The sequence below is a fragment of the Nesoenas mayeri genome (assembly GCF_963082525.1).
Source record: "Nesoenas mayeri genome assembly, chromosome: 1".
Classification (NCBI taxonomy): Eukaryota; Metazoa; Chordata; class Aves; order Columbiformes; family Columbidae; genus Nesoenas; species Nesoenas mayeri.
The window spans coordinates 98,266,042-98,370,282 of NC_137541.1; the positions used below are offsets into that span (position 1 = coordinate 98,266,042).

Below are 104,241 nucleotides of genomic sequence, written 5' to 3' on the forward strand. Positions count from 1 at the left end.
AGAAACCTTTCTTTTTCTTAGCTAGCATGATCATTATTTGGACTTAGTTTGAGAACAAGAACATAACACCCCAGCACAGAACAGAGTTAATGTTTTTAATTGCTCTGGTCTGAGAGCCAAGGACGTTCTGAGCACTCTGCCCACAGGTGTAAGACATGAAGGAAGGGGGCATGGATGGGGCAGAGCTTGACTGACATCCAGACTGGAGTATTCCATCCCATTAGTGTCTTGCTTCATATTTAAGGAGCGTCAGGATATTCCAGTCTCTCTCTCATACTTTCTTAACCTTTTTCACTCTCTTTGTCAGAGCCAGGGGAGTTCTGTTCAGGACTTTTATTAGTTTGGCCTTTGCCATCCTGCCATTTGAAAAGGCCCCTGGGCTTTTCTGTCTTTTTTCCTCTTTTCTCTCTCTGGGATCGGCTGTTAGGACCAAGTGCTGGTGCCTGGGACTGGTTGCTCAGTGTGGACGGAGTTAATAAAGAATTGCATTGAATATCTTTTATTTTGTATTATGTTCTATTCCTATTTTATAAATATATTTACTAGTATCATATTAGTATTTTGTTAATTTATTAAACTATGTTTATCTCAATCCAAGTTTCTCCCTTCCCTTTTGATTCTCTTCCCTACTTGGGGGGTGTGAGTGAGCAGCTATCGTGGTTATATTGCTAGCTCGGGTTAAACCATGACTTTTGTTTTGTTTTTAAAAACCTGTTACCTAGTCTGTGAACCTTTCAGTGTAATAAGATGCAATTTTTTTCTACAATGCTTATCATTAATTACATGCTTTTCCTAAAAGTATGGGGAGTCTACTGTAATCAGATGTAATTAGAAAGTCAAAGTTGAGGATTTTAAAACCACCACAATCTAATCAAACACAATCATGACAGCTGTCATCACTGTCACAGTATTTACAGCAATTTCCCTTTAAAGGTTTCCATGTGTTTTCACCAACATAGGGGCTAGTCTCAGACCATTTTAAATTATATTTTTACATCACTTTTTTATTTGTTTGGGTTTCTTCTTTTTACTAGACTTGGGTCTTTGATGGGATCCATACATGCCAAAGTTTCTCACACTGCTCTGAAGCCACGATTGGGTATCATCACAGCTTTCAGAAACTTGCAGACAACCCAAGGAAAATTTAAAAGATGGAACCAGAGTTTTTTACAGAGGTTCATGGACTTCAGTGACACCCTATGGAGCCTCAAGGTTTCCCTCGTCACAGAGGCAGCAACATGCCAACTCATTTTTTTGATGAAAAACATGGAGCACTCACACGACTTCGGCATGACAAAAGATCCAAAGTGAAAAATCTCTTGCTGGATTCTATAATGTCAGGTAAACTGTTAGCTGGCACTGTAATAAAAAAGGAAAACCTAACATAAAACAAGAGCACTCTGATTAGCAATGTTGCTTTTTATTGAACATTCCACATTCAGCAAAACCACTGGGCTTCAGAAATAAGAAAGCATGAAAAAAATCACTGCAGGTCACTGGTAACTCTCATGAAAGCTCCATTATGAAGAGAACCTTTCTTTGGACACTTCTTTAATTGGACACATCTTAGGAACAAATTCTCTCATCAAAGGATGGATATTAACCTTTCACTAAAGTCAATGAGATCTGTATGCATCTCAGAAGAAAACTTGGCATTAATTGGTGTTCCTCTAGGGAGAAGGGAGAATAAGCAAAAACATGTATTTTTAATTAATGTTGTAAAAAATTGATATTACAATTTGTGAAATAAACAAATAAATAAAACCAGATGAATATAAAAATTGATTGTTATTTACAAGATTCTTTGAAAACATACATCTCTTTGCACTTAAGTCTTTTATCAGAGGGTACATTTATTTTGTTCTGGTTTACCCTCCATTATGTTCACACTGCAAGCTTTTACAGAAGTTTCTCTCTAATTTATTTAATAAAATAATATTTTTAAATTTTGCCCTTTACAGAAAAATACCAATTTGTTATTGGTTTTTTTTCCCTAAAGATTATTAAATAAAGTAGAAATAGTACTTCAAGCATTACTGAATTATTAGTTAATTGCTACAATCAGAAATCACAAGTCCTACCAGTCATGAGCAGAAACAACTCAGCTGTTGATTTGCTTAGCCTATCCCATGTTAAAGCATAATTACCCTTCCTCTGCATTTTTACTTCAGAAATAAAGAGGCACAAAGGAAGAATCTGTCACAGACTCATAGCCATCCCCTGACAGCCTTTTGCTTGCTCTGCTCAGACTAGGTACTGTACAACTCAATGCTTGTTCCACAGCCCTTCATGGACACTCACCGTGGTTTTTCAGTTGCTAAACATAGTCCTTTGAAGAGGAAACAGACTGAAAAACCTCATCTCCCTCACGGTTCTTTGTACCTTTCGAGGCAGATGACTTGTCGATATATTTTTACTTTCTTGCCAATTAGGTTGACTACGTATTTAACATTTAAATTTATGTTGCTGAGTCTTCTGTAGTTTTTCTATTATTCCACATACAAATCTGATGGAATATACTTGGCCTAGAAACCCTGATGACAGCCGGATCCTCAGGTGTGCAGCCATCGTCACGGTACTGTCAGTGTCTTCAAGCGTCCTGTCGCAGACTCTGGACACTGAGGTAGGATGTCCAGACCATGGAGGCCTTGGTCTTTGTTTCTATCTGTGCCAGACAATTATCTTATCAGCAAGTAGGGTATACAGTTGTGACTTCTGTGGATTGATATTGAAGTCATTTGAGCTTTTTTTAGTTTGCCAAGTCACACAGTGATGTTAGCTCATTACCATTTTCTGCCCTAAGTCACTTTTGTGCTCTTCTCACTTAAAATCTGTGGGCAGATGCTGCTGTTGACACTTCATGGGTGGAAGGTACTGGCCACTTGGTTCAGCTGGTCTTTGGAGTTCATTTAGTCACCACAGAACCACTGGCAATGCACCACTGCCATGCAATACCAGCCACAGCTCCAATGCTGCATCTTCCGTCTTTGGGTTTCTCCTTGGTGCCAAAGGATGGAAAGTGAGCTCAATGGTGGGAACAGCCTGGCTTTCTGACTGCTGTGCTGAGTGCCTTCAGAGGAGAGTCTTCACTTCTGCCAAAGTCCAATCTACTATACCAGCCTGAGATATCGATTGCCTGGAAACATTTATTTCCACTCTGCTTGAATTTCAGGAGTCAATAAACTTTATGTTTTAAGGGAGCTTAAATTTTCCTGTCAGCGTTGCTAATGTACTTACGGATTTCTGCAAACAACAATGGCAAACTCCCTCCTTTGACATTAAGTTCAGACCATTTCTTACAATACAGCCTCTGTTAGTTACCTCAGCAGTGCAGTACTGTGGTACATCTGCTCAAACTTCATCCAGTCATAACTGGAGAAGGTTTGAATGGACTTCATCAGGACTACGACTTGTTTATGTGCCTTTGATTAGCCTAAATAGTAAGATCTCCTAGCTTCCTGTTTAGCTGATGGAGAGTGACAGACCTGTCTAGATGGTGATCCAAAGTAATTAAATAAGACACTGAATGGAGACCTCTCCTGTTGCTGCTCAAAACAGAAGATCCCAGGGACAGTGGCCATCCTAAAAAATCAGCCTTTATGTATCCCACATAATAGATCCAGTGGAAGGCTCCCCTGAATATTTAAGAGATGAACCTAAACTAAACCCTGAGCAGCAAAATTTATCTTGTAAATGGGGAAGATGAAATCTGCAAAATACATACTTGATTTTTGAATCAATTTTTATTACCACGCTGTAACCAAGGGAAGTCTACTACAGACCAAGGAAACACAAGACCAATGATGTTCCCGACCAAAGGAATCTGTAGTCAAAGCAGACTACTCATGAGACTTTAAATAAAGTATGTCCTGTAATTTCTTTTCAGATATCTCACTGAAAATGTTCCTGTCTAATTCCTAAGACCTGCCACCTTTCATACAGTCCTCCAGTTTGTCAATGTTGATACAAGTGTTTACTGTACTGAAACCAATCTTCTCTTTTTCAACACGGTGATTTGTGAGACACGATATCAAATGTTTTATTACATTCTAGACATACTACAGTCTCTAGTAATTCTCATTTTTATATGTCCTCAGAAAAACCTGACTGTATCCAGTATGATTTTATCTTTGGAAATTGGCGTATTTTCACAGCTACACCCACAAAATAGTGTGTATTTGTAATATAAAAAACAATAATTTGGTAGAATAACAGAACACGCCTCTCTTTAATACATTGGGTGAAAATTTTGATCACTGATCATTTGATCATTGAAATAGAAAAATATTGTATGATATAACGGAAAAATTGAACGTGAAATCTCAGACTAATCTGAGTTGATGGCAAGTATCCAACTGCTTTGTAGATTAAAGCTATGGCCTCATAAAGAAGAGAATTGCAGAATTTTCTATATCTACAATTATACAAATTCTCAAATTATAGAACACAAAATATGACCATTTTAGTATTTTCTTGATACTAACCTTAATTAAATTAGATTTTTACAGCTACTGCTATATACTTCTAGAACTAAAAATACTATCAATTACAGGCTATTGCTAGATAAAGAACAGTCATCAGATATCTTGTAAAACTCCCCTGATAGGGAGCTTCAGTTGTGGGTACACAAGCTGCATAAATGTTATAATGAGACAGAGTTTACAAGTTTCTGGAGACCATCACTGATTGCTTCATACAGACAAAAATCCTACAAAACATCGGGAAAAATGACTTCTGTGGATTCAGTCCTAAACAATATTTTGGAGTTGGTTCAGAGCTAGTTAGAACTTGAAGCACTTATAGTTGAAGCTTTTGGAAAATTCTGTAACTTCCAAAAGATGGTCATGTTTTTCTGGCAGCTGTGTGGGACCAGTATCACGAGTAAATGATAGCTGGAGCCCATCAGGAGGGCTTCTGGACTGAATCCTGTGATGCCCAAAGAAGAGCCTTCTCATGCTCACTGGGAGAGCTCTGTGATATGAACCAAAGTCTGGGAAGTGGTGACCAGCAGCAGTCTCTTTTCAAAAGCATTTTCTTGATCCAAAGCAAAACAGTAATGTAGATGCTTTCTATTAATCCCATGGGGGTGGTAGTTAAGCCCTACTATTACAGGTTTTTTACATTGGTGCTGTGTCATGGTGCTCCAGTTCTTCATGCATTTTATCTTCAGCAAATAAAACAAAATTAAGAGTTTACAAAAATATTGCTTGAAAGTAGGAAACCGAGTTTTGAGCACTCTGAAAGCATAATTTAGCTTTCTGGGCTTTTGGCTTCAAATAAGGTTTTTTCTAAAACAAGAAAAAGGGAAAAAAGGAACCTTTGCAATGGGAAGAGGAAGGGGAGGGGGAAGGGGAGGGGGTAGGGGAGGGGGAAGGGGAGGGAAGGAAAGGGAAGGGGAAGGGAAGGGGAAGGGGAGGGAAGGAAAGGGAAGGGGAAGGGGAAGGGGAAGGGGAAGGGGAAGGGGAAGGGGAAGGGGAAGGGGAAGGGGAAGGGGAAGGGGAAGGGAAGGGAAGGGAAGGGAAGGGAAGGGAAGGGAAGGGAAGGGAAGGGAAGGGAAGGGAAGAAGGGAAAGTTCTCTCAAGCTGTGCAATGCCTTTCTGCCTCCTCAAGCCTTCCCAATTTCTTCCCTCCAACTCGCCTGCTCTCATCCTTCAATGCAGCAATGGGTACACTACTGCATCAACATGTCAATAGTGGTTATTAGCTAACTTGTGGAAATATTAATTGAAAACACTTCAGTGGATATTTTCAATGGCAACAAATGAGTTGTCATTGATGATAACAGGAACAAAAGTTGAGCATCCTCAGAGTATTATCTCTTCATGTTAAAAGCAAACCTTGGCTAGATGTTGGGAACCTAGATCTTGTAATTGGCAGTCTAATAATTTCCAACAAAATTGGACACATGTAACATGTAAGCATAAACATTTTCTATATCATATGTTTTTGTATGTTTCCACCTATATTTTTGTACAAATAATTAGTGCATAAAAGGCTCAAATTCCCATCAAATACAGAAACTAAACTGAAAATGCTAACTGTAAAAATGCAGACAGCCAAGTTTACCCAGAAGGTAACTCTGCTTTAGGATGGATTAATTTGCTCATGATGCATTATTATTCTTTACGAACTTTGCAGGAACTCTAACAGATAAAAACGCTTCCAAGAGCTGTGTTTTTACTGTCAGTAATGCTTGTGCAAAAGCAAAGAAATATCTTGGCAAGACAATAAGACACCAACATACGCCCAAGGCTATTCTTTTTCTACATAAATTTCAGTGTCAAAATGGTAGAAAAAACAAAATAATGTTCAAGCTGCTAAAGGGTACTGCCCACTGTGAAAAACAGAAAGATAACTATACACACAATTATTCAAATGTGCCCTGATAACTAACACGAAGATTTTGAAGGGCTAGCACAGAATTTTCTAAACATATTACTTCCTGATAAGCAAAATAGACAGAAAATAAACAACTAGGGTGATTTTCTCATTTGAAAAATAGCTTACAGAGGCAATACTAAGCAGGCTGAAATGGTTATGGACAGCAAGCCATGATGTAGTTTTTAATTCCATTTCTTCAGGCTCCCTATGTTTTGCATAGCAATACCCGCTGAACAAATCCACCTGAGATCAAATTCTAATTATCACTTAAGAATTCAGTGGAAATTCTGTAGGAGTGAGGGATGAATATTTGATCCTCAGGCATGTAAAAAAAAGAGGTCATATTTGCAGTATTTTTCCTTTTGTAGCAAGAAAGCAAAGAGTCTCAAAGGACGACTTGTATGCTGTCACTGGTCTGCAAGCCACTTAAAAGGTGCAAGCCTTGGAAGAGAAAGGTGCCCATTGCTGGGATGTCACATTACTGTGACTGCTGCTCTTCCATGTACATGGCAAAAGAGGGCAGTGGAGCGCTGTACATTTCAATAGATTAAACTAATGATCCCTGCAGATCTTTTATCTACATGTCTTTGCTGCAAAAATTATTACAATACCTAAAAAAAAGCAATCATGTTGTATTAGTAATATCCAGACAGTTTAAACAGAACATATCTTAAGCTTTTATTGAAAATGGCATTTCTCTCCTAGCGAGCCTTGTAATAGATTGATTGAAACCTCCTTAAATTGCCTACATTACTTCCCAAATCTCCTGTCACAGGAGGTTATTGCATTTTCACTCACTAATAGGATTCTCCATATTGGTTTCATTTGCATTACCTTCTTCACATGCACCCCAGGGAAGTTTGTGTTCCTGTCTATAACACAACTCTCCAAATTTAAAAAGGCCAACAGCAGTTTAGGTGACCTCACAAAGAATGAGCTTTGTTTCCTTTCTTGTGTCACTAACAACAAAACTGTGTTGTTTTTTGCCAGCATGCTATGGCCAGTCATTGCTTATCTTGGATGCTTGCTTAATTTATTGGACAGTTCTGCCTTCTGAATCCTTCCCAAGTGTTTCTAGGCTTTGTCTGCACCATGTCCATCTCTAAATGTGTCGTTCATGAAACTTTAAACATTCAGGAACACCATCTGTTGTTCCCATAATTAAGAAAAGAGTTTGAAGGTCAAACATATCTTCAAACACCTCTAGTTTTACATTTTAATAAAATCAAATCTAAATTTTAGGTTTGCTTTGGTTTTCAATTTGAGTCTGGGATGCTGTTTCCTTTTGCTGAAAGCAGCAGTTCCCACTTCTGCATAAACTGACATGGATAATGTGTCACTAAATAATGACATGTTATTTAAGAGGAGTGGTCACAATGATGAACTGTGGCCTCTCTACCCAAAAACCTTCTTTCATCTTGTCAACAACAGCCTTTAGTCTTTCTTCAAAATGACAAAGGTTTCCAGTGTCAATATGCTCCCCTGACTGTCCTCGGGATGGCAGTGCTCTAACCAGATATATTAGCAAAGCTCTTACTTTCCCCTTATAAGCCAAAGTCTGGTACTCAAATGTCACTCACTACAAAATGCTGCATTTTATTTAATGGCTACAACATGTCAGCACTGTCTCCAATGCTTCTTTGATGTAAAAAGACAACGGGATGTGACAAGATACCTTTGATGTGCCACATCCAACCTGAAGTTTGAATTATTTATAAATGTTTAGAAAATTACATAAAATGATAGTGTAGTGATATGTAAACCATTACCACTACATTCTCAGATCAAAACACAGTAATCGCCAACATCATTATCTTATTCCAGAGCAGTTTCAAGGGTTGATCACTGGACTGGGATATGCGGAGTCAGTTAATCAGCCTGGTTCTTCCCTGATGGTGACTTCAGGGAAGTCCTCCCAGCCTCCTCAGCTTCAGTTTCCTCTACTTTAAACCAGTCAGTGTCTGGACATCACAGTGCTAAGTAGGTTTTATATTTACAGTATAGATGCTAGATATTATTCCTGTTATTACAGGTTTTGTTCTATTTTTACAGTGATATTATTCCTATTACTACAGTATTGTGTATCCAGGGTGCTGGGTCCTGAGAAAACACAAATGCAGGCTGAACAAATCTCACAACTGTTTATATTTGAAAACTGCTTTAGAAGTGTAAGACCATCCTTTCCACACCAGTGCACTTAAACTTATGGGAAAAATCAATAATTTTCTCTACAAACTGACCAGACCTTTTCCAGTATGTCTTGCTCCATGTAAAAATGCACAAACCATCCTCAAATATAAATAGAAAAACCTTGCAATAGTGCTAAACCCACAGATGCTTCTATTTTTCATGAGATCTTTACAGAAATATTTTTATGCTTTGGTCAACTCCCTGAGACAAAGAACACCAGTTTTCTTAACAGAAGAAATATTGTTTATTCTTTTATGTATTCATTTTGTCCTTAACTAAATAATAAAGCAATGCTGTATTTCAATAACATACTTAATAAGCAATATAACATAAAATAACTCTTCCTTTCTTCCTTCCTAAAATAGTTCCTCATTTCCTGATTTATGTTTCTATACTTAGAATGACTTTTAATAAAAAAACTATATAATAAGAATTTTATCATTTACATTTTATATTGTTGTAAAATTTATATAAAGATATATATACATATAAAATCATAGCATTGTTTAGGTTGGAAAAGATGTCATTAAGTCCAACCATCAACCTAGCACTGTCAAGTTCACCTCTAAACCATATCCCTAAGCACCACATCTACACTATCCAAAAAAGTAAGAGCTGAGCATGTCCAGGTCAGGTGAAAATCAAGAGACTTTCCAAATCTGGGTGTTGTCAGTTATAAGACCATGGGGTCCTCACCACACTTGAGCATCGATAGAAGGGCACTCCACCACCATGAGCCAAAGCTGAGGATGCTCTGGAAACAAAGAATCCCCTACACAAAGGTGTTGAGGAGGAGAGGAGACAGGCATGGACAGGCCACCGTCTTGACCAGAGATAAAGTCCATCCAGAAACTTAACTCAGAAGCACATTTAATTTGTGACGGAATCTTTTTGCATCTCACTCCTGTCCTCACAAAGAACTGGCATAAATGTATTGGAAAGACATATGAGCTTCAGATTGCAATGAATTCCAGGAGCTGCTTTTGCAAGCCAAGCAGTCTCACCCTTGATTTCTGGGGAAATGACCTAGTCCATGTAATAAATTGTGACCCAAGACTAAGCAAAACAACCACAACAAGGACTTTTTGGTGGAAATCTACTCTAGGTATACCTGCTTTAGTAGGTGGGTTGGACTAGATGATCTCCAGAGGTCACATCCAACCCCAAACAATTCTGTGATTCTGTGAAATGGGCAAATGAAAAGTGATCATTTTTACTCTCAAGCATAATTACATGTTCATTGGTAATGGGTACATCCATATGTGCATATGCACAACATCTCTTTAAACTAACAATAACAAATACTTTTAGTGCAAACGATACTGTAATAGATATCACAGAGAATGTTTTTAAAAATGAACCATTATGATTGGTAAAAAACAGTAACATGCAGGTAAGGAACAAGACTTGGTTTTGCTTTTAAATAAAATAATCAACTTTTCACACATGGAAAAATAAAATAAAGCTTTCCTCGGCAAGGACCATCATTCAAAGGACAGTGCATTCTGGGCCACAAGTGCCATCTGCTACTATTACAGCAAGAGATGGAAAAACATAATCACCTTCTGCATTGAAAGTGCTTATTCTCTTCTTGTTACACTCAAAGGTGATAATAAATCGGCATTTTTTCAGCCCGTCCTCTATCAGAACACAAAAAATGTTGCCTAAGTGTTGAAAGGGAAATCCAGCACAGGTTTCCAGAAGAATACCTCTGGTGGAAGGAGGATGAGGCTGGTGGGTGGCTGTTGAGCTGTACATGAGGATAAATAAGCATGAAGAAACTGTGTCAGAACCAAAATCAAGCAGTAGGCAACATCCAGCTGATAATGAGATCAACATCTACAGTCTTAAAACCTTTACATAACTGAAATATTAAGAGGAAAATAAATGAGTTTCACAGTTTGAGCATCTGATCTCATAGAACTGTAGCTCAAAGAGAACTGAAGTCACAGTACCCGTGCAGGCATCATAGGAATGTGAGACAGGTTATTCACAGGCTCAAGACAATCAACAGCTATCTTAAAAGTGGCAAATTAAGAAATACATCTTCCTACACAGCTGAAGATGTTATTTAATCAAGTATTAATTAAACACATTGATACATGCCCACACTGGGTCACAACATTGTGTTGTTAAGGCACATCACTATACATTTAATATCATGCATTTCAGCTTGTTTTCAAGCCTACACCAGAGGGTGACTGACACAATACAGCAAGTCCTGACCTCATGGTCTAGCTCTGCACTTCATCTCCTTGCCAGACGCTGGATAACCCCTGTCAGGGGAGACTCCTCTGTCCTCAAAGTGTCTCCATGTGAGATATGCATCACAAGATCTGGCATGCCCAGACTTACCTGGGGTTTGCAAGTTCCCAATGGATTTGCCTTCCTACCATCCATCCATCCATCTAGCCATGCCATACTATACACTAATTTTTTGTTCCAGCTACTAGTGAGGTGTCCTATGAAACTCATCTCATCCCTCAAAGTGCAGATACCCCCAGTATACCCCAATCGGGATGCTGTCTTTCAGTTAACCTTCTCCTTGCTGAATCTCAAGAGGCTTTTAGTTATTTTTACAGTTATCAGAAGAACCACTTGATTTCTCTAATCATCTAGAGGATCCAATTGTATATAAGTCTAGTTTACCTAGCTGACATCCATAAAAACAGCAGTAGCATACCCACAAGCTTATCCTGGAACAACTCCTTTTTGGTATGTACAGATGTTCTTTGGAGTGCTGATTCTTTCAGTTTTTTTCATGAAATCTGCCGAACCAAAGGCACACATTACGTAGATACATATTTCAACCATATACCATGAACAGTTATTTCTCATAGTTAGCAATCTGCCTCTGAATTTAGCAATACTTTATATAGAACACACATTATACGTTATTAATAAGCATTATTAGTTTTAAGGTCTGTATGTCACATCAACCATTGCCAAATCACTTTAAAAAAAAGGGTACTTGGCTACATGGGCTGAAGAGTGACAAAGGTGGCTGGATGTCATCCTAGCTACATCACTTACATGGCTGTTACTGTCTGCAGCCTGAAGAAAGACTTCAACCATTTATTAATGCATATATGTATCCTCAGAACCAAAGCTTTTGCTAACAGAAATTGGCACCACTCCACAAAAGTCAGCTGAATGTTTGTAACAAATGAGCAGCTGCTCCACAGCAAGCAAAATTTTGCCTTCCTTTATGTCTCATCCCACATGCCCATAGGATTTTGCCTATGTGATTAAAAAAGAATGACTCACAACAGTGGCTACAGTGTCTTCCAAGCCTGTTCCCATCTCCTCTGTCGTGCTCTACCTTCCCACTGACCTTATTAGTAAAGCCAGAAAGAAGAGAAGAAACCCTTGGCTGATCAAAATGGTAATACTAGTTCATAATACTGACACACGTTTATCCTTGGAATCCACAGCACCTTCAATGCATGGACTCAAGTTAAAGGAATTTGGTGTCAACGTCTTGTTCCTGCTACAGAACAGTCAGACATTTAATTCCTCAAGGCAGTAGGTTAAAAGAAGTTCTGAAATAAATACATTAAATATACTATATATGTCCAGCTAATTCACATGAGTACTCTGTAAAATTTTAAAAAGGGAATCGTCATGTGAATTTAATACACAATACAGGATCTTGCTGCTTCATCCATAATTTAGTTTTAGAACTAAGAGAGCTTTCATAAACTCACCTAAAAAGCACATTTTCTCTTCTGCCTTTAATTTAAAATCTCTCCAGGCTGGTAAGCCCACATAAGAAAAAAAAATGCATAAAGTCACTTCAGAAATCTCAAAAATAGCAGTTTATGCATTCAAACAGCCTGGGTTTTTTTTGTTTTGGGTGGTTTTTTTGAGGTTCAAAATGTTTTTCATCATGATTTGTTACATCTTCAAGTAAAAAAATCAACTGAGGTATACAAATGTGGCTCTCCATGAGTTTAATGAGGGGGGTGGCAGTGAGGCTGTGCACCAACATGAAAGAATCAAAGTCTGAACCCCTGACAACCGATGCACTGCAGCTCTCATTTATTTTGGATTTGCACTGAAAATAACTACTCTTGATAGCTTAGTATTGTAATTTTGCAATAAACTTGGGTGTACACTGAAATGTCAGAATAAAGTGGGTCCACTGTCACCTTGTGAAACTTCCTTGCTCTCACCAGTGCCTGCCTGGCACTGCCTTTGGCAGGCAGGTGTCACGGCACAAATCCGAGCACTGAGAAGGCTTTTTCTCCCTGGGAGAAAAAAAGGATAATGACCTTTTGCATTAAGTGTCTTTTTTCTCCAGTTAATATTCTGTTCTCTACCTAAATATAAAACTGTAAGTAGCCTAGGCATGAGATGACAGGTTTGATGCTGAAGCATGCAGTTCCCATGGAATTGTTTCTCTTTTCGAAGCAGTTCACGTTGAAGCCAGGCAGTACCTGAATATCCTACTGAACCAACTACCTGTATGGACATTGTAGTTAATATAATAGGCTTTGTACAGCTGAAGACAAACACAAAGAAAGCTAGAAATTGGACAGGATTATAGAAAATATTATACTGCACAAGAGTATGCCCAGCATGTTTATATTATAGTCAGAGCAATGTAACTGAATTAATTTCCAGTTCCTAGAAATGTGCTAGAGTCCCCACAGAGGTGTAAGAATTAAACAGACTATAAGTACATTGCAATTTTTGTCTTCAACCTTCAGGCTACTGTTATCTGTGATGGCTTCATTCTCTGCATGGTGGTCATTCTGCTCCAGGGATGTACTGCCATGTGTGTGCCATTTCAGCTCCAGACCACACCATACCCAGAAATGTTGTGTAGGAGCTGTAGGTGTAAAATCTAAGGATGGTCATGGCTTTTGAGATCAGATCCCTACTCTGGCCCAGCCACAGTTCTGTGCCTCCATTGTTTAAGTTTACCTGGCTAGCACACATTCAGAGTTAAGGGAGAGACTGTTCTACAAGGAAGCCACTGCTCATTCCAGTAGAAGACTCCCAAGAGTACATAGTTTGTACGAGCACACAATCCTAGGAAAATTCAAGCTAGAAGGGACCTCAGGAGGTCTGTAGTCCACTCTACTGCTCAAAGCAGGGCCAGCTTTGAGGTCAGACAGCATTGCTCAGGAAGTCTTGAAAACATCCAAGGATGGTGACTACACAACTTCTCTTCTGCTGGAGACTACCCTGCATGTTGTCAATGAACTGCTAGGTGGCTTTAAAAAGTCACTGGATCCCCCTGTAGCTTTCTTTCTCCATGCATAAAATGTCAACGGCAGATCTAAAATGCTCTGGGCAGTGCACTAAGAACCTTGGAATAAAATTTCTCTTCAAATCTTGGTAGCATCAACTGCAATCACCATTATTGCTACTTGCTTCCTGAGGCCATATTTTTGTTCCCTATGAGGGGTTAACAGGACTCATACGAATTTACAGGGAATAGTCTGAGATATCCTTGTAGAGAAACCTTACCAAAAAACCTTCCTCTCACCTCACAGATTGGCAGTGCTCACACTTTTGAAAATCCTACATTCTTTTGTGCCAGAATCCTCAAACTGAGGTGAATACTGAGGCTGAAGCAGCCTGAGGGCAGAGGTTGATAGGTGAAGTAATGTGCCATCTCTCTGCTTCATTGCATCAATGAATAAATGCATATTCCTTAGCTCTTAACTCACATTACAGCTCAATTATGCTATGTCAGTCACTAGAAACATCTCCTGTGTGCTCACAGTGTCTTCCTTTTATCTTCACCAATACCAAGGCTTCATTAAACTCCCACTTAGTTTTAGTCCCTATTAAGCGTGTCAGAATGGTACTACAGTAGAAAATAAAAACAAGTCATTAGAAAAGAGATGCATTGTAAACTTAGTTTTAAGCACATTTATATATACATATCTCACAAGAGTGGTGATGATAGTACATTCAGAAACAAATTAATTGAAAGAGCTATATAAGAAACATGTCCTTCAAGTTAGCTAACTATGTCATACATATTTTGCCTGAATACCTCAACTTTAAGAAGGTCTTTTTTATTTTTTGCTGTAGGCATCATGATCTGTTTGTTTGGTATTCATTTTATAGGATTCACAGTGCATGCAACCCGTCACTTAAATGGATACCAAATAGCAAATATAATAAAACTTTCTTCATGTCTCCAGGTTTACACCAATATGCAACAAATATGGAAGAGGCTATTCATACAAAAGCCTTTTTTTGTTGTTGTTGTTTTTCCCCCAGCCCTTGGCACATACATTCCCTTGTTCCACACAAACCCAGACATTCTCTCAGGCACCACAATACCCAAAAAGCATCATGACCATGTAGCTGGTTTCACTGTGAGTAAGTTTTAGCACTCATAACTTCAGGGGTTTCTTTCCTCCCTTGCACTTAAAGACATAAGTACAAAATATGTATTACATAAAAGATTTGTACTTCTGTAAGAAGGCATTGGCTATTACTGGTTTTAGCCAAAATACTACAGTTCTGCTATCTGCTCTCTGACGTGCTCTTTTCTCACATATATTTTTTGTCATAATAAGTTAATTACCTAATAGGCTTTTTCCCTAGTACATGAGGGCTTTGTCTCTTTGAGGTCAGTGTAAAAAACAAGACACAAAATCTATTTGTTATTAGTGTATTTCTTCCTGCCCATAAAACCTGAACTCATTTTTTTTTCAAAGTGAACAGAGTGTTAGCATTCTCTTTATAAGAATGATTCATTTATAATTTCAGTGTACAATATCACTCATATTTCATCACAAAGTCCTTGAGAAAACATCTGCAATAATATCTGGTTTTAAAGTAAATGCATATTAGGTGATAATGGAGCCAGATTTCAAGGATAAAGGAATAAAATCACCCATGTAAAGATTCTCAGCTCATTCTAGAGATGCAGATTTATAATTCAATCACATAGATTGTACATATGTATGTGCACATATGCACACACATATATGTATATGCATATATATATACTTTCTGTAAAGGAAAGTGGCAATTTTTGTTCTGTATGCTTAGCATTTTACTCCACATTATGTGCGCTTTCAAAAATTTACATACTCTGGAGTCTCTCTTCTTCCATCTTGATGAAACATTCTTCCTTCTTTCTTTACCCATTCCTTTCTCTTTCTTAATCAGTCACAATCAATTTTTTTCCACATCTTTTTTTCAATTATAATTCACATTCATAATATGTTCTACAAAGAAACCCTGAATGTCACCTTATTGGTATCCTCTGCATATGATTTCATTTAATGGTGACTGGTGAAAATGCCGGTAAGAATCTTTAGTATTCCAAAGCAGTACATCGAAACATTCAAACTGAGGATGTAATTCTCAACAGCAGCCAATGTTATGAGCCCCTCCAAGATGAAGCTTAAATTTTCTCATTTGGGTAAAATTTTGAAAGCTATCAGAGTGCCTCTAACAAGAGCAGATGCTCCTGTGCAACTATAGGAAGCATATTGGCTATGCATATTAAAAGCAATGTGATCATTTTTTTAAATGATATTTTAAAAGATATTAACTTGAAAAATCTAGCTTAATGTAGAACAACAAATAAGCAAGTGTGTGCTGCTTTCCAATACACTCATCATTTTGTCAGCCCACTTCAGGAAAATCAATTTGCGCAGTTTGTCTACAAACCGCGTTATGTCCTGAACAGCCACAGTTCAGAAGATTACCGCTTAGGAGGGAAAGGAGAAAACACTTATGCATCAAAGAAAAACTGGGGGAAAATTCATCTGTTGAGAAACAGCAGTGGAAGTTTTCTGTGCATTTCAATGTCCAGTTCCAGCCCTGACGCAGTGCCGCAAGGAGGGAGGGACCACCCCAGGCCCGTGTCTGTCGGTACATATGTACCCCATGTGTGCTCTTCCTGTGAAGGGTAAACACTCCTTTATAACTCCATCATGACACCACCAGAGTTCATATTAACATTACCAATACAAGATCGCTATTCTAGCAAAGAAAGAAGACACGGCCTTCTTATGCTGCAGGTTTAATATGCCTGTTATGGTGACACTGTATTCCCTAACAGTGCCCCAAAATTTGTCATTTAAAGTGCCCTGCCAGTTTCACGTGTTATAATCGTGGCATACATCATACAACTAATCCCACCTCCAAGCTGTTTATAAACACACAAATCACACCAAGTGCTTGTCACATTACTAATAATCAAAGGGTCACAGATTTTAAGGTCACGAGGAATTATGACAAAATCGCCGTGTCTGACCTCTCACGTAAAACAGTAGAAAATTGCTCCCACATCGAGCCTTCCACTGAAAGGGGCTGGAGCTGTGTAGGGCAGATCTACATGTCCTGCCAAACAGCAGTCTGAAGGTTACTCAACTTTACACTCACCTGGAGGAGAAAAAGCACAGCTGAGTGCTTGTATGACACAAGGACATCTCAAGGATGCAGCACTGGCCGTCCTTGGACCCTGGCTAACTTTCCGTCTCTGCGGAGACCCTCCTACGCTGGAATGGTCTGCAATGCTCATTTTAAGCCTGTTTTAGGGAAATGGTATAACATGCACAGAGGGCATACCATGAAGACATTGACTCTTATTAACCCATTTTATGAGGAACTTGAAAATAAGCAAACCTGTGATGTTCATTGACCAGCTACACTTGTAGGCCACTTTCAGAACATTTTAATAAACATTCAGGGAATTTGCCTGAATAGAGATTGAGTAAAGAATGACTTATCCAGAAACATACTGCACATTTAAGTTAGATGTGATGGGATTCTGGAACCATGCTGCAGCATGCTGCCTTGCAGTAGCAATTAATCCATAAAATTCATTACACTTCTGCTGGTGAAGCAGTAGTAATTTCTTCACAGTCTTTACCACACAAAAAGTAAAAGCTTTGAAATGTTCTTTTACATGATGCTTGAATAGCCTATTAAATTGCTTTTGGACTAATAACGCACTTTCAGTCTACAACTTTACCAATTTCTGCAGAATGATAAAGATTTCTTTTGGCTTAAGTAGGAACCTGATAACGAGTTGTCTTCAGCTTGAATAAAGTTACTACTCATGATGTTACAACTCATCTTACAGCAAAACATCCCTACAGGTGATCTATATCTACCTGATGCTTTTATACTCTGTACCTCAGTCGCAAATGATATTTCAGGTATCACCTTTGAAACATCACCAAACATTAAGAGAGAGCAAGCTGGTGCAAATTATTGAATTGGGGCAGGAGCACCTAATAACACTAAATAGAAATAAAATCATCACCAAAGTTCTGAGCATGTAAATCAATATAAAACTAAGGTTTATAGGCACTCCAGTGTAACTGATTTGCCCTTCTTTACTGCTTTAATAGTTCCCTCACCTTCAGTAACATCGTGCTGTTTCAAATTCACATGCAAATCCGTCACTACTTTTCTGACTCTGTTAAAATCAGCTGCAAAATTCCACACTGACCTCAGCAAGGCCAGGATTTCATCCTCTTGTATCAGGCATCATAACAATAGCAAAGGTGCATTTCATCTTTAAGGTTCTGCACTTATCAATGCACAATAATGAACATGCATAGTATCAATCCAAAGCAACATATCTGTGGCTACAAATCAAATACAAAATTGCTAATCACTGCTCTGCTTATTTTTCAGTTGTGCTAGGCTGAAAAATACCCATTCATGTTTATAAAAATGCACATATACATATTTATATATAAACATATATATATTTGCTTTATTTAGAATAAACATTGTTAGGAAAAAAATATTTTCTAGATCTTGTCTCCTAGAAACTACATGCTTAAAATAATAATGAGCCAGCTGGAAACATTAATGGTCAGACAATAACCGAATGGACTATTTCGCAGTTTCTGCAAATATTAAGTTCATTAACATTAGTTTTGACGGGTACTATAAAACACATTTGGACATATCTACACTTCAGTCATTTAATCACACACACATTATCTGTCAATATTTAAAGTTTTATGAAAACTATTTTAATTTGCCATGTTCCATCCAGTTCTATAAATAACAGTTTGAAGTACTGGTTTACTGTGAAATAATTAACACTAAATGGCAAAGCCTCTATAACCGTATCACCCATTAGCTCCTGCCAGCTGAGAGAGGGGCAGAAGGTGCACACCGTTGTTAATTTGGAAGGGAACATGTGACAGAACCTGACATGTCAAAGTGTGAAGAGGTTTCTGCACTTCAGTAAAAACAAGTGTAGTGACTGGTGAAACTGAAAAGAAAAAAAAGAGGACTTAGAGGTTATTTTATTTCTGCATAATTAAACACATAAGGAAAACAGAGCTATGGCCATTTTAAAATCCCTTTAAGATCTTCCTCCTCCTTCCTCCTCCCTTCTTCCCTTGCTGTTCAGAGCTGTTGAGTAACAGACATTTCAGTGTGTGCATGGGGGAAGTAAACAAATGCATGGCTACTGTAGTTGCAGGGCAAGAAAACATTGATGTCACTGCTGCTATAATCACATTAGTAGGACGCGTTAACAGTAGTGTCATGTTTGATCAACTAGTCAGGTCAAAAGCCCTTCGAAATACAATTTGAACAGAAACGCAAACAAAATGGCAAGAGAAACGACTTCCGAACAGTTTCCTTCCAAACACAGACCTCTGTTGCAAAGGTGAGCTTTCGGTCACCAACATTCAATGTCAAATCCACTTGAATCACCCAATCACACTTTACACTTGGCTACCTCCCAGTTTCCCCTCTTTAAACCCAAATTTGATTTTTGTCTTATTCCTCACTGCGTACATGCACCCGCACCCTGTGGCACCCGAATACGTCCCCACCAGGGATAATGCTCGCAGCTGGAGTTTGCTCCTATTCCTGACAGCTTGTCTGTCAAGGACAGAAACATTTACAGCTCAAGTGTTTAGGACCATTTTTCTTTGAGGAGGTTTTTTTCACTTTAAACACAATGTGTTGCAGTCTCTCCACTTTAGCACACGGTATTCAATACAAACAAACGATCGGAGCAGAAATAGCCAATGACAAATTCTTTCAGGTGGGAAAACAGCTGGGCAGGATATGTCCCCTGTAGTGTCCCAGCACGCTCGGCACGTCCCTGCTCATCAATTGCGTACTTTTTTATCAACATTTTTTGACACTGCCGGGTTTGGGCATGTGTTTAACCCCGAAGCGTTAACCCTTTTGCGGGGGTAGCATGTAGGAAACGCAGCATCGGTGAGACCAGACAAGGACCACTGCCATGTAGAAGTTCCAATACACATTTTTCAGTCACCTCCCCCACCTCTTTCCACCAACCTGCACCTGGGAAGGAGGAACTCATCCCACTTCGCATCCCCTCCCCGAAGTCTGCCCGCTGATGCCCGCCGGCTACCCGACATCTTCCCCTTCATTTTACCGTTACTTCCCCGATTTGCCCCCGGGCTGATAAAGCGCTGTCTTTCCCCCATCTCCCGGGCTCACCTTTTCGGTCTGCCCGGCGGCGCAGCCACCGCCTGCATACCAATGTGGGGCCGCAAAGGCAGCGCGGCAGCCGCCCCGCCGCCCTCCCGCACCCGCGCCCGGCTCCGGCGGCTCCCGCGGGCGCGCTGTCTTTTGCGCGTTGTCACCTCGATACACTTAAAGCGAGGGGAACATAGGGACAGGCACAATTGCCCCCTGCCAGCAGGACGGGTCCTGACTGTCGCCTGGGGACACGCATGCATGTGTGCAGCAGGCACTCGGGCACGCACATAGCCCGGGCTGTGCGTGTGTCTGCGTGTGTGTGCGCGGCTTGGGGTGAGTGTGGCACATCCGTGTGCGTGTGTGTGCATGAGAGGGGAGCGGGGCAGGAGGGAGGCAGCCCCGCCGCACCCGCGCATCCCCCGCGCCGCGGAGAGCGGAGACTCACCGGGTCACCCTGGTCTCTGAAGGTCAAGCTCAGGTTGGTTTCTTGATTGCAGTTGTCCTCCGGGCTCTTTCGGCTCGGCTTTTTCCTCTGTATCTTTTTTTTTTTCTTCTTCTTATTTTTTTTTTTCCCCCCTCTTTTTCCTTCCCCTTCCTCCGCTCCGGCCGCGGTGGCGGCGGCTGCTGCCTGGCGGGGCTCCCGCTGCCGCTCCCGGCCCCGCGGGGTGAATCCCGGCTCCCTAAGCCCTGGCCCCGCGGCGCGGCTCAGATCCCATGGTCGCAATCCACATCGCGGCAGATGTACCACAGAATCACGTAGAGGATCAGCAGGATGGCGAAGATGAACAAAGCCACCAGGATAGCCTTGGTCACCGGAGAGATGAGGGACTGCATGTCACCCGCGGGCCGCCGCCGAGGACAGACGACTCGGCAACTACACGGGGGCAGCGAGCGCGGACGGATCCCGCGGCCCCGCCGCCGCCAGGAACCCGGCGGGCAACGGCGGCTGGCGCCGAGCCGGTGGCGGTGTGCCGGGGGCTGCCTCCCTCAGCGCCCCCGCTGCGGCGCTCCGGCGGGCGCGGCGGCTCCCCGGCGGGCGGGACGGGGCGGCGCGCACGGACACCTCGGCGCGGCGGGACGCCCGGCCATGGGCACCGCGGCCCCCGCCGCGGCTTCAAGCCCGCCCTGCGGCGGCGGGGGGGCGCCGGGCGCCCGCAAACTTAGGCGCGGGGGCGGCCCATGGGAGACAGGTGTCAAGCGCCCGGATGCCCTGCAGGTCTCCGACGAAAGCCATCCACGGGGGAGGGGAAAGTTGCGGGTGAGACGCGGTGGGTACCGCCGTCCCCGGCCCCAGGGGGACCGTGCCGGGGCAGAAGGAGCCACCGGCAGCGCGGGCAGCCCGGCCGCGGCCGACTGGGACCGCGCTGGCTGGCGTGTTCCGCCCAGCCGGGGTTTTCCCTCCCTTCGCTGCCGTTCGCCCCCACCTCCCTCCTCCTCCGCCACCGCCTCTTGCGCGCCCGCCCGCCCCCCGCCGCCGCCGCGGGGGAGCCCCGCCGCCCGGGTGCGTGCTGTGGTTGTAACTGCAGCGTGGTGGGAAGGACAGGGATTTCCTTTCCTCGCCCACCCCTCTGCGCCCGCACATGGCGTCTCCCCCGTGCTCACTGCCCACTGGAGACCGACCGGGTGCTGGGGCCGGCGGTGGGGAGGAGAACTGAGGCTTGTCCCTGTTTCCTAAATGGAAAAGTCATCCCTCCCCATCTCCGATGACATTAAAAGGCTTTTTTTATTCTGGCAGGTTGGGACGGGTCACAACCTGCTGCGGCCTTTGGTATAGGCACCAAAGGTGCCACAGGACAAATGGCACAAAAATAGGACAGGAAGATGGAAATCAGATGAAAGACCATTGCTTGCATACTCACCTCCTAACAGCAGCACCAGTGCAGCCTTCAACTCACCTCAGATTCCTGTAGCACCAGGGATGTCCATACAGCATCACATGTGCACACCAGCCTTAGCACTCACCTTCTGCAGTGTGTCCAGACACCTGCCTACCACCCGGTACTGCAGGAATGAGATGCCCCAAGACCAGCTCTGTGCTGGGAGGCAACCAGAGATGCAGACCTCCTTGCCTCAGGTCACTCGTGCAGGTGGCTGGCAAGAGCACACCTGGTGGGGGACAGGCCACTCATACAGAGTGAACCACTGCTGGTGCAATGCACGGAGTTGTCACCTTGGATCTCTAGTGGGGACAGAGCCAGGTGTGTCTTCACAGAAGGAGCTCACTGGATTTCTGTTCAGGTGCAACTGCACCAAAAATACAGAAACATTAAAGGAAGTCATAGAACCATGCAAGACACGGCTGAAATTAACCTTCAGACATCATCCCCCCGAGAAGGACAAGAGCAACTCTATCAAGAAGGAGAAGGAAAGATTAAAACTTCAATACATATAAACTGGATAAACAAAGGATAATCAAGTTTGAGAGGAAGAAGGTAAGATAATGCTATATAGGCGTAAACACCTTAGAGGAAAAAATGTTAATAATGGTGAGCATGGGAATTTAAGAAAGGGCAATGGAAAGAAAATATGAAAGAGGAATGCTAGGCTGTTAAATGAGGAGACTTCTGACACAGTGAAATGTCTAAAGGGTATGAGATAATATCCCAAGTGAATGTGTTCCAGAACACATTACTTGACTTTTTGAAAAAGCTCAGCTTTTTCTTGCAGGAAGAATGGTCAGCTCTGCAGGGATACTCACTATGCTGCTTCTGTCTCTAGAGTTTCAGTTCCTCATCTGCAGTATGCAGATGACCATATTTCCTTTCTTTTCCCTTTGGTGTGACCGCCTTACACTGCAACATTTTCACTGAAGGTTTTTGTCTTTTGAAATAATTACACCTTGGCTGGAGCTGTAATGATACTGGGGTACAAGTACCAAGTTCATAAAATGCAGCTTGAACTTCAAGCAGCTTTGCTTATTAGTTTATCCTCCCCATTTCAAAGGAGTGCTGTATTCTGGAGACAGGTTAGGTGCTTACATCAGATTCTTTGAGATGTCAAAAACGTATTTTTTCTAATCCTCTTCCTAGTCATTAGTATTTCTTTTGTAGGAAGGTGTATTCCATGTAAACTACTTGTTCAGCTGACTTTCACACTCGAGCATTCATGCATTGCTATCTGCCTACCTTGGCTTGTCAGCTCTCGAGGAAGTGGTACCAAAGCTGGCAGTGTCAGACACAGCATTAGCACTGGCATGACATGGTACCAACTGATGGCGAATACCTCCCTACTTGTCAGCATGAGAAGCAAAATAATGCACCATCATTTCTGAGCCCAAAATGTGACTGATTGTGTAACGTGTGCAATCTGTTCTGAACAGGTTTTGAATTCTGCTTGTTTAATTTGCATGTACTTATGCACAAGGGCATCCCTGAGTAATTAAAAATATATAGCCTCTCCATGTTTGATGTTCTGTCACTAGCGGAATCTGAGCCAACACAGAAATCACAAGTTAAAAAGCAAATACATTGCCAAAGCTGTCCTTAGTTGAGAAAGCTGATTTAAACAAGGAAGTAAACATAAAAACCATCTTAGTTTTCAGATGTCTTATTAGTAAGCAGTGGAGAAGAAGGAAATCGATCTTTGCCAAGCGAAGAGAGATAACAGTGACAGAAAAATCATTTTAATTTCCACCTCGTAAGCTGATATTAAATTAAACAGGAATACTAATACATGTGGCTTTTTGTTTTCTCTTTCTCAATTCTCTTCGAAAACGTGCTGCAGCAAATACACATTTGCAAGGAAGAACACACACAAAAGATGAGTGTAAAGACCCACAATCACAAGCTAATGCAGGCAGCTTTAAACGCCCAAATTAAATCCCATGTGAATGTACCAAATGCTTATGCGGCATAGATGGCACAAGGACGTTGGACTATTTCTTGTTAAGTTCACAGGCAATCTTAGCCATTATGAAATTATCACAGCTCCCTCTGGGCTGTCCAGTCCTCCTGCCACAGTGTTTATTCAGACCAACTAAAACCTACTGGAAAAGGAGGGTTGGTTTCATTTGCCCAGTCTTGGCCAGTTTGTGTCACCACAGATTCCACTAGTGGGGAAAAATCCTGCCCACGCACAGCACATCCCTGGTCTGGAAGGGCATCTGAAGCCACCAAATCCCCAGGAGGGGGCTGCGGTGTTTGAGAAGGGAGTAACCAGTGGTCTGTGGTGGTGGGATAAGACTTGTGCCAACAGAGGAGCCGTAACTACTAATCCTCTCTCACCATAAACCTGAGAGCAGCAGCAGTGCAAACCCAACATATTTCCCTCTTGCAGTGAAGACAGGGGCAGATCGGGAAGAAGACTACTGAGTTCAGGTTGAAATAAATAACACTTTTTGATTCCTTTACCAGTGAAAACATACAGCTAGCCTAATGCCTTTCTTTTTTAGGGCAATTGCTTTTGCTTAAAACTTCAGGGGTGTCAGTAAAAGGCTTGTGATTTACACTGCTGTTAGCTGGAGGCGATTGCGGTCCAGAAATTCAGACACACTGATCACTTCTAAATATGATCTTTCATTGCATGCCCAGTTTTCAATGGTTTCACAGCAATTTCAGATGCAACAAAATGTAAGGAGACATATTCTGGCTTATTAGAATGCTTTTGAGACTCACAGAACAATTCCTTGGAGAACGAGTGTCAGAACTATGTCTAAGATGCCCAGTGAATACACACGGCCAACTGTTCTTGGAATGTGTCTGCATTAAAGAGGGCCACACATGTTAGAAATACTAAAGGCAACTGTCAACAAGCAAGCTTGAGTATGGCAATTTGTCTGGCACTGCTGCACAGTGCTCAATGCACATTAATTTAGCCCAACTCTCAGTCTGTTTTCTTAAGAAATAGATATATTCAGTATTTATTGCTGTAGAATTTTTATCACTGACATCAACCAAACCAGAATTTTACCTACTTTCAAGAAAGTTGAATGAAATTAGTGAAAATCAGAGCCTAAACTAATAAAAGAGACTATGAACAGAGCCATAGGAAAATATGTCATTTAAGGGACTGATGATGTGTTTGAGAGCCTTCCACCTCTAAAGCATCTTTCAAATCATTTCCAATGCAGAAGTGAACACGAGTTGATGGAGTGACTGCCTGGCAGCTGACTCTGTGGCTTTAGTGATTTTCTGAGTGGGTGTATTTCTATATCATAAGAACAGTGATGCAAGCATCACTAATTAGTTTAGACAAACCCATAGATTACATGTCAGGCCTCAAATACTGCTTTTCAGGCCAAAATGTGCTGCTGCCGAGACAGTATCTGTTCTGTGAATTAAGAGAGAGTTATCAGTCATCTCACGTTTCACGATGATAGACACAGCATAAAAACCTGGGCAGATGTGAACACATGGCATGAAGAGCAATCACACAAACAAAACAAATCTCCCTCTCAAAAGAGGGAGACAGAAAACAAGCTCTGAGTTATCAGTGATGTTAATTAGTGGACCTGCCTCTGGTCAGCTATTTGGGTTACCCAAAGTCATGAGAAAACTCAAAATATGAGAGTTCATAATCCACCTGCATTATTCAGAAGATGCAACTTAACAGTGTAAAACTTTACAGATTGGCAAGTTTCACAACAAGGAGAGCTATCGAGTAATGGTCATTTTTAGGGGAAAAAAGAGGTTATTTGCCACAGTAAAGTACAGATTAAATGAATCCTTGGCACAACACAACTTTGGAAAAAATATTGTCTTTATAGAATACTCGAGAGTAGAAATGCAGGAAAGAGACAGTAGTTACATGTTGTCATGCTGCATCACATCAGTAATACCCTCCTGGGGTGCTGGAGTTCCACTTTCCAGGTTAGTGTTTGGGGAAAATAAAAGGCAAGAAAAAAACAACTATAACAGCTCAAGGCTGTAAGAACAGATCTTTATAAAATCAAAGCTTCAAATCAGGACAGAAAGTCAGGTAGCTCTACTTCCCCAGACTCTGGGGGGACACCAGCCCTCCTACCTTTCCATGGGACATGACAAGAGCATGGCCAATTCTGTTTGCCTTTGGTTTTACTGAGAGGCCCCCATGGCATCTGGCAGGGCATCTGGCTTATGGCACAGGCAATTAATCTGGGGCGGCATTTGTGCTATTCCCACACACATTTGCTGCTGGGGCTGCCCTTGTGCTGCTCCTGATCCAAACTTGTCACCCCATCCCAGGAAAAAAGGGAAGAAGGTTCATGTGGCATGAACCACAGGAACCAGGTTCACTCATTTTCCCAGGCTAAATTTCATCCTGTACCTTGCTAATGGCTTGATGCCATTGTCTGCAAGAGCGGCTCATGGCGTTACCAGCAGACCATGAGAGCAAGTTATATGGCCCTGTGGTTACGTGCTGGGGTTGAGACTCAGGACATTTCAGTCCCACTCCTGCCTGTATCACTGATTTCGCTATCCAGGTTTGGTTTGGGTGATTTACTTAATTCTGCTGCCCAGAAATAATAGAAAATGGATACAGTTGCATTGCTGCATTGTTGTGAATGTAACTTTGCTAAATACTGCATGTTCTTGAATACCAGCCCTTTTCAGATTTCAGCCACCTGTTATTGGATCTCAGGGAGGAGGAACATGTGGTTTGACAGATATGCTTCCCTGACGAGAAAAGTCAAGCTGTTTAGAGAATGAAGGTACTCTTCAAATTGCCACTTGCGCAAACCCCAGCTGCACTTTTGTTCTTCAATTTTTGTCTATAGGAATTTGAAAACATGGAATAAACTCAGCAAGTGAGTAAAGGAAAAGGAGGGGCAAAGGAGGTATCTCTGACCTAATCGTCCATCAACACTTTTGATATTTGTCTTTTGGATCAGAGGACAGCTTATGTGAGGCACATGTTCGTACAAAGAGGTAGTTAATATGGCTCAGCTGTGTTTTCATCAGATTTCAAGAGAATTATTTTCATGTCTTCTCCTTCCTACCTGGTACAGTGGTGGAAAAGTCTATAAATAAAGATTTTTCTATTTGACTTTTTTCAGATATGCTAACCAGTCTTTTGTCCTTTAGTGCAGGGAGAACTAAGTCACTTAATTAGACCTCACCCCTTCCCTTCCCAGCTTAACTCATCCTACACACTCCTACACAGGCATTCTACCAATTCTCTGGGTTATGGATTTTATGTTTGCACTGAAGTATAAAATGTCTTTTTATATCAGATATTTGGAATGAAGAATCTCTACTGGGAACCAAAACTAGAGGCGAGCTATTTGCAAAATCTTTAGGAATTGCTTGACATTGGACCGAGGAGTTCAGTGGAAGAGTTGGGGTGCGTGCTTTCTGTTCTTGCGTGCACTGCTAGAGAACCATTTCTGAGGTAAAGGTTTGGATATTGGACATCAAAACAGACTCCATTCAGCTTAAAATAAATTTCTCTACCCAGTGGCCACACAACAGGACCTCTAATAGCCCTGCTCACCCATACTACTAGATAAACAGTTTTGCTGTGATGGAGATTTTCTCCAACAATCAAGCTGTCATTTAAAGAGCAGGAAGATGTCCTGAAAAAAAACCCCAAATGATAGCTCCTGTAATATGAAAGAGATCGATACAAACAACAGAAGGCTCTATTGTGGGTCTATTTAAAAGATGAAGAGAGATGTATTCTGCAGGGAGTGAACTAGTTTTGTCTTCCATCTATCTCTTGCTAATAGTAAAAAGAGGTTAGACATGATAACTGGTAAATGCTGTTACCCTTTAATTGCATTTATATTTTCTTCTACAGAATTCTTAATTTTGCAAGATGTGCATGTGTACGTTTGACTTGCTCCTTTGTCAAACTGGCCAGATAAGGGAAATGAATCCCAAGCTCGCTCAAGGAGCAGGCGATATGTTGCACTTTCTGCTCTTTGTAGCGGAGTGGTGTTAGTGGTCCCTCATCAGGGCACCCACTGTTTTGAGCATTTTGCTAACAAATAGCAAAAGGCAATCTGTGTTTGAAGTGTAGTCAGAGGAAGGCTGAAATGTGTATGCAACAAATACGGCACTGGGGAAAGTAGGTCAGGGCTGGTCATGACAGAACCACTTGTTTAAACAAATGTGCAGGATTATCAGGTTTTGCACAGGTCACTCCTGGGTGAAGCACGTAACTTGACTGAGATGCTTTGTTTATCATGGCATCTCACGGTCCTCACAAAGCACCTACATTTAATAGCAGTCGCACAGCCCCTGTCAGGATGAGGTCTTAATGATGTTTAATAGGAGGAGACTATTACTAAACAGCAGACTGCATTTACTTAGAACAAATTAAAGTTTGGTTTTAAGAAGCGTAGTGAATTCAGCTAATTTAATTTATTTCCATTTAATTGCTAGCACAAATTTCTAACAACCTATAACTGATTGTGACACCAGGAGAAAATATTTTTTCATAATATCTAGAAGCCCTTCAGATTCAAGCTTGACCCAAGTATAGCAGTTAGAATGCCTGATCTGTCTTTAAGGATCTTGTTATCATTCCTCTTCATTGCTATAGGCTGCACTGTGCTGCAGTAGGGGTGTGTTTTCTGAAACAGATATTCAAAAAGAAACCATGTTGGGATACACAGTGAAAGAGCTGAGCACTTTTCCAAAAGGATAGACAAAGAAGTCAAGAGAAGTATATATGTTCTCTTCAAAGCACCATGTCTGAATCAGGTGAATGAAAGAAAAGGAGTGGTGCAGCAGGGTCAGTAACAGACTGGGATTTTGGCTGTGTGAATGCTATAATTTTTTGTATCAAGATCACCCTGTTTTCCTTCTGAGCTATGAACACCTGCGCGGACTGTCTTCTCAGGCTCTCCCTGTCCAAGAGGCGGATCAGCTCAGGGTAACTGGGCCAGACGCAAGCTGAGGAGCTACAGCCAGGTTGACATGCTTGCAGCCTCCTGAGAAGCAGCATCCTGCCATTCCTCTCCAGCATTTTGTGAGACAAGCACGTTTTGCTGCACAGCAGAGCTTGTCACCCACATTTCGACAAAGCTAGTCACAATAGCTTGACACTTTTAATTGAACTTTATGGAAATCTCAGCAGTTAAGATTGATTTTCCGTCTTTTAACCACACTGTACTTTAGCGAAATACTGAATCATGGATAAGAGAATGTTTTCACCCATTCAGAGGCGTGGACACTGGGAAGCTGGAGAAGAGTTAGGGGGGCATGTAGTGGATAGTTGAGAATTTTCTGCTGGATAAATTTCCAGTGAAAAGCACTCATCTCCTATAAACAGGATTTTGACAGACAAGTTTCATATTGGGAGAGAGCTTTTTGTTTCACGCTGGGAAAATTGGCATGATGCTTCTGTGGTGCGTAGCTAGATGAATTTCATCAGTGATCTTCTCTGCCTACAAGACTTTCTCAGAGGCACACCATGTGTCACCAAGTGCCCCAGCTCTCCACCATCTTGACCCTTCTCCTGCTTGCTTCTCTCAGATATCAAGGCAAACAGGATAAGACTGCCATAACCTTCATTCTCTCTCTTGAAGCTTAAATCAGACCTACACTCATCTAGTTGTGTAATGTCACCTTGAAGTTCAATGGACGGAGCTAGGATACACCAGGATCAGGTTTCATTTCCTACTTTGCCACAAGCTCCCTAGGCAGTGCTAAAGAAGTCACTTACTCTGTAGGTGTAAAATAGGGATAATAATAATAACTCCCTCTATTAGAGTTAGGGGTCTCAGGATAAGTACAGCAGAGGCAATGAGTAGCCATATGTGACAGAGAATGGAGCATATTCATACCATACGTATATATTATCATCTGAAAGAGGAACAGACTGACAAAGAACTGGAAAACTTCATATGCATGCTGTAGTCATTAAGACCATCCTGAAGGCAGGTGAGGAGAAGTTAAAAATTAGATACACTCCTGAATCTTGGCTTTTTATGCCCACTGCATCTGAAAAGGGTGATGGAAACTAGAGCTGCAGCCACTGGAACCAGTGCGTGTTGCCCAGTATGACCAGACCAATCCTGGTCTGTGGTGTCAGTGTCAAGAAGGAAAGGTCAGATTCCTGTCTGTGACACCTTTCTTATGTCAGAGGCAGGTTGGGGACAGTTGCCTTTGGAAAAATGAAAAGCTCGTCCTGATCATAAAACATTCCTCTGGGGAAATGTGCAGAGCAGATGAATATGGAAGTGAGAGAGAGACCCTCAGTGTTGGGGAGAGACACTCTTATTACATTGCAGCAGTCCGTACTAGTAGGAGGAATTTTGGTTTTATTTTGGTGAAGCAAATCTTGAGTAATGTGGAAAATTAAAGCCTGTCAAATTACGAGGCCAGCGGATTTCAATGCAGAAACAAAGCTGCTAGTTCTCATGTCTCACAGGCACTGCATATTATTTATTTTAGCACAAGGTGCAAATGGTGTTTACTTTGGGCACAAAAGAGTACACATTTTAAATAGCCTGAAAATGGAACAGACTTTCAGACTGTTCAAGTGTCTGAAAAAGGTTTCGTTGCTAAATATGGAAGTAGACAGATGATATTCAAAGACAAAATAAAAACTGTCTTCCAGCATCATATCTCAGTGGTTCTGAAATTGTCACATTTTTGTATCAAGGATGAATCTAGGAGATAGGCTAAGCTTTATTGAAATGAACAATTGCAAAAACTGTCATGTTTGCTTTCATAAAAGATAAAACTAATGGGCTTTAATCACAGTTGAAGTGAAAGAATTAAATCAATAATTTCACTTAGATAAGGTGTAGAGTTTAAAAGGAACCAGTTCAGACTCTTTCCTTCTATATGTATCTGGACAATCTCTCCTAATTTCTGTTTATTCTGATAATTGCCTATATTACATCACTTTCCTCCTTCCCATCCTGCCATCCACAGCCATTTATTTGGTAAAAATACTGACATTGCTCAGTTACTGCTCATGATGAACAACTGGTGTAAGAGCTAATACCCTTGAGAATATGCACCTATAATTCTGCCCTTTGCTTGTACAGTACTTCACACAAGGGTTAGCTTCATCCTTCCCCTTGTGTAGGAATTGGGAGAGCTACCCCAATGCTTTTTAAGAATGTATAAGTTACGTAAGAAATCCAAACGAGAGGAAACTAGAACCTGAAATCAGCAGAAAGTCAGGTTACAGATATTTTGCCATTTTGCTTTCATTACATTTTTGTGTCTGCATGACCAGTTTTTCAGTTGAATCCTGCACCATTAGATGTGTAGACAGGGCACTTAGGGACATGGTTTAGTGGGTGACTTGGCAGTGTTAGGTTTACAGTTGGACTTGATGATCTTAAAGGTATTTTCCAACCTAAATGATTCTATGATTCTATGATTAATGTCAGTGGACTTTTATCATTAATGGAAGTGAGGTCAAGCACTTGCTGAAATTTTCTGATTTTTATGTATTGCTCTTAAATTCTTTACCTGCTCTGCTTCTCTATTTCCGTAACTATTTTTCTGTCAGTCCGGTTATTTATGTTGACCCCAATGATGCAGCATTCAGCTATCTCCAAAGTTTGCAGCTTAATCTCAATAATGTGTGAAGCTAATGAAAATCTATGTAATAAGCTTTCTAGTTGAATTCTATCAAGAGGAGAGAGCTCTCAGCAGGGAAAAAATGCCTCCGTAGTGCAGTACTAATAATTCCTAAGGGTGCCTGCTGGCTGGTTTTATCATTCATTTCTTCTTATCTGAGAGCTCCACCTAATGGGACCAAAAGGAAGGTATCAACCTTTCAGATTTTCCAGTAAAATCCCTGTTTTTATATCTATGCTGATGTTTGTGTGTCTTCAGGAGGGAGGGTGTGGGGAAATGTACATCCTTTGACTTGTGGACTAAAGGACAATTAAGAATAGGAGTTCTATATGACATTGTCTTCTATTTTAATGCCATGGAGTTTGAACATACTGCAATTTCTGTAGAGGTGCATTTAATATAGATAAACTAAATGTCTCCCAGTTTTTGCACTTGATTTGTTTAGCTGCAAGCTCTATTATCTCACATGTGCATGCCACTACTACATATCACTGCAGCACTTTTCATGGGTTCAGAATATACCTTGCAAGACTAGGATCCAAAGCTGCAGAGAAAATAAATCAGGATTACTTTTATTCACATGAATTGGTGGAAGAATGGTATTCTTACTGCGATGAGGACACTGGTGACAAAGCATTCCCAAAGACAGAATTTCCACAGTCCACCTGCAAACATTCAGAAATAATGAGTGTCTCTTTCCTCCTCCCTGCCCCTGCCTAAGTGATGTATAGTCATAAAAATAATGAGCCAGCTTTTTATATTAAATTGATTCAAATTTTATTTTATTTTATTTTCTTTTTTTTTTTTTCCAAAATAATGTTTTCAAGCTTTTCTTTGTGTCAAGGAGGGGTAGAAATTCCCTCTTTTGCAGTGAAAGCTGAGATCCTCACAGCAACCGAGATCCTTCAGTATCTAAGACCTGAGGAATGTGATATAGAGCTCCGTTAGACTTGCAACCTATAACAAACAAGGCAATTGTGAGTAATATTTTTCATAGCATACTCGCTTTACTGATGAGGTATTATTTTGCCTCAGCACAGAGAGTTAAATCAAATGGAAGATGTAACAGGGCCAGGCAGGGAAAGCAAAGCAACACAAATCCTTGAAAATGCAGTGAGGATGCTGATTATTGGGGAATATACCCTTTTCGATAACTGGTAGACTAAGAACAATTTACTCTTCAAAGTCTAAATATAAGCCAAAGGAGGATGCTAGACTAGAAAGACGGCTGTGAGTGCTGACAGATATCTAAGGAAATAGAGAGAAAATGCTATCAACATGCAGGCAGTTTCTCCTGGTATAGAGAGGGAGCAGCTGAGTCAGATGCTCTGCGTTCAAGGTTGTGGTGAATGACTGCAGGTCAGGTAAAGGGAATTATATCTAGACATTTCTGTTGTTTTAAGTACCATATTGCTATTCCAGGACTCATGCTGCAGTAATATTATTGTCTTGATATTGTTACAAATATTGTATTAGAAGCCCTGGTAAACTGCCTCAATTCAACAAGAAAACAAGCACTCCAATAAAATCCCTGCACAGCATGGAAGAAAAGTTAGAGGCCATTCTAGGAAAAATTCCAACTACCAAATGAAATTACTTAATTGTGGGGATGTATGAGAGGGAATGGACTGCAGAAAATAGTAGGCTCACATACTTGCCCCAAATAATATTTCCTCCTGCCACTGCTGGAGTCAGAGTACTGGCTGGAGGGATCATTGGGGTGATCCGGTAGGGTGTTTCTTACATCCCTATTAAATCTTGTGTTTTGTACCCATGGATAAGTGGCTAATTAAGGCTTTGATCTAAAGGTATTCTTCATGTGTCTCTGTAAATTTATGCTGTACTTCAAAAAACTTAAAAATGACAGATACAGCCATGCTTGTGCTTTTAATGTAGTGAAGAAAAAACCTGAGGGTGGGAGTCTCAAAAAAAACCACTGCTTGGATTCCTTCTTCCCTCAGGCTGGGAGCAGCTCTTTGGCTCAGTCTTCTCAGACCAAAAGGCTATGAGAAAGCAAAGGGCTACAAAGACACCTGGTACTACCAATGCTAGTATTTCATTCAACATAATTTACTAGATTAAATGAAAACTGAAACATGCTGTAGGAAATACAGTGCTTTTTGAGATAAAAATTTGATTGTATTAACTCACCTACAACACATCTTGGACTGTGATATTGTCATTTCTGGATTAATTTATTCCTTATATAGAACAACAATGACTGGGCTTCACCTCATTAACTTTAGGCATCTGTAGCATTGTTACCATGTCTGAAGCACATCTGAACTCTCTTTGCTATTAATGGAGGGAAATAGGCACTTTCAGGTGTACCATTCATTTCAGAGAGCAACTTTAGCATGAGCTGAGTCACTTGATAGAAATATCTGTTTCAGTAAATGATAAATGGAGTCTAGACAGATAGTTCAGGTGTGTATGTGCACCCCTGACCTGATGAATCATGCTGCTGGTGCCCACACTAGAGTGCCATATACACTTGGAAGAACAGCATGACCGTTTCAGGTGGCTGACTTCCAATTGGGTATAACTGAGAAGCCAAGGGATAAAGCAGTCTCTACTTAGGAGGGAAAAAGACACAAAATGTCTGGAGAGAAGACATGGTAAGTAAAATTTCCTGAGATTTACTTCTCAGTTGTTCCACTTCCCAGGTCCATGAATCCTGATGGCAGTGGCAGCAGGTCCATGAGGGACTGTGGTCAGGTTGATCCCTTTGCCCTGGCCCACAAGTTCGCCATGACCAGCGGAGCTCTCATCCTGACTCATCTGTGCAGTTTCCTCTCAAGTGGAAGGTGCAAAGAAGTTTTTGTGGGAAAGGCAGTGTGGTTGACTGCAGTAGGATCCCTGATTCAGTGCTCTGGCTAGAGTCCCATAGGGCATACATTAGAAGTGGCAGATGATGCAGAGCTCATTTCACATGATTCCTATTATGGCTCATACTTCAACAGAGCTGATTTGTGTGGTGTTGTTTGCCTTGCTTTTCATGCATTTTCCTTCTTCTCTCCTTTTCCCTGCCCCAACTCCTCCTTCCCTCAGGGTTTTTCTTCACTGTACTGTAGGGCTGCCTGGTCTATGCATCATTTATGCGGTAGCAAAGTCTTTTGGGGTTGTTCAAAGATTCATGGATCTCAGAGAAAATATGGTTTAAGGTGCACTGATCTGTTTACCTGCTTTTGTTCTACCAAGGATCTAAAATCAGTAAATACTGTAACTGTTACTTAGGAAAAAAGGAAATTAATACAAGCATGAATTCATCTGAGTTGTAAATATTAAGCTCGTTCTTTACCCTTTGCATAGATTGTTTATCTGCTGTTAATTGACATGAAAGTTAGTTTAGCTGTACTGGTGTCCCTAAAGCTTTGCCTATGCTGTTAAATGAAATGTGTGGAGGAATATTCCCTGGAGAAGCCAGCTGGCACTGAGCTTGCAGACACTGAGAGCAGGGTGGTTACATGCACCTGCTGTATTTGGAGCCATCTGTGGCCAGTGCTGACCCCTGAAACACATCTGCAAATTCTTCAGGTGCCTCCTCAGCCTAAAACTGTGCCCTGAAACCTTTTAAACATTTAACAATGTAAGTGATGCCTTGTGACATTCCCAGGCTGTGTTTAATGTGAAGAGCCCAGATGTGTCCTCGATGTCCAGCCCAGTGTGACTGTCACCTGAGTGCCCCACTGCAGGGTCACTCAGTAAAGGGGTGCTTGGCAGTAAGGAGTCATGGGGAAAAGAAAACTGTGGAGAAACTATGCGGAACCCTGAAAGCAATTGTTACTGTTGCATTCTTAATCTTGCTATTCAGCTCATGAATTATCATGAATTCAAAATTCATGAAAGTTGAACCTTTATAAAAAAGCGACACTTTAAACTGAAGAAGAAATTGTGAACATTACTTTTGTATTGATCTTATAAAACCACTCAATCTTATAATAAATTCTATAAGCATTTGGGAATGTCTGCAACAAATTATGAAAAACTGGTAGATTGTTCTGCCAATTAGTTATGGAAAAGGTGGACATCTGGAATTATGTATCTGCTCAGATGAATATTCCATTTTGCATAAACTTAGAATTGGAAGAATTTTATGATTAAACTGATTAAAAGTAACATTCCTATAACACAGTTCTGTTAATTAATCTATTATTTCTTCTAAGCCAAGAGTTTTGTAAGCTGATCTTTTTAATTATCTGGGCAGCATCTACTGTACCAAAGACAAAAATTGTCTGCTGTGAGAAGTTGAATTATTTCCCTGGCTTAAGTCCAGAGACAATAGTGTAAATTTGAAATATGCAGAAGGGTTGGTGAGATCTGTACTCCGCTCCTCCGTAATTACGCATGGTGAACATCTCTAGGGAGAGCTCCAAGGGGTTTTGTACGTGATAGAAGGGGAAAGATAGTTTTATGTACTATCCCATGAGGATTGAAGAGGTCTGTTTGGAGATTTTTGCTGTCTCTAACTGCCAAAATGGACTTATAATATACTTCATAACATTACCTATGAGCTTTGCTTAGCAGGTATGAAAGAGTTCAAAGTAGGAAAAAGCAAACAAAACACAGTCAAAGATGACATCATTTTGGATAATCCTGAAGATTCTCTTGCTCTCTGCCAAATTAAAAGTCAAGAAGAATATTGCTGACTGGTCGAACGAAAGGTTTCATTAGTTTCTAGGACCTTTCTGGGGAAGACAAAGGAAGTTTTATTAAAAATATAAGTAAATTTCAAAATCAGCAATTTGAGGTGCTATATTGAATGCCTATTGACATTAACTGGAACACTAAAGTCCTTGAATGAATCAGGTGATTTGTCCTTGTGGGGATTACTTAAACTCATAAAGTCTAACATTCTTTCCATGTTGCAGTGCAGGTTACTTTGAAGTTTGTTAGATTTCAAGCCTACCCCCATATATTTCTTTACCAGAAGCAAATCTGTTCTTTGATGAGAACCCCTATGATTCTTGAAATCAATGGTTCTTTTCTCACCGATGTAGCACATTATGAAACAGCACAGAAGATCCCATTTTATTTCCATTACCTTCAGAAGCATGTCTCCCACTGACTTCACTGATAGCAAGATGAGGTTTTGCTACAGAATACAAAATTCTCTTATGAAGGCAAGATCTGCTCTGACTTCAACGGAAAATTTTCCTGCTAATGGAGCATAGGATTGAGCCCAATAAGATGTTTGCAAGAGTGCATTTTTCACTTTGATGAAAATAGAAGTGATGGAATAGCTTTCCTTAGCTCTTCTTTTATATATAATTTCCTGCAGTACAACAATATTTACTTTGGGAGTACAATTTAGTAAGCCAGAAATTGTGAAATGTGAATATTAGAGCCTAACAGGCTGATTTACTTTAAATATATGATAGCAATCACCTGAGGTCTTCCAACCTCCTAGATGCATCAGAAGTGCTCTTAAATTAGATTTAGTCTCTAAAATAAAAGAAACAAGTCTGTCTAGTTTTGTAGGGATATAATTTTAGCAGCTAGATTATTAGTAGATATTATTCATACTGTCATTAGTATCATTCTTAGCTTGGGGATAAGATCATGGTTTCACATTCTGTAGTTTTGCTTGATAGTAATACTAATGTTACTGGTATGATTCTTAATAGATCAGTAACAGATGCTGCACTGTGCAGCAGTTGTACAGTGTTTTTAGAAGAGGCTTCTGAATAGAAACATGATGCATGTCTGAACATTGAAAAGAACAGCAGAATTTGGGGGGAAAAAAAGACTGAGAATTAATAGATCCTGGATGGTATATGTTCCTCTATTAGAGAACCCTGTAAGGTGAGAATTTCTTAGGAAAACTATTGGGATTTCTTTAGTGGCTTTAATAGATTTAGAGAAAAGCCAACAGCAGACATCTCTGGAAGACCTGGACAGAGGATCCCAGGGACCTTTGACTGAGTCTGCTGTCATGTCTCTCCCTCTGCAGAGTGCTCACCCAGTTGACTCTTGAGTCTCATTCCCCAGACTCATCAGGCACAGCTCCCAGAAGCAGTTTCTTTCCCATTCCATGCCTTGATGTACCAGCTGGAGGTAGATCTTTTGACCTGTTGACCAGTCATACAGAGTGTCTCACGTCGTAGAGTGAAGGGAGTACCTCAGAACCCAGCTCCCAACTTTGGGCACATTCCCCAGTGGCAGAAGAGCTCCTTTCCCTCACAGCTGGACACGACAGGGTGCAAGCAGCTCCTGCAGCAGAGCCTCCCTTGTGGGACAGGAGAGTCCCTTGGAATGCAGTGGCTCCACTGCATGGAGCAGCTGCTGCGCATGTTGAAGGTAATTCAGATCTGCAGAAGACTTTGGTCTTAACCAAACTATTTTTGCAATTTGATCACTAAATTGAAACAGAAGATGGCTGTGGCTTTGATGCAGTAGATGACAACTGTCAACATGGAGGAGGGCTTATGTTTCTGGGACTGTATTTCAGGGTCACAGGTTTTCAGCTTCAGCCCAGCTGGGTATTCTAGTTTGAATGCAAAAGCACTTAGATTCAATTAGGCCAAACTATAGGAAATCATTAAGAGCTTAAAGATTTCTAAATTAGATCTAGCTGAAGGGTGAAACACACATTTTCACAGAGCAGGCACAGCAGCTGCCAGGGAAGTCTGGTGGGGCTGTTCTAGCTCCCTGCTAGTAACTCCCTTCTGACAGGAGGAAAAAAGTTTAGCCAACTTGCAGCATTATATAAGATCAGAAATAGGGTTAGAATGAAAATACAATTGCAAAGTGCTAATTGAAGCATGGGCACAGTGACTGCTAGAGCTAATTAGAAAGGGACAGGATTCCTGTGTACCAGTATCTCGCTCAGGATGGTATTTGCCCCAGTTCAGGTTCTTCATATCACTTAATTTCCACTTAAAGCACCCACTGGCAGGTGGAGTGGTGTTTGGCTAATACAATTTCCCATCTTGGTATTTTAAATTAAAATACTTCAGGAAGAGGAAGGCTTACGAACATGCAGTATTCTTCCCTAAAAGGTTATTCAGATTGAAACACTGCTTTATTGCGATTTAGTGCCAGCTGAATGAGAAGTGTCCTGCAATTGTACACAGGTGCATCAGAGCTTGAATGCTTCCAAGACAAAAGCAGCACAAAGCAAAAAAGGTTGTTGGCCAGGCAACAATTAAAGAATATTAACAACAATATTAGATAATGATTTCAGCTCTATCCAGCATGTAAAATTAAGCTTCCCTTCTCTTTATATACTTTCATATATATTAATTCTGTTCTGTATAGTATAATATACTTTGAACAACAAAATAAAAAGCACTACAAAACTCATTGTTACCTTTCTAAAGCTCTTTGTGCTTTTATTTCTCTTATAATGTAGATACTGTAAAAGATAATCATATGCTATTATGGATGATTTATTCACATTTGTACAGTTCTTTAAAAAGGTAGGAAATGGCTGTGTTATCATTGCAATTTTTGGCTATTTTTGCTATTCTACATTTGTCAGTTTAGTATGGAGTACAGCAGACAATGCTACTTGCTAAATAACACCACCTCTGCCTACTAAAAGCAGGAAATGGGAGGGAGGAAAGCTTGCATTAGAGGGCTAACTATTGAGGAAAAAAAAAATCACAGCACTATTTCACACATTAGTATTTAGTTTTAAATACAACTAATATCCTTTACCATTTCCAGGCTTGAGTAACATGTATATTTAGGTAAAGATTATATATACCTAGGTATGCACAAAACCAGAGCATGTGTTACCTGCCACTGCCTGAGAATTAGACCTATAAAAATCAATGCATATTGACAGTGACTTGGAAGGAGTTGAAAGTGGGAGGAGTTTACCCACTGGCATCATTAACTCTCTGAGTTTTCCAGTTCTGTAATGTGAAAAGCTTTAGACAGAGCAGGAACATGTTAAATATTTGTTGACCATTTACACAATTTCTACCAACTCATTTTCTTCCCAGTACCACAAGTCTATATCATTTTTCTTATTGTGTTACCTGTAATTATAATTTATTTCCTTCCTCCCTCCCTTTTATCAGTCATGCTTATAAAAATAAGGAACTGACTGTTACCCTCTTGTTGAAATTATGCGATTTAGAGAGCTGAGATTGCTTGTAGAAGGAGTGCTAGGAATACGTGAGAGGGATGGCTGAACGACAGAATGACATTGATACATTTCCCAACACAGTTTTTCTTTCCATTGGTACTTGTAAATATCAGTATTTGTAAATTATTAAATCAACATTGTAAAGAAAAAACACTGTGCAGCTCAAGGAAAAATTAACACAGCTTCTTCTGTCATAGGCTGATGTAACATAGCACCAGTCTGTTGCAGCTCTCTCCAGGAAATGAACTGAATGAAATGATGCAATGATGACATCAGAGACATGAGCAGGATGAAGTTTTTTAGATTTGTATCTTTAACAGCACCTAGGAGCCCGAGCCATAGACCAAACTGTGACTAGATTAGGAGATATATAGAGTTTAAAGACTATTCCTTATCCAAAAAAATAGGAACTGTATATGCTAGAGGGCACACAGCAATGATATTAGACTTGAACAAACCTTCTTATGAAACGCTTTATAAGACAAGCATTTATAAGATACAGTTGTTTTACTCTGTTAGGCCAAAAAGAGATGACAAAGGAACAGGCAAGAGAGGGATGGTGGAAGGAACAAATGCTACTTCTTGCAAGGGAAAGGGAACTTACCTGTATGTGGCTTCATGCCTGAAGCCTGGGGAAAGTTTGCCCTAAGAACACAGGCCCTTCTGGATGCTTCTTCAAACTTAAAAGAATGTTAGAAGTCTGGCTAAAATATTTTCTTTAAAAAGAAAAAAAAAGAAGGAATTTTTTCTTTAGCAAGTTTCTTTTAGGAAATTAAATAATGGTAGAAATTCAAGCATCATCAGAGTTTCTCAGCATAATCAATTACCTGCCTCAAGATCTTCAGAATTTATTTGATTGCCCCTCATAATTTCCAGAAAGACAGGAGAAAAAACAGGCTTCCTTAAGCTAAGTAGAGGAAATGTTAGGCAGAGATGTAATTATGAACTTGATCATATTACTCTAAATATCCATTGATTAAGAATAAGTAAACTTAGAACGGGGGATGAAAATAGGCCAACTAAGTAGAACAAAAATATAGGTAAATATGGTTGCTAATGTCCTCACATGTTTGTAATAAACGTAGTTTTCCTTTTTGTCCTATTCAAAAATCAAAGAAAAACTAATTGTCTTAATCTATTTAATCACCACATTTATGAATTTAGATTTTAAAGCTCGTATTTTTTTCTCATGCTCAAGCCAATAAACAAAAGCAACAAAAGCTGCACAGTAAGTTGACTTCTGAATGTCAGTCAGTTGGATGGCACAGGAGGACTTGACTACAAACATCAGGTAGTCTGTGGAGGTGAGTGAATTATTTATTGAACCCAGTTCCTTTCTATCTTATAGTATTCTCTTGCCAATTTTTTTCTATAGTTTTAATGCCACACTATGTACTCCAAACAGTATGTTCAGTATCTGTAACGTGATGTTGGAGCATCATACAGGGGAAGCATTTTCTGGTTTTATTTTAAGGAGACAAAGCTTTCAACCTTTGATGAGGTTTTAATTAGTTACCTCTAGATGGCACTCTGTAAGGATACAAGTAGAAATACGGCAGTAAATCTTCCTCCAACTTAGCTTTAAGCGTTTTGCTAACCAATTACTCCGAAGTTGTAAAATGAGGACAAAATTACAATTTCCTTCTTTGGCAGCAGTAAGAGATAAAGACAAGGGAAAAAAAGTAGTATTCCCAGTGCTCTGTACACCAAACTAGGTTGGAAAGTTCTGCTTCCACAGTCAGTTTGGAATAATCTTTGCTCATCATCACATGATCATTGATCACTCCTTTTTTTTTTTTTAATGTTTGTTTATTTACAGATGATCCTCTCTGAATGGTATCTTGCTGCTGGCATAACTGCAACATTTATTGCTGAGCTGGTTTTGCTGCTGCAATCCCACAAGCTGGAGGGAAAGCTAAGTTTTCTGCCACTATATTGTGTCTTACTTTCTTGAGTAAAGATAATATTAATAGAGAGGGATGCTTCATTTCTTGTTTCTGACACTTCACCAGCCCCAGGAGTTTTCTTCTTCCCAGTGGCAGAAGTGTTATATTTCTATGAATCCCCTCTCCTTCATTTTTCTGTCATCCTCTGAATGCCTAACTCTCCAGCATCATGCCAAACCAACAAAATTCCATCTTAGAGGATTAAAACAGGATGTGTATTTTTCTCTTCAGCCTGAATTTTGAGCGTAACCTTGAGGACTACACTTGGGACTGCAACTGCATCCTCATGCAGGCTTGGCTGCACCTCCAGGTGCCCAAGGACGTGCCCATGTACGCCGGCAGTGGGGGAACAGGTGGGCTGCAGAGGCACGGTGCTGGTATGGGACACTCATTACTGTTCCCCAAAACCCTCACTCAGGAAAGTGTCATCTGCAAGGTGCCTTCACAGCTCATAAAATACATCTTGCTCATGAGTAAATGTATGTAGCCGGATGTGTTGTGCAAACAGCAAGATCTCCAGAAATCTAGAGTTTCTAGGCTTATTGTCATTAGCAGGTTCTGTAAACAGAAAGCTGAACAACGGCTGCTCTATCTTTTGTGCAAGATAGGACACGGTAATTGAGAAGAAAATGAAGGAAACAAAGCCTACTGTTTCTAGGAAAAATCTAAACAAATCCTTATTTGCAAATAGCTTCACCCAATAGGATTCTGGGGGCTAGAAAGGAGCACAACAGAACAGAAAGCAATGACTGTGTGACAATTGTTAGACATATTCTTGCAAAGAAAAGGTGTTAGAAGGAGAATCCCATTGTGAAAGGGGGACATAAGATTATTTTTTTTTTAGTTCAGTTCACTGTCAACACAGCATGGGAATTTCACCCAAAACAGGAAAACAATCCTGTGTCAAGGCCTGGGCAGGATCTCTAGTGCTCTGGAGAGCTGACCCACGTATCTGCAATCACACTGCTGATGGTGAGGTGCCTCATTCCTTGCCCTCTGACCTGAAGTCCACATTGCCCAGAGGGCTGCAGGCTATTGTGCTATTGTGGGCTATTCTGGGATGGATTTTTCATAGTTGTTTGCATCCGGCAAGGTCAAGTCTCTCAAGGAATTGCTAAGTATCTTTTAAACACATTTTCACTAGCAGCTCCTGACAACAGGAGCCACTAGAAATCATCAAAAGCATTTGTCAAAATGAGGAAGAAGGAGGAAAACAAAAGACAATAAGGTTAAAGGTACAAGCAGTTATACAAGCAAGGCCCTTGAAATCAAACAAATAGAAAAAAAACCCCACACAAACAATACTGTAATTCTAGAATCCCTCCCAGACATAAAGGTTGGCCCTCAGCTGTTTGAGTCAGTAAACAGGCTCCCAAGACCAAGCCACTGAAAGCAAAGACTAGCGTAGTGATATGTTTAAAAAAATTGAAATATACTTAAATAATGGATGTTCCAGCTCCTATATTTCCTTTGATCAGCATTTTTTTTCATTTTTATCACTTGCAGAAAGCCTGACTACTGTCTCTTGAGAGGCAAATAATATAGACTCTGTCTAGGAGAGCTGACATCTAAGATAAATAGCTATCATCAGTGTGATAGAACCTAAGACAGCATGGCATGCAAGAGTTGAGGACCTTCATGATCGCAGTCTGATTATTAATTTGGAGACTTGTTCTCTCTGTGCTAGCTGTAAGAACAAGTATCTGTAAATATGTGGTAGAAAGTAACTCATTCTTCATATAATACCTGTTTTATGCTCTAGTGGAGCCAACGTAGTCACTGAAGTATCACTTCCAGTGCTGGTTTTTAAAAAGTATTTCCACAGAATCTTAAATTGTGTATGCCTGTAATTATTTTATCATCAACATTTGTAAGTGCATATTAATAATCTGCTTCTTGCAAACTGCAGCTGAAACCCAAGACCTATTCTTTGAATTGCTAATGTAAGGTGCTCTCAAAAAACAGTTGGCAGAGGTTTCAGGCTGGAGTTTCTGAAACAGTGGACAGGTTTTTTCTTAGTTTGTCAGCTGTGTTTATCTTGCAAATCCAAGAGTGATCATTTTCCTGTTAGAAAGATGCTCACGGCTTTGCACTGAAAGAGCTGTGCACCGTGTTTTGTTGCTCTGTCAGTATTAATTTAAGTGAATGAAGACTTTTCATACTTTTAAGGCATACAAGACACACTATTTCTTCTATTGCTTTTGCTGATTAATGGCATGCAAAGCATTACCCTTATTAGATATTCTTACAAGTGGCTGTATTGAACTGTAGAGAGGGAAATATTCACACAGAGAACTTTGCATAATGCTCAGTGCTGCCTATGCTTTCCCAATGAGCTTCAGAGAGAATAAGGTACTTTGTGGTGCCACAGATGCCAATGTTCAAAGTACAAACATAAAATAAGCTTTTTCTGTGGGGAAATGCAGGCAAGTTCCTAACTTTAAATGGAATCTGGAGATTTTTTTTTTTTTTTTCTTTAGCTAGAAAGGCTTTTGGTGCCTTTCAAATGTGAAGAGTAAGTGTATGGTAATACCCTTTCTTCCTGGAGTTACTTGATCTACAGAGAACTGAAATTCAAATGTCCTCCTCACAACACTCATATCCCAGGAGTACATCCTGGCCAGTGAGATATACTCATATGAGGTTCTCTCAACCTCTTTTGCTAGAGCTTATTTAAAATTTCTCTGGGTAAGATGGACAATCAGAGCTAGAGCGATACAAAAGCCTGCACGCTGCATCTGCAGGAGGTGTGGGGGCTCTCTTTTCTGAAGACAAGGAACTCCAATCATTCCATATGAAGTAAAAAACAAACAAACAAAACAACAACAAAACATCCAACCAGTAAAACAAACCCCCCCTGAAAACAAAACAAAACAAAACAAAACAAAACAAACCACAGCTTAAAAAGATGGCAATGAGAGTGTTAGCATGAAAAGATAACCTTCTGCACACTGGTAAGAGTTTTGCAATGCAGGGTAGAAATCTCGGTTCAGCTTCCTTTGGTGAAAGTCAGAGAAGGGAGAGATCACCAGCGCTTTTTCTTCTCAAGTTTCCAGTGTATTAAAAAGCCAATATGAAAAATGCTCCATTTATGGTAGAAAGCATTTTTCATTTTCCTTTTCTTGACTTCCTTTGCTTTCCTGGCATATGCTTGAAGTCCAGGACTGCCCTTCTACTTCAGTTCCTGCGTCTCTCCCTAATTTCATCTAACGTCTTGTAGCATTTCTATGCCTCAGTTTCTCTGTGTAAAACACTATATTGAGGTATCAGTAGCTACAAAAGAATAAGAAAATAATGAGGATACAGGAAGGTGGGAGAGTTGGCAGGGCTGTATTTCTGGAAAATTTTATTTCAAAATGTTCTTAAAAAATCTGCCAGTCTGTCCAACTCATTGGTAGCCCAAAGGAATACTCTAGAAAAGGGAGGTATTTTGCATATGCATTATAAACTGTGAGGCCAGTTAGGAGCAGGAATCGTTGTATATTCTTAGCTAAAGACAGAGAAGGGAGGGAGAAGGAAACACTCCTGATAGACATAGCAGACAATTAGCTATGATGACAATTTGAGTAGTAAATTTCATTATTTGCAGTGGCCTAGATACACTTTCTTCTGCTAGAACTAGAACTATTTTTTAAAATTCACCATTACTCCATTCAGAGGCAGGTGGAATTTGTAAAGCTGGGAAAGCTGATTTTAGAAGAAAGAACTGTGAGTCTTTGGCATCGAGTCAGTTACAGTTTGGAAAGCAGAGGCTGAATTATGGATTTTTCTGCTATGAAATTTTTCATTTAATCTTCCACGCATAAAGCCGAATCAGGGCAGCTACCACTCAAATGTGTCCCTGAAAAACGAACAGGACTGTATACACTGTTTTGTGTGCTGATGTCAGCTTCCCCTGCTAAGTTTCTACTTTGCAATTTCATCATAAAGTTTCACACTGGATTAAATTTTGGGGTGATTCAGAAGAAGATGAGCCAGGAATTAATGAAAAGGAAGATTCAACAACATGATAATGGGAAGCTAATGTTGCTGGTGTTCCAAAAACTGGGGTGGAGGGAAGAAGAGAAACACTGTCAGCAAAAGACATTTGCTGTTCTTCACTTCTTCATTCCTTGCAACTCCAGTTCCCCAAAGAGATCACTTGCTCGCTCCCTATCTTTGTCAACAAGACCTGTTGCTGCAGCAATTTCCTTACAGTCCAGATATCCAAAAACTTGCAAGGTTGTCAAATACTAACAGCTACCTGGAACCAAGTTTTGCTTATAAATTTGATTAAATTCTAAGGCTAGATTCAAATGCTGAATAAAGAAGAATTTGTATATCTGTAAGTCGAGCCCATCCATAACAAATATTAGTAGAGCAGATTTCTTGTTTCCCTAACCAATAAAGGCATTCAACTCTGTTAAGCTCAGTCTCACTACATCTCTGCTATAGCTGGATAGTATAAGAAAAGCTCTTATAAAACAAAACAAAACAAAACAAACAAACAAACAAAACAAAACAAAACAAACACAAAAAACACACACACAAAAAAAACCCCAACAATGCTGCCCTTGGCAATATACATTCATTACAGTGCTTGTGCAGAACTCTGACTGTGTGTCCTTTCGCTCTTTACTTGTTCTCCAAGGAGTTAGGATTAGTGTTAACGTGACATCTCAGCTAGCTCTGATAGTCCCTTATTATAGGTTCTATGCTGCAGCTGAGATGAGACTGCATGTCTTATTAAGCGCTGGCTTTGTGATGCATGCTAGGAAAGCCATAACTTTTGCATTTAAGAAACAAAGAACAATATCATTATCTTGTCTCAGAGTTCTCTCATAACAAGATTTTTCTGTACAAAATTGTAAATGTTATTTCCTCCCTCCATCACTCTTCCAAAGCCTTACCTAACAGGCCACTAAAGTGATTTGTGTAAAGACTTGTTAACAGTTTTTCCCTTGCTATGTTTTTCCCTTCAGGGCTGTGGAGTGTAATAACTTTCTGTAAAAAAAAAAAAAAAAAAAAAAAAGAAAAGTAATCATGATTATTTTTTAATACATCCTCACTACACATACAAACCATAATTAATTCTTTATGGTGTAGACCCTACAGTCACCAGTGGTGACAAATGCAAAGACAATGAAGTAATCACCTAATTTTGAGGCCTGTTTATGTCTTCAACTCAAGGAAAAATTATCTGGCTGTAAATAGAGGTTTCTTTGATTTTAGACAGGACAGGCAGTTTTAGCTAACTCAAAAAAAGCCTCGGGGAGGATACTTGGTGAGAGACACAAGCATGGGTCATTTGTTCCCCCTAATGATCGTATAACACTTATGTATATAGTAATATGAGATAACAAGTGAACATTTCTTCATGCCCAGTGCTGAAAAAAGCATGCATAAATAACTACTGATTTTCATCCCAGTCTTAAATACTCAGGCTCTGCCTATTCAGGTTGTTACAAACTACTCTATAGATGGTCAAGTTATGTGACCTCTGACTGGCTGGCTGCTTTTTTTCCTCAGCAGAATGTCTCTGTTATCTTCAACATTTTTCAGGGTGTTTCCCGTTTGGAAATCTAACATCACCAGCTGTGGCTTCCTGATAACTTCAGCATGCTCCAGGGTCACTGAGCAGGTCATGTGTACATTTTCCATAGCCACAGCTTACAAGCAAAATTCACGTCTATAATGCTTTTTGCCGCACATTTTATTAACATCCATTTAATTATGACAATGCTAATGGTGATCTCTTCAAGTTATAGAGTTCAGAGTACATAGTGTGACCACAAATCCGGGAGCCCTTCAAGACCTCATGTGGCCTGACGCATCTTCCTTCTCTACCAAAGACCCAGTACAGTCTCTTGCGTTCACCTAATAGGGAGATCAGTGACTGGCTGTTGTGTAGATGGCTCCTCATGTGGGGTGGCTTAGCTTGGGGCAGAGTGTTGGGCCATAGCTGACTGTCTTCTCTCTGCTACAGCAGAGATCTGAAAGGAGGTTGTAGCATGGAAGGTGTTGGTCTCTTCTCCCAAGTAGAAAGTGATAGGACAAGAGGAAATGGCCTCAAGTTGTGCCAGGGGAGGTTTAGATTGGATATTAGGAAAAAATTATTCATGGAAAGGGTTGTCAGGCATTGGAACAGGCTGCCCAGGGAAGTGGTGGAGTCACGATCCCTGGAGGGATTTAAAAGGCATTTAGACGAGGTTCTTAGGGACATGGTTTAGTGCTAGAGTTAGGTTAGGTTGTGGTTAGACTCAATGATCCTGAGGGTCCAACTGAAATGATTCTATGATTCTGTGCTTGTGAGTCAGCTCCTGAATGGCTGCAGTTTGCACACCAGATTTTTATGTTTTAGTACCAAGATCTGTAACAGTTTTTATGTCTATAAAAGGCAAGACAAGTTCAAAATGCGCACTACATCCACTGCAAGATGTCTGATGAGAGAAATGGACACAAGCAGCTCACTGATCTTATTTCTCTCAGGCTCCTGCATCCAGTTTGATTGTTTCTTCCAGTCAGGTGGAAAGAAGATGAAACTTTGGAAGACTCAGGTGGTGTTGAATAGAGAAACAGGGCAAGAGCACAGCCCAGAGGAGACACAATGGGAGGTGCCCTGGAATGGAGAGGGGAAGAAGAGGAGCTTTGCTCAGCTTCCTTTCTCCTTTCCGTGTGGCTTCAGAAACATTCCTCAAGATTGACCTCTATTGGATTAGTGTTCTTAACAGGAAAAGTGAAGAACCCACTGCAGGAATTAGGTCACACAAGCCACCTTCCTGGTAATGAAAAACGGAAAAGTATCTGAGAGAAGGTATCAGTCAACACAGAAGTGTGTTTGCTTCCTTAAAGCCAGAAAGTCCAAAGCGTTGTTTTTTTTTTTTTTCTAATACCCTGCTCTTCTGATTTTAAGTATCTCGGCACCTTCAGAAACACTGCGAGGTATTCTTTTAATTCCACCTGGCAGATTACAAATTTTATTGTAAAATTTGACTACTAAAATTGAACGTTCCTGTTTGTTCACTAGTGCTTATTGATTATAACTTCTGACTTTCTCCTGTTCATTCAACTTTGACACAGCTGTGTCTTTTGATCAATATCCACTTTCTAGCAGCTAATCAACTTCTAGTTCTTAAGTTCAGATTTTATCGACCGGTTTTAATATGATCATTTTCAGGGAAAAAAAAATAAATAAATAAACTTTTGAACAAACATTTATATATCAAAACCAAACACTCAAAAATCAAATCCAAATTAATCTCAGCCATCCTGGGCACCATTAAATATTAATTACTTGGTGGCCACTAGACCCATATTGATCTGAACTACACACTTCTGCCTCATGTGTTCTGGTACTCAGCCTAGGAGGCCTCTTGAGGTTATGTAGCTCTCCAGTACAGTCACGTATGGGAGGGCTGCAAGTACCAGTGCAAACAGAACACTCGGTGGTGCCCTGGTCCTGTAACACAGCTACAGGCAAAGCAAGAATATTTGCAGAACTTTCACTTACACACCTCTCTTCTCAGTATTGTGGAACAATGAATTAGAGCAGCATGAATCTAGAGGAGTTCTGTTTGAAAAAAAACTTCACTGAAGGCAGAAGAAAACACAGAAAGTCAGGTCTTAAAAAAGAGGAAACTCCTAGCTGCGAATAAGATGTCCTGTATCTACTAATCAATACAAGTAGGAAATAACCTAACAGAAGTAAACAAGTTCTTAGTGAAAAACCACCTCTAGGTAATCTTGCAAAGCTAGATCAGGTTTACTTTAGTAAAGCATAAAAAGCCTTTCTCAAAGTCAATAACATCTGGTTGAATAGAACCTACTAGGAGCCTTCATTGATGCCTGCTGGCAGTTGGCAATACTATGTGAGATGAAGGAATTCATGATAACCAAAGGAACTTCTAAAACTATGTTGTCCTTCTCAGATACGACAAGGTATGTTTGTAGAAAAGTCAAAGGAACAAACCTCTATAAAAATTATCTCTACTGACCCCTGCAGTTAAAGGCAAGCCCACTGGCAGATCTTGGAGGGGGTGGGGTGGGAAGCCAATTATGGGGCTTTTATCTGTTCATTTAATTCTAAGAGACCAACACATTTGCATCCTTTCAAAAACCTAGATGCATCATGCCTGCCACATTACTCACATGAGAAGGAAAAAGTCTCCTGTCTCAAGGATCTTTAAGGAGTACTTAAATGAGTAGGGACAGATGTTATTTTTAAAAGTAAGCAAGAAACTTCAGGGTGTGGTATACATACACATGGGGGAAAAAAATTACAATTATGACAAACTGAAGATGGGTATGAATCACTGAAAGTTATGTGCTGGAATGCTGATGGCATAACCAAGAACTTGAAGCTTCCAGAAGAGGGAAGCAAAGAATAATTATCAACATTTTGAGATTTCAAAGTAATTCATCAACATTCTTCACTCCTGTGCCATTTTTTTAGTAGTCAAACCATATCAACAACAAGTGGAGTGACCCTCTCTCTAAAAAGTCATGATGGTGGCTGAGATTGGCTGTTGCTTCTTCCTAGAAGTAGTTGTTAGTTTTCAACACTCTGTTGAGCAAAGCCTGAGGAAATTCTTTGTTATGAGATTCATTCTCTCTGCAGTCTCGGTAGTTCATTTATAACCACTGCTCTGCTCAAGGGCTGGCTGTTAATTCTACTCCATGCAGCTTTGCATGGAGTCTAGAGTCGATGTGACATGTTGTTTACATAATTCAAAAATCTGTATATATTTTTTGTCTTAAACTTCAGCTTTTGGAATAACGTGATTAAGGCACAATCTAACTTTTTTGTGAATTACTATTCTTTATTCCCATGGTTTCAGAGAACCAGCTGAAAACAGGAACTGTGAATGTTAACTACAGAATACAATAAGACAAAAAATACACTTAGAAAGATCTTATGATTTTAAGCCACTACCATGGGGGTTTTTTGTAATCTAATACTTATTTGATGATCAGAATAAGGCTGTTCCTGAGCAGCCTGGCTAAGACTACTTCAGCAGATGGGGGTGGACTAGGTGATTTCAACAGATGCCTTCCAACCTCAACTCTTCTGTGATTCTGTGTTTGCAATGTCAGACATTTCGTTATAATTTTAAAGGGGTTCATATTAGAAACACTAAAGAGACCTATTGTTTTCTGTTGCTATGTGCTAGCCATTTCCCAAACACTTTCCCCTGTGCATGAGTGCACGCACACACACTCTCACACACAAACACACAGAGATGACCCCCCTTATCTTGTCTACATGAATAATGACTTGGGTATAATAAAACGCACAACTGGAATTTCTTTTAAATGTCTGTGTCAGAAAGATAATGTGAGCCAATATGAAGATGGCATTTCATTAATTGTTTTAAGTCAGTGACAAATGTGAGAAGTATGAATGTGCCAGTCTCAGAATTCTCTCAAAAGCAGTTCATTATGCACATCTCATGTGCCATGTTTCCACCAAGGAAGCAGGGAGATCTGAGAAATAAGCCTTTGTATGAAAGCCCACTACCTCCCACTTCCATAGTGGTGATGCCTCTCTGTGGTTCTGTGAGAGGCACAGTATTACAGAAGACTCTTAGGACACCAGCATATGCTTTAACTCACCACTTTCCCAAGCAGCCATGTGTCAACATGACTTGAGCAGATCACCTGTAGAGCCTGAGTATTGTGAACCTGAAACACAGTTTCAGACAACAGTTGATTGCACTGCACTATCTGCTCTATGGAAAAGGTAAATCATACAATACAACTTGCATTTAAAGTAAGTAATCATACCTCGCTGTTTTTCAAAATGTCTCCTTCATGGTGTCTATTAACTTGCTGAAGCCACTGGCTTCAGCACTCTAATGAAAATACAACTGCTAGTCCACCACGTAGTTGTAGGGCGACTCTTTCCAGCATTTTCTTTCTGCTCTGAGCACTGTAGGACTAGGAAGAGTAGCCCACTTGCCTTTAATTGATCAGATTGTGTGTATTTTACCAGGAAGATAACATAATGGAAATTGTTTTGAATGCAAATACCTCTGTGAAGCACACTTGAGATTGTAATGTACTTGTGGAGGACAGTAGAAAGGAAGTCTTATTCATATACAATTAAAAAGTTTTGTTTTATTAAAAGATGTTACAGTATGTTCAATATACTGACTGCCCAGCAAAGAAAACCTGCAAGAGAGAGAATACTAGGTCCAATTACAAAAAATTTGGAGTTCAGAATCCATAGGTATCATACTAAATGCCAAGATGATACTTTGAGAGAATGTAATACATCAATTGAAGTTGTTTCCACCCTCTTTTTATAGAAATCCTAGGCTATCACAAAACTTGTCTTGTAGGTAGATGCTTTCTATTTGTAAAACAGCTGAGTCAAGGATATGCTAATGAAGAATTTCTCTGCCAGAACCACAAGCCTCAGGAATGAATGGCTTGCAGGGAGGGGTGAGCAGTAGTCAGGAAGCTGTGAGGAACATTTTGCATTTGTTGATCTTTGATAAATTCATCTTATCCCTTTTCCCATTCAAAACCAAGGGCACTATTTCAAATTCTCAGGTTCTGCTAAATAACACAGAGAAGAAAAGGTCACAATCTGAAACCAAATGTCTTTCAGCATTTTCACTAGCAGTTCTCTTTATCTGAAAAGCTACTCAAACTGTTTAGCACAGCTGCTTACATGAATATTACTTATTTCCTTGCTATGTAAACTTAAATGCTAACTGAAGTTGGCCATAAAGAAAATGTGCCTGTGGCTAAAGGAAATAGTCTTTAGATTATGGACTGAGTATTTGCAAATGAATATGTATCTCAGACATGAAGACTAACATTTCCTTGATGTATTACGCTGTGCATTGCAGTGCTTCATCATCAAAAGTATACAAAACCCACTTAGCTTGTCCCTCAGCAGCAAGTCTGTGGCTCTAAATGCTACATTTGTTGAGCCTTCCAATAAACTTTTCATATTTAGCATCTGGAACTGCATCAGCTTCATCTAGCTCTTCCAATAGCAAGCCAGCAATGTGAATGCAGTAATCTTTTTGAAAACCATCATCTGTTAAATGGTAGGTTGTTTAATTTGACACGTTCAATATATCCCCATGGAATGTCTTACACAATAACATCTACCTAATTTGCCACTCATCTAGTGAGAGTATTCACGTTATCATTTTACTGAAAAAACAAAAAAAAAACAAAACAAAACAAAAAAAAAAAACCAAAACAATGAAAAAAACAACCAACCAACCAACCAAAAATCCGTTCTTCTAGCTGCAAGGATACCTTTATTGCTCAAAACTGCTTACACTCCTTGTGTGTCCTTTTTTCCTGAGAAAACAAAGCAGCATAAATGAACAAGGACCACAACATTAAACAGGGCAACCAATGTTTGTCCCTTGTCCATTCACATTAATCAAGTGTTAACAATGCATTCGTAGTAAATATTTATGGAATGCTTTCTCTTGTGTCCTGGGAACACACTGTACTTCTTAACGCACAGCTAAAAGCCAAATGTTTCTCTCTGACACTCTACCATACTATTAAATAGTTCTTCAATGTTTATGTCTATGTATGAAGTGAAATTTTCTTTGTTAACCGAGAATAATTAATAATAACCAATAATAATAATTATTAATAATTACTAATTATTAATAATCATTACCAGTTCTTTTTACAAATGTTTCTTTTTCCATGCAAAAACAGCTGTAGAATCACTGTAATTTAGCTTTTCCCTCCACTTTTACAACAGATTTATTTATATTTCTGGCATACTGACGATCTGAATACACAGGTTTCTATTGTAGTACAGGCCAGCTCCATGAAGAGGCGTAAACACTGGCCCCAGGAGACATTCTGCATTTTACATAGTGACTACTTCATGCAAAACACAGAAACAGGCCAAACAGCAGGAACATATCCCCTGACCTTCCCACGAGGCTAAAAGCTCCAAGCCTACCAACATACCCCTTCTCTATCCCTTCTACTTCTTATACCCACGAGTGTTTTGTGGGAAGTTTTGTTATAAGGCCTGGAAATGTGCTTCTCATCCATCCTACCTTCAGGCATTGAAGACACAGACTATGAGGAACAGTAGGCATCATGCTATCTTAGTACTCCTGAATGATTTTGGAAGCAGTACGGGAGCAACCTACAGAAAAAAACGTAAAATGTAGAAGAATACTCTGCTTTCTTCCTTAAGTAAATAGAAGCTCACATCCATGTTATTTTCTCTAGAATGAATTTCCTGCACAGAAACAAAAATTAAGTCTAAACCAAGGTGACTACATTCTAACTGTGAAAACCTCTTTTCCAGGACAGGAAGGAAATCGGATGATCTCCATCTGTGTGAGTCATAGCGCACTAACGAAAGACAGATGGGCATGCTTATTCTCTGTGACTTTTTAAACTTCTCATTTGGTGTAACTATTCTCTTAGCTTTTTCCTTAATAACACTGACATGAGGTGAAAACAGCAACAGGTCCCAGGATGTTTGACTTAGATTTGCTATGATTTGTACAACTGTAACAGATAAATATTTCAGGATTTTATGGATTAGGACCAGATAAAGATAGAGACTTATATAAACCCATGTTTAGGACTCCATTTCCTTGAATCACATTTTAAGAACATCATCTTGAGGAGGGGACTAGAAAAGCTTGGAGTCAGCGCTGTTCATACTGAAAATCTGCCAAAATCTTGTCTGTCATTGTTTCTTCAAAATATATTTTTGGTAATGTGTTTCACTAGCCTCAACAATATCAAACTACCAGAAAGCTATGCATGCATGGAAGAGCTGGAGGCCCAGCAATAAGGTTTAAATATGATTTTCCACGAACTGAAAGAAGATCTGATGAACTGCAGTGGAAATGGGCTGCTATTGCTTGCTAGCACCACCAAGAAGCCAGGCTATTACTTAATAACCTACTATCTAAGAGCAGTATTTTTCTATTCTGCCCAGTGTGCTGCATGCTTATCCTGGAAACAGAAAACTAGCCCACCTGCAGTTTGAGAGAAGAAAGGCTGTATCATACAACTGAGAGTCCATTGAGCAACAGATCCCCTTCCTTCAGTGGCAAGCCCACATTGGGACAGAGATGTTTATTATTTCCTTCTAAACCCATTATATGATGGAAAAAAATAAGAAGAAGGGGAAAAGAGAGGAGAGGAGAGGAGAGGAGAGGAGAGGAGAGGAGAGGAGAGGAGAGGAGAGGAGAGGAGAGGAGAGGAGAGGAGAGGAGAGGAGAGGAGAGGAGAGGAGAGGAGAGGAGAGGAGAGGAGAGGAGAGGAGGAGAGGACTGATTTGTCCACACTATCAGGTGACGATAAATGGATTTTATTATCTGGATGATGTCTAGGAAGAACAGAAATAGAAAGCATCTCCACTGCCGCTACACTTGTCTTCAGCACTCCTCACAGAGGGGCTACTTGCAGCAAGGCTAGGGACTTAAATGGTCAAGATGCTTTACAAACTGCAGGGGCTATAGAAGCTTGAGCTTTGTCATACACAAATACTGCAGCAGGGAAAGAAAGAGTACCTTCAACCTGGCAAGACTTATTTATTTGGACTTCACTGAGTGTACAGTCTTAAATGGATAGTACATGAATTCTAGTTACCTGGTCTTTTTTGGCCTCTATTAATACATAAATCATAACCCAGGAAAAGATTAGCAGCTGTTCTCAGAACTGACAAGTGAGAATCCAGTCAACCAGTGTAGCACTCCAGGTTTCTGCTAGTTAAAAACCTCTCAGAGACTTAAACTGATACAAAATTAAAGTCTCACGGTGGCATAAAGCAGCAAATCTCCTTCCAATGGCATAATATCACAGAATCACAGAATGGTTGGCGCTGGAAGGCACTTCTGGAGATCATCTAGTCCAGCCCACCTGCTAAAGCAGGTTCACCTAGAGTAGATTGCACAGGAATGCATCCAGGCAGGTTTTGAATGTCTCCAGAGAAGGAGACTCCACAACCTCTCTGGGTAGCCTGTTCCAGGGCTCTGGCACCCTCAAAGTAAAGAAGTTTCTCCTCATGTTTAGATGGAACCTCCTATGCTTCAGTCTGTGCCCATTGCCCTTTGTTGGGCACCACTGAAAAGAGTCTGGACCCATCCTCTTGACATCCACCCTTGAGATATTTATAACATCTATAATAATGTAAATATATATATAAAATATATCATATAAACTGTTATGCTTGGCATTGTGTCATTCAACAGACATTTAGTCAGTATCAGCTAGGACTCCAGGAATGTTCACTCTTAACTGAGGTTTTGAGGCTTTGGTCCGAAGTCTTCTACCAAATCCAGAGCATGCAGAAAACATATGAGAAGTTAGCTCCTCCACACTGCCGGGATGACACATACTCCAAAGTTGCTCTACTCCCAAGCGAAACTCTTCGGAAGAAAGTTCAGTGTTTGTTTGCCCAGAAAGTTCAAGCCCCTCCACAGCTGCGGCTGGGGGCTGTGCACTGCCCAGCGCCTGCCCAACACAGCTGCCTCTGGCCCAAGCACACAGCCGGCATCTGCCGGGGCGTGCAGCAGGAGCACCGAAATACCGATGACTAACACTTGCCACTCACACCCTTGCATTACTTCCACTTTGACTTAGACAAGACTGCCTCTTTCTGGTATTTTATCTTGCCATACCCTCATTTCCAGAGGGTATTTTTTCTGACATGTTGATTTTTCTTATTTAGCATTTGGTCTTTTGACAAAAGTCAGCATTTGGTCCCCAGCAGGCAGTTTTAAGACAGCTGAAGCGCTGTCTTAGCAGTCGCAGATGTGCTGGTTATATCACACAAAAGCCGCTTTGTGTCATGACTGATTTCAGATCCTCCCTATTTCTTATGCAGAATCCAGCCCTGCTCCCTTATACATACAGAGAATTAAATTCTGTGCTTTATTTCCTTCTGGCTTTTCTGCTGGGACAGAAACTGGTTCAGAACAAGCAGAAAAGCTCAGGAGGCAACACAAAGATGTCAGGAACAGGACCCACCATGCAGGAACCCTTTGTATTTCAGCGCATGACTGTCCCTGGCATTGAAGGGCCACAGGAGCCAATCTTCTTGCCATAACTGCACCCAGTCAAGGGCTCTCTTTTTTTCTCCTTTTCCCAATGAAAGTTCCCTGCTCAGACAAACACTGGCTTGCACTTTCCTGCCAAAACTAAATTTTTAGATTTCTGTGCTTTTCTGTGTGTTTTTGCTTTGATGAGAGAAGCGGCATCTCTCTCAGGTGCATGAGTATCTCTAATAAATCCGTGTTATCTACAAGGGTCCTGACTAACATCTGCTGAAGGATATTCCTCTTCACAAGTGCAGCAGGTGGTGTTACAGACTTTTTTCCGGCCTTTGCACCGCTGTAGCCACATGCATGCAAATATGTGATAATTGTAAGGCAAACCTCAGAGGAGATAAAGGGTAAGTACGATCACCTGCCCTATTTATAGGCTTGTTATTCTCTAAGGGAAATTAATGTACACACAGGTGTCCTGTTCCCAGAAAGCCATACTCGTTATGAAACACAATTCAAATATGAATAATTAACCTATTTTATTGTATCCAATTTGGGGCAAAACAAGACTACAAATAGGAAGAAAACCCCAAACAAATACATAGAACATACTGAAACAAAGACTTCACTTCCAGATCAGTTCTGATGAGACAACCGTCTTGCAGCTTCTGCTGCTATGAGTAAATCTGGCATATGTCTCCTTTCACTGACAGTGTCGTTTCTTGCTTTGGTGACAGCTTACTATTCATATGCTTCTTTGAATATTTTATGAAAGCAACATCAGGTGTGTCAAAAAGCATTCTTTATGGCTGCCTCTGCAATCATAAAACAACTCTTCTGGGTAGTATTTTCTCCTTACTTGTGTAGGTGGAGTCTTTACAAAATAACCATGCCTTCAGTTTTTGAGCATCTGCGACTATAGTCCATGGACATAATCCACACAGGACTAGAGCATGTCTTGGTTCCCAGTCACCACGATTATGGGACCTCCTGAAAAATGCTGCAACTCCCTCCCATGCCTAACTTTCCAGGACAGGTGTATATCTGGGTCTTCACCTGACTTCGATGACCATACTGGGATGGTGCTAAGTGGTATATCTGAAGCCAAGAGGTGGGAATCTCTCAGATTCCCATGGTAGAAACACAGCTTGGGAGACTGCTGATGGAATTTTTTTCATCTGCTTGAGAAGAAACTTCTATAAGTAAAACAGGTTTAAGGAGTTGCTCCCACTGCTCTTCAAGAAGTGCATGTTTTCATAACAATTCAGCTATGTTTCTGTTGCACTTAACTCTGTACATCTCTGCTTTCCCAAACACAGACAGCAGGACTAACAAAGATGTACTTTTGAGTGGTGACAATGTAATCTGAAATTGAGACATTAATACTGCTTTTTTTTTTTCCAGGAACACTGGAAGAAAAGTCCTTGTACTATCTCTAGTATATATTAAAGAGCAAGTGAGACAAGTGCTGAAAAACCTTAAGGGTGACCCCCTCTGTCACTGCCACCTTCTGGACTGGTGTCAGTTTTGGTCCTGCTGCCATTGCTCTAAGTTTCCTCAGACTGCAGCTCCATAACACAGCTCCAGTGCCAGTGGACGCTTCTGGGTCCCTGTTCCTAAAGAAAACAAAAACTCAGCTTGGCTTTGCAGGTGAGGATGTCAGCATATCTTCTTAATCCAACATGAGGGCTGGCTTCCTTCCCCAGTCCCTCAAAGGACCAAGTGCCATGACCAAATCTCTTTTAGAGCTTTCTTCCAATGTGCACTTTAATTCAAAGAAAAGGCGGCACTGATTTTTTTCTTCCTGTTCTTCCTCATGACAGCAGAGGCAAACTTCACTCAGCCAATATCAGGAACCCTCCCTCAGCCCTGTCCTACTCTGAGATATATTTAAGCAGCCAGCCAGCTGCTTTGAACAACTGCACAATGTTAAAAGCAAAGCAAATACTTTAAATTCTATGCTAAGCCCGTAGAAGTAATTAGGGAAATTTAATCAACATAAAAAGTCATGGTGAAGATGACTGTTTGCATATGTGCTAGAGAAAGCAAAATCAAAATTATAGCTATTCTAGCATAGTGTTTATGAGAGAGATAAAGAAACAAACCAAGCCCTATGGGACTGGTCTTAGAGCTAAAAATCTGAATATTTTTTGTCTTTAAATCAAACATTTTGTAACCAACTGTTATTTGGGACTAGTTTTGTTAGTAAGATTCACAGCAGTTTATGAACAAAGGTGCAATAGCCTGCAGCTGGAATTGCCTCATATTTTTCTAAGTTGCTTTTTCATACTGCATTTAGTCAGAAGATGACAAGTCCAGTGCAATAACAAAAAAAAAAAAAGTCAAAATTTTCAGCTTCAGTTGTTCACAGTACAAACTATGCTGACCTTTTCCAGACAATTACATAAAACAGCAATGATAAGCAGTAGGGATCCCTATTAAAATACAACCCACGGCTTTTGTGTGTGTGCATGCCTTCTTTTTGGCCCACAGCAATTGGCTGCACTGAAAAAGATTTTATGAAGAAAAACAACAGATATGATAAATTCCAACAGAAATCAGCTTCCAAATATGCAAGCATAACCACAGCTGATTCCAGCATTCACTTAATTCACCAGGGATGGTCTGAGACATCCTTTATCCTTTATGCTCAACTCAAACTGGGCAGGCTAGTAAAACCTTATTAATCTGTTTCATGAGTCATAGGCATCTTTGTTCTGTGTGTTTTGCTGAAGGTTTCCTTTATCTGAGGCTGGAGAATGCGCTTTGTAAAAAGTTTCAACCTGTGTGTATGTTCTCTCTGGCACAGCTCATATGCCCTGACCAAGAGACTGTGATTTCCTTTACCACATATTGCTACAGCTGAAATCAGCTGAAAATCTCGAACAGGAAATCCCTTAACGTGAGCAACAGAGTTGTGTTTGGGTAGTCCCTGCATTACAGCTTCCCAGAGATCCTATTGCTCATGCACTGTGCCTGCTGCAGATCCTGTTCCTCTTTCTCAGTCATTGCAAAGACATGCAAGTAACTGATCAGGCCTTTGGTTGCTTGTTTTTTTTTTTTTTAAAACATAGGCTAAAAAGGTTGTATGTTAACAAAGAAAGTGACTAAATCTAGCATTTAATGTTTGCTTGTTGGATCATCAGTACAGTGGTGGCAGTTGGGAAGTAAGTATGCTGACTGGGTTTTTGTTAGGAGAAAGCACCTTCCAATGGAAAAGCAACCTCTCCTCCACAGTTTGGAGATCAGATTTCAGCTCACTGCTACTCCTCCTGACTTCTCTAGCAAGAGCAAGCATTTATGAGACATTCCCCAAATATCACACGAGGATGGCAACACAAATGAATGATTTTTTTCCTTGAAAAGAGATGCAATGGCACAATCAGTAATGTACACACAGCCACACAGAAATGTGTCTGTTGCTCCTTGCAAAAATTAAGTCTTTCTTCAGCTTCCGAAAGAATGCACTTGTGAGGATACATAATTAATTATTTTCTTCCTCTCTCCATTCTCTATTAAGGAATGTTTCTGAGCTCTTAAAAACCTCGACCCAAAATTAATGTTGCTGAGTAAATCAAGGGTCTACAAGCCAGATGCCTGAGAATTTGACTGAGTGATCAAGTGCTGATTTTTACTTTTCCATAAGGTAAACTAGAAAACTTGAACAAGGATGTAAACTTGAACTTCTTGTGTTCAGGTCTCAAGTGGTATTAGCTGAATAACTGACTATATATATCTCTCTCAAATTAGTTGTGTGTGTAAGTTTCACTTTTTATACCTGAAAAATCCTTTATATCATTATACAAGTGACTCACGAAGAAATGCTGATAGCTGGGGAGTATACTGCGGTTTACTCTGGTAATTAAACATACCTGGAAACCCACAGGAACTACGAATGTGCTAAATGGCAAAAGGTTTCAATGCCATTAATTTTCTAAACAAATACATACTTTAAGTCATGCAATAATCTGCAAGAGTTGTATAAAATGTTAAAAGAAGTTATATAAATTATTATTTGTAAATACAGATGAAAAGGCATGTGCCAGAACAGCACAAACAAGACATTTAGCTGTTGCCAAGCAAGGATAATAAAACAGTAGAACTGGTGTGCTGAGCTGATGTTTTCTTTAAACCCCATTGTGTCAAGTTTAAAAAGTGCACTGCAAAAGCACTGGGCCAGAACAGAACTTGTCAGGTCCGATGCATGTTTGTCCAGTGCTTCACACTCCTCGTGCATCCTCTCCTGACCAGCATTACTTTTGAAGCAGAAAATTCATTACCATAAGACAAATAGATAAGCAAAGCTCAATTTTCCTTCTCATTAGCCAGCTTTAGGATGTGAAAGCTAAGGCTGGTGAGAAGAGTTAATGCAGCAGAGAAAAATACTGTGGGTCTGAAGGTGTTTCAAAACATTTCCAGCTGTGCTTAAGACAGTGAGGAAGAGTTTCTTCTACCTGCTTCTTCTCAGTGCTGTCTTCAGAGGCACGGGAGAGGAAGTGGGTGAGGAAGGCATCGTAGAGAGTGGCTGGTGGAAGGTGCGGTAGACTTGACGTCACTTTTGCACTTTTGAAGTTAAACTTCTGGAGATCAAAGGGCTGTTGTTGCTATGTCAGAGAAACAACATATTGTAAACATCTGTTTTTTCCAGTGATGTCCATTTTGTGCCACCCAGTTCCCCCAGCACTGGAATATGACACAGCTGAGGCTCAGTGTGCTGCACGCTCCTGCTCAATGCACAGCCTCTGCGAGGATGTTGCAAGAAAGTTTTTATCATGCTTTCAGCTGTGCTGACTTCAGCTGCAAAGGCTGAGACATAGCCTTCCTGGTTCTGTATCCAGGAAGACAGAAATCATGCAACTTTTATGCCACCTGTGGTCTGCTCAAGTTATCCACTGCATCAGCATTGGCTGCATCCAAGGATGGTACCCCAAACACTTTAGCTTGTTAAGAAAAACAGAGCTAAATTTTTATCATTTTAAGGGTGTCAGTTCACTTGTAGAGCTATGGAAAGAAATAGAGGAGTCTGAAATTTTCAAGATCACAAACCAGAAGTAGAAACAAGAATCTCAAACTGCTAGTCTCCCTGTGCATATCACTACACAATCATTATCTTTGCTCAAAATGTGGAAAATCCTCTTTCGAACTTTTACACAAACCAAAAATCCTTTTGTGCATTCTGTACTCTAATATAAAAGGCAGTGGCACTTTGTAGGATTTGGCTACTTTAATTAAAGGACAGCTCATTCCCCGTAGCCACACTCCCTAACAGAATATTCACAGAGAGAAACTAAGTGCACGTTTCTCTACTTTTCTGCTAAAGTTCTTCTAAACCAGAGGCCACAGCTGTCCCTAGTGTCCCATTACACAGTAGTGTCCCACAGGGACCCAAGCTAGCAGGAGGCACCTGAAGAGAGTGGACTGAGGTGGCAAGTATATATTTGTCACTCAAAACAGAAATGTACACACAATTAGTTCTTGCTAATGAGCAGGAAGAAATAAATTGCACATTTCTGTAGTGTTTTGTACATTTTAAAATATTGCCCCTGGCATATAGATCAGCAGATGTTGACTGGAACTGTGGACAGTCTATAGTAAAATACATAATTGTGGTAAAAATGCCCTGGACAGACTTTACCTCTCTACTGAGATACAATATGATGAACATGATATGTTCCACGTTCTTAGCTGTTTTTACAACACTGAAGTTTGTCACTGCACTCAAGAAAGTGCAGACTGAAGCGTAACAAACCTTCTAAGTCATTAAGGTTTGGCCTGGTCTTGCCCAAGAAATGGCATACAGCATAGTCAGTACCAATGCAAGACCTCATTGATACACACATTCATGCTTCTGATCCCTCCTCCACATCTGATATCACTATGTAGTTTAAGCTTCTTTTATATCTTGGTGAGCATAAAGCTTCAGATGTCACATTACAAGGGTGTGGGGGAACAGTCTCCACATGAGTCTTATCTCAACGTGGTCTCCTCTCTGATTCCACAGTACCAGACATAGCTGGGGGTGCCTGGAACTAAGGGCAGGGCAAATTCCTTTGCTGGCTCCTGTCTAGAGCTCTCAGGAGACAGCAAGGGATTTACAATAACCCAGATGCAGAAGGAGACAAGACACCAAAATGGAACAGTATATGGGGAAAGAAGGTGAAGCAATGATAGGAAAGGCAAGCAGTAATAGCTTTGAGATTTTGAATCTGATAATAACAAGCCCTATATGTAAAAATCCAGCCCTATATGTAAAAATCCAGCCCTATCAGGATCAGTGAGACCTCTCTCCAGTTCCCTGCTTTGCCCCTGCCAAAAAAAGGCAGAAGAATTTGCTTTCATTTGTTTAAGCTTTCTGATACTACTCTGGGCACTTAGGAAAACAGCAATGTAAAAATAAATGAGTCAGAAAAATGGATGTGGGAACGACAAATGCATAAGCTACTTTTTTTCAAGCGACACTTGCTTTCTGTATTTCTTAAATTCTGTGGAGAAGTTATTCATAGCTAGTGTTCCCAAGGCAGGTATGGTTATGCTAGCTTGTTTTATGAACTCAAATTTTGTGCGCTTAAATGGAAAATGCCGTATTGTTTGATTTAATGACTTTTCCCAAACTGCACAGACAGGAAAAGTGGGTGTTCCAGCCGCGTGGTTTGTATTTCATGCACATACCATTTCTCCTTGTATTTTTCTTTTTTTTTTTTCCTAAATTTTGTAACGCAGTAAAAATATTAGATAATCAAGAACCTTATAAATGTACTTCAATAAGCTGCACTTCTTTATTTTTTTCTTTAGATAATAAGAGGAAAATATTAGAAGAATCCAACATCCTGAATGTTCTTGCTCAGCATTACAGTGCAGATCTGCACCCCCAATCCCAGCATTAGCAACAAAGTCACATATAAATAAGTAACTTTTTATTCATAAGAAGTCCTTTAAGGAAATAATAAAACAGAACTTGATTTAGGCTTACCGTATGCCTTTCTTTTATATGTGTTTTGGGGTTTTTTTTGTTTGTTTGGTTTGGTTTGGGTTTTTTTTTTGTTTGTGTGTGGGTTTGTGTTTGTTTTGTTTTGTTTTGTTTTTGGTTTGTTTGTTTGTTTGTTTGTTTTTTTCCTGTGAAGGCAAAAGGGCAGAAGAGGAAAGGAAACAAATTAATAGAGAATTGGAGGAAAACCTGTTTCCCTCTCTAGTGTGGAACCCACCCCCAATGTTACTCCTGCCCTTCGATTGACTTACTGACTTTAAATGACCAGTTTCAAAAAAAAAAAAAAGTTCAAGTATGAATCAACTGATTAATTTGTGAAATATAGTAGCACTCACTGTAAATGGAACCATGGAATAATTTAAACTGCTTTTGGTTTCTTCTCAGCTGGACCATGACAACAAATTGGCAATTCCTCAGCTTTTGGGTTTTTTTCCAACTCAGGCCAGTATCTCAGCCTCCCAACCATTCCACCCTTCTCTCCACCACAGCTGCAAGGGAAAGGATTCAAACAGTCATCTTTTGGGAACCACGCTCAGGAAATAACTTTGTTCACCAGCAGAATCCATGAGGACAGCCACGCAATTCTGTGTCATGATCTAAAAACAGCTCTGTGGGCCAAGGAGGGAGCCTCGTGAGCTGGCTAATCGGCATCACTGAGCACAAATACCCAGACTGTCATCTGCTCCTAAACAGATGATGATATAAACTGCAAGAAAGATTGTAAAGCAGGAAATCCACTCTAATGCTGGAAACTATTATTTTAAGAAGAATTAGAAAGTTTCCAAAGGGAAATAAGAACAATGGCTTCCTACCCACCTTTTTAAGTACCCACCCATTAGGGAGGCATTTACCTATTTGGATTTTTTGTTTCAAAGACCATGCATGACCAGCAATGCTTTTAGTTCTGCTGAGTGTGAAAGAAGATTGATTCTGGGTATTCCTCGTATTCAAAGCGTTGCAAATTTTCTGCTACTGTTATTTTGCATTCATTTATATGGCTCTGACTTTTTGAGAATGGTCCTGGTGCACAGGCACCATCTTTCCATACCCTCACCTGACTTAGTGACTTGAACTTCTTTGGGTCACTGACTCCATTGCCAGGCTACACAAACATAGAGGCCACCGTCTTTCAAACTATGCCTGGGCCTGAAGCATTCATTTAAAAATTTTAATCATAGAATCACAGAATGGTTTGGGTTGGAAGTGACCTTAAAGAACATCTAGTTCCAACCTCCCTACCATGGGCAGGGACACATTCCACTAGATCACGTTCCACTAGACTACGTGTCATCCTATCACTGCACTCCCTGATAAAGAGTCCTTCCTTATCTTCCCTGTAGACCCTTTTAATGCCAAGTGCAACAACAGTGCTCTTTGTAGCACACTGGAGCAGCTGCAGCTTTTATTGTGCAACACACGACTAAAATGGCTTATACCTGTATGTAGATGGCTGAAGTTGCCAATGGCATTTTCCATAGCATCGTCGTGAAGGATTCTTATATGGAGATCTAGATGAGAAAAACAGAGACGGTTTTGTTTTGTCAGTGCAGCTCAAATTTTGCCCTGATGTGATGCATCTAGCATGTGTACACAAAAATCATTATGAACAAAATGCCTTCACAAATGGCTGCTAAATTCTTGCCATGTTTGTCAGATCTGCTGCCCTCTTTCAAGAATCCAGCTACACCCTCAATGTATTTATGAAACTGAGCAGTCACATAACCCATGCTACGTAACAGAGGTGGACACAGAAATCACTACCACAAGTCTAATTGACAGCCTTCCTGTATCCTACTGATGTGTGCATAAAAGCATAGCAGAAGTTCCATATAACTGAGGAAGAATATGTTAGGGGTTGTTGCAGGCTGTCTTTACTTGAAAGGGGTTATGCAGGAAATAAAACATCCCTCTGTTTCTGATAAAACAGAATAATGTTAAAAAAAAATTGTTTTGTTGATCAAGAAACTGCATGTTCTATTATGGAAATACATTTCAAATGGGATCCATGTCATATAAGATACAGCTACTTTTTAAATAGCTTTTACCTAATGTTTCTTCAAATGTAGATTAGTGTGCAGAAAAATTATATATAAGATCATATTTCTCTTTATGAACTCTTACAAAAAAACACAGTAGACTTTAGACGTAGAAAGGTCTTGGATAGTCTACAGGAAGTGTAATCAATTTGTGTACAGATGTTACTGGACAATAAAAAGAATAAAAAAAAAAAGGAAGTATAAAGCTATCTGGAGTGAATTTGAAAAGGAAACAATAGCCAGCTGATAGTTAGAGTAGGAAAAATCTCTATCATAGTAGAAATGGAATGACCTTTGAAGAAGATGGGCTCTCAGTTACCATAGACCTTGATGCCCCACTATCCGGGCTGGTGCTCTACGTCATGTAGGCATCCTGCAGTAATTGCTGCTACTGGAAGGGAAGAAGTGGTACCAACCGAGAGAAGGCAATTACAAAAGGAAAAGCTGAGACTGACTAAGACCAAGTAATTGGCCTTTGAAGAGATTGTTCAGGATCTATACAACCACCTCAGAAACTTCTTTCTGAAACAATCTTGGGGACTGAACAAGCTGTTTGTAGAGGAATCTTATTTGTTTCCTTGGGAAGAAACCCTTAGGCTGCAGTGTCTTAATGTCTCTTCTGCCCTGGAAAGCAGAGAGCATCAGTAAATAGCCCACAACAGGGGAGCCTGCAAACAAAAAACCAACCAAACCTGGTGCAGTTTTTATAATCCTTAACAAAAGATCAAATCTGTGTTAACTATGTTTGTACTACATGCTTTATATTTCATCCTTTAAACAAAAAAAAATCACCATTTTATTGATTGACTATACTATATCAGTTTGCTTGTGGCCTTAAAACTTCAGTGTGCTGCCAAAATAGTATTATGCTTATTTACAGGAAGCTTTGCTGGTGGAACTATCCTCTTCTTCTCACGGATCAAGTATGAAAACATTGAGAGAAAATAAGGTTTCACACATTTGATTTTTATTTAAAAAACAAAGATTAAAGCAAAGCTTTATATCCTCACAGCGAGAAGAAACATGAAGATCAGAACCCATGCTTTCACAGATGCCATGACAGAAACCAGCACTGAAACCCTGCCTTTCATTTTCATTTCCAAATTATTAAAAAAAATAAGAGAAGCTTCTGACAAATAGTCTTCCAATACTTAGATGAGGCCATGGCCACAACATCAATACATTCAAATATGTTCCTTACATGTGAGTATTCTTGGCGTCAGAAACTGCACCTGAAATAAAAAGAATCATCGCACACTATTGCCAAATTCTGGTGAACAGTAAAAGCAAAAAAGGCAGTGTAATTTCCGGGGTTATTTTTGTACTCATACCAACTTCGTAACAGTAACCAAACACATGTGTGCATCAAAGAGCAGCTTTTTACCACTGCTAATACTGCCCACCTCCTTTCTTTTTTCCCCAGTGCTGTCTATGTCCATCTGCTTCACCATCTACTGTCAGTTGCTGTGTCCCTCTTCTTCCAAAATGTGTCCTTGGGGAACAGAGCAGTAAGGTTTTACCTGCTCCATGAAGACTTTGCGTTTAGCAAATAAAAATCTGTTTGCGTTTCCTTTACTTCTTTGAACATCTGGAGAGCTATGCTGTTTCTGGCAAGGTTGAAAGATCATAGGTGAAAGGGAAAAAAGAGTTATGTTGATGCAGGAAAAAAGCTACAAGGATCTTACTTCAGAAGAGGAATTAGAGGAAACGCAGAAGAGCATTTATCTTCATAGCTCAGAGACAGCCGCAAAAGCAGCTATTTAGCTGATCACCTCACTGAGTTTGTTCAAGTTTGAACAGTTTCACCTAGGTTTGCAATTTCCAGCCTTCATTGTGTTGCTATATAAGTCACATTTTTCTTCCAGCCAAACCATAGAGGCTGCATGTCATTTAAAGATCCTGTTCTTTAGAATTAAGTCTTAAGGTAACCTTGCCTCTTTCCAAGGCATCTTCAGATCAGGCAAATGCCTCAACTGTTTGCAGAGGCTTCCCCGTAGAGCCTATGGGCAGGACACAGACAGAAAGACCTGCTAGGACAACCATTGCAGGATGAGTGGGGCGAAGATAGGTGCTACTGGAAGAGGTGGGTCTCTGATTATGCATATTACTCACACAATCAGATAACCAGCCCCAGTACTAAATTACTTTTATTTTTACAGATGAGTTGGCTTTACATGTGAAATGACAAAGCCTGGTGTTTTTTTTCTAATCAGAGTTCCACACATAGAAGAGCTGGTAACCACAATGAAACTCATTTTCACAAGATGTCAGAGAAATCTTCAGATCAAAAGGTTAGTAAGACTGAAAAAAAAATAAAGCAGGCAAACAAACACAAAACAAAAGAAAACAAGACCAAAACAAACAAAACCACAAAACCCACTGATATTAATAAATCTGGAAAATTTTTTAGCCATAAAGTGGCTGGTGCCAGCAAACTGTACCCCTGCCTCAAGGACTGAACCAACTGGAAATCACCATCTCTTGTGCAAAGTGCAGTTATCTCACATCTTTTCGAACAGGAGGTTGCTTTTACCTCATCTGAAGACAGTTACTTTGACAGAGACTGATTTTGGAAACAGGAAGTTACAGGGCCCTGATCTGACATGGTAATTCCAGTGAAATAACTAGTCTTTCACTGTTAGTTCTGCAATCCTGGAAGGAAACGAAAGGAAAAAAAACAACAACAACAAACGTGGTTTGATATGGTGTGATTAAATAGAGAAATGTGCAGTACTCTGAAGAATATTCATTCTTGTTCTTTTTGTCAAGAGATCAACTTCTTAGATGATGCTTAACAACAGCTATAAACAAACACTGTTAAAGAACATCCTTTGAGCAACATTAATAATTTCCTGTGTTGTGCACATAGCATTAATAACCAGACCCATACTGATGGGTTACACAATTCAATCTACCTTCTAGGCTTGGAGTTCAGAAAACAAGGAAGCTGCTTACAAAGATCAAATGTTGTCTCCTGTCATGGTTTAACCCCAGCTGGCAACTAAGCACCCATCAGGTGCTCATTCACTCCCCCCTGGTGGGATAGGGGAGAGAACTGGAAGGATAAAAATGAGAAAACACATGGATTGAGATAAAGACAGTTTAATAAGTAAAGCAAAAGCCATGTGTGCAAGTAAAGCAAAAGAAGGGATTCATTAACCACTTCCCATGGGCAGGCAGGTGTTCAGCCATCTCCAGGAGAGCTGGGTCCATCACACGTAACAGTTACTTGGGAAGACAAACACCATCCCTCCAAACATTCCCCCTTCCTCCTTCTTCCTACAGCTTTATATGCTGAGTGTGACATCATATGGTGTGGAATATCCCTCTAGACAACTGGGGTCAGCTGTCCCGGCTGTGTCTCCTCCCAACATTTGTGCACCCCCAGCCTCCGTGCTAGTGCGCTAGTGTGACAAGCAGAAAAGGCCTTGACTCTGTAAGCACTACTCAGCAATAATTAAAACATCCCTGTGTTATCGACAGTATTGCCAGCACAAATCCAAACCATAGCCACAAAAAAGCTACCATGGAGAAAATTAACTCTATCCCAACCAAAACAAGCACAACTCCATAAAAGTTAATGACTGGAAAAAAACACCTCTAGCTGCTCTGGCCCTCCTGCTTACAGTCTTCAATAGACTTTCCAGTACTACTGCTGCAATACTCAGATATTTTAAGGGAAAAGCTTATCCTTAATTTAAAATACAGCATAATTTAAAGATTAATTATGTGTACATTTATTACTACAGTTAAGCTCTTTATTACCTCAGGTTAAATCTAAAAATTACTTGACTAGGCACTGGCAAGGACGAAGAAACATTACCATCAATTTATGAACTGGTGACAGTAATTCACAAACTCTGTGACTTTGCATTTTTCTAGCTGGCATGGTCCCACAAATGCTAGAAAAGAGGCATAGACCTCTCTGGGGGAAGTTTAGGCCTACAGCCAGTGAATTTAAGTCAGCTGCACATCTCCATTTACCTTCTAAATCACATGCTGCACATCACCGAACTACAAGATGTCTCAAAAAGATGGAGATGGACCCAAGGGTCCAGGGTCACCATCTTGCAAATGACTGAAGCTAGGGGCTGTTTGTGTGTTGGAAGAGGCATCTAGCAGTAATCATTTGAAACTCTGTGCCCCGTCCTTTCAAGTGGTAAGAGTCTCTTTCATGGGTGGTTTGTGGTTGCAGAGATATGGTGATTTCAAATTGGGTCCATCTTTTTTAAACACCCTGTAGATATTATTATTATTATTGAAAGGCTGAAGGAGCTGAATCTCTTTAGCTTGGAGAAGAGGAGACTGAGGGGTGACCTCATTAATGTTTATAAATATATAAAGGGTGAGTGTCATGAGGAGGGAGCCAGGGTCTTCTTGGTGACAACCAATGATAAGACAAAGGGCAATGGGTATAAACTGGAATACAGGAGGTTCCACTTAAATATGAGAAGAAACTTCTTCACGGTGAAGGTGACGAAGCATTGGAACAGGCTGCCCAGGAAGGTTGTGGAGTCTTCTTCTCTGGAGACATTCAAAACCTGCCTGGACACATTCCTGCGTAGCCTCATCTAGGTGTCCCTGTTCTGGCAGGGGGACTGGACTAGATGATCTTTCGAGGTCCCTTCCAATCCCAAACATTCTATGATTCTGTGATTATCCAGTCAATGGCAAGTGGAAACAGCATTTGGGAGAGGCATTTTTGTCATACATGGCTCTGAGCAGCGCTCAGCACAACTGCATTGACCTCAACCTGCAGCAGCAGTGGTTCAGGGTGCTAGAACAGCACCTGGAGAACGGACTGGCCCTCAAATCACAGCATCCGATACTGGATGCAAAACGGCCATTGGAAAAGGACTTATAAGAAAACAAGATCTTTAACAATCCATCTTTCCACACCTGCAGAATTAGTTAAGAAAACTCAGCACCTTACTGTGCACGAGTTTTACATTTGTAGCCTTCAGCCATGGGCCTGGTGTAGCATCACTTGCAAATACAAGATTCAAAGCTTTTTTACGGATTTTCTGTCCAACTGAAGAAAAAGCAAGTTTGTTATGGTCAAGATTATTAGGTTTCCTGGTGTGTTTAGTGTTGGGTAACTTTTCTCCAGGAAAAGCAGGAAAAGAGAGGGCCTGGGTGAAGAGAGGGCAGTGGTGCAGGAGTGTGCGCCTCTGCTATTGAAACCTGTGGCTGGTGTTCAAGCTCTGGAGCTCATTCCATCCAGAAAACGGGGCTCTTTGGTCCGGTGCCCCCTTTTCTTTTTTACACAGGCGTGGTCAGGGCTGAGCAGCATCAGCTTGCAAGTCCCGCAGCCCTGCTCCTTCTTCAGCTCCCCAGAGCCAGGCCAACTCCCTTCGGCCCCCACGGGAAACCCACAGCGCGACGCCCCCAGCCCGCCGGGGAACGGGGCTCCGCCACGGCCTGCCCTTCCCGAGGTGCGGTGGCAACGGCGGGTAACGGCCCGAGGAGAGGCCGCGGCGGGCAGGACGGCTCTGCCCCGCACCGGGAGGAGTGTCCCCGGCGGGCCGGGCCGGGCGGGCCTCGCCCTCCTTCCCCCCGGCGGCGGGCCGACAGCGCCCCAACTGACAGCGCGGGGCCGGGGCGTGTTCGGCGCGGCGCACCCAGCCCCGGGGCGCGGCGCGGTGCTGTGCTGCCCTCCGGCCAGGCGGGAGCGGCTGCCGAAAGCGGCTGTCAGGGAGCGGGCGGCGTGTGTGTGGTGCGGGCAGCCATGCGGCGCTGGAGGCTCCTTCCCGCGGTGGTGCTTCTCGCCGTCCTGATCCCTGCCAGAGGTGAGGAGGGGGCGGGCGGCGGGGAGCGGTCCTGCGGCGGAGCCTCGCTACCCCGCCGGGCTTGGGGAGGGACAATTCCCCTGCCCTCCGTCCCCGGGGCGGGGGGCTCAGTGCTGCTGCGGGGCACGGAGGCGGGAGGGGGGATCGGGGAAGCGGCCCCGAGGGCGAGAGGAGCCCGGGAGGGAACCGGGCGGGTCCCCAAGCGCCGGCTGCCCGTGTCTGTCCCGGGCAGGGAAGCGGCGCTCTCTCCCTCCAGCCCCCCCTTTTTTTTTAATTATTTATTTGGTGTTTTGGTTGTTTTTCCATTTAACTGACAGGAAAAATATTGCTGAGCTTTCTGCCCACCTCCCGCGCTGGAAAGCCTGTCCTGTTTGGAATCTCTGGGGTGAATACGTGCTACTCGCCCCAGTAGGGCCCTTGGGTACACGGGAGGGGAATCCCTGGAAGAGGCTCGGAGGGGTTTCGGGGCGGTGGGGAGCTCTGCTGGAGCTCGGCTTCCATTTTAGGAAAGAACGCGGAGTTACGGCAATTCCAGGGCAACAGATAGTTGCTCACCAGGAAGTCTGGTCACACAACAGCCTTTAAAAGAAAAAGAAAAATCACTATGGCAAGACTGCAGGCTAAAACACACCACTGTATTTTCGGAGAAGCTTCTTACGGCTTCAGTATGTGCCAGGGACGATTTTCTTGAGCCTTGATCTAAACAATGTGTATGTAAGAGCACGTTGGTATGTGGTATAAGGAGAAAGTTTGGGCGGGGGAGATAAGTAGCAAAGTTCCCAATATCAAGCTTTTTTCAGGAGGAAGACTCCTAAACTAGAATATGCAGTGCAAACTGTAATTCCCCATTTATATGACTTATTTCTAAGAAAATTCTTTTTTTTTTTTTTTTTTTTTACTATGTTAATAAGCATACCTGATGCTAAGCCTAGGTATTTTCTTTCAGGTGCTTTGTAAAAGTAACACTTCAAAACTTAAATATCTATCTTTTCACTGTAAGTGACAAGAAAAAATGCAATAATATCCTCTCCTAGCTTTGACTGGAAGCTGTAGATACTGTGTGCAGGATGCCAGATGAGCCCAGTCTGACATTAAGCCTCGTTTAATTCAATTCTTCTACCGTGGCCTTATTGTTGTCTTAACTGCTAGGTTAGCAAAGCTGAGCTCTTGGAAAAATAGTACAATTTACAGTAACTACAATTAAAACTGACAGATGTTTCAGACTGATAACACCGAGATATCATCTTATGACTTATGTGAAAAATTTGCTCCATTACCTGTACCTCTGCAAGTGTTCCTCATGGTCATGGACAGCAAGATCTAATAGTCTTTCTAAACTTTATGCCAGAAAGTTTGGAGGTGAAGAGTGTCTGTCCAGTTTCTGCATCACTAGAGGGAAGGTGCACAAAAACTGCCTTCAAGGGTTTTGTTTCAAATTCTGAGGAAAATGATGCTACTTTTTTTTAAACAGATTGCTCTTTAAAAGCTGGTTAATTTATCTGGGTACTGGTTAATGCCAATAATATGAACCAATTAGAAAGGTTATAATTAGTTTGGACATGTTTTGCTTAAACAAAATGTATAAGAATTTGAGAACTGTTGAGAATGTCAGCCTGGGGAGGGTGGGGCCCTCCAGGGGAATGTCAGATTTGTGGTGGTGCAATCTTAAATTAAAATAAAGGCAAAACCTGAAATACATAGTTTCGAAAATTAAAATTTCACTGTTAGTAAGCACCCTGTAGTCTGAATTTGCAGAACTGCTATACAGAGTTAAGGATCTTACCTTACAAGCAATTTGGCTGTTGTGTGACAGTTTGGAGGTGTCTGGTTTCTCTGGCATGGCTTGCTTTCACAATTCAAGCAGATGAGTATGTGCCTCAGGACTAAGAACTTCATGTGGGATCATGCATTTTAGACATGTGAAAGCTGTTAGTGTTAAAACAGTATTCAACATATCATGAGGATTTGAATGTATTATTAAGCAAGGGCAAACTTTGGTATTTGAGCTTGCTTAGAAAAAGAGCTTGCAGTTTTAACCTCAAAACTGCTATTCAAGTGTTGTCTCATTTGCAAAGTATGAGCTCTGCATGTCAGGCAAAGCTGGAATTTAGATATCATTGGGGCTGGGTCCAGAGGAAGGTCGCGTGTGAGATTTTATATCATCAGTTTCTTTAGGCAGTCTAACAGTTTTCCTCTGCGGAAGAGTGGGATCTTTCCATTTCTCTCCTCCCGTGTTTGATCTGGTGCCCATCAGGGCCTGTGCTGAGATGATTCAGCTTGATAAGTCAGCAAGTGACTAATCTGGTGCACTGAGTTTGCTCTGATGGGTGTCAGAGCCAGCAAGAGGGAGTGGCAGGGCTGAGAATCGTAGAGTGCAAGTGAGATGGGGCAGGGGAGGAGGGCAGGACCTTCTTTCTTTGCCTGGTTGGGAGGTGTGAGACCAGCTCAACCAGCTTGCAGCTGCAAAACCACCCGGTTAGGCCAGCATCTAATTTTAGGCATCTGCTTTTTTTTAAAACAACAACAACAATAACAACAACAACAACAAAAAGTATTAGGCAGGAAATCTGTATAATTTATATTAAGAGAGTGGCAGGACAATTATAAGAAATCATGCATTATGAGCAGCAGAAAACTGCTGCACACAGACACAAGGCTCAAAAGTTTCCTTTATCTACTGTAGAAAGATCAAGGCATGAAAAACTGCTTGCTGAGGGTCTTGAGTTTGGACTCTGGAATGTATGCTTTAAGTATCCTTTGTAAGAACTAAGTAGAACTTGTTCTTTGAAACACTGTTGCCACAGGAAACAGTTGTGGTAGTAAATACCAGCGAGTAAAATGCACACTGGAAGCTGGGATATCTATGTTGTAAGATCAGTAGCCTAAAGTGATTTACAAGTGGAGAACCCTTATTCGTAAGACCGCTGTAATTACAGAGCTGTGAGCAAAGAGAAGGAAACTCTTGACTTCTTGTAGAGGCAAGTCAGTGTTGAGAAAAATGACTAGTTGGGTGGAAGATGGTGAAATGACTCTCTAATTCAGTAGGTGGAGCTTTCAGCTGGGGCAGAGTTGTGGTGCAGGAACTCATGGAGACTGGTCTCTGCTTGGTGGGCTCTCGAGTTGTTTGACTTTTAAATCCCATTTAAAAAACGAACAAACAAAAACCATAAAACCCCACACAACTTTCAGCTGAGCAATTCATTTTAGTAGCAATGCTAGTGTGCATGTATGACAGTGTGAACTTGAAAACTGTAGCATATGTTTCTTCATCAGTTTCTTCTAATTTGAAATCGGTAAGAGCGTTTTTTATGTGTTGGTTATTTATATAAAATGGCCACTGCACTGCTACATCAAAATGACATCACTGCAACAATTCTTAAGCTTTCCGTAGTTACGGTCATTTAACTTGGCGAGAGTTAAGCATGACTCAGCCTTCTGCCATCCAGCCAAGACCAATTTCAATATTTTCCTGATGTTACTCTGGTGCATGTGATGGGGTCGCCTGTGCTTGAGAAAGGACTCTGCTTTAACTCTTGCTGTCTTGAACCCCTCACTGCAAGCAACTTGTATTTCATTGGGTGATGGCTGTGTTACTGAAATGCAGTAATAATAGCAATATTCATCAGTTAAAATCACCTTGCCAGGGGCAAGTTTCTTTCTTTTAGCCAAACTGCTTTTCTGTGCTCTGGCATGGGAACCTACTCTTTAGAGTCTAATGAATGTGTTTTGAGAAAATATTATGAGCAGAACAGTCTCAACTCGGGGAATTTTTACTTAAATTAACTTATTATCAGTTAACACAAACTTCTAATCATAGATTTGGGAATTGAGAGAAAGAAAGCAATCAATCAAACCCCTAACATCCTCCCAGTTTCTTACTTTTGGCTTAATCCAAACACCCTTACCTGCCCCATCTTGGCTTCCCTGTTTTTTGCTGCTGGTTGTGCTCAGCCCATCCCCTAGTCCTTTGGCGAGGTGATGTGCAGATCAGGAAGGTCAAATGCCTAGTGGTTTCTTTCTGCTGCTGCTGCTCCTTGCTGATTTTCCTCTGCTTTTTTTTTTTTTTTTTAGCTTCTCGGTATTCCTGCCCCACTGAGGTCACTTATAGTCCCTCAGACCTGGCCCTGCCCTGCCGTGGGTGCCCCACAGCTGCAGTCCCACAGCGGTGTCCCTGCCCTGATGTGGGTGGCTCACAACTGCTTAGGGACATGTACATGGAATCTCTCTTGCCCAGATCACATCTCCAGCCACAAGTCCCCTCTGCAGTCTCTCCCTCTGCAAGTCTCTCAGACCATCTCATGGTGCGTCTCCCGTCCTTGCTGGCTGATGCTCTTTCTTACATGTGTGTTCAAGCAGAGACACTCTGCACTTCTCTGACCAGTTGAAGTTTTGGTGTGCACCATCAGTGTTAGTGCCAACCAGACATGACTGTAAGTGGCATGGGGAAGTAAAAAAAGATTATTTATCATAAGTATCAGCACATACTTAATTTCATTGTCACTTTTCCAAAGGCCACCATTGCCTAATTCCTGGTCCTCAAGTGATAAGGACTCCTTCCTTAGGTATTCCAGTTGCTGTAGGAAGATAGACGTGAACTTGTTTCTCGATTCTTATGTCCCCAGGGCTGGCTGCTACTTAGTCACCAAGCTGAACTTGGGATATATGGTTTTCTGCAGGGCTGCTATGACAGGTTCCTACCTTTCTATTACCTAGCTCCCTCTCAGCTTCACAGAGGTGAGATTCCAGTTTCCTTGAGTGCAGTTTCAAATAAGCCACTGTACCATTCCACCTTTCAGATGCCTGGGGATTAGAGGGAATACAATACACCTGCTTTGCTCCACAATGTTTCCCTCATTCTTGGACAGCTGTAGTTTTGAAATGACTGCTGCGACCCGAACCTAACCAAGGCTGCATTCCATCATGCAAACAAATACATTTGTTTGTTCCGTCTGTAGGCACTGCCTACATTTTCATTCCAAGGAGAAAGATTTCTAGCAACCCATTGCTACCTTTGCCACAGTGAGAACACAGCACCTGCCAGTGTTGCTGGAGAGAAGAAAGCTGATCCGTTATACTTGCCAGGCTTCTCCAAACTTCCCTTTCTCACATTGCACATACTGGTTCATCATTCACACTTTCCATGCGTGTTGTATTATTCCGCAGATCTCTCCTTGCCTAGTCGCTTGCACTATCGCTTCCTGAGACAAGTCTAAGCTGCATTCTCTGCGCTGGTACATGAATAACGGTTTTGTGGACCCACTTGGCTAAAAATAGATTTCCTTTGTGCTCACACCCTAAACCTATGCTGGCAAGTTGAGCTAACTGGTCAGCCTGGTTATTGTGTTTCTCAAATTCAGATGGGTTGTCAGAACAGTATGCGTTCTGGAGGCCGAGGCAGGAGAAGGCAGTGGTCGAACCCAGCTCTGACTCTGCCTTGTGCTCACAGCTTCTCAGCTGGCGATGCTGCATCTCTGAAGGGCCTTCTGTTTGACTTAGTCATACCCTCTCCTTTTCTGTTCAGAAGCATCTGTAAGTCGCAGCATCTAGGTCAGGGGCATGCAAATTTCCCATTCTTTCCATGCATTTTTCCCCGAGATTTACCATACTGCTGAAATCTTGATGTTATCTCTGGCCTTGCTGTTAATCCTATAGCATGTTCCCTCCAGCGTGGTACATAGTAGGTCATTCCTTGGTCATCCGGTGCCTCAGTAGGTTATCAGTCCCTGCTAACCACACCCTGCAAATTATTCCCAATACAGAGAAACAGTGTTCCAGCTTGTGTGTCTTGCCCTTTGCCTGTCTGTATCTTATCAGCTGCTGCAGGAGGTCTCTGTGCCACCTTGCAAAAGTACATAGTGGCAGCAACTTGGGACTAATACTGCAAAAGCTAGTGTTTGGAAAGTTGCTTGGTATCATAAAAAGTAGTTTTAATTTACTTATTTATAAATAAAATAAAAGTAACTCTTGCTTTCTCTATATGCTTGAAAATTCTCATCTGGGAAAGATCTCCCTTCTTGCTGCAGGAAAGCACATTTTTCACCTGTTGAAAATAAAAACTACTGTGGTGATACTTGGCATAAGCTCATTTTAAACTGGTTTAGTTTCTACATTTGGTGTGACTGGCGAACCCATGAGATTTTCTACGAAGAATTCCAAAAAGTCATAAGGCAAATTCCTATGACATCCAGAACTTAGTTCTTAGCAGTGTAAGGCCTGTTTACAATAGTTTTTTTGAAATATAGAACAGTTCATTTAAAATACATAATTAACACATCAAATGCATGAATCACTCTAACATGTTTTGGGAAAAAGATCATTTTAAAAGAAAATATTTACATTTTAAGTCAAGTCTAATCACACAACATCATTGGTTGTATAACAAATGCAGTTGGCTTCCTTTCTACAAATTTCAGTCACCTGTGAAGAGGCCACCTGCTAAAAAAAATCTAAGAAATGGCATCTTTACTTGTAAAAGGAAAACCTATTGATGGACGTGACTCTCACTTAACTGCAGATGTTAATTTTGCTCTACTTCTGTCATAGTTTGAGTCCTGTAAAACTCTCGTTGGATCTCTTGGTTCTTTGAATTTTTTCACCAGAAATGGTATTTATTTCTTGATGCGTGGAAAGTATCTGCAAAGCTTATTTCACTTCGAGCCAAAGAGCTGTTATCTAAGTAAAATCAAACTTTGTTTTCAGGATAGCAGTTGTTCTCTCATCAGGTGAATGTTATGACTTGGCATACAAGTTAATCTTTCCATGAAGTAAAAAGACTTTTTGATTAAACATCCATTGATTTCACTGGTAAAAATCTACCCAGCTTTTAATTATAGAACTATCTTTGTATGTTTTTTTCTTAGCCATGGAAAATATTGCTTGCACCTTTTCTTCTAGAGAAAAAGACCAGTATTTTGAAGTAAAAATAAGGTGAAAAAATTGTTAACATGGTATTTCCAGGACAGCAAATTCTGCAAGCCTGGCTATACTTCACAATACTGGTGCTATTATTGTTTTTATTATTGCCACAAAAATACCACACTCTAAACATTTTCTTTCTGGAAAAAAAATTAGTTACGGTGTTTAGCCTTATATTTTTCCACCACTTGTTTCTTCCCTGTGATTTGGAAGAAATATTAAACCTATGTGAAGACAGAAGGGGCTGCTGGTGATAGTTGTAGTAGCATGATGTAGTGAATTAAAAATAAGTGAGGCAAATGTGTTGGATAGGATACAGTTTTTATTAGAGCTAATGCTATTGTTGGACAAAACAGACAGCTCTGAAGGCACACAAATCCTTGTTAAATTTAGAAAGAAGAAGTTTCAGGATAAGGTTTGGGGGAAGGGCTTGGGGAAGCCTGTGTGGAAAGCTTTTGGATAACTCTACATTTTTTTTCTATATTTTTCTCTTTATCTTTCAATCTTCTGTTTCTTCCCTCACCTCCAGCTATCCATGCCTGTCGGTATTCTTCTTTGATGCTAGAAATCTCTGCCTGCCTCTGTGTTTCTCAGTACATCCTGATGCCAGGCGTCTTGCAATCAAATCCCAAATTCAGTACTTACTTAACAAACTATTCACTGCCCTCTGCCTCCCCAAATATTGCAAATGGTTATACAGACATCACTTCTTTGAATCTTTGAATGTGGCCTTGGTGCAAAAGGGAAGATTTATCTTGTTCTTCAAGTAACAATAATGAAGAACGGGAAGTTAATGGGAAGTTTATATATATATATATATTTTTTTTTTTATATATTTATTTTATTTTTTTTTTTTTTTTTGGTGAGAAACAAAATATAAACCCTTATCTGACAAAATGTATGCCATGTTTCTGACTTGCTCCATATGTCTGTCTGTGACTTAGTTGGATTCTAACTGATCTATTAAATAATCTATTTAGTTTTTTATCTGTCCGGTTTGAACAGCTAAAACTGGTCACATTGATACTGCATGCAGTATCTCTTGTGTGCATGGTTATACTTCAGAAGTATCTTTTTAGGTAGTAATTTCATGTACATGACACAAAGTTAGTTGAAGTCGAAAAAATAAGCCTTCTCCTCCAGTGTTTGCTGTCGCCCAGGGAAGCAGGCTGCTGTCACATCACATCTTCTGTGGCTGAATCTCGTCTGCATGTTTCGAAACCAGTGCTGGTGTGGTGCAGTGAAGCACAAGCTGTGAAATCCCGGCTCACTGAATTGTCACTTAATGCAACTTTGTCTCAATCCCTTTAACAGTAAATACCTGCAGGAAGGAAAGTGTCACTGGTGCTAATGGAACACATCAATGTTTGAGCAGAACAGTAGGTTTTGTTATAAAATGAGTTAACTAATGCCAGAACCGATTCAATCTCAGAGCAATGGATTAAAATATGAGTTGAATCATTGCAAGTTACTGTACTGGGTCTGGTTTCCTGGGTCTGGTTTCCTCTACCCCCGCCTGCCCCACAGGAAAACCTCATTGTAAAACACAGTGTCTTCCTCTTCTTTCTTTTTGAAAAAGCTGTAGCAGCTATTGTTAAATATGCAGATTGAAAATACTGAAAAATCTTTTTAGCTGTTGCTGAACAAGCCACAATGAAAAAAGTCTAGAAAAGCAAAGGCAGTTTTACTTTTCTGACTAGATTGCAGATTTTGTTTGACTTTTGCTGTTAGTATACAAATTGTTTTGAACTGGTAAGATTTCTGGTGAGGAAGGTAAAAGAAACAGGCTGTGAAATGGAATTGTCAACTTAAAAGTACCAGCAGACATTAAACAGTCTTGCCATCATTTTAGTGTACTGCTGTAAAAACAAATGTATTCTTGACTTAGCTCTGTGCACATTGCAAGTATATATGTCAACTGTTTTATTTTTAAAGAAAGAATTTCTAAATGTAAAACCAAGTTCCATTTACTTGTTAATCATAAGTTATAATTTAAATTCTTTTTCCTTGATTAGACTGAGGGTTATTTACTGCTCTAGCTGTTGAGTTTTTGGAACTTTTACTTCACTGTCTGCCAGACCACAAATCTTGGTTTCCTAATACATCTTTCTTCCTTGTGCTAAAATTTTACCATCTTTCCTCTAGTGCAGACCTCCCTGACCTTTCTGCAGCTGACCCTTGCTGCTGCATTTCCCACCTGCTCTGAGAATGCTCTTCCTTCCATCCCTCCTTGCCCCAATCCAAGAAGCTGCCGAAGGATGCAGAGTGTTGTCAGCAAAGAAGGATGCAGACAAAGCAAAATGCTGGTGATTCTTGACCATTCAGTGGGGAGGGGAGCCTCCAGTTTATCATCTTACATACTTTATCTCTGTGTAAAGTGTTTTACTGGATATTGGGATGAGCAGAAAAAGCACACAACTCTTCAAGTCATGGTTCAAGAGATCACTTTCCCTAAAAACACTTCTCCCTTTCTCTGTACAAGGCTGGGCAGGGTACTGAACTGTAGAAATGCGTATAGAGGTTTTCAGTGCAAAGAGAGTTTAGACTGTTATTATCTGAATAGGAATACAGATAAACTGCCGTGATAAAATAGCATTAAGTTACTTGATGCCAATTATAGTTACTGTCACGAGAACCAGAGAATTGATTAAATCATACAATACCAAAGAGTTTGCAACCTGCTTGGATAAAACAGGTTTCTTAAATTTGAAACTAATCTTTTGATTAACCGCCATTGTAGTCTTTCCATGGTAACTGTTAATTGTTACTGCTGCCTGCAATTTCAGTTGTTATCCCAGTGAGGCTTAATGTTCATGAATCTGTTCACAAATGTGAGAACACTGAGTGTTCAAGGACGGTTGAATGTATTCCCCTTTCCAGCCCCACCATCTCCTCTGGTGTCCATCTTAGTGTAATCAGTGTGTACATTACTCCACGGTTTCCAAAGTATGGTTTTGACAGCTTGTGATGTGCCCAGTGTTTTAAAGTACACACTACAGAGCAAGATGTTGGTCAGCTGTGGAAGAGCTCTTGCCAAGAACTGCTGAAGCTATTACTACATGTCTGCTAGTGAAGAGGCTAGAACCAAAATATAGAATTACAAGGGTAAATATTTATTCTTACGGATGTGGTGTCACAGCCAAATTGAGGAACCTCGAATGTGGTTTTACACAGGGTTTTTATACCCTTCAACTGTTTAGGTACAACACTATTTGACTAATCACTAACACCCACACTACTGATTACTAATCAGTAGTTGCAAAGCAACTATATTTCTGCAGCATTCTTGCTGCTTGTCTATTGATCCAGATGTTCCTGGAGTCAGCCTTACTATAGTTACTTATCTATGATGCCAGCTGATGTGGGGAGGATTTCAAAGAGCGTGTTAGAAGGGGTAGGATGTTGGCATGATCTTGGTTGTCCAGGGGTATCTTTCATCCTTTGTGGACAGCTCTAAGCTTCCAAGAAATAAAGTCCTTATTTACAGGGCTGAGCTGTCCTTTGGTTTCTTTTACTTAAGCATGAACAATACCAAAGTCTCTAGAATATTCCACTACCTGACTGCATTGCAACATATAATGTGAATAAATATATATTAACAAAATTAATATATTTTCATACTATAAAGACAGATTGATGTAGTGTTTAGGGAAGGGAGCTTTCATAACAAGAGTGAGCATGAGCTTTGTGGTAAAGATGAACCTGGTTATGGAAATTTAGGCTATGTGAGCAGTAGCTGCAAGGCTTGTCAGCTTTGTGAGAGCTTACAGTCTTGTCTATAGAGCAGCTTAAACTTTGAAGCTGTGGACTGTGAGCAACATGTACTCAAAGGATTTTGGTTTCTTAGGCTTATATAAAATTAACTACTGACATTTCTTAAACCAAGACAGAATTTCAAAGGTGGCTGAATGTAAAGTAGGTTCATACTGCCTGCTTGATCTTGGAGAGATTTGAGAACAGGGTTCCTTAAGACTGCTTCAGAGCTCCTGGTCCAGCCATGGCACAGGTTTCTGAAGAGAGAATGATGGAGAGCAGAGGCATCCTGGCCCATTGTGCCTGCTCCAGCAGCCTCCCTGGGGAAAGAGGGACCATGCAAGCACCTGAGATTTGGGAAGAGTGGCAGGGGGTGCTTCTTGCCTGCCCCAGGGGCAGAAGGATGGGGAGAGCTTCTGTGGGCACTGTGTTGAAGCATGAGAAGGCAGTGGCAGCCATGGTCCCAGGTGTGGGGTGACACTGCACAGCTGCGGACTGGTGTTACTGACATCAAGTAACTTCATGCTTAATGCACAAAGTGACGCCTCTCTGGTTTAGCAGTACTGTGAGGACGAGTACCAAGAACTCGAGAACAGTTACCTAGAAGGCTGAAAATTTCAGTGTTCCTAGCACTTGCAGGTACTGATTCCATATGCAGGCTTTAAATAATGTAAGGCTAGGCAATATTTAATCAAACATCTGCAGCCTTTGTCAAGGGTGTGCTGAGCTTGGAATGCAGGCAAGACTGTGCTTCTGTCTGCTGGTAGTATTTTGCCTTAGTTGCTGAATTTACTGAAAAGAAAACTTACTATTTGCTTTCTAGAAAATACTTTATTAAAATACTTGGTAATTTTAGTAATGCATTTATGCTTGGTAAGGCCAGATACTTAGGTGAAATAGCAAAAAGTATAGTATGTGGTATTTGTCATCTTGAAGCATGGTCAGGCCTTCCTGAAATTACAGGTAAGAAGAAATGAGCAAAAATTACATAAATATCTCCAATATGTTTTTATTGTTGCCATCAGGATTCAGCACCTTTAATATATTTCTCAAACCCCTTTTTCTTTCTTCCTGCTTCCTATCCCAGTGTCCTCAAACTTAATCTTGTCATTTCCTGATGCAAGTGCCAGGCTTCTCTCACCCAAATGTTCTTCTAACAGCCTTTGTTAGTGTAGCTCAGGTTTCCACTTACAAGCTTCATGAGACAGAGCAATGTATTTCAGGTCTCATCTGTAAAAAGAATTGCAGAGAGACAGAGTAGTTTATTTCATCTGTAGCTATATGAGTTTTGTAGCACAAGTTGTTTAGTCCAGCAACTAGAACTGACCCAAGCCACAGAACCATAGGGTGCTGAGGCTGGAGGATACCTCTGAAGACCTTCCAGTCCTACTCCCTGCTCCAGCAGGGTCAGCCACCACAGGTTGCCCAAGACTGTGACAGCTTTTGAATACGTGGGGCGGGTACTCTCTTCAAGAAACAGCTTCCACTGAAGCATGGAAAATACTTTAGCTCTTTCCAAGCTGCTGGTAGTGACAGTGCTTTGGAAGCTCTTCTAAGCTTAAGGGGGAGATCTGGGATCTGTGTCTCTGTCATTTGCTGTTTGAAGTTGATTTACCAGCAAAGGTGGTAACCGGAAGAGAATTCCCAAGAGTCCAAACCATTGCTATGGTCGCATTGGTTATGGACATGCAGAATTATGAACTGTAAGAAACCAGACAGACTGTGCTATGGTATACACCTCGTCACTGGGCAGGTTGTGACTAAGGTGCAAATATTTGCTTTTATCTTCACTGCTTGATTGAAGGGACTCATGGGAGTTCTTAGACCTTATGTAACAATTGCATAATTCTCTTTTACCCCTTCTTGTCTCTGGAGAAGTAGCTCGGCATTTGGCAGGACTGTTGCAGTCGTGTTAAATCTCTAGCTTTGTGGTTGACTCAGTTTTTCTGTTTGCTTTCTGCTGATTTAGAGCTATTCATCATCAAATCCTCAATCAAAAAACTCTGCTCATAGCTAATGTTTAGAATCTCATTTTATTTTCCTACTTTGTACTGCTCAAAGGGGAAACAAAAGTTACCCAATGCATGGAAAGCTTTTAGACAAGCAGAATTCTCTAAACTGTGCTTCAAAATTTTTTTTCTTCTCCAGTAAGTGGCTTGTTTTCCCATGTTCTGTTTTAAATCTCTTGTATGACTGCAGTTATTTACTTAAAATAGTTTTGAGTCAAAATGTGACCTTATAGGCTTTATATTGTTTATTTAAGATATCAGATTTCCATTTTTGGGTGGAAGGAATACTTAGTAATTAAAATATTAAAATAAATCACAGATTAGGTGACATATCTGCCTAACTTTTTCTGTACTTTATTTTCAAGACTGGTGCAAATAAGGTAACTTTTCAGGGAAGTAGCTTTTGGATCACTGTAAGAAAAAATAAGTGTCATAATTATTGGAGTAGTCTGGTGCATGTTTCTGAAGAGGAAATATATCTTTTTATTGGTTGCAGCGGAGGCTTAGCTGCCTTTATTCCCATCAGATACACGAGTGAAAGCTCCAGATGTGCAGAAAGCAGACACTCCCCACATGTAAAAAATTATCTGTTTTTTGCTGACTTACAGTTGTTATTTGTGTTTGGGCCATATTTATTTTAGGTAGAAAGGGGCTTCATTCTTCAGAATGAACTTTATGGAAAGCTTTTTGTTTTCTCTTGCTCTGCAGAGAAACTAAACTTGAAAAGCAGCAGCAATAGGTGGATGCTTATAGGAGGAACGGGGTTTGAAATCAACTGCGTGGGATTTAATTTCATGAGACTCCAGGCAGGGCTAATTATAAACTGCTGCTTGGCAGTGGGAGTAAACATCCCATCTGTGTTGCCTGATGCAGAGGGATCTTGCCTGCAAACCTCTGCCCTGGCTGGGAGGAGGAGTTCAGTTTTCAGTACGTTCCCCAACCCACAGTGAGTGGTTTTCATGTTCTGGGTTCTCCATTTAAAACTTTAGAATGGCAGTTCTTACAGCAAGGTATGGAGAACCAACTCACCTTTCTCTCAGGTTTTATGGTTAAATTGCTCCTCTTGGACATATTGGAAAATAACTGAGTATGAGCTAAGCAGTAGAAATTTTTCATTGTGGGTAACGAATTCTAGTGGGGCAAAACCTGGATTGGAATCAAGTACTGGTAAGCTTAAAAAACAATTGTAAGGGATGTGATGTCTTTGCTCTGTATTTAAAGTGTTTCACAAACAAGCTTCAATGTGTTTGCCTTCCTGTATTTTCTGTAGCATCTGTTACAGAATCATAGAATCATTTTGGTTGGAAGAGACCCTTAAGATCATCGAGTCCAACCAGGCTCTAAACTCTAGCACTAAACCATGTCCCTAAGACCCTCATCTACATGTCTTTTAAAACCCTCCAGGAATGGTGACTCCACCACTTCCCTGGGCAGCCTGTTCCACTGCTTCACAACCCCTTCCGTGAAGAAATATTTCCTAATATCCAATTGGAATCTTCCCTTACACAACTTGAGGCCACTTACAGCTAAGCGCTCAATATTTCTGCTCCTCCTGTTTTCAGTCCCCCAAGGGGGGCAAGTACAAGACATGTGAGTATAAAATCCAGTTTCCCTGCCCAGAGCTGGAGAATCTGCTTTTTTCCTGGTTGCCCAAGAGTTTATGTCTTTGTCGCTATCAACATCCTTATCTCCCTAGAGGGCTGCCAAACTTCATGTAAACTCTACACAGATGAAAGATCACCTTGAGATCAAGATTTTTGCAGATTTCATGAAAATGAGTGGCTAGGCAGCCAGAGAGACCCAAGTTAGGCAATCACCAACCATATGAAATTTAACAAGAGCAAGTGCTGGATTCGTCACCTGGGGTAGTGTAATCCTGGTTATACATACAAACTGAAGGATGAGAGGCTGGAGAGCAGCCCCACAGAAAGAAACCTGGGGGTTTGGGTTGATGGCAAGGTGAACATGATCCAACAGTGTGCCCCGGCAGCCAAGAGGGCCAACTGTGTTGTGGGGTGCATCAAGCACAGCATTGCCAGCTGGCAAGGGAGATGATTGTCCCGCTTTGCTCTGCACTGGTGTGGTCTCAGCTGAAACACTGTACAGTTTTGCGCACCTCAATATAAGAACATCAAATGGTTGGACTTGATGGTCTTAAGGGTCATTTCCAACATAAATGATTCTATGATTCTATGAAACTTTTAGAGTGTGTCCAGAGCAGGGTGACCAAGATGGTGAAAGGCCTTGAAGGCAAGACTTAGGAGGAGTGGCTGAGGTCACTTGGTTTGTTTAGCCTGGAGAAGGCTGAGGGGTGACCTTATCTGAGTCTACAACTTTCTCAAGGGAGGCAGTGGAGGGGGAGGTGCTGATCTCCTCTCTCTGGTGACCAGCAATAGGTCACGAGGCAATAGCACGAATCTGCATCAGAGGAAGTTCAGGTTGGACATTAGGTAAAAGTTCTTCACTGAGAGGATGGTTGGTCACTGGAACAGGCTCCCCAGGGAGCTGGTCATGGGACCAAGCCTGTGTGAGTGATGGTCTTAGTCCTATGGTTTAGTTTCAGGTAGTCCTGGGAGGAGCAGGGAGTTGGAGTCGGTGATCCTTGTGGATTCCTTCCACCTCAAGTTATGCTATGATTTTAAGTTAGTTGGCCACCGACAGAGTGGCAGATAATATCCAACAGTGGGACAGGAACAAGTCAACCGCTGTCACCTAGTCTGTAGGCCTACAGCTGGAAAAACAGCTGCAGCATGCAGGCTCTGCAGCAGCCTGTGGTGCACAGGGCACTGGGGAGGGAGGAGTAGAGGGAGGAAAGGAAGAGAGCACCAGCATTTTTAGAAGAACAAAATTCAAGCAGTCTGTTTCTCAAGTCAGAAATTTGTTTGTGGTGATTCATCACAAGGCTCCTTTCTTCGTGTGTCACCATACACGTGACTAATGGAGGAACTTTCCAAAGCTCGTGTTTGCTTCTGCAGTGGAATGTAAATGTGACTAATCTAATGCTGTAGCAGTAAGTCTCTGAGGGTGGTGATGGGTCTTTGCAGAGGGCTCCTATATGCGTAATTACTTGGCTCTCTTGAATATCCTCTAGCTCATCAGCTTTTCAAAAGCTTCTGTTTGCTCTTTTGTTTTACCTGCTGTTTTTCCCCCATCTGACACAAACTATGCAGGTTACTGGGGACAGCCTGCTGAAGGTCTGTCTCTTGAGATCCTCGTATTTGAGCTACAGACATGGAAGGACAATAGCGTAGACACTCCTGAAATCTGCTTGTACTCATGGGAGCTAGAAATACCTGCTATATTGTACTTTATACACAATATTATATCTGCTTTATATGCAATTATCTTTGCTTAGACTAAGAAAATGCTCATAAACCTAGTTACTCTCAATGTTCCTTAAACCTACGGAGAGTGCAGCGTATTCTCACTGACTTTTTCTTCTTGGATCCTGCTAGAACCTTTATTTTAGTACTGTAGATCCATCTTTGTTGTCTGATTGTTTCTTCACTGGCAGCAGCTGAATCCCTGCTTCCAAGCCACTACTTTCAGGCTAAGTAATTTAACTTCTAGTTTAGCTGGACCCCCACCCACACTAAAAGCTAAGTGAGTATGGTTATAAAAGCAAGTACTTTAAAGATATATGAAGCTTTGTCATGAACAATGGAGAAACAACCAGTCTTTGCTGGGAAAGGACACTGCCAGCACTTCGGAGTGCATATTATTGTAATGAGTTTCATAAGCTAGATTTTGACATTTGCTTCTATCATTATTGAGATAAAGTAATGTGTTTGAAGAGCCTGACATCTTGCTGTATACAGAATACTGAATAATTCCAGTCAATATAGAATGATATTTTTCTTTTATTAACTCTCAAATTGGTTTATTGCTCTCTCAAGGCACATCTTACATGAGACTGGCAGTCAGCAGTCTCATCCTGAATGATTCCTCTATAACGATCATGTGTGAAAACAATCCCTTAAAATAGCCATGTCACTGAATACACACTCTTTTACACGGGTTTCCTCCTCTTGAGTTTCATGATAGCACGGGGAGACTCTTCAAATAGTCTTTTTTCTGCTCCAGGTAAAACTTCAGCTGCACCAGAGCATCATGTTGAGTATACGTGCTTGCTTTTCCCTCTCTCACTCCTTCTAAAAAGAAATAGTTCTCTTGAAATACACCTGCCAATGTAACATTCCTTGACCTAGTAATATATCTTTAGCCTCAAGACAGGTGGTGTTAACAGATGGTGGTGGTCCATCCTCTGCTTTTTTCTCTGATAGAGTGTTTTGAGAAGCATGCGTCTTCAACAGATCCTTTTCACTGTCTCCTTAGAGTTAGACTAGCAAATATCTGACCAAGTCCTGTCTTTGGCATTTCTGCAGCCTGAGAGAGGCATGTACTTGACAAAAGAAACAAAACCTGAGTTCAGATTTGAGGAACAACTATGCAAATATCTGTTTAAATATCTCTTGAGTGTTTTGACCTTTCTTGTCTGTTAATATGGAGGTTTCTTGGTGCAGTATAAACAAAGGGGTAACCTTAGAGGTGACTGAGATTTGAGTCTTAGCATCTGCTCATTTTACAGAGGTTTTGAATATTGTATTGCAAGATGATGTAGGTTCAGATAAATTACCTGAAAATGTTTTGCATATCTTCTTGCAAGATCCGAAATCCATATCTAATGACTTTATCCAGGAAGTTCTAAATACACTTTGCTCATGCACCATGATAAAGCCATGAATTGCCTCTGTTCCCATGAAGGGACCTGTCACTGCTCAGACAGTGCTACCTCTCTACTTGGCTGTGCACAAGGCGGGACTCAGTTTGAATATTATAGTATGGGAATCACTGCTTAGACCTCAGATTTCAGTTTCTTCTGTAGCAGTTCAGTTGGCCAGACTGAAGACTAGCTTGAAGGATGTTTTCAGGAAACTGCAAGCTGGCCTTTGATTTTTTTTTTTATTCCAGTTGTCATTCCTTGCTTCCATAAAAACAAACAAACAAAACAACCCAAACAAAGCCAAAGCAAAAACAAACAAAAAAAAAGCCACAACCTTAGTCTTATTTATTCTCTGGAAAAAAATAATGGTATTATTACTGCAGTTATCTGAGAAGGAAAAGAGATTTCAATTTTTACCTCAGTTGAGATGAAAGATGTCACCAAGTATTTGAGTGTCCATCATTCCTGGTACAAGACTTGTGAGTTGTCCTTGAATTCACTTGGCCTGTCATGTAAACAGAAGGAACATTCTGCTTGGGGCTTGATTTTTGATATTTGTTTTTTATTACTCTCTTCAAACTTTGCAGTAGCCAGTTCTGATTCCTCTTCTGCAGCAACATTCTTGGAGGAAAAGCCAGATACATCAATGCTCTATGCGTGTGTCTTCTGCATTAAGGTAGCTCTGGCTGGTATGAAGTTCTGCTCTAGCTGGCTTGATACTCAGTAGGTAGAAAAAAGTCCTCCAGCTTCCTTTGGGCTGAAGCAGTATATTTGGATGTCTTTTTCTTGAATAGCTGATATCTACTTTCATGCCTTTTTCTTTTCTGTGCTTCAGTGAAAGTAGGAATGATGAACCATCAGAAGTATCCCAAGCAGTTGTTATAGCTTTCCATTTATTTTACAAGCCTCTGCTGCTGAGATCATACTACTATACTCATGCTGTGAAACCAGTTTGTATCATGAATATACTGAGTTATTGTGTTTGCAGCTGGCTAGGTAAGCAGCAGTAGCTCTAGCGACTGACCTGATTCAGCAAGAGAGAATGTTCTTTTCCTAAGGGCTGAAATTGAAACTGCCTAGAGTGGAGAGACCATAGTGGTGACAGCTGCACTTTATTGTCTTTTAGGAGGTTGAAGAGGCTGCTCAAGATCATCTGTGCTAATAACTTAACCACCTTCATACTGTTAACCCTTTTAGAGGAAAAGATAACTCCTATAAACCCATTAAAATGTTTTTTAATACCAAAGTATTAAATCCATTACCCAATCATAGAACTTTAATACCAGCCTTTGTGCTCCAAGGCTCTTCTTCACACTTTAATTGTGTAAATTCTTCTGAATTTGATCTGTGCCCCTGCTCATTTTGTGGTTCAGTGGGAAGAAGGCTGGGAAAGAATACGTCGTGGATGTCACTAAGAAAGCATGCAATAGTAGTGGCAAGAATAAAGGACTGAGTGCATTATATTGACTGTAGGAATATATCTTCTGGCCCTCTGGATCCTTTCTATAGACACAATTTTTAGTGCTTCTCCTTTATTTTTCTGAAGAGATGTGTGGATCATTGTCTGGAGAAAGAGAAAAGAATGTCTGTCTTAAAACTTGGCTCAAACTATTATTCTAGTCTGATGCGGGAAGCAGAAAGCATACCTCCATAGATCAAAGACATGTTTATGACTGTGATAAGTATTGATTTTAGGTAAGAAAAAACGGTGTTCTTACTGTTGCATTCATCTTCTACAGGCGATTTTGATGACTTCAGCTTACAAGATGCAATTGGTAAGTATTAAACTCTTATAAATTTTGGGAGGTAGGTGGGAAAATAGTGGCTCTTCTTTTTTTTTCCTGAGTATCGCTACATGACCAATCATGACATCGTCCCCACATGTGGGTTATTTAAACCTCAGTGGAACAATTCAGCTGTGGGTATGTCAAAATGTTGACCACATAGAACAGGAAATTGTCTTTGGGAACACTCAGGAATTCATCTTAAGGGGGAAATGTCTTTTTGTATACACTTGATCTTATGTTTTGAGTGTATAGAAACAGGCTTATATTTGACCAACATGTATCTTCTGAACAGTGTATTAAATAGTTGTTTTGTTTTTGTTTTGTTTTGTTTTGTTTTGTTTTCCTAACCATCCCTGACAGAAACTACAAAGAAGCCTCTTCCATCTCAGAAGCCACCACCATCAGATCCAGGTGAGATCCAATTGTCTTGTAATGCCTTTTACTGTGAAGTTAAGTATAATTGTACAAACTAATTTGAGAGCCTGAATTTTTCCATTTAGTGGCACACAGAGTTGTGGTATTTCTATATAAGAAAGCAGTTCCCTAATAGCAAAAGGATTTCTGCATTTTGGAGTCTTCTGCTAGTGCTTTCACAAATTTACTTTTTGGCTTCACGAGCTTAAAGACCCCATGAGAATCCTTTCTGTTGGCTTTCAGTCTGCATGTTTTGAGCTTGGGATGTACCACAATCACCAGAACCAGCATGTAGTTTGGCAGATAATGCCTGGTAGCTCTGTGGTGCTCTTCTGTGGGCCACTGTTGAGTGAGCATGCCATTATATTATTGGTGAGGTGCATTTGGTGTAAAATAGTCTAAAACTAGCTCAGTTTTTGCATTATATTTAAAATTCCCCTTCTTTCTTTGTAGATGATTTCAGCTTGGAACATGCTCTTCACCCTGGTAAGTATGTTTTCCTGGATGTTGCTCAGTAATACTTGGTGCAATGTCTAGCCATTCTTTATTGCCTAAATGTAACAAGGGGTTACATTGTCGATTAAAGTAACAGACTGCAGATAAAAATAATTGCAGTCTATTAGGCTTATTTACCTTCATTTTTAAAGGGTCTGGGTTACAAAAAGTGGATATACTTCACTTATTTCTTAGCCAAGTCCTACTTGTTTCATTGCTGTGTCTTCACTAGATGGCACTAATTCCATAAACAATGGAATTAATTTTTAAAACTGAAGTAACCTCTTCCTTTCCAGAAAGTAATTTTAGTAGCACAAGGAAACTTTCATCTATTTGAAATAATGAGAGGGAAGATACTCGTTCTAATGCACTTCAGCTCCACAGTGTGGGCAGCAGTAGAAATCACAGTATTTAAAAGCTGCATCCAGTTACACAGATAATGCACAGTAGCTTTTTTAGTACCATCACTAGACCTGTTGGAGTATAGATGGCTTGCCTAACACAGGACATGCAGTTGTCGAACAGTAGCCCTGTTTGCTGCTTTGTTTGATTTAGCCCTTTTAAGTTCTGTCTCTCTTAAAGTAATCTGTGTCCCACTGCTGATGTTTTTGAAATCAGTGTTGACTAGTTGAGAAGCAGTTGGCCAAATGGATCAGATGGCTCACATAGGTGAAGAGAGAGGATCCTTTATAGGATGGCAAGCCTAGGTTGGAGTCTTAGAACCATGCTCTGGGGGTGCTTGCATCTTTACTTGGAATATGTAGAGAGCCTAAGGGAACCTGTTCTGACTTGTGTTAGAGGTAGGAGGAGGCAAGACCATGCAACATCATGAAGAAGTAGCATGTAGAACAAGCGGGCTACTGAATTGTTTCAGCTATTGGTGAAAACACAGTGAAAACCACTGCTAGTGTGTTAATTCAGTGTGGGCAACAAAGACTGTAGCCAAATAGAATCATAGCAGAATTTCAGTTGGAAGAGACCCTCAGCGTCATAGAGTTCAACCATAAATATAAATAGTACAGAGCTAATTACTAAGGTCTCTTATTCTCCTATTTTGTGACAAACTAAATGAAGCGTCATTATGGGTTATGGGGACCATATTTCTAGTTGCATCATGTGTATCTTGTCTTTTTTTTTTTTTTTTTTTTTTTTTAAAGTGAGGTACGAACCTTTATTTTTGGTTAAATTCTGATAGTTTTAAAAGAGGAAACAGCCAGGTAATCTGTACCTGGTAGAAAAACTTAAAGAAGTTCACTGTTTGAGATCAGATGTGCAAACTAAAGGGCTCTATAACACCTTAGTGAGTTCTTCTGCATATGTTCAGTTATAGCAAGAGTCTGACATACAGGCTAATGCAGCAGAAACACTGTTAATTACATTAAAGTACAGTGTTTAACCTAAAATAACAAAAAAACCCCTGCATTATCTAATGAAAAGAAATGGAAATGACATGGGAAAGGTAGTCTTTCATGGTCATGTATGCTCCACTTCTGGTTTCTTCACACTAGTAACTTGGGTCACTTTATTCTTATTTGTCTACAGATGACCCCAAGCCAGGTCCACCTTCAAATCCCAGAGACACTGGTAAGACTGACCTAACAGGAATTTCTGAACAGTAGAAAAGTATTTCTTAATCTTTCCTAGTCCCTTTCAAAGTTACTGTATTGTAGTCTGCTTTTGATCTCTTAACCTTTTTCTTTTTCTTCCCAAATCTCTCTTCTGTGTGTAGATAACCCAAAGCAAGATCCACCTGCTCATCCTAAAGACACCGGTAAGGTTTCTAGCACAAACTCCTGAATCATGACATGGTTTTACTGTTTCAGTTGAATTTATAATAATGACATCTTGTTAATTGGCTGTTATGTATGTCAGATGTTGCACTGGATGAATACTGAGGACTGAGGAAAAATTGTCTTGCAAATAAGCTTTTCAGCAGTCTTGAAATTCCATAACAAACCTGTTGAGCCACTTTGCTTTCATTTAGAAGCGGGATGCTGTGGGGAGGAGAAAGGATGGGGCAGAGCGTGCGAGCTTCGGGCAGTGCTGCTGTTGGCTGCCCATGGTGGAGCACCTGTTCAGTGAATTGATTTGTCATTACAAACCTGCTACTCATACTACAGTGTCAGTTGGAACTACCTGTGAACTATATTCTTAAAACATTGATTAATACGTTAAAGGTAAAGCTCGAAGTTAAATGGTTATTTTGTTTGGCTTTGCTTTTAAAGACCCTAGTTAAGAGACAAAATAATGTTGTGTTTGAAATGAAGGCTTAAACTACATGTCCTTCCCTGCCTGTTGTGCTCTAGACATTTTCTTTGTCTTTGACTGACTCCAAACAAAATAGATTCAGGTGGCTGCAGCTGTGGTGATGATATTATCCAGAAATACGATGGTAAAGAATCCTTACCTGAAATGCAAGCCCTGGTTCTTGTTCCTTCTCCTGCTTGATTTGCAGCAGGTATTTGAATTCAGGTCTTGCATGCCTCAGTACAGTGCTTTTGCCACCCAGCTAGAATGTCCTCTAATGCAATGCTTTTAGTTTTACTGCTTGAAACAGATCTGCTTTACATAAACTAAAGATTCATTCATCAGCAGAGGGAAGGAGGAGAACTCAGACTCCATGAGGTAGGATCCAGTGGAAAAGGTGAGGGACTGGCTTGATGTCCTGCAATAAATCAGAGCAGGGAATTACATTAGGATCTTCCCATTTTCAGGCAAATACTGCAGTCACTGGACTGTGGCATGTTGGACTCTGTTGAGTTTGTTTTTTTTTTTTCTCCCTCTAGCTGCTGTGCTGTACAGGTTCAAAAGATTGATTTTGACTTAGAAACCCAACTCTGAAGAAACATTCACATCTGCAGACTTGAAAACAAATAGTCCTTTCCTGTCCACCTTCTTTCTCTTCTTTAACAGGATAGTGAGACTTGGGCTGTTCCGCTTAAGTAGCTAACAGGGCTTCTTGCTTGCTTAGCCTGTAACTTGTGCAGTACCATCTGCTCTTGGACACTGACTTCTCTCAATTCAAGAAGTACAGAGCGTTGCTATCAAAATGTGTAGTACCAAGTTGAAAGGACTTCAGGTTGACAGGGCTTTTGAAACAGGAGAGTATTGTGACTCCTGCGCTGAGCATAAAACCACCACAAATTCAGCTGAACAATCTAGAGAAAACTTCTGTGACATTATGTGCCTTGAGGTGTCTTTTCACTGAACTTAAAACATGTAAGATTATATTATTTTTTTCTTTTATAGGCAACTTTGATGACTCAGATCTAGCTGGCAGTTTACCAAAAGGAGGAGGCGATGGTAGTGGCAGCAATGGTAAGAGTATGGGTTGTGCTTCATGTTGATCCTATGGCTACCTGCGCTTTTGATAAAAGCTTGCTCACAAGCTGGTTAACATGGTCTAGCTTGTAGTAACTCTAGGTTTTGTCTCTGAAACTTAAGAGCATACTTTCCAGTTGAAAATCAATGTGTTCTGTCTCTGCCCAAACCCTCAGATAATGAAGATGTAAAAGTGGTCTAGGAACCTTCAGTGATTTTCACTGTTATGCTAAGAAAGTGAGGTTTGAAAACTGAGATGTGAATGTGGTACTTATTTCAAAAGTTCAGAACTCCTGTGACATACTCTCATTTTATTTTAGTTCTTGTGGTTAGGAAGCCCAGAGATGGGCCAAAGAGGATCCACCCTGTGTTCTCAAAGATTTAATCTGTCCCACAGGATGAACTGATCCTTAGACTTCCAAGTGCTGTAGGTTCTATCTATTCTGAGCAGTAGAAAAACTAAACTTGTTTTGAGTAATCTGTCATGTCTAGTTTTCATGGCACAGCTCAGTACAGAGGTGGTCATTTGGACCAAGCTGCAGTAATGGTCATCATTAGGATGGTGTTAGTCATCCCTCTGTGTGTTACAGCAGGTCAGATGTAGGTTAAGTATCTTGATGTGATGTTGAGATGTGCTGTGTGTTACTGACTTCTTCAGAGGATTGTCTCAGACAGAGATTACTGATGCTTGTTTTTTGGGAAGCTCTCACCATCCAAGGTTCCTTTGAGGCAGTAACCTGAAAACTGGCAAGGGCAAGAAGCATCTCTTGAGACTTCTATGAGGTTTTTGTCTGCACAGGTTCTTCCTACAGTGGTGCAAGTTGCATAGCGCCAAATAAGAATAGTATTTGCAGACCTTCTGTCTTGTTTGCTAAGAGAATTGCAAAAATATTTAGTAAATTAGTCCAGGATTTTAGGAAAAGATAGTTGGTTCCATGGAAATACAACTGAATGCTTCCCTGAAATTATATGCTCTTCTCTCCACTGGGTATTCAGTGGTGGTAGGCAAGCTGATTAATCCAAATTTCACAGGTGTACTACGCTCATTTTGTACAAGTGCTGAGCACCCAAGGCTTAAATTGGTATCACCATGAGCTGTGCTTTGAAAACAGGAAGTTTGAGTGCCAGAGAACCTAGCGCTGTATGGATATAGTAGATGGCTTTTGCATGATTAATTGGCAAAAAGCTCATCAATTATTATATGACTGTTCTTTAGACATGTAAAATCTGAAACTTTTTTTTCATTTTTACAGAACGAAAGGGCCCAAGTCCAAATGAAGAAACTGAGGGTAAATGCATAAATTTATGTGTATGATGGTGTCTGCATGTCCGAAGTTTGTTTTCTGGGTTTTTCTATACTGCTAATATTCTGTTAGAATGGTCACTTCCGGTAGTAGGTTTCAGCTTAAAATCTTCTGTGGGATCTAGAATTCTTACTTTCAAGTTCTGCTTTCATAATTTTTAAAATCTCTGTGTTGCAAATGATTCAAAAGTGTTCAGGTCTCAGAGATGCTGGTGCACTGATTGTATTTATATAAAGATTTGTCTGTGAAAGGGTAGCTTTTTTGCTTAGTGGAACTTACAACAGGCATGCCTAAGTTGTTTAACAATAGGCATTGCTAAGAAATCAATGGTTATAAAATCAGATGATTCACTTTTCATCATTCACAAAGACAGAAAGAGTTGATTATTACAGTTGCATGTAATAATTTCAGTTTATTGGTTTTTTGGAAGTGTTCACAAGGTCTACTTTGAGACAATACAAGTTTGACATATTGCTTTCAATTCTGAAAAATGTATACAGACCTTTTTTTTTTTTTTTTCAGCTTCTCAGGGAGCAATAGCTGGAATTGTGAGTGCTGTGGTTGCTACTGTAATCGGAGCAGTATCTAGTTTCATTGCTTACCAGAAGAAGAAACTCTGTTTCAAACAAAGCGGTAAGAATTCTAAATTAGTTTTGTTTTCTACAGTCTAAAGAGATGCAGGTTTGTACTTGTATGGGGGCTAGAAATGGACCTTATGCATAAGGTAGTTCTAATAGCTAGCACAGTGAACTTGTGTTCAAGAGAGTAACCTCTCTTACTAGTCATCTAAGACAGGGTGTCTGAAGAGTGGCTCACCCAAAATTTAGACTTCAAGAAGCAGACAGACCTAAGGCTTTGCATTTCTTAAAACAAAAGCACTTCCTGCTAAGGAGAGACTTCAAGAATACATTTCATTAAGGAAACTGGGGATTAGAGACTATTTTCATGCTGAAAAATGCCTTATCACTTCTGATTTTGTCTGTCTTGCCTTTGTTTCTTCACAAGATGCTTGCCTACGTATTAGGTTTGTGACAGCTACCTGGATGTTCATCCCCAAATGATTCTTCTGTAGTCATCTGTTGCTTGCTGTCTACTTCCTTTCCACCTAAATAAGATATAACTTGGATCAGAGAACTTGGGGAGTACTGTGGTTGATAGGTGCGGCAGAAGCTTTGGTTTTATCCTTCCTAGTCTTTCTAACTGGTTGGTGAAGGGAGATGAGAGAGCAGAAATCCAGCCAGGCACTGCGGTTTTGTAATTTGGGAAGTCTGGAAACTGAGTAACATCTACCATGCACATCAAAATTATCATGGAGGCAACACAAGGGAAACTGAACTGCTATCAGTAGCCCAGTTCCTTCAGTGCTGTTTCTTCTCTCAAATTACCCTAATTAATTAATAACTTTGAAAATAAGAGAATTTGTACGCTGAATGTTTTGATTTCCCAGCAGATGAAGAGAATGTGAATATGGATAGCCACCGGGGAGCGCAATCTGAGCCACCTGGTAAGAGAAAAATCTAGATGGAAGATAATTTTTTTGGTGGGGTCCTATTAAGTGCACTTTATTGACATCTAACGTACTAGAGAAAATTACTTGCACTATTTTGTTTTTTGTTGTTTAAAAAAACTGTTTGTAACTACCATGACAACTAACTTAGAACTGAATCAAGATTTCAGTTCTTATGAAATGGCTACTTTTCTATATTTTTTTTTATCTTTTGAACAGACTGGTTTATTGCCTTGAGTCCTTGAGATACAAGAGCTTTGCAAAAGTAAAGAACTGAATTTTCTTTGCAAAAGTATTATTAAAGACAATTGTGAAAACCCAAGCCTGCTCCTTCAGTGTGATACACAACTGCAATGAGCTGACAGGTGTTCTCATAGTGTATGTTGTGTCTGATTGGAATCTGATATCATTTTCAATTGTAAACCCATGTGGAACTGTGCAAGAATGTATATTAAAAATGTCAATAGAATTTGTGCAGAGATTAAACTACATCAGAGGCACGAAGGAGTAAACTTAGTAGCATGTTGTAACTAAAACACTCTCTGTTGTGAACAGAGAAAGATTCTTGTGTGAAAGAATCATCAAATAACAGATACTTCTACAGTGGTGACAACTGCAGAAGGATCTCTTTTAAAGCAACAAAAACTCTAACAACCTCACCCTTCCAGGTATGGTTGTCTAGGGTATTTGGCTGATAGAACAGGTGATTATTTCCAGGAAAGCTATAGATACATCTGCAGGAAACAGTATAGGTGAAAACTTTGCCATCTTGCATTGAGACTGGTCAACAAAGGAAGAAGCCGTACACTCTCATGCTGAAGTTTGTTGAGTGTTTTTGAAACACTGAATATTAAAATCTTAAAGTGGTATGAATTTGCAATATGTTCTTCTGTGATCTTAACATAAAGCCTGCAGAACGAATTATATTGTGTGGGGTTTTTTGTTTGTTTGGTGGGGTTGTTGGTTGGTTGGTTTTTTTGGTGTTTGTTTTTTTTGTTTTGTTTTGTTTTGCATTTGTTTTGGTTTTGGTTTTGTTGTGGTTTTTTTTAATAATTTAACAAATATTTTTTATACCTTATTTCTTCCATGTATTTCAGCATTTTGATAAAAACTTCCATCTGTCTCATCATCCTCTTTACAAACAGTTTTCCTTTAAACTAAAAATATGAATATATGAATCTATATTAGATATAGATTTATTAAATATATAGAACTCTCAGGGAGAAAACATATCTGGTGACTGGCTGTTGAAGTCAAGACTGGAGATAGGCAGGTACTGTCAACGCAGGTATGCATTGGTGAAGCCAGCAGTATTTTTCAGAGACCTCTACCAAGGGCAGTTAACATATGAGTTGGAGTCAGGGTATGGTAAAATTTTAGCCAAGGTTCACCAGAACTTAGGTGTGAAATGCATCAGATAATGGATACTTTATTTTAACCGACAAAGTCAAGCGTGGCATGTTACCACAAATGATTACTTCTGCTTACACGTTGATGTCATGTTAAATCCCAAATTTCACACCTCTGTTACATTTTACAGACAAGCATGAGCAAGCTTTGAGCCAAGAAACTGGGCAACCATGGTCTGCATGGTGCTACTCCTGATCTAAGTTTTGGGAGTCAGCAGACATTAGCTCTGCTTTTGGTAATAGAGTGTTGATGTACCTACTTGGCTTCTAGTTAGAAGCAGCTTTGCTTTAAGCTGGGTCAGATGGCATGGCAGAATAGGTTTGTGTTTTTTAAATCTTATGTAGACTTATCTTTGATTTCCTGAAAATGTAGATAACTTAAGCTAGCACTTTCTTCCAATAACCCACTCTTTCCATCAGCTACACAGACTGTATGTACATAATTTCATTTTGCATCTGCAAGTCTGCAAGTCTGAAACTACTTGTTGGGTTACACTGCGTGTGTAGATAGTTACATGGATCTAGGAGGACATGGACATTTGAGTGAGAAATCTGAGATGTAATATCCCTTGGTATGCAGGGTACTGCATACACAGAATCAATCCTCTGCTTAACTGAATTTATCCCACAGTTTTCCAATGCCTAATAAAAAAGTCTGTTGTCTACATATACTGTTACATAGTAATGCGTAACTTAAAATGTGTAGTAACTTAGTGTACTAATCCTGGGTTGTTTTTCACTTTTCAGTTCAGCGCACACTTCTGGAGAACTAAAGCAAAGAAAACATGATGAAGAACAGACCATTGAAACTGGATAGACAGCCTGCATTCTGCCTGGAAAAAAAAAATAAAATAAAAAGGCAAAAAAAGAAAAAAAAAGCTCAGCATAATAAGAAAGCAGAGTAGCAGAGTCTGAAGTTAAATGAAACACAGTTCTTGTTTGAAGCCTCTGGGAGTGTGACTTAGACCTGAGTAGTCCTGTATGGTTTTAGACCTGAGCACTTCTGTATGGTTAGCCCTGTGAAGCATTTGTGCACACCAATATATGGCCTTAATGACAGGAGTGTAGAAGTATGTCGTGCCTTTACATTCTTTCCTGTACTCCTGTGACAAATGGGTGTGTCTCAAGTGCGTTCAGGATGTTTAACTTTTCCTTACCTCTCCAAAAACAATAAGCAATTAATGTTTTGTTACACCATTGCTTTCAGGCAGTACAAACATATTTTTTAATATTCTGCACGCAGTGAATGTACCAACCAAACAACTTGGTATATGGTGTGGGCACCTGAAAGCAAATGGCTCACTGTGTGTGGATAATGGACCTGGGTGTGGGTGCTGCTGATACAATCTGTGTAGCTGCCTGTCTCAGCCACCAGGGAAGAGACACTTGTTCTTCAGCATCCAAGAGACAAAAATTCAGTTTTGTTTTTGCATTTTTTTCATTTCATCTGTCTGGTACAGATTCAGAACACCCAAACTAGTGCACACAGACCCTTCATCCTTTCTGGCTCTTCCTGCTTAGCAAGTACTGACCTGGTCACATGTGGAAAAGCCTGATTTGCAAATCAGAACCACAATTGGATTTTGAACATCTGGTGAGATTGATGTTTGGCTGTTCCCTGAATAGTTGTGGATGAAGCATTGGGAAGTGAGGATTAACATCTTCAGACTTCCATAACCAGTAACTTAACAGAAAATAATGTGATACTTTGAATTTGGAAGGCTTAGCACACACACTTAAAAGATAGAAACAGTACTACAGTTTCAAAGTATGTAATAGCAAGACTGACCAGAAGAACCCAGCTTCACTCCACAAACACCCATTGAACAGTATGAACAGCATACGTGAGAAGAATGCTTTTGGGCTTGTGAAGGATTGCCATCAGGATTGCATCCTCACCTGAAAGGACTTGTAAGCTTTGCTGTGGCTCTTGAAAGCCATAGGAAGGTTTCAAGGATGTGTGGAAACATGGAAAACTGCAACTCATCACAGTTAAAGGACTAAGTCTGGGATAATAACTACTTCTGTCTGGAAGGAATAGTCTGACCAGTTCTGTTGGCTTTCATTCTAATTGTTTCCAATTTTCATGCAGTTTTACAATATGCCTTACTAATGTGCTTCAGCAACCTGACAAAGTTCTACAGAAAGATGGCATTTCATCTTAAAAGTCATTATGAATTTGGATATTAAACATGTAAATATATCTGTGCATTCAAATGTGAATGTATACCAAGGATAATTCATTTAAGAATTTATTGTACATGTTGCTTAGCTTGCAACAAAGCCTTACATAGATTTTAGTAATTTGTTATGAAATTCATTTGTAAACCTCTTTTTGCCCCTCTTCCACTCTTAGAATGACAGTGCTAAAAACTTTAAATGTGTTTGAGGGTGGAAAATTGATTTTTATATAAACATTTGATCTATGTAAATAAAAAGAAGTGTATTATTAAAGTACTTGTTACCTGCATGAATAAACAGGTATCTCATATCAATGCCAAGTGTAGAGAAAACAAGAAATAAGCCAGTGATTGTTAGGGATAGAATGGCAGGGGAAGCTCAAACTAGCTTTTAGCTAACCAGACTCTTGAATCCTCCTTCAGCTTTTGCAAGCCTAAAAATTACTTATTAAAACCTCCTATTGACATTGTGATTTTTCTAAAAATAAATTAAAAATAAATAAATAAAAAATGTTTATGTATTTTTCTTCTTAGTACCTATAGAAATAGAAAAATTCCAGTGCTCTGCCAGAGGGATGGTCTTCAAAGGGAGTTTGTCTTCCTGCTCCAACAGCAATTTGGGTTTCTTTTTTACAGACTTCTTAACCATTTTAGAAAGAAGTTGGCCAGTAGCAAGAAAGCCGTGAGCTGCTTCTGCAGGCTGCTTACCAGTGCAAAGTGCAGAGAAGATATCTGTCTCTGTGAAGGACAGGCATAGTTTTTGGTGGAGAACATCTGGATTTGGTAATACAGAATCTATTGAAAATCTGCACCACAATGGAAGGCTTAGTATGGGCAAACCTAATGGTGTTTGTGCTGGGAAGGAAGAAAAACTGGCTGCTGCCAGCTAGGAAGACAATGTTAAAGTTTGAAATTTCAGGCTGTTCTTCTGTGAGCAATAAACTGCCAATTTCTCAGTTTTTGTTACTTATCTGTGGATAAAATGTAGCACTTTACTGATTTTTCAGTTATCAGGGCATTAAATTTGCCTCACCACTTATTGAGACTTCGATCTTGTGCCTTCCCAGCTCAACTGTTCTTGCATTGTGCAACTAACTATCCTAATACTTAAGTTCTAATAGTCATTGTGCCAAGAAACATGACAGTTATCAATTAGCCATCCCCTTTACTGAAGTGTTTCCATGGTCATCTCCTACAGATCATCTGCTGCCCATTGGGCCTTATCAGCTGTCAGTGGCTTTCAGCTCCCCATTCGGAAATCAACATTCTGGTTTCCCTACAGGTTCCAATCAACCGTGCAATGGGATAAAAAATTGCTGTCCTGTCCAGGCCCAAACTGCAAATTCACTCCTGATGAGGCACCTTCTCCATTAAACTGAGTTTAAATGGATGGCAATGAGGAGCTCTGTCCCATTCCAGTGGCACACCCTCTTCAGTTCTGGTTTTTCTCCAGTCTACCTCCTTGAAGGAGGAGAAGTTACCTTCAGTAATATGAGCAGAAAAGCAAAGCGGAACCTTCTTGTAGAACACCATGTCTAAATGTATCCAAACAAATTAATTCAACTGTGGAAACGAAAGCAGGTGACTCTTAAGCATAAAATTTGTCAGCTTTTTACTGTAGCTCCTATTCGTGCTCATTTCAATATCTTTGCCAAATTTTGAATGCTAAGGAAAACTGCTTTTTAGTGCACTCAACTTTCAGTGTACCTTGGGCTGAATTAGACTCCCAGCTGTGCATTTTTTGGTATTTTTTCTTGCTGTACTATTCTCTGTGTGTTTTACACTTGACAAGATTATGAAAAGATTATTTTCTTCTTGCTCTTTTCTGTTATACAGATACAAAAGACATAGCTGAAAGAAAGTAAAGAGGTGACTAGGCATAGGAAGAGGATTTGAATGGAGCAAAAATAAAGTTTTTTTCAAGCCCCTGCATTTGGAGTACTCTAAGAACTCCAAAGATAACATGCTAAAATGCATGTTCCTCCATCTGCTTGTGAAAATCAATGAAGTTCTAGCTAGTGTGCAGTAATTGTATTCTTCCATTGCCAAGAAATTGTGTCACTGATTCACTTGTGTGTTTGGCTTATATTTAAATTAATGTCTAATATTACCAGATGTTTCAATATTTTAATTAAAATACTTCCATTTTTATGACAAATGATTAATACTGTAGGATATTAGTGGCTTTCTCCGATAGTTCTAGTGTATATTTGGTTCTTTCATCTCCAATAGACTCACACAGCAGGTCACCCATGCCAAAGAGAGCAATGTCTAACCTCTGCCCACAGGAAGGATGGGGCTGCAATTGTGGTGAGTTGTGACTGGGCTCTTCTTTTTTAGCTTGTCACATCTAAAAGAGGCCTAATAGGCTAAAAGTATATGGTGTAGAGAAGAGACTCACCGGCTCCATTTCTCCACCCATTTCCTATTTCTTAAATGTGTTGTTTTTTCTTGAAAGAACAAATAAAAACTATCAGGCAAGTTATCTACCTTGTCAGGTGATTATTAGCCCATTTTTTTTCCCCTTTAAATAGGAAAGGATGCCAATGATTTATCAAAGTGCTAAAACTACAATTTATGATCAGGTGTAAGGTCTTTTATTTGTTTTTAATATATACCATTGTTTATTTGATATCTTGGGCAATCACACGCATATCTTCAACAGAGAGAGCTCAGATTAAGAAGTTCCTGCAATCCCCCAAGAACAAAAGCGGAACAACTTTTAGAGATGTTCCAACTCCAGCACTAGGTCCACTCCTCAGTTTGTCCTTCCTGTGCCTTCTTCATATTGTTTTTATTCTGCTAGACAGAGCAGTAGCTGGCTTGAGAGGCACTAGACAAGGCATACATAATCTTCAAACTTAATTTAAGAATCTTTGATACCTTCATGAGCTAGTATCAGCAAACAGGTAAGATAAAGCATTTTGGGAAGACTTCACTTAGAAGAACAACTGTTTTGAAGTAAAGCTACTAGATGTTTGTGAGCTGCTTGGACTTGCCTAAGACTAGAGCACCCACAGTATGTAGCCCTCAGGCAGATTCATCACTGATACAGAGATTAGCACGTGTGTGCCTGCTTTTGTTATTCTGGAAAAAAATAAACAGCGGATTTATGGGATTGCTTGTGTCATGGTA

General features: G+C 40.4%; 1 protein-coding gene across 1 annotated transcript; it reads left to right on the forward strand.

Annotated features, from left to right (window-relative positions):
* Positions 1-34,121: 34,121 nt before the first annotated feature.
* On the forward strand, positions 34,122-101,609 carry LOC308045034 (uncharacterized protein; the record flags this gene model as incomplete). The annotated part of the gene is made up of 13 exons (XM_080352054.1): positions 34,122-34,258; positions 41,727-41,872; positions 70,771-71,289; positions 90,429-90,464; positions 90,837-90,887; positions 91,344-91,376; positions 92,928-92,969; positions 93,115-93,156; positions 94,635-94,703; positions 95,960-95,995; positions 96,533-96,643; positions 97,461-97,514; positions 99,674-101,609. The coding sequence occupies 13 exons, from the start codon at positions 34,122-34,124 to the stop codon at positions 99,697-99,699; spliced, it is 1,302 nt and encodes a 433-aa protein (XP_080208180.1). The 3' UTR covers positions 99,700-101,609.
* Between the last annotated feature and the right edge of the window lie 2,632 nt (positions 101,610-104,241).